This window comes from Polypterus senegalus, chromosome 7, assembly GCF_016835505.1.
Source record: "Polypterus senegalus isolate Bchr_013 chromosome 7, ASM1683550v1, whole genome shotgun sequence".
Lineage (NCBI taxonomy): Eukaryota > Metazoa > Chordata > Cladistia > Polypteriformes > Polypteridae > Polypterus > Polypterus senegalus.
In genome coordinates, this window is record NC_053160.1 from 53,802,165 (window position 1) to 53,946,343 (window position 144,179).

The window sequence follows — 144,179 nt, forward strand, 5'->3', positions numbered from 1 at the left end:
GTCGAATGCTTTATGAAAATCGACAAAGGCTGCAAAGAAACTCTGCCGATATTCGCGTTTGCGCTCCATGAGAACCCTCAGTGCCAGGATGCAGTCGATGGTAGACTTCTTAGGCGCAAAACCAGAATATTCCGGTCGCTGGTAGGTGAGCGAGTGATCATGGATCCTATTGAGGACTGAAACTCTCCGAAGAACAGATTCAAATGTGTGTAATGCTTTGATTCTTCTGTAAGCTTTACGTGGATCGCTAGACCGCAGATGGTGTGTCACTTGCTCACAGATTCCTCTAACAGACCCCTCTATATCTGCCCTCAGAGCCTTTTCAGTTCCCAGTACAGACCAGAGTTGCCATTGAGCCATGTACTGCAATTCCTCTTAATGATATCCAGGGTGCTCTGCGAGATGAAACACCTCCTTCTGGGAACACAGGTAACACCAACACAACCCTCAGCAATCTTCAGGGTCTTGTCACAGAAGGTCTCCCATATCACATTAGGATCGTCAGTCACACCCAAATCCACAAGTTCCTCACACAAACTGTGTGAGAACCAAGTCCAGGCTCATTTTCCTAGTTGGTGGTAACCTACTGGACCTAAGCTGGATCCTATGAGTAGCAAGAACAAGTCTGTGGTCAGAATTCACAAACTCGGCACTTCTGTAGACCCTGCAGTTTTGCAAGAGCCTCCAGCTTCTGCCCACGAGGATGTGATCGATGCTTTCACTGCACCACCAGTATTGGAGTACCAAGTCCAACGATGTGTTTCAGGGTGCTGGAACAAGGATCCAGTAATTCGCAGCCCCTAACCTTTTGCAAAGTCAAGGAACATGGAGCCACTTTCACCATGGTCACCAGACCCATGGGGACAGAGACAATCCTCATAGTCAACCCTGTCAGTGCTAGTAGCTGCACTGAAGTCACCCATGACTAGAGGAGTGTCACCTCGTGGGCACCCATCAACCACCAAGCGATGTTGCAAATAAAATGTCTCCCTCGCCGAGACATCACTCACCACAGTCGGTCATACACTGAGACAACAGACAAGGCACCCAGGAAGTGCTGCAATCTGAGTCTCATAATACACTCGTTGAAAGGAGTGGCATCGGACACCATCGGAAGAAGCCAATCCGCTACAGCAACAGCTACTCCCTGAGTATGACAGCCATCAGAGCGACCAGACCAATAAAAGGTGTATCCACCTACAGAGATCTGGCCAGTTCCTGGTCTGTGCACCTCAGAGAATGCTGCCACTGAAATGTGGAGTTTACACAACTCCTCTAACAGCAGAGGAAGATGATCATCTTGCTGGAGAGACAAGACGTTCCATGCACCTACCTGGATGGGCCACCTCAAATTGGGACCCGAGTGCTGCCGTGCAGCAGGCGATGCCTCAGTACCACAACAGTTCCAATATCCAACAGACCTGACCCCATTGGCTCTCCAACGGTTTCAACTCTTCCGGGTATGGGGCTCCCGAGGGCTTTCCCCCATCCCCTTCATGATGCGAGCAGCCTTCCTATTTGCGGCTGCAGCAGAACTACTACCGCGGAGAGCAAAAAGGATTCCTTTCTGTCATCTCGGAGCTGTGTGAAGTTTTTTTAAGGTGGTTGGAGTGTCAATCCTGCCACCAAACCCCCATGATTTCCCTGCAAGTTGGAGCACCACATGCAGGGTCAGATGCAGTTTAACGTCATACCCAGGACAAGGGTATGATAAACATAAAATAAAAATTATATCAGTTGTGTTAAAGTATAGAAAACACTCTATTGTCTTACAAATATAACTTTACATTTAATTGATAAAGCCAGTTCTTTTAAAACTTGCCTATCCTTATCAGAGAGATTGGGACCATCTCTATGAAAACATCCAGTTCAATCTAGTTGACAGCACATCTTTAGACTGATGTTTGAAAGAGTTAAAATGAATATGTAACGTGCAGACAAAACTCATATTCTGTAGATTGGAATCGAGAGCTATTAGGTGGTCATGCTTTCTCTTAAGTAACAACAATGACAACATTTATTTATATAGCACGTTTTCATAAAAATGATGTAGCTCAAAGTACTTTACAAGATGAAGAAAGAAAAAAGAAAGATATAAAAATAAGATTAGGCAATGCTAAGTAAAAAAGAATAAAGTAAGGTTCGATGGCCAGGAGAACAGAAAAAACAAAAAAGCTCAAGAGGGCTGGAGAAAAAAAAAAACAAAATCTGCAGGGGTTCCAAGGCCATGAGACTGCCCAGCCCCTGCCCTGGACATTCTACCTAACATAAATGATCTAAATCAGTCCTCATGGTTTTCAGGCTTCACTTCCTCTGGCCTTCCATCCATCAATGTAGGGACAGCATGGTGCTTTGATCAGGTGGTGGTGGCACAGAAAAAGGGAAAAAGAACAGCAGAGAAAGTAGGGATTAGTACGGTTTGTGGAGCCATGATAGAAATGATAATTAAATGCATATACAGAATATCAGGGTTACACTAAAACAAAGCTATGAGAAAGCCATGTTAAAATAATGGGTAACATTAAAAAAGTCACTTAATCCCGTTTAGTTTCCCAGGTGCTTATTCTGGCTGCATTAGGTACGAGGCAGCAAACAGCCCTGGACAAAGTGCTAGTCTATCACAAGGCCCACTAACATGCATATCCACACCATTTAGAATCGCCAATAAACATTATCTACACATCTTAGGGAGGAATGCAGGATAAAACAAAACACAAATACAGAAAAAATGTGCAAAATTCATAAAAAGAATTACTGAATGTGAAATTCAAAGCCAGGATGCAGGATCCATGAGGTAACAGTGACACTCACAGTGCCAACCTTCCCTAATTCATTAATCATCATTATATAGACTTCAAAGTGAGTAACATCATGAAGTGCCTTATAAGGTTTGATGAAATCAAACAATTTCAGCAAATAACAGGCGATGTAGTAAAGCCATTATATCAATAAGTTACGAAATGTACTCCTGCTGATAGATTCACATGCATTCACTGTTTTTCCACTATATACATAATAGCTAACAGCTCTTTTCTGTTACCTCTCATTTATAGATATGATCAATCACTTTTTGTTTCCTCCCTTACATTTTTTAACTTTTGCGGTTACAAAGATCATTTAATTCACCTAGTGTGACTGCACACAGCAGGAGAATTAAACTGGAGTTTTAGTGGTTCACTGCTGCTGCTTGCACAGGCACCATCAAACACAAGCTGCTGACGCACACATGCACAGAACTCTACTGGCGTTTCACAAAATTATATTGGAGATCTGCTTCACATATGTGTTAAAGACAGAAATGTACAAGCTGAAATAACCACCCTCATGCTACATTTTGGACAATAAACTAAAGCATAATGGGAGTTTTTGAAATTTCCACAATCAGTACAGCTTATTCTACAAGCATACCAGCAAAACCTCAATGAAAATGTAACTTCCATTAAATTTTCGGGAAGAATAAGTGTAGTAAATTTCATCAAAATTTGTCTATAGATAGATGAGTTGTTTCATGCAAGGACACAACCATGACAACGACAGTAGGTGCTTTTTAAATCATGTGCTTAAAAATGGCGAGGAACTACTACATATTACATGACTCCTTGTTGTTGGTGATGTCAGAACTGTTGACTGCACTTGGTTATCTTGTTGCCAGACCATGTAGGTTTGCACAACTAGAAACCCCTGGGGATGTCAAATTTAGTAAATTTGTCTCATCTTACCCACACAGACATACTAGCACCTTTATCTGATAGCAAAGAGCATGCTGCCTGATGGAGAATATGCTCTACAAAGGGTTAACAAGTATGGTGACTTCAGTTGCAGTTTTTTTTTCCTTTTTTCCATTCTTTCACTGTACATAAAATACGAGACATCAGACAGACGAGCTTCTATTAGTGTCACCTGCATTACATGCATTAAATGGTTGTCAGTTCTCACAAACATGAAGCTGTACCTACGATTAAACACAAAATCAAACTATCAGGGCCAGTTATGGATTAGTTGGAGTGATTTGCTGGGTATGTCAGACTAGGAGATGTTCCATATCAACACTCCATGGGGCATATTTAAGGTACCTGCTTTTACAATAGGAATAAAAGTCAGCTGGAGCAGATTTAGAGAAGAATTTCAAAGGGAGATCAAAAGACTGAAGTACGAGAAAGAAAGACTCATGAGTGTTACCCTGAAATGGCAATCTAGGGGAGGATTGTCCCCTGTTAAGCACTATGGAGGAGGGGGAAGTGATTAGGTGGCCTCCTAGCTGTCTTGTACATGGCAAAGAGGGAGTGTGGAAGACAGAGGTCCAGCTCTGAATGTCCCGGTGGATGTCGAAGGACGGTGGCCAACCTGAGAGCCAGAAAGAGGGAGCCCAGCTCTTGCTGTCTTGGAGGGGTGTGCTGGGGAGATGTGGAAGAAAGATGTGATTTTTAAAAGAGAAACCGATTCTGGATGATATACTATTATTGGATTTTAATGTATTAATTGCTAATTTTAATCTTGACAAGAGACATTGTTATTATAGACAGATTTTTAATTAATATAAGAATTCTGCACTGCACTTTGTTATAAAAGCACTGAGCTCTTTTACACCAACATCTTGTTGTTGTGTGTTCTCACTGCCCAGCCTGTTTTCAATTGTGACTATCGATGTCCTGAATTCAAGGACCATTGTGCCAAATGATGCCAACCCAGTCATCACACTGATAGCTGGGGTTTTGAAATCGGTGACGGAAAAAAAGGCATGCTTTAGGATCAACACTTTTCCAACATTATACTCAAGATGAGATGGCTAAAGTAGTCAATACAGTGTGAATAAAATACAAATGAATGATGCCTTGCATTTCACCCATTAATTAATTGATAAGTCTTCTTACATAGTTGCTGGGAACTGGAAGCAATCATAGTAACCTAAGGCAGAACCCTAGATGTGATGTTACTCCTTTACAGATACACTCATACACAGCTCACAGTCACTCATGTCTGGCTTGTTTGGACATATTTATTAATCTAACCTAACTCAGCGGGTATATGCACACCCCGCACAGTCAGTGGCCACACAAAGAATTGGACCTGGCTTTTAGCCACAGTAACACCATGTCAGTTAAGTCCTGTATTGTGTTATGTTCAGTTAAATAAAGTAGGTTGACCAAAGCTCAAGTTTGAGTTCATTCTTGGTCTTTGCTTTTGAACAGTGCTTTGCAAAAGTTTTCTGAACCTTTAGAAGTTTTCAAATGTTGTTTCTTTTTTTAATTTATTTTCAGAAACTTGGCCCCATGTCAATGAATAGTGCAATGAAGGCCAGCAAAGATGAAAAATGCCATCCAAACTTATCTGCTATCACTGACAGTGCAAAAACACCAACCTCCAAAAGTAATAAACTAATCTTATATATAAATGTCTACATGTGGAAGTGTGTGTGTCTGTCCAGCCCAGATGTGAGAGGTGGAGTCAGATGTAAGGGCTCCACCTCCGAGAAAACAGAAAACTCACTTAGCCGCTAATAACACAAGTGGGGCCAGCACGTCAGCAAAACAAAACCTCAGAAGAAAGACAAAGTCACTTGACTGCTAACATCGGCAAAACGATATCCCTTTTACTTTTCCTCCCGCCACTAATACACAAGCGAGGCCAGCACATTGGCAAAACGAAACCTCCAAAGAAAAACAAAGTCGCTTAGACACATAGATCGTAAGTCAATGACTATGTGTATAATGAGAGCAATACTTTTGCTTTGAGGTTCGGAAATGAATGTAAATGCTATATAATTATTCTTTAGTAGATGATTAGTGACTAGACAATTGTTATGTTAGAACAGTGGCTGGTGTGTGGTTTTTTAATGATATTTCCATGTCTGCACTTTCTTTGAGTTTTCTAAGACTTGTTTTTTTATATTAATTCTGAATTGGCCCATGTAGGGCCATTCAATGGACTGGTTAGGCCCTGGCCCTTCTGCAACCCCAAACTGAATTAAGCAGCTTTAAAAAATGAATGTAATGCATACAAATGTTAAAGAAATGTTACAATAGCTTCTGGAATATCTGCTACATTAATCTATGGGTAATTACGACTTAAAATAAAAAGGAGCCTTATTGAGGTAAAGAAATTCACTTTCTCAAATTTGGATAAATAATAATTTATACTTTTGCAATATATTTATGATATATATTAAGACTACAGGTCTTTACTTCATTGTGAGATAATCTAATAATAAATTGACCTGTAAAATAATTCATGCTACCCAAAAAATCTTTCTGAAACATTGTTTAATAATATTTTATATTAATTTATTTATACTTTATATTTTACAAAATACATCACATTAATTAACACTATAGCAAAATTATGTTGAAATCCATATTGTCACTGGCAATCTAGGTTTATAGGTTTTCCTAAATGTGTTTACCAAAGTGACCAAGAAGGGTGGCAGAGATTAGGAATTCAGGACCTTCACATCTCATCTAAATGTTACTCTGAAGAATCAAGGTGAATAGGACCAGCTTGTTGGGCTGAATGGCCTGGCCTTATCAGAACTGTTCTAATGTTCTGATGACCCAAAACAGGCACAATGCATCTTGGATGTCACTTAGAAGGATGTCTGTGAAAAAGACGGATGTCTCTATCTATGCTCATCATAATCTGAAGTCCATGCTCAGTGGTTCTATTACCTCCTACTGTAGTAAGGAGATCATTACAGGTGTTGGAGAAGAAGACACAGAATGTTTTATTCTCTCCTCTGGCAAATGGTGCAAGAACTATTAGATTCAGGGACAGTTTTCATCCCCAGGTTACTTCATAACCAGTCATAATGACAATGGCAGGAGTGTTTAAGGATATATTGTCTGATGTTCTAGTAAGTGTTTGCTGTTGTATGCATCTGTATTGTACAGTATACATTATCTGTTGTATTACTGTTACTAATCTGTGGGAGACATGAAAATGACATTTTTGTACTGTTTATACATGACAATAAACATGACCTCATAAACGAAGACTCATGTCTTCCTTGTTACAGTCTACATCTTAATTTTTTAAAGCTGTACCACTTGATTTTCTTTATTTTTCCAATATCCTCCAATGGCTTTACATATTCTACTTCTGCATCTAGTCCTCTTGTAAGGCCTTATTATGAGAATTAAGTACATATCATGGGAATGACTAAAAACAATAATGATCAGCTCATTAATTTCAGCTGAGGAAATGGATCACTGAACTTAGCCTTTTGATGTAGTTGTCATCCCAGTTACATGCATCTTTTGAATTGCAGAGAGAAAACAAGATGAGAAGAATATGACAGTTGGAGTGCGTCAAGAAAGACAAGAATAGTGACCCCTACTAGGAAAACCTTAGCGCAAACAGCCTAATGCCAGAAAATGACAACACTAGGGCAATAGCAAAGCACACATAGACTGATATCATGCTTTCCTTCATAGTTTACACAGCGTAAATGACAAGCAACATCTGCTACAGTTTCCAAACTGCAATGCACATAAGAAAGCAGCATACAATTCTAGAGGCAACTTAGCAGGAATATTATGAGGCATATAAGCCAAACTGAAGGGTGCAAAGCAGCATAGCTAAGGGATTGGAGCTGGGAGCCAAAATGTGACAGGTTCAGAGTCAAACTCCATCTTATATACCTTCTGCACATATCCTACTCTTATGTGTTGGACTTATAGGTGCTGAAAATCAATTTGTTTTGATAAATAGGTTTATAGTGATATAACGATAATATGTACAGAACACAGTGAAATTCTTAGTCACATGTGTCACACACATGCACATGGAAAGCAGCTAAAGGGTCCAAATGAGAGTAATTCCACGCCATACCAGGGGGTGGCGGAGTGTGCCAAGGTTTTTTCTCGCTTTCCTGCAGACAAAGAGCATTCTAGTTCAAGACCTTTTGATGATGTCACATCCAGGTCTGAGCCTAAGGAAGAGGACCCTTCCACTTCTGCTGTGGATGACCTCACTTCCCTTGCTGGCCTTTAAAACCGCCATGTTTGCCCTAACTCATCAGTTCTGTTTTGGACTTCGTTCCGAGTACATCTGTGTGAACAATTTATCCTATTGAAGCCAGGAAATATTATACGGGTGGCTGCCCCAAACCTTTTATGACTTTTGTGTCCATTTTTTTGTGACACATGTAACACATCAGCAATCTCTGGTGCCATGATTAGAAGGGATAATTGCTTTAACATCAAAATTTGTCCTCCTTATCTGAAATAATAATCTTACCTTGAAACCTCTGTTTACCTCACCTGAAAAATATCAGATGTAATGGATTAAGACATTTTGCTAAGACCTTTGAGATGCTGGCCCTGGACTATATGAAAGACCAGCTGGACCCACTGCAGTTTTCCTAGCAGCACTGTGAGGAATACGTTTTTGATTTATCCAGTGCTTTTGGTACCATCCAGCCATCCCTGTTTAGGGATAAAATCATGGGTATGCAGATGGATGAGGCTATGGTGACCTGAATAATGGATTATCTGTCAGGCAGACTGCAGTTTGTGAGACTCAAGGACAGTGCCTCTGATGCACATGTGAGCAACACTGGAGCACCACATGGAATAGTCCGGTCTCCTCTCCTCTTCACTCTGTAAAACCACGGACTATAAATATAACCAGGTCATGTCACTTACAGTTATGTGAAGATTCTGCACTAATGGGTTTATTGATAAAGAGATGAGACAGAGTATAGGAGTCTGGTGAAGAACTTCCTGGTGCAAAGAGAATTGTCTGAATCTTAACAACAAAGTGTACCAAAGAGCCTCTACACCCAGTTACTATTTCGGGAATATATATATGGATATGGTGCAATGTTACAAATACCTGGGATCCAAATTAATGACAGACTGGACTGGTCAAGTATTCATTAGAACTTACATAAGAAAGGGCAGAATAGACTTTTTTCTTTGGAGACAGCATTCCTTTAATGTGAGTATGACATCCTTTACATGTTCTACAACTCTGTGATGGCCAGTGTTATTATCTGTGTTTTAGTTTGGTGGGCTAATAACATCACTTCAAGAGAGGCCCATCAAATCAAACTATTAAATAAAAGGTCCGGCACAGTTATGTGACACACTCTCAACCCCTGGAGGTAGTATCGAAGCAGAGAATTAAAGTGAAAACTGTGTGCCATTATGAACAATGCTACACATCTTCACTCTGACACACTTAGCCAACAAATCTATAGTGCCCTTCACTATCTATCTATCTATCTATCTATCTATCTATCTATCTATCTATCTATCTATCTATCTATCTATCTATCTATCTATCTATCTATCTATCTATCTATCTATCTATAGTGCCCTTCACTATCTATCTATCTATCTATCTATCTATCTATCTATCTATCTATCTATCTATCTATCTATCTATAGTGCCCTTCACTATCTATCTATCTATCTATCTATCTATCTATCTATCTATCTATCGTGCCCTTCACTATCTATCTATCTATCTATCTATCTATCTATCTATCTATCTATCTATCTATCTATCTATCTATCTATAGTGCCCTTCACTATCTATCTATCTATCTATCTATCTATCTATCTATCTATCTATCTATCTATCTATCTATCTATAGTGCCCTTCACTATCTATCTATCTATCTATCTATCTATCTATCTATCTATCTATCTATCTATCTATCTATCTATCTATCTATCTATCTATCTGGTTAATTTTAATTTCAATCAGATAAAAAAGAAATAATAAATAAAAATTGTTAATGATTGTTCCCTCAAAATTAAGAAATCCACTAAAAGCAATATTTATTTTTAAATTTTACATTGGAATCATAAATTTAAGAGAACGGAGCACACAATTATAGTGGAACAATTATAAAGCCCACTCACTGCTGTTTTTGGGGCTCTACAGATCTTTTTTTAACATCACTAACTCTGCTCTTTTATCTCTTTATTAATCCACGACTATTCTGCAGCCTGAAATAAAACTGGCAAAAATACTTTTATACTTTTATTATTGTATAATAAATTGAGAGAATCTCAATTCAAGGTTAATGCTGGTTACCTAAATATATTTTCTGCTTTTATTTTTAAATATAAGATATAAGTAAATATAAATATTCACCATCCATTGTGGCAAAGGAAGTAAGTAATTTTGTAGGATACATTTTGGCCATCTGTTTGTCTTGTTTTGAGTATGGAAGAAAATGAAAAAAGGAGATATTTTAGAAAAAATAGCTGTTTGTTTTTCTTAAATATGTTAAGATGCAATAATTGGTAAATTGTTTAAGTGATAGTAAATTTATTACATATTTAGTCAAATTTATTTAATTTATAAGTGAATATTTTCAAGGAAGTTCATCGTACAGGTAAGATGGTAAATCCTGCGTTGGCTCTTCAGCCTGTCGCACCTCCACTGGTGCCCTTAGGTCAGCTGCAGGGCCATCAGCTGGAAACTGCTGCTCACAGATGTTTCGTCCCCTAAACCAGTACATCTCCCTTTGGGGGAGCCAGTGGTATCCTGGGGACGTCTTCGCGCCACCCCCTACTGAAGCCTTCTCTGGGGTATATATTAACAAAAATCACAGCTAGATATAAAATTGGTTTGGGATAATGACATGGGTTCCATTGGATGACAATGAGTCTATATGTTAATTAAATGTTACTGGAATTTTTAAGTCCTTAAATGCACCATTCATATATTGTAAGTAACAAAGCTCACAGTCAATGAGATTTGTGAAAAGTAAAGGGATTAATCGATAACAAATTTAACAGCAGGTCACAGTCAGTGACATAACTGGAATTTGATGGGCTCTAGTTCAAAAAATAAATTAGTTCTCCCAATGTGAAAATTATATTTCCTAGCTACCACGTATTATTATACACAAAGACAAGGGAAGTTTCAGTGACAGGAGCCAGCCATAGCATCCAAATGACCGAAAAGTATTATGAGTCTACTCTGCCATAATAATCTTAGCCATATATTTTTTAATGCTCTCTGGTCAAATTTTATAACAAAAGCAACATCAATGCTCACATAATGGTAGAGTGTTAAAAAATCTGTCCTGAGATTTTCAAGTAAGGATGACTAAAGTTTCGTGTTAAAGTAGTTATACTCACTAATCATGGTGCTGGACATGCTGCATGTTGATTAGAAGATTATAAGAATTTCAAGATAGACAGATAGCCGGGTGGTCATCCCTCATATTCCTTGCTAACAAAATGTTAAAAATTTACTGTGGGAAAAAATGTATGGACCAACAGTCTTCTTCTCAAAACTCTCATCACTACATGATCCCATTCTGCCAGCAGAACATTCAGCATGATCCATTCCATAATAAGTTTAAGGTCACTACTAGAAAAAATGTGGAAGGGGCAATTGACCACACTGAAAACTGCAAGCAATGTTCTTTATGTTTGTAAAGATACAGGACATTGACACAAGTCTTACACATCAGTGTTCAAAACAGATAGATAGATAGATAGATAGATAGATAGATAGATAGATAGATAGATAGATAGATAGATAGATAGATAGATAGATAGATAGATAGATGGTATACGAATGCTAGAGGTCGCTGTCGCCCCTTAAACCCAAAAGACAGATGCTTAGGACACAGAATAAAAGCACCAATATGTATTTTAATGCTTCTTCCTTTAAGCAGTTCCTCCAAATCACCCTACCTACAATAAACAGACAATACCACAATAATAATCACAATTAAAAAACACAAATCTCTCCTCCACACCTCCCAGCAAGCACTGCCACACTCTTCCCAACTCCGGCTTGCTTGCTGGGTTTCCAGCAGTCCTTTAAATAGTCTTTGACTCGGAAGTGCTTCTGTTCTTCCTACCACGTGACTTGCCAGCACTTCCGGGTCAAATGGAGGACTTGTTTTTCTTCAGCCCGGAAGTACTTCTGGATTTCCATCCTCATGACTCAACAGTACTTCTGGGCTATAAGGAAAGAACAATTCCCCCCTGCTCCTTCCATAGCACCTGCGGCACCCAACAAGGCTGGGATAATGAACTCCAGGTCCTAGGATGCCCTGTGGGAATCTAGGGTACTGCTATACTCCAAGGGAGCTGCCATCTAGTGTTTTGGGGGAAGCAATTTTCAAAAGTAGCTGCCTTCCCCCATCTTTTCATTCTCGGGGCATCCTGGCTGGGTTGAGCTGCTGGCCGTCAATCACAGTAGATAGATAGATAGATAGATAGATAGATAGATAGATAGATAGATAGATAGATAGATAGATAGATAGATAGATAGATAGATAGATACTTCCATATACATTTCAATAATGACCCTGTAAATATATGCACTCAAATGAAGTTTAGTGGAAATAGTAGGCAAAATCATCCACACTAGCATTCAATGCCAAACTCCTTTCTCTTTTATTTTCAAATGACAAAATGTCTAATTCATTGAACATGTTCTTTCCTATGTTGCTTCCAGGGTAAGTCTTGACACAGCTGCAGAAACACGTTTAGATGGTGCGGGTACTGTAGGAACAGTGGTGTTAATAATTTGCCAATTACCCTACCACTTACTGGTATTGTCTCTTACCCAGGTGGTTTTTGAACAGCATCTCTGGAAACTGGTAATTTCCTAACAATTTTGAAGTTATTTTGAGCGAGTTGGAATAACCTCTCACCTTTGTGTCCACCAGTCCTGATGAAAAGCTGCTACTTTTTCTACATAGCAAAAAACAAAATTCATCTCAACAGCATATAGCCACTTTCATTTATCATTCCACTGGTTAAAAGAATAAAATGGGAACATGTTTTCATCACCAAAATGTTTACCAGGGAAAACATGTTTGCAAGACTTAGCTAATGTGAGTTAATGCTCCTCCAGCACTTCATTTTTATTCCATTTCTACAACTTGTAAAGGATCCAGAGGCAGCTGTAGGCCCATTGCTACTGGTGCTAGCTAACTGACTAATAGCCGCTTCCTCATTTCTTACCAGCAAGACTGAGTGCCCTGCTGAGGTGGTAGGACTGCCATAAACAGGAGCAAAGCTGATGTTAGATGCACAGTCAGCTGCTAGGTTTCTTTGGCATTTGATGGATTGGTTTGGGGTGACAGAGTGTGGGTTAACTTCATTACATAAAGTGAATATGTTTGCATTATGTATTGTCTGATAAATGTTTGCTAGGGATTGCGGCAGGAGGAGGAGGTTGGGAGCATGCACTGATACAGCGCATTGCTGCTCCCACTGCATGCCAAACCACCTCAGGATTCCAAATTAGGACCTGAGCGCAGCCGTGCAATGGGTGAAACCTCAGCACCACACAAGTTCGAATGGAATGGAACAGTGTGAGGTTTTAACAGTGTCACTCAGCACCCTTAGAAACCCAACTTCCTGTAACTTGAGGAGCTTTAGCTTGCAGAATGAGTTTATTGTAGAAACAGTTAACAGCAACTGAGTGATTTGCTTTTATTGGTGGTGGTGTGTCTACCACATTGCCACACTATCATGTTGTTCCAAAACTGAAGGCCGGGTAATCATAATATTAGCAGTAGCAGCCGTGTACCCCTTGCCCATCAAGTTTGCTTCTTTCCTCTCTATTTTATATTTTTATTTCATACTCTGGACTCCACTTATGTGTTTTGCTTACCTGAGCACCTCTGTAGTGTAAATATCAATAACTAGCATGCTAATCTTGCAAATTACCTAGCAGGGTAGCTGACTATATTGAATTTATCATTGCAGTACATACTCTAAGTAACATTTCCTCTCTGAGATTAAATAATAAGATGTTAAGTTGTCACATTGGCCAAGCAAATACCTAACATTATATAAAAATACAGATTTTGTTGCATTGCTTGAATTGAATTGAATTGAGTCTTTATGATCTTGTAAAGGGTTTATGTGGAAAGTTTCAATAATGAAAGTGTTTTTTTACTTTTAAAGAATGACCACCAACATCGATTAATTAGATGAGGCATATGAACTACATAAATAATCAGCAGTCAGAGGCAAAATCTATAATTCTGAGGTAATAATGACGTCAGTAAATTTCTTATCTCAATGTCAATTATGCAAACATGGAAATACTGTAGAAAGACCCTGGGAATTAACCATATGGTTGCAATAAGCCTGTCTGCATTGCCAAAAGGTCATAATAAAGCAAACAAAAAAATGAAACTCTAACATGAAACAATGAAGTCAAGTGTCAAGTGGCCTTATTGTCATACCATCCATACACAGTAATACAGCATACAGTGTCACGAAATAACACTCACCAGTACCACAATGTAGCATATACATAAACGCAGGACAAGTACAAGACAGGCAAAGAAAAATTCTATGCTATAAATGGATAACTTAATAACAAGTAAGTGAAGAGATAACATCAACTAATAATAATAAACAACAGTAGTAACAAATGGAACAAATGTACAGCATATAAACAAGCTACTAGGAGCAGATCTGAAGGCGGTGGGCAGGACAGAGTTCAGAGTCCAGACAGCCAAAGGATAAAAGCTGTTGCCGTACCTAGCAGAACCAGTTCAGATGCTATAATACCTTCTGCTAGATGGAAGTGGTCCAAACAGACCATGTGAGGGGTTGGCAGTGGTATTATAACAATGCCATAACACTGCAGATTCAATGCTTTATAAAGATGTCGTTAATAGAGTGCAGAGAGGTCCTGATGATCCATTCTGCAGTGTGCGCTGTCTGTTGCTTACGGTCAGAGACACTGAAGTTTACAAATCAGATGGTAATGCAAATGGTCAGAAAAATCATCACTTCTTCTTCTTCTTCTTTTTCTTCTTCTTCCTCTTCATCTTTCCAGTTTCTATGTGGGTTTGATGTGCTTGATCAACCTTTCTCCAAACAATTTGGTCCTATACCTCCTCGTCAGTCAAACTCTTTTCCTTCAGATTTCCTTTTACTTTATCCATCCTCCTTTGGCCTCCCTCACTTTCTCTTCCCCTGTACTTCCATTCCCAGCTGATGAACTTTCCAGCATGTGTCTAAGAAGTGTGTATAGGAAAAAAGTCAAAGCTGCTGCTGTTAGACACAGAATGAGTCCATCTGTCCATTTTCTGCCACTTTCTTTTGACACAAAGTAGAAACTAACATGAGATGGGATGACATTCCGTTTCTGGGTTCTTCACAGGGCAGGAACATACAAAAACACTTGCACACACAGATACACAGATATACTAAGAAAATTGTGTAGTCAACAGTTGCACATCATTAAAAACCCACAGGAACATAAAGAAATTCCAAACTATCAGTTGTACTCTCATTCAACTTGATTAATGAACAATATGCTCACCTATTCAAAATGGAAGTAAAAACCTATTGATAAATTCTTTGTTTTCGTCTCTTTTATGTAAATTCAATTATCTGCATTTCCTGCATTTCTATAATTCACTTTTGGCATGTGAAATTTCACGGCTTATTCTTACAGTATTTCAAATTTTGTGTATTTCAAGCATGGCATTCAGTAAAAATTATTATGATAAGCTATACATTATTTATTCTGGACCAGCATTTTCCCACCCAGTTATTGAGGATCAATATGGAAATAAACATGAAATATTAGACAAAAGATGCTCTAGGCATTTGCATAAAAAGGACACAGAATACCACAAAAAGTTCATATGACCTTTTATCAAACCAGTCTCACTTCTAGATTATTTAAATTTAGCTCTTAAGAAACAAAAAAAAAAAAACCAAAACAATGGAAGATAAAAGTTCTATAATCTCCCCTACGTTATATATTATTTTCCTTTGCATTCTGCTCACAGGATCATGTTAAAGTTAAGAAAAGAATATGTAGTATGAGCTAAAGCTCCTTTGGGTCCATCTGTAGCAAAACTAACTGATGTTCCTTTTGATCTTCAATTACGTACAAATGATAGGGGGATCAGCAAAAGACTTTTACACTGAGCTTCCGCTGCAAGTTTTTATGTACTCTTGACCAGTGAATGAGGGGGGGAGGTGATTCTTCAATTAAAAAACTCAATCCCATGTGAATTACCTTTCCTGTTTATGATGTACACCGATTTCTCAGGAAGTGTCTATCTTACAATGTTTTAGCAAGAAAGTGTTTTGCATGTTGTGAGCAAATTACTGGACAAATGATATGTTGACTATGCAACAGAAGTGATCGCATTGTAACTCATGTGGGCGAGATTTGTTGATCAGTTTCTAAATTGTCTTCTATCGCTATGGAGCATAAGCAGTGTGAACAAGATGCGCAGAAATATAATTATGCCAAGAAAACCAAACATTGTAAATTCAAAAAGGGCAATCAGCTACTGGTTTTGGTCCAGTCTGACCAACATAAATTTCAGGCGAAGTGGATAGGTCTGGCAGTTTTTGAAAAACATGTCTCATGTTAATGATAAATTTAGGATTCCCAGACAACAAAAACCTGTACAAATCTTACATGTTAATCTTTTGAAGGAGTGACACAAACCCTAGGAGGTGTTGGCCACCTCTACCACAGTATCTCAGACAAAGAATGTTTTTAGTGAGGATGTGACAGACAAACAGAAGGCTGAGTTGCTGTCACTGGTCAGAAGCAACACGGATGTCATTTTGGCTGTGCCTGGCTGGACTGAAATTTCTGAACACTAGATCATAAGTGTAACATGGCATTAAAATACAGATGTACCATTATTGTCTTATAGAAGCAACGAGGAAGGTGATACACGAGTAGGTGACTCAGATGCTTGAGCTGAGTGTAATTCATGAGAGTAAAAGTGAGTGGTGAAGTCCAATTGTTCTGGTCCCAAAACTAGATGGTTTGGTGTGGTTCTGTATAGATTTTAGATGCTTAAAAAGACCACATTCACCACTCTGGATAGGTTGTTTGAGTTCAGCTGATGATGGATTAAATTCCGCGAATGCTGGAGCATATCTCGATGATGTGGTAATTTTCAGTAATAATTAGAGGTTGTTTCTCAACCTGACTGCAATTGGTGCGTTACAGTTTGAGGTTGGCTGGTTTGACAGCTAACCCTAAGAAGTGAAAATTCTGTATGTCGGAAGCACATTATTTGGGGTACTCTATGGGGAATGGTTTGATTAAACCTCAGTTGAACTAGATGGGTAAGGTGCTTTCATATCCCCGCAGAACGCAGAAGCAGGTTCAGGATTTCCATGGACTTGCTGGTTATTACAGATGATTCATTCCAATATTTGCACATAGAGCTGCCCCTCTCACTGACCTGACGAAGGGCAGAAAAATAATGCAGCAATTTCTGGAGCAATAAGTTTGAGAAGTTTGACTTAAAGGCCGATTTGTCTTCATTCTTGGTTTTCTAAGGAGTTCATTCTACAGATGGAGGAGAGTATTTTCGGTTTGGGGGCAGTGCTTTCTCAGTGTTCCGATAGGGAAGAACATCCCATCACGTTTCTGAGCAGTAAATTACTCCCCAGGGAGCATAATTACTCAACCATCAAGAAGGAATGTTTGGCAATTAAGTGGGCAGTGGAGGCCCTGCTCTATTACTTGTGGGGCAGACAGTTTATTATAGCAATGGATCATGCTCCACTCCAGTGGCTCTACCAATAGGAAGATATAAACTCCTGACTCACTAGGTGGTTCAATAGTTTGCAGCCATTTGCTTTTGATGTTCACCATCGTCCCAGGTCTGCACATGTCAATGCTGATGTCCTCTCGCATCTGGCCGAACCTGTTGCTTTGCTCATCCCAGTGTGAACAAAGCTGGGGGGGTGGGGGATAGGTGAGATTTTTCAGACCCTGAAAACTCCACAGGTATGCTGTGCATCGACACTCTGTTAACATAGGAAGGAATTGCTTGTCTGTCGTCGAGGCAACCGCTGGTAACAGCCTCGCTGTGTAACGTGCTTGTCACCCAATGGTTGATGCGGGGAACAGTCTAACCTGGCCACTGACTTGGCCCCGTCACTGCTTGTTTGCTGTGTTTGTGTGTATTAAAGTGGTAGCTCCCATTTGAATAAGGACCCTGATTGTTCCTGTTTAAATTGGAATTAAGTTGGTTTTCTTGAAGCCTTTGGACTCAGCATCTTCTGTGCGGTGTAAGACAGTGACTTAAGCGTTACAATATATATTATTGAATTTTCCTCTCTATATTAGAGCATCACATGGAAACCAACACACTTGTTTTAATAAATCTTTGCAGTTATTTCTGCTGTAGTGTTATTTAAAAAGTACACTAATCAGTTTTGATTTTTTTATGCATAAATATCTACAAAAAAAACTTGGACAATTTCACTAAATGTTGCCATTTTCACTGAACCTTTGCACCTTTTAACCTCAATAACTCCTGAACTCAACATGATATCATTGTGATTTTTACTTCTAAAGAATTAGAAACAGTTGCATAACAACATCACTATTGCTTATGTTGATGACAATGATTATTGTGAATGTATAAAAATTTCAGCATGTTAAAAAATTTGCATATGCCACCTTAATTCAGGATGTTCAAAAGAAATGTTATTATTTACTTCATGAGGTGGAAATCATAATAAACAAGAATACCATACCATATCATTTTCTAAGCCCTCTTAATCCTGAGCAAGGTTGCCCATCTCACCAAGCATAAGGCAGGAACAATCTCCATGGACAGGCTGCCAGTCCTTAGCAGGGGACAAACAAGACGTGTTGTGTCAAATATTTCAAGAATTAAAATGTCTGCTTCAATGTAAACTTTAAAGTCTAAATTTTCTCAACTGTAATAGAAATTGAACATTTTTCACCTTTTGATAGAGGTCCATAGAGGGCCAGATACCTAGAAAAATAACAGCACATTTGTAATCACTGACCTTGAAATAGTCTAGAATGATATCTTGTGTTTGAAATGTATCACTTTTAACCTTTTATGAATACCTCTTAGCAGGCTAGGACCATTGGTAAAGAATCAAATATGAAAAATATTATCATATTTGTGAATAGCAACCTCAAAATAGCCGAATCCCTGGAATCGATTGATGTGGCATGCTGAACGTCTGATCTTTTGGTTTTCCTTTTTAGCATAAGGGTACAATTTTCTGCATAAAATATGGTCCGAAAATGGCCTAAAACTAAGAGTTTTATTGGTCTAGAGGGCAAAAATAGGAGGAACCCTAAAGAAACTCAATGTCTTGCTTAAGAAGATATTTAACACACGTCGAAAGGTGAGCCAGGAGGCACCGGATAAATCTGTGGACAGATGTGAAATGTCCAGATGTGCAGATTCCACATTTTTATGGACATTCTATGCCTCAAGCAAAAAAGGAATTTTGTAAAGAGGAATAATGGTTTCCCACTTGTTACCTACTAGATCTAATGCAGTTACAATCTGCCTGTAAGAAGGTTGTCTTCTACAAGTAAGAGGGATTATTTGGATTAAATTAATTTACAGTCTTTAGAGGATAATTCTACATTCATACATTATTAAGGAAATTGGTACCTGACCAAAGCTTTATTGTGAATGGTAGGTAGACATTTAAAAATCTCAGAGGGTTGAGAACTTTAAAAACAAGTCTCAACAAGAAAATGAGATTAAAAAAAGAAGCATAATTATGTAGTTAACCTAATATTAAGAGCAAAAACTAGCAATTGTGATGTACTTCTGACCTAAGGCTCAGAAGCAGGTACTGCCAGACTTTATTAATAATTTTATAGAAAACTCTGCTAATCACTATACTCCTAATTTAGGTAGTACAAATGTCAAAGTCATATTATTGATTCTTTTACTAGAACACCTTCGTCACAATGATAGCCAAACACCTCACTTCTTATCTTCTTTAGTTCAGGTAGATTTAAACAAGGGGCTCCAGAACTGACTGGAGGGGTACATTTGTGCATCATGCTTCAGCTCTGCTGGTGCTCAAAGGCCTTTCAAAGGCTGCATTTTCAGATGAGTCTGCCTTACGCATGCATAGCTCGGTTTGCAGTTTTGTGAAGGCCAAAAGTGGACCTACTGTACATATGACAGCCAAATCAGCAACAATATATAAGTGTAGGGTCTGCTTTACAAACAAATGAAACAGTGAACCATCGACCCATTTCTTGACAGCTTACCAAGGTTATGGGTTATGTGGACAAACAAAACTTAGACCAGAAATGTATTTAAAAATGAAATGTTTCCTCTCATCTCTAAAAGCGAACTTTGGAACAACGTAAATTACTATAATCTATATAAGTAAAACCGTAAGGTGTTTGTATGCATGTTTGTCAGTCACACAAAAATGGTTGAACTGCCTTGACATGATCCAACTTGAACTATAGGCTTTATGGCATATCAGGTAAAGTGGTTGTAAAGGGAAGATGCGACACAAAAACTAATACTGACATGGGGACTGCAATTCCCATCAGGTAGCAGGAGTACACTGGGGCTGATGGGAGGACATCGCCATCCCCAGTGCAGGCAAATGTTTCCATTGGCCAAAGTGGTACCTCATCTAAGACCTCAGGTAGATGGTTTTCATCTCATCTAACGTGAATAACAATTTTATTGTCTTGCTGGATTACATCTTTTGTTTAAGCAGTGGCGTAGCTAGGGGCGGGCGGAGGGGGCAGTTTGCCCTGAGCGGCACATTTTTGGGGACGGCATTATTGGCCAAAAGGCTCAGTACAATTCGCGTGTAAGCAGCAGGGTTTGGAAAAATATCACTCATGAATGAAAAAAGGAAACTTCTCTGATTTTTATCCAAAAATGCTTCAAAAATCATTTTCAGACTGTCCTTCTGTGACGGCATCAGACACAGCAGTTGAAATTTATGAGGCAACAACAAAAATAAACATAAACATTACACCGATAATAATTCCTAGGAAGATAAACAACTAATTTACATTTTATAATTTTCTTTCGTTATCAGTCTGAATCCATTCTTGTTCTGCACAGAAAACATCCAAACACTTATCACTTGTACACTACACTGGTTCTGGTTTTCGCAGCGTAATTATATTAAACTAATAATTACAACACGGTTTATCAGTGTGTCTATATTATACTCTTGTCTAGTTGATGGTTATAAATAATTATATGTGAAAAAGTATTGCTGTTTCTCTATATACAAATAAATTTATGCAAAATTTATCTTAATTTTTCTCTATACGCCATTTTCATTTTCTATTTAAATAGGTTAACATATTCAGATATGTTGGAGGGCGGCAAATTGAAGCACCGGCCCACCCTACCCCGAGCGGCACAAACTCGAACTACGCCACTGGGTTTAAGAGAACATCTTTTTGTCTCTCTGGTGTTGTGTTAAGTCAGGATTCCCAAGCTACAGGTTTTCATTCTAACCCTTTTCTTAATTAGTAACCTGTTTTTGCTGCTAAATAACTTCTTTTAAATTAATTTTAATTGACTTGTTTCTTTTAAGATTTGTTCCCTGGAGTTTCTTCATTGTTCCTCTGAATTGCTTCATTTCTTTCCTTAAACAGAAATGAAATGTGAAGTGAGTGAGCCAACAGAAGACCAACTAAGTCAGGTCCTCAAACTCCAACCAATTTCACTCCAACCAGTTTCTTAATTAGGTGCTGATTCTTCTTGTTAATTAAACTCATTTTTTAATTCCATGGCCTGTTGCTGCTTTCATTATGCATTAGTAAACATTTCTTTAATTGTTGATTTCTCTTTTCTAAGAGCACAGTTAAAATGTTTTGTGAACCTGACAAGATCAGCATTCCTGAGACCTTTACCTTTCTTTATTTTCAGATATTGTATGATGGACACCAGTTGTTTTGGTTCATTTTGTATCTCATTATTGTTTGGCTGCTAATTAAGGAAAAAGAAACAATTAAGGGGTCCGAGTCTTCAAGAGCAAGTCAATTAAAATTAATTCAAAAGGTGCACTAATTAAGAAAAGGGTTAGAATGAAAACCTGCAGCCACTGTGACCCTCTAGGACTGAAGTTTGAGAACCCTGTGTTAAGCCATTTCCAAAAATCATTTTTTTTCCTACTTATTTATAGGTACTTTTGGCAAGTCATTTTTATTACATGTCATTTTCTCAGTCAGACAGAACAGAGGACTGCCTAAAAAATATCTAGTTAACTTATAAAATCAACCATTATTGATCGTTTTCTTTAATTAAGAAATTGGACTATATATTGTGAAAGTGAAACTTTATTTTAACAGCATAATACAGGATGAAAGCAATGCAAAACAGACATAATTATCAAATAAAAGTGAGCTTAAGCATAACAAAAAGAAGATGGTACAGTAGTTGTGGAAACAAGAAAAACAAAAGAATGTGCCTCTCATACTAGGCGAAAAATCCAATTGTAAGACAATTCAACAGAGCAATTTTATTAAAATCCCTTGGGGAAATTTGGAAATGATTACCAAGAAGAACAAGCAAGCAACAATAATTTGAGGTCGCTATGATAATGTCAAAATATATATTTTTCGAGCCTTTTCATGTTTTATTTATGCCAGACCTCTAAAAAAAAACAATTTCAGTATAAAAGTCCGATTTGAAATAAACGAAGCACATAATGGATTTATTTTTTATGTTAAAACTTTCTGTTAAAATGTATAGTATGGCTTCATTTGTCATCTTTGAAATAGTCTGAAATGCTGAAAGAAAAAAGGGGAAAAAAATGAAAAACCTAAAAGCATATACAGAATATCAGACACTGTTCTAACCACCCAAAGCTACAGTCGAGGGATGAAACTTGACACCATTCAGCTTGTCAAAATGTGCACTGAATGATTTGTGCTCATTTAATACTTTTCACCTTGTTTAAAATATGTAGAGTGTAGTATTTCATTCTCTTCAGGCCAAAAAATGACTGTAACTGATGGACAGATGGCTCTTGCTGTAGTTGACATAATAAATGAAAAAAAACAATGCATGTAAACGCAACATGTGAAAAATGTGTACTAAAAAGTAAAACTCTGCTTTGCAACTATATGTTCTCCTTTTGAGAGCAAATATGTAATACATTACAATACACTAATAACCCGGTAATGCTATAATAATCTTCATTACTTTTATTAATACTTCCATTACAATGGATGAATAGTTTCAAGTTTAGATTAGCCACTACACAATAATGCGCCGCTATTGAGTAAATTATTGTTAAAAGATGTATTATACAGTATGTTTATTATTGGCTTTTTATTAGTTATTATAAAGTGTTATCAACAAATGAGCTCTCATTTAATGATGTACACAAACAAGCACTTGAATGTATAGAAACTAATAATCTGTATAACTTCATTAATGTTATTAATGACCTATTAAGGAAATTTATTATAGAGTGTTACAAATAACCTCTCCAGTACATTGGGTTAACTGAAAAAGGCAAAACCAGAATACACAATCCCTCCAAAAAATACTCCCTTGTGGATTTCCTTATATTGCCAATCACTATCTCTTGTTGCCAGGAAGGTTGGTGCAGTTGTCTCGCTGAGCCAGAGAGGAGAACGGTTGGGAACCTTCGCTGTTATGGTGCGTTTCTGCACCCACCATACAATGAACCACTTCAGGATCTCAAATTAGGCCCTAAGCGCACCCATGTGGAACGGGTGACACCCCAGCACCACACTACTTCGAATGGAATGGAACGGTGCGAGGCTTTTTACAGTGGCTGGAGTGCCAATCCTATCCCATGAGTTCTCCCGGCAAGTTGGAGGACCTTCATAATTCTATGTATATACGTCTGGAGACAATTATGAGTGAATTTTGCTTAAAGCTGTGTGGGAACAGTTAGATGGCTCACCACCGACTGTCACATTTCTAAACCATTCCAATGCATGATGAAGGGGGTACTCAAAGAAGAAAGGTGGATTTGGAGCTGCAAAGAAGAATAAAGGTGCTCATGTTAACCTGGTCTGACAGAATAGCAAGCTTCCGATTACGATAAACTGTCTACGGTCGAAAAGTCTCCTAAAAAGACCCATCTTAAACATTTCAATGAGTGTTGCACATGATTACCTGTTGCAGGGGATAAACCTTCTAAAAATTCTGTAACATTATTTTATACATTGGCATTCGAAGACATCAATGAGCCAATGGTAAAAGTGAACAATACGTTATTACAGGTGCTGTGTGTGCTCTCTGTTGTTCAGTTACAAGAGTAATGAAATCGAGGTAATGCTAACAGATATGGCAGCTCTATGCATGAAAATATAAATTGCAAGATATGCATTTGAAATAAACAATGTGTCACATCTCATCAAAAAGGAAGAGAAAATCAGTGCCGCTAAGAGAGTTGATAGCGAAGAGCCGCAAGAGATGCAGATTTTGGTGCACTAAACACACAAATCAGTAAATGTTTGTAATGACACCAGCAGAAGCACGGACAAAGCTGCACAATCTCCATCTTCTTACTGCACATCTAAAGTAAGTAAACATTACTGTCTAATTGGAAATGCAAACGTGCCATGCCAGAATATAGCTGCTGCATTTTAAAACGTAGTATTATCTACACAGAACTGTGTATTTACTGTTTTTATACCATAAAATGCTGCAATATTCAAAATGAGAGATTTTTTAGCAGGCAGAAACACTTTGAAATGCATGTGACCAAGAACCCGCAGTGTCCTACATGTATGCGTGTCTGTCTGTTGGTCGGTCAGTTCTGTTGCTGCACTCATTAAAATGTACAAATTAACCCCAAAAGCTTTCGTTACTGAGCTCCTGAACGGATAATAACAATTTTAGTTTCATTTTCTGGCAGTTTCAAGTCTTAAGCTCAGTATCTTTTCCTATCATCCTGAATCCATGGCATGGACTGGAGGAATTGCAGGCGGGTGTTTTAGGATTGCACTGGCAGGTTCTGCTGCTATTCGCTATAAACGTTTTAACATGTTGTCCCCAGACGTGAGACTAGTAATGCAATAGTTCAGGCTTCCACTTCATTGCTTCTGGAATCCAGGCCTGGACATAAGACATTTCACAAATGAGAGAAGACCATTCAGTGCCATGAAAGCTCCTTTGGTTAGCTAATAGCTAAGCTGACTCAAAGCTTCATCCATATACTTCTCAAAGGTTGTCAAGACCTTGGTAGTTTCTTCCAGATTCCTACAACTCTTCCCATTCTTGTTAACTGTGGGGGTATACTCCAGGTTCATTATTTAATTTTCCACCGATACCTTAAAGACAAGCGTGTTAACTTAAAAGACTGTTTAGGATGGACCCTAAACTTAACCAATATGACTAAACAAGTGTACACATGTGTTAAGTGTATGATAGCCTGGCAACCCATCCATAGTAAATTGCTGTGCAAAGCCTGTCGCTACTTGCACAAGCTAAGGCAATAGTTTAATATATACTGCCACTTTACATTTAAAGAGTGGGACAAATATAGAATGAAGTAATCATTATGGGTTTCAGGGGTACAGTCTATTCTGTGCATTTTACCTGTAAATTTTGTATCTAATAGAAAACAAATACTTCCTAAAAGTGACCAAAGAGGAAACACATGCAAACATTGGGCAAAGGCAATTTTACACAGTTACAGATCACCGGGCAACAAAATATTGTATTAATACACTCACTTCAATAGTTTAATCTTTTATTTATGCAACTAAATAAAATGTGTAAATATACACCTTTGCGAAATGAGTGACAGGCAGAATAAATAACAATTCTGAATACCTGTGTATGAGAGGACACATACTTGACAGTGCAAAGTAGTAAAGGCAGAAAAGAGTTTAATGGTGCTCAGCACAGAAAATGCTCCAAAACCTTAGTGATGTAAAAAGAAAGAAATAAACCCTATCTGATCTAAAATGCATACAACTTTAAAAGTGTTTTTATTGTTTATTGTTAGCTTTTTAGATACTATATTTTATATAGTGCATGTAACAGTTTTTTTAAAGTGTACTGGTATGTAATTTAACAAGTATGTCACAAGTTACCAGTTTTATCAATTTTAAACAGTAAAGGGGTTTTCTGATACAGAAAATACACTACAATATTTAAAAAAAAAAAAAAAGACATCCTCACCGACCTTTCTAAAGTTAATTTGCCACCATAGACTATCATTCATACCACCCAGATGTTTCATTTCAGGTCAATGCATGTGGGGATTTTTTCAAGATTAACAGATGCATTGTATTAGGCTGTTTTCTTTCATTTTCTTTCTTTCTTTTACATTAAAACCTCAAATTAGAATATTCCACTGTCTCTGGGATTCCCAACCCCCCAGTTACATAAAAATATCCTCCAGGTTCAGAAAGAAATAATCATTAATGCATGATAGGGGTGAAAATTGAAAAAAATAAAATAAAATAAAGTTCTGTTAACTTAAGCAAGCTTTGTCCAACAAAGCATTTTATATAAATTCTTTGTAATACATAAAACCAAAAAAAAAAAAGTTTTGTCATTGCAAAAAATGAAAGTATATTTTAATAATTAATAATAAAGCCAATTGTTTCTGGGTATGCAGCGAGGCATCTTGTTAAATATATAATGGAACAATGACACAAATAAAAAATGAAAATAAAAACAAGCTTATATTAATGGTACAATTTAAAATAAAAATTCAGCACTGAATGGAAAAAGCAGAAGTTTTGCATAGCACAATTAGCGTAAAATGAAGGATGAGCAGAAAATGTTTGGTATTTTAGGTTCTATTACATAGTTTTGCTTCAAGTCCTTCCTTTACTATGTACAATATGATATACCATGTCGGTCTTTCCTGCTTTTAGTCCAAAGATCAGGGGAAACAGTCATTCACAAGTTTCCACTAGTGCTTGAGAGGAGGAAAAAAAAAAAAAAAAAAATCAGTATCTTGAGGTTAGATTTTACAAAGCTGTACCACATTCGTAGTCAAGTCCTCTCAAGAGAAGTTTCAGTTACTTGAAAGTGCCATTTTGCTACATAAATCACCTGGTCCAAGCACTAAAAATGAAGGCTGGACTGATGGGGGAGGAAAACTGGGTGCTTCCCATCCCAAACAGGGTAACTGGTTTTATATACACACACACACACACACACGCACACAAGAACAAACAACAAAATTTGAAAAATAATAATTAAAAAAAAAAAAAAAACAACACCATCTGTACAAAAAAAAGTTCTTGCACCCCATGTCTCAGCGTTTGACATTCCAGCTGGTAAAGCTTTGAAAAGAATGTAAACAAGCACCATTAAGAAAAGGCCTCTGTGTCCTCCGACCAGGAGATAGTATAGCAGTCCCATTTTGTGCTTTTATTTCTTAATAGTTTATTTCTTTCTCTTTTTAAAAGCACTAGAAAATCAAAAAAGTACATTCACAGCTCAACACCGTTTACTGTCGCTTTCTTTCCTTCTCCAGCTGAAATGTGCAGTAGGCTCATGTCAGGCCTGATAAAACATACACAGGCATTCTCAGCTCCAAAGGCATCCTTTGTATTCCTTTCAAGAGGCCATCAGTCCATTTTGTCCAGCATAAAGCATGTTGCCTTCATCGTCTTTGCTGTGCATAAACTGGGTATGCTAGAGTCACATTCAAAGAGTCATTGTGCTGTACAAGTGATGTGTGCTGGTAATGAAGCACCAGTTCTTTAAGGGAATTATACAAGTTGTATGGCTCTGCAAACCCATATCCTGTAGGAGTCTTGTTGATGACACAGTGCTTCACTTCATTGTCCACACTATAAAATAAAAAAAAAACAGAAATACATGTCAGACGCATAAGGTTTTTATGTTTAATAATTTTAACTGTTCTTCAAAGAGCAAACATAGAGACACATAAGTAGAAACCTTAAGTACTGATAATTGTGATGTAATTCAGCAAAATATAAAAATAGATGAAAACAATAAAACACCCCAGCCTTTCGTTTAGACCAAATTAATTAAAAACTAAATTGAACCTAGTTCACATGGTTATAATTTAAAACCTTTCCTTAAAAATTCTGACCTTAAGAGTTACAGATTAAGCACAAATTATACATACACAACACTACAGGCATAACAGCCTTGCTTGCTGCTCTCCCGGACAAGGAATGTCCCATCTCTCTTTCCTCGGAGCAAAGCTTCTGCTTGAGTTCTGTTGATGTTCCCCAGCTTCCATAAATGCTCGTTGTGGTGAGGCAAGTCTTCTTCATCTTCCACCATAGAGTATTGGCTAAAATAAGTAGAACAAAACTAAGCTTTCACATATTCTCTTTAAATGCAATGCTGTAATTAAGAAAAAACAATATACACTTACTCTTCTGTATTATCATTCTTCATGCACAACCATTCATTGAGTTTCTTTTGCCTTACACCCTTTTGTGTTAACCACCTGAGAAAGACACAAAAAACAGAAAAAAGGTCAAAAACTGAAATGCATAATCTGTAACAAAGATGATGTATGGCCATAAAACAAAACATTAAAAAATACCACAATAACCACATGCATACTTACAATAAGTACTGGTCTCTTGTTTTTCGGAGCTGAATAAGGTCAGGCTTGATACTGTTCATGCGTTTGTCAATCTCACGGTAATCTGATGCTTGTTTCTTTAAATCCTCTTCCAAACGCCGTTTGCTATCTACAATTTCACTGATTCGAGACTTCAGCTTCTCATAATTCACCATGATTCTGAAAGAGACAAAGAAGGCATTGCAAGTTAAACACCTCACAACTGAAACATTTAACAATTTTTTTTAATATCTGAATTTTTGATACTCCTTTCACGACAGTTAAAACTGTATTTGTCTTGTACAGTAACATACTTATAAGTAATGTTTTTCACCTATAACTAGATAAAATGTAATGTGTACCTTTGAATTTCTTTTTCATTTCCTTCTCTCCTGAATTTCTCTATGTACTCTTTGCTGTATCGTTCCTGTGTTTGGCACTGCTCTTCAAAAATTTTGATGGTCTCATTAAAGGCTTCAATAGCTGTTCTTTTCATTTGAATCTCCTAATTAAAAGAAATTGATAAAAAGAAAGTCACCATCTGTATATTGAATGCTTAAGGCACAAATCAGTATCCCGATATTAAAGACAGAAAATTATACATACACACACACACACACACACACAGTATATAGTATTATAAAAATATATACACAAAATATATAAACAGTACACAGTTCTCATCTGAATAACATAGAATTATAATTAAAACAGTATAATGATAAGAGGCTCAGTTCAAGTTAAACAATAATAAATAATATAAAACATTACAAGATACATTCTTAATATTGTGCATCTTAAGGAGACTAGCAAAATACTTACTTGTGATGTTCTTGTATAGTCTTCATATAGTCTATCATACTCTTTGTTTTTTTCCTGATACAGGAGATGATATTCATGTAGTTTCTTGCCCACTGCATCTATGCTATCTTCTTTTACAACCTGATCCTGCAAATCAGAGATAAATACAACTTTAACACACACACGTTTTTACGGTTACTATTGTAAAAAAGTATGTATATTTTACAAATAAATCCAAACACATTAATCAACAGGAACTGAAAAGAGCCATACTACATTTTAAATGTATGTATAAAGCATTGAGAATAATAATAAAATAAAGTCACAGAAATGCAGCAGAGATAGACACCTGTTACACAATTTTACTAAAGCAGATGCCATATCTTACCTGCTGGAACTTGGACACAGGGTATAGCAGCTTCACATCTAACTTAGGGTTGTACTGAGCAAGTGAATCATGGCGATAATGGTTTATGAGCTCAACCACAGAGTTAAAAGTAAGTGGGTCTGAAAAACCATATTTTCCATCTCGATGAAATATCTTAATAAGTTTGTTGTTTCCTCCTTTCCTGTTCAGAGCAAATTAAAACAGATGCACATTATTAATATACAGTGCCATTATTTCCATGAGCTCACTCTTAATTCTTCTTCCATGAAAGTGATTAAAAAAGTAAATATATATTTTCAGGTTACCTTAATGTTAACGTATAATCTCCATGCATTTTCGTTGAGGCATCACGAACTAAGAAAGTACCATCTGCTGTGTCCCTCAACTTTTCATTGACTTCTTCCCTAAAATAAAGATGATGAAATGTTATGGATTGTTGTGCAAACACAGCTTTAATGCTGGATAAAAAGGAACAGCACTACACCCACTAGAAACAGATAATATGAAGTTATCACTTCAGTTTCTTCTTCAGAACTTATTTAGGCACACGTTTTTACACTAAAGGCTAGAGCAAAACTCATTAGATGTCTAAATGAAATCTGCATTTTTAATTTTTAATTTAATTTAATTGAATTTAAACTAGATTACTATTTTATCCTGATATAAACTGGACTCAGACATGCACACAACCCCTTTCAAGGCCTGTATCTAAATAACTACTTTCTTGAGCACTGAACAACTGTTTTTACTTTGTGTTCAGTTTTCATCATGCTCCTTTAAATCTTGAAGGTGTTAAGGTATACACAAAAGAACACACAGAATTTATATACCTGGATATATCACCCCAGTACCATTCTGCCTCTTGCAGGGACATGTTGTTATTCATACCGTTGTTTGCAACTGCAGTGGGCTTAGGAGGTTTCGGAGGCAATGCTGTTGAAGAAAAATTAAAGTATGTTACATTATACATCCTTTAATAAACATCTTGTTTCCAGACTATCTAAAATGATTTGCTAAAATATTTGTGGAATCTGCTTTTAATACACAACAATTAAATAAAATATATGAATTGTGCAGTTTCAATAGCCTCAGGAGATGTTAAGCTGTGTCTGTCTCACTGCATTACTTATTAGTCTCCCTTATTTTCACAAACAATTTTCTCTCAGCGGTTAGCATGGTATTTGGTAGAATTTCCTAACTTAATGAAAATTCTAGTCAATAATTACCAAATTACTCAAGAAGTTTCCTAAACAAACATGCCATTTCTCTGCAGTTCTATGAAATAAACCATATGCAGCAAAGTTCACTTTCTTTCAGAATTTCACTCCACTCTAATAATTTATAATCACACTGAGGCACTTGTTAAGAAGGCAATATGACAAGAAAGGACATGGTGAACGATCTTTTTCAAAGACAAAAGAAACAACAGTGCCATGAAAGCAACTTAGCATTCATATAGAACGTTTTCAAGACTCCCTTCAGAAAGGTCTGTCTTAAGTATGACATCTGATTTTAAAGTACAGAGCTTATCTGCATTGACAAGTCAAAGCTACAATGATATACTTTGCACCAAACAGTATATAATTCACCTTTGAACATTAATACAAACATTCATTTTATCTTTTAATAACCTAAATGTTAAAGAAAAAAGATGCAGAAATGGCAATATACTTGGGTTAGCTTCGATGTGCTTTCTAATACTTCAATCATTTCATTACAGAAACTATCATTTTATCTGATATAAATGATCTACAGCACTGAAAATTTAAAAGACTGCTATAAACTCATACACTTCTACATAATTTTCTATTATCTCATATAATAATACATAAAAGCCCATTTAATTTAAGTTGTTTGCTCTTCAAATAAAATTGCTCTCTTTGTATTCATGAATGGAAAAACCTAATCTTATTTTTATATTCATATTGAAAAGCACAATACACACACAATAAAAATCCAAACACACAGAAACACATGCACAATAAGGCATAAAGATTATGCAGGCAAACATCCTCAGACAGCTAACAAAGACTTGACAAAAGAACCCCTGTAATACAGCATTACTGCAGTGGGTTACCTGGAGGATCCATTTCTATATAAAAAAGGAGATCAGCAGTGCAATTCATGTCAGTTCTTGGATAATCTGTCTCTAAATCTTCCATGTTACACACCGTGTTGTGCATTGGTATCCAAGAAATCAATGATCAAGTCCACAAATAAGAAAAGCAGCAGTGTTTCTTTGTAATGGTGTCTTGGAATTCATTTTAAAAGCTATAAAAGGCTGCACAGTAATCTGTTACATCAAACAGCCCAGCCAATAGCACAAGAATATTGTCCCCAGGCTCCTCCTGCTTCAGTGCCTGCTGCACCTTTCATTTCCCTTCAGCAATGATGTCATTTTAAAAGCTCTCTGTCTGCTTAACAGAATGAAACCTGAAAGCCTCATATGCTGCTTTAGACCAGTACATATAATTACACTAAAAAGGGACTTGTATATAATAACAAAAGAAATCAAAGCAATGATTTATCAAATAAGATCTTCAATGTATTTTTTCAGATCATTTGATTTCACTGCTGTTCTGCCTCAATAAACTATGTGCAGGTTTATGCCTGACCCCAGAGCTGACAGGCTTGAATGCAGCTGTGTGTATTCTCCTCTGTTGAATGGACAAGCACGTCTCTAACTAACAAATAGCCTCGTAGCACTGCTGTACCAAAGCTAACATATTTCAGAACAATAAGAGTACTTAAAATAAAATCCTCTAAAATATTCTATAAAACTGAAGATATTTTAAATTTTTAAAATATACTTGCTCTTATACTTCAGCATTGGCTATGACACATTGTATTACACACACAAAAAAAGAAACACACACTTCTGACTGGCAGTATTAAGTTATAATTATAATAATTCCTTGGTCAGTAAATATCTATTTTAAATGAAAAATAGAGGATATATAAACAGTTACAATTTGCAATATTTTACCCAAATCACATTTACAAATATAATAGAATGACGCTAAGGAAATCCAGTCACAGTACATTATAATAAACCTTCTAAGCTCTTAGATTTGTTATGCAGTAGTAAAATTCAGCATGCTCACTGCACAAGAAATATACATAAATGCACAAGTGACATGTTCAAAAAAATCCCAACTGACATATCTTTATAATTCATTCTATTAGGATTAAAAAGTCAGCAACCTGGAAAATACAAACTTGCATCCTACAATATAGCTTTTGCATGTCTCTAATCATGTCTTGGCACAATTAGATTAGGCAAAGGAAATAAAACCTGTGACAAGGCACAACGATTTTGAGAGAGTGATTGATCTAAATTCATTTGATTCTTTTTCCACTCTTCTCACAACCAACCTAACAGACCCAACAAATTATACATTCTGAATGTAGAGCCTAATAGGTCTCTGTTAGTTAACAACACAGGACAAGAAAAAATCTAAAGCCAACAAAAATGAAGCACCAATATCTAATAAGATGATTAATATGAAAGGTTTAAAAAAAAAAATGATGTGGTCCTATAGGTAACAAGGTGTGAGTAATAAATCTTAATCTTCTTGAAAAAAGCGCTGATATAGGTCAGGAATTTCAAATACCCTCAGGGTGATTGAAGAGTGTGGAGAAAACACCCTTACTTGCAATAAACTGGTCTAGCAAGCACTTTCAGGACATACTACTACTTTAAGAAAAAGGAAAAAAAAAAGGTCAACCAAAATCTATGCAATATATAGAAACTTTAATACCAATTAATTTACTACAAAGTAAAACCAAAAGGAAAAAGTACTTTAATACTAAGTACATACAAATATATAAAACACTTCTGTTCTCTTAGACCATGTCATTTTTTTACTTACTTTGCAAATTGTGCATTTTCCAAAATACTGTATTTTGTAAAAAATACAAAAAGTGCCTTAAATTTCCTTCAAAACTTCCATTAAGTATTGCAAAAAAAAAAAACAAAAAACAAAAATAAATTCCAAATAAAAGAATACTTCAGGCTTCAATTTCCACCACTGTTAAATGCAAAAAAGAGCTTCTGCAGTATTTAAATAGTAACTGTACTGCTCCTAATTAAAACTCCAGTAATCCAGTAATACCACAGGTGCTACGTGCAGCAACGTACGGAAAGTGCAGGCTGAGTTAATGATATAAAACTTGGAAGCAGCCAGGAAGATTCTATAACTCGTTGTAGAGTTAATGATTACAGGAATGAACCTGGTGTCATTATGGGCTGTACTCAGAGCAGCTCCCACTTCTCTTAACTCTTGATAGAGATCTGTGTCTTATGATTAACTCACACTGTCGGAAATATTTGCTGAGCTGGTGGTTTTAGCTGCTAGAGGTAGGTGGCAGTAAAGAAAGAGTGTGTGTGCGTGCATGTCTGCGCGTGTGTCCAGCACTTGGAGATTCAGTTCATTTAAGTTTAAGCTGTCATCAGCAATAACTCTTCACTTAAAATTTCAGTTTTCTGATCCCAACAAATACACTACACACAAGCTACTTCTGAACACACCAAAGACCATTTAACTTCTTAGGAATACCATTTCATCATTAGAGTTTCTTTTATTACACTTGATAAACAAGAATAACTTAAAGTAACTTATAAAAGACTAGAAGCACAGAAAATAGGATTACATAAACACAATTTTTTCTTTCATTGAAGGGTTCTCTACTTATTTTTTAAGAAGCTGAAACTGTAAACTCTTAAATGCTTAAGCTATCAATTAAATTAAAAATTACTTCCAATACCACCAATAACAAAAAATTAAACTCCTCCAGTTCAAACAATGTGGTAAAAATCCAGATAACAAAAAATCTAACAAAGGCATATATGCATGAAAGTCAGTCATATATTGCCAAAAAACTCTTTTGGACAATACAAATAATATCCTTAGAAGCAAATGTTAAACTGCACACCAGTAAGCTGTTTCAGATTAAAAAAAAGTTTTATTTTACACAATACCTAAAACAATCCGAAAAATCACACTACATCAAACCAAAGCCAGTATATGTATGAAACTGAACCAAACGAGAGGCACAAAAGTCATTATAAAGCAACATATAAAGCCAAATGAAAACCATTGAGTAAGCCAGAGGCCTCATTTCAATTTCAAAATATAAGAATAGATGGATAAAGCCTAAATTGACTGCACAGAAACAATTAACCAAAAAAAAAAAAACTAAAATAATAAATTAACATTACCTTAATATCAAAAGACATGTTGCCCCTTTATAAACATTATGCCTGCAATTATTTTCATTATATCAAGAACCAGAACACAATCAAGTTATTCGGTAATGATTAATAATTATATTGTGTTAAGGTAATCTCTCATTTCAAACAAAGCGACCCATCAAATCTTTGCGACAGAAACATGAAACAAGTCTATCATGATGACACAATGGGACTGAACTTAATCCTTCTCAAAGAAAGAGCACCCTCTGCTGTTACAAAGTTACAACACCAGTCTTTCTGTTACATAAGGATCTGTATAATAAATGAAAACCCAGGAGATGATAATGTATGATTTGATAATATTTTATACGTTTTACAGACAAAATTATACATTTTACTGCATATCTATGAATTAAGAATAAAACAGTGTAATGAAAATAGATATGACTTATAACTGACAATTAGACTAAAGACCAATACAGTGAGAAAAATAGGGGGACTAAAACTTTGAAAAAGCTCAGTAAGATCACCCTGGCTCTAATTTATGCCATGGTGTTCCACGGTTACATTTAATATCGTGATTACTATCAGAATAGATTCATATCTTAGTAACACCAAATTTCCTCATTATTATTGTCATGTAATTCAATAGCCTAATTACTATGACCATTTCAAAGTAAAACAAAATGAAGTTGTAGGTAATGTATAAATGGAGACTTATTTTCACTAAATATTATATGCTACAAATAGTCCTTTAATAAAAAGTAATTGATAAAAAATTCAAACAAATGCACAACTGTAGATTAGTGTTTTCACATCATTGGCAAGACTAAATTCAGTAAAAGAAAGCAGAATATCAGCAAAACAGAAACGGTAATCAGGCAACAAATTCAATTATAGAGATCTGTCATCTTGCAACCAAAAATGTGTGAATATGTTACTGAATATGCCAAGACCAATATGGTCTGATGCTAAAATAATTTATTTTTTAATTTTAATTTTATTGTCTAGATATCGGTAAACAATTACTAAGCAGACAGGCTCAGACTTTCAACCACGTCTTCTAAAAGTTACACCATAACAACAGTTATTCAGAAACATCTGATAAACAAATTTTGACATTAAAAGCATTCTGAATGCTTATAATAATAAACAAATTCCTACTATGTTGCAGATTCTTGACAGTGCAAAACTTCCAGTGTAACATGCTATATTACTAAGTTTAAAGTAATGCTTTTTAAACCAGTATCACCATCTTCCCACAAGTCTGCCATCTTGAAGATAGTTCATTTTAAACTAACAATGTATCAAATTCTTTAGCACATTACTTAATTTAAAAAGCATAGCAATCTAGCAACATGCAGAAGGCTCCAAAACTTTAAAATGTACCAGAGTTGCACAGAGTTTAAATATAATAAACAAATTCTTACCTGGGGCAACCTGACTTTCATTCCATTCGCTGGTTATTAAAACTTCTATTATCTTTATGTGATGCTCAGGATTTGAATCACAGCTGTTTTAAGAAAACACAATTATTTTACAAACTAAGCAATTACAAGTGAAGATGAGAGGGTAAAACTAAAAACATTAAAAATAAAAGTGTACCTTGCTGCCTGATGCCTGAACAGCAAAGGGCTGAAAACTTCAGCCAGAAGTCTTGCAGTTAGCAAATTTTTGCTTGAATGCTGGCACACTCTACAACAATGCTTGACTAGATAATCAAGCGTAAGCCAATACTGCTGAGGCACATTGGGTGACCGGACAATCCTCTTCAGCAGCTGGGCACACTCCTCTGCATTTTGTACCTCTGCCAGAAAGAAAGATGCTGCTTTGTTAAACTGCCTAGAAATAACCAACACTTCAGTCCAGCAATGAAAAAAACAATCAGCATTAATCCTATAATTACAAGTATCCTGGAGCAAAGTCCACCATTAAACAAACTGTACAAGCAGCATTTCTGACCAGTAATTAGTAAAGACTAGAGGAACTTAATGCATGTGTATACTTAATATATGGTTGAGATGGTAAAGAAAGATAAAGCTGTTTGTTGCACCTTTTTTTTTTAATGCTAATATAACAAAAACAGCATCCTGTTTCCGGTTCATGTGGCAGGCAGACTTCACAGATACAAGTCTTGTGAGAATGAATATTCTTTTAAACAAGATAACTGCAATGTTTGGTTTCCTGAACTCACTGCTTGATCATACAAAGAGTATTGAGTATACTCTATTTACGGCCAGTGGAAAAAGGACATAGCTCTAACTTAAACTTGAATCTACTAAGTCTGCTAAATTAAAGCATTTATAATAAAGATGATTAAAAGTATGCATTCGAATTACATTTAATGTACCAGAACAATACAAATGGGAGAAACATACTGATCTAATGTATGAACAAAGAGGCTTCCACTTTTTTTTGTAAACCCATTTATTCTTTCAAGACTAGTGCCATTTCTCTAATGTTTAAATCTAAAAAGGAGTGTTAGTCAGTCTGGTTTGATGAACAGTGTAATGGCACAATGGTTAACAGTGTTGAAATCCCAGCCTGGACTATGGCTATGTGGGGTAAATATATCCACTTTGCCTTTGCATGTTTTGCTTCAAGTTCTTGGGATGTCCTGCAAAGACATGCATGTACTGTATGGTTAACTGTCAACTTTTATTTGACCTTGCATGGGTCAGTGTTCTTACACTTCTCAAAGAGATGCTGAAATAGTTATCACCTTCCAATAATCCTGAACTGGATAATCAACTTAGAAAATGGCTAGGTGGATGCACTTTACTTTAACAATGTACTGTTTCTTGAAGGAATTATTCATAATTGGACAGTCATTTAGATAGTTTTTCAGGCAGAAATACAGGTTATGTTTACCCTCTCCAGAGTATCAAAAATAATAGTCTTGCATGTTCATTTTGTCTGTTGTAATTATTTATTAAAAAAGCAAATCTTACCTTGTGCCACATGTACCATTTCACTGTAAACAGATGCTGGAATGACAGGATTTGGCAGATCCTGCAGATACCTTCTTAGACCTTCCAACAAAATCTGTAGGTCTAACTGATCAAAATCAACTGAAGCAGCATCTGTTTGAACAAAAAAGGGACATCTATACCATATTTCAACAGCATACATACATGTAATTAATTTTAACATGCACCAAATACTTTTCTGTTAAATATTACACATTATGGAATTGGATAAAACATACAACCACAAAATATTATCTTTCAATTCTCTCACAATGACATGTTGTTCCTAAGGTCATTACAGTGCTAAAACATACACCCTACGTACAGTTTAACACTCTCCATCCCAACAGTATATGCAGCTTTGTGGCTAAGGCGCTCCTCCCCAAACATTAGCTCTAGAACGCCTTCCAATTCACCATGTTACCCTAAGTTTATAAAGGACAGCTATAATATACAAATACTTTAGCTCTGTAGTTGTAAAACACCTTTAGAATGCTTCCCATTATTGAAATAATGCTTTAGTGATTCAAGCTAAAGTTTAAAGCACATGAACCAGCTGTTTCTACAGAACTATGAAGAACTAGGGTTTAATCTACTGTAGTTAATATAACATTTACTGCATAATCAGCGACACTCAGTGACAAGTGACTTGTTTTAATAACATAGCAACATGACAGCTGATGTTGCAGTACAATACAGAAGATAAAAAAACCCTAAAAACATCTGTCTGCTAAAGCTTTTTTCTTATGCATTTAGGTTGAAACTTACCACCACTTTCTAAACACTGTCTTAACTCTGGACCTATGTGTGACCCAAAGTTTCGGTAGAGAGTCTGGTTATCCAAACCTAATGAGAGAAAAAAAACAATTATTATTATTTAAAGAAAACAAAGTTATTTCAAATTATGTAAACACAACTCTCATTGCACAAGATGGGTAATGAATAGCTACAGTTCCTTTCATGCCATGCATAAGTCAGTGTATTTTCGTCTGTTATAGGAATGTTGTGTGCTTGCCATTGATTTGCAATTACTAAAAGAGTGGAATCAGTAAGGTAACTGACAGTTTTTGATCAAAGAATGAAGAGTCACAGTTCACAAATAATAAGTAGCTAGCTACTTTATTCATTATCTGCATCATTTGAGTAGTTATACTAGCTAGGCAGCGATTAGTGGACAAACATAATACCACCATATTCCTTATGTTTGTAGTTAAAAGAGACAATGAAACAATGTTGAGTGTCTTAACTTATTGCAATTCCAATTGTAACTGCAAAATTTTAACAATAGTAATTTCACAAAAACGTACAGTAGGTAATATGAGTACTAAAGCAATTGTTTAAACTCTGCTTTGATTCTTGCCTGCTGGAACATTATCACTTAGTTTTCATTCTCTCTGAGATTTTGGTCAATATAAAATTTATTTTAAAAATCACAATTTTAGTACAAGTCTTAAATTGTTTTGAATGGTAAGCCCAAGTACCACTTTTAGACCTTTCATTTGTACTGAACACATGACTGGCACCTTGCTCAAACTCATCTTTTTGTTTTGCAGGTGATTAACCCAGAGAGTAATTCCATATAGCAATTTTAGCCCGGTTAAATGGAAAGCCTCATGCAACAACAGAAGGAAGTTGAAGTGATCTTGTGAAAATGGCCTTTGGGATAAATATCAATTATGGTGTGTAAGATTTATCCAGAAAAAAAAAATGCACACCTTATATCACAACACTAACCTGGGAGCCTTAGGAACAGCTGGAATTTGTTACTAGAGATAATGCTTAGAGCTTGTTACCAAAGTAATTTTAACAACCAATCATCAGAAGATGGATGAATGAATAAAGAAGCAAATGACACAGTAACAGGGATGAAGAAGTCAATATTCATAATCTCACACACTGATTACTCAGTCCCATTACAGGTTTACCTTATATCTTTTGAGTGTCATAAAAGAAAAATCCAGCATTACATAAATGTTTGTTTAACTTCAGTTAATAATAGTAATGTTTAATATGTATTTTTGAAATTGCAAAGATATTCTAGTAGTACTCTCTTTTCTGGAGAATTCCTCTTAATTACATGTATTGTCATGAGACATTAAGCTATTAGTATACTTCAAAATGGTCTCATGGACTAACAGAATTCAATTCAGTAATACTTTGGAAAATATTAGTCACAGTAGTGAGCAATAAACCTGTTGATCCAGTATGCCAGAAGGAATTCTTCTAAAATAAAACGCAAAACTTGCACGTGAAACAAAATTTGAAATGTGATTTTGTGTCAGTGTCTTCAAGGCGATGTCTTGTATATGAAATGTGTATGATACATGAGGCTGTCGCTTTACGAGATTACCCAGAGTGCTGTGCAGTTCATCCAGATTGGTAAATCAATGCAAACAGAATTGTCTCAGTGGTGGTTTAAGTGAGCATTTGAATGAGAGACAACAAAGCTCTACTTTTATCTGTTAAAGTAGGGTGAACATATACAGTTGAATCTATTTGAGTAGCAGAGCATTAAGAAGCATTTTGATGGATAAGAGGTACATCTGTGTTAATGACACTAATCACTACATTAATTAGTAATGCATTTGTTAGTTGTTACAGAAATAAGTTTCAGTGTAAAAAGTTCATACAGTAAAACCTCGACTGTCACTCAATTAACAGTCAGGGGCCAAACAAAAAATTACTGTACTGGTACTGCCGTGTGGTAGGCTGCGAGCGTTGCATATTGGAGCAACTCTCCCTTGTGCTAGTGTGTAGAGTTCTTCCCCAGCACCATGTATCATACAGCTTTTTTGAAATCACAGAGACAGATACGTACATTAAGTTTTAAAAGCATTTCACAGCTTTTCTGCTTTATTATAATTAATCTAACGTACATTGTTATGGCTGATAAATGTAAGCGTGTGGTGTTGGAATTGTCACAAAAAAATTTATTTATTAAATGTTTACAAAACAGCGAAAGTGCTTCAAGCATTGCTTCAATTTACGGAACAGGAAGAGCAACAGTGAATGTTACAAAGCATGATGCCAACAAAAATGAAAAATGTGTTGAAAATGGAAACCACTGACTATAATGTATGTGTTAATGTTAATGTTCTTCTCTATTGTAATTTTCTTCTTAAATTCTGTTATATTAGGTTATGTTAATATATTGTGATGTGCAGGCAGCTTGTAAAGTGCTGCTGGGGGGTAGAAAGTGTGGAATGAATGCTGTAAGTGATGTGACTGGGTGAACGGCTTCTGTTCTGCAAGGAGCGGACACGTCTGTTAGGAGATGAGTGACAGGAGAAGTTAGGAGAGGGTGTGGTGGAAGGAGGTTTTGAGTAGAGAGTCAAGAAACAATAACCAGGAGTGTTTGCAGTATAGAGAAAAAAGGAACATGAGTGGCAGGAGATAAACTGATTGGTAGGGAAAGATTTCTTTTATTGTTTTGGAGGTGTGCTCCATAACCAAGAAAATGGAGTGTAAAGCAGAGCACCATTTGTTATGGAAGGAAGACTAAGTAAAATGTAGAAAACTCCAGTGCCTCCAAGTTGTTTTCTATTATTACGCTAGTTGTTACAATATTGTATGAATTAATTAATTTTGTTAATACTATATTATATGTTGTTTTGTAAATAATTATGACTATTCCCTAATCTACAGTATATGATTTAAAAAGTAGCTGTTCTGTTATCCATCACAGCCTTGGTCCCAACCCCTGACAGATATTCAAGATTTCACTGTTCAAATACATTGTATTAGTACCTAGTGAAACCATTAGGAATTTCTATTAAACCGTGATGTGTGTTTTAGGCAGTACCATTCATAATCAGACAGATTAGATTGGATTACCTATATTGGGATGACTGACTCTATTAAAAAGATGGATGGGGGACTTTCTTGCATGTGATTTTGCGGCCGAAACCAAGCAAATACACAAGGATCAAAAATGTAAACAGTATGCTACGCACTACAGTAAATGGAATTAAAGTAATCATGTATAATCCAATATACTCCAAAATACTTTTTCCTGCCATAGACAAATCTCCAAACCCCAGCACCCATAACTTTGACACAAAATAGTAAACCATGTACAGAATAATCTTTAGTTTTGCAAAAAACTCCACCAATGCAAATAATTTATTTTTATTTACACTAACTGCCACAGTGAGTGACCAAATGTAAACTGGGACCAGCAAAGAAATGTTTGTGAAGTAACAGGAGTTCTGAAGCACACAATTTTGAACGTCTACACTTTGTAAAATTCTGAACAATATTCACTATTTTGTTAAAATAAAGAAATCAATTGCTTAGATCTTACCTTTCATTTCTATGGCTTCTATCAACTTTACAAGCACTGGTGGGGCTATGTCAGGAGGAGAGAACTGTTCTGTGAGATCCTGAAGAGTGGATACTAAAGATGAGAGACAGAGAAAAAGAACATTTCAAGTGAGTTTTCACAGCTAGTCATTTATATTCTGCAATTTGACAGATTAATTTTTAAACTCAGGACAGGCTCTTGATTCATGTCTGTGTAAACAGCTACTGTACAGTTTACTTGGTAGTCTGAACTTTGGAAATTTTGCTTTAACTATGTCTTTAACTTTCTTTAGAGGCAAATGTCCTATAACAAATGAATCAAAGTATAATATAACATGACCTGGGGTCAAAACAGAAGTATTAATTTTGGATCATTTTAAAACTTAAGCTAAGAATCTGTGGGGTGAATGCTTTCTTGAAATACATTCCTCAAAAATGATCAGTTTAAAGCACACCGTGAAATGTTGTTTTTTTTTTCCCCTACTATTGATCACTTGGTACAGACAAAGAAAGACTTTTGGAAAACTAATAACAAAGCTGCTGTTAACAATAAGAGCTGCTGCATCCTGATAGCATAATGCTAATGGAAAAAAATGATGTGCACAAAAATATTACAATGTGTACTTATTTCAAAAGTGTGCTGCACTAATATTAAAAAGTAAATACGTGTACACATTTACACATACAGTATATGACCTAAAAATGGATTATTCATATTGACTGCCATTTTCAAAATTATGAAAATGTATTTTATTTAATATGTCTAAAGTACACAGAATGACAGTGGTTATTCTAATATTATTTTGCACAGTAAAATACTAGCCAGTCATATCAGTTACAATAATTTCTATTATGGTTTACTACTGAAAGAACCAAACACACTGTACTTCAGTAATATAATGTTGAGTTTTCAAGTCTGTTTACTTCACAATTATTTTCATGAATAGTTTATGCATATATGCAGTACTTGAATACATGAGCAATCCACTGTCTATGAGCGACAGGTTACACATCAGAAACTAGTGACTTTGATTAAAGCATTCCAGAAAAAGTATTACAAGCAGTTTACTCCATTTCCTGTACATCAAACTCAAAACTGAGGTACTTCCAGTTGGAAAAAAGTCATTGTTATTAAACAGAGTGCAACAAAGGCACCTACTAGCTTCTTCCAGCAGTAATAATTTCTTAACACTGGCAGTGTCCTTGTAGTGGGTCACATTTGTACTATGCTGCTCTGTGCTCTTGCATTATCCCAAATATACAAAAGTTACATCCAAATGCTGCATTCTCACTGATGCATGTTACAATTAGGCGATCACAATCTTCACATGCTCTTACAATGAAGAAAAAAAAAAAAGTAGGCAGCAGGTGAAAATTTTACCCGTAATTCACTGCTAAAGTGAATGAACAAGACAACCTGAATATGGGGAATATGTTTGTGCGTCTTCTGTGTGCTTATGTAAGAGTGTATTATTTCAGGAGATCAGACAGTGTTGTCTTTGCAATGCACCAAAATTCATCGGTTGGTTATAAAAATGTATCCACTGGTCTTTACCAAAGAAATGAATATTAATCATATGAATCTTAGCCAATTTTGTTTTTATGTGTTTCCTCAGTTTGTCATAAAAAAGACAAATGTTTGAGAAATGAAGCAAAATGAGCTATGCATAAAAACACCCCCCAAAAGGGCTCTTCTTTGATTCTTCATATTAAATTATGATATATTCCTAGAAACAGGCAAAAGAAAACCAGTACAGTGCTACATAAATAAAGAATGGCATGCTCATAAATCCTCCATCAGGTTTAGCCTTTCACATAGCAAGAGTAATTCTAAACCAAAGAACTCCTATTCCCAGTTACTGGGTTCTAGGAAAGAGTCCAACGCATGGAACTGAAATTAACTCCACCTTGCATTTTGATATCTTAATGCTACTTAAATTGTTTCTAGGCTGTCAGAAATGGCAGGAAAAATAAAGTAGTCTGCTTCACTTCACTTTATACACTATGACTAGAGTTAGCCCTTAATGCTTTGGACTGCCTTATGGTGATAGACCTAAATTAGAAGAAGTATTCTGTGTATGCACAATTGGGTGTAGGCATGGGGGTTTGGGGAGAGAAAGGAGGCAGCCACTACTAATACATACACACAACCACAGACACCAACTGCAGGATATCACATTCGCAGCAGCATGATGAAACCAGACAAGAAACTGTCATCACCGGCATATGCTTGCCAATAAGGCTAGAAAAAGACAGAATTCATCAACCCTATCAGATGAATAAGATTATAAAAATTATGATGAATGTCCAATAAAGTGTTGGTAATTCAGGCTGAAGGCTAATGGTGATTGAGGATCCTAAATTAGTCTAACAATTATTTCACAACTAGAGGAAAAACTGTACAAAGAAAGTAAATGATGTGAAAATAAAACAAACATGAAAGTTTTCACATTAAGAAATAGTTTTCTAAAACAGCATAATCCCTAAACCTCCACCTTATTTAACTTCACAGCAACTCTGCTCAACATTCTTTCTAAGGCAGAAATTGAATGTTTGAACTTGGTTAATAATACTTTAATTCCAATATCCTTTAAAGTTAAAGCAACAAAAATATTTTACACAACTTCTTCAGAAATGTTATTGCATGAATTAAGGAGTGCTAAACTTAAAAAGGAACACCATTAACTCCAGTGTATATATCACCTATCCATTCGATAATTTTGAAGTACACTCTCGCAGTTTAAATTAAGGTTTTATGATTGAACACAGAGAAGCCTAGGAAAATCTACCCGTGTTTGTATAAGTAGAATAAGGTTAAGGAATTGGCCAAACTGTTTCTGTACGTCCCTCTAAAAAGAGACTGAGACATAAGTTAACACCGCAGGCTCACAATGTTTGTCAATGAGACCAACGAGCTTTCCTATGCATTTTGGATTCAAAATTAGAGGTTGCAAGTTTTGGGTTTCTCTGCTCACCAGTCAAAAGATAATGATGTTTTCTACAATAAGGTACCCACTGACTCTTGCAAAGCACATATAGAATTCCTTTGTTAATTTAGAATTTGCTTAGATTTTTTTAACTCCTTTTTTATCAGATGCTCAAACTATAATATGCATTTTGCACAAAATCATTTATAATAGTAATTAACCTGGGTCCCTGGAGCTTTGAAACACAAAGGGTAACCACTGCACTACTATGACGTCATATACATTCCCCAATATTCATTACAGGTTTTGCATCACCATATCTGACATTTTTCTATTTTACTTATGCATATATTTCATTCAAATCTCTCACCTTATTATTATCAATGTCATTTTTTAATATTTTTCCATTAAAGTATCTTATACTTAAAACTATAATATCCCTGTACTACTACTGTTAAATGTTGTGGTAACTGCATTCTTACTGTAGAACTAAACATACAATCATCTTTATCCATTACGGAGTTAATTTGAACATCCTTATCTCAATTTTTCAAAGAAGCAGCTAAATAAATGTAAATGTAACACTGTCATCTGTGGTCAAGGTACAGCTGTTTCACAGAAAACACCATGATTTACTTTAGTGCACAAGTGAATGTTAAGTTTATTAGCAAATAGTATCTATGTAAAGTCTGACTAATCCAAAATTATTAAAATTGCACAACTGAGGTCAACATTTTATGTTAAAATAAAATTCACAACTTGAAAAGCATAGCTGCAGGAAAGATACAGAAACAGTGTTGTTTAAAACTACTTGTCTCTGTTGAAACCATTAATTTTTGGACACATGAAATAATTTAAATTAATTTACAAACAATTGTAAGTGGGTGGAGTCTAGGAACCCCATGGAGTATATGTCCACCTGCCAGTTAGTTGCTCTGCACGTGCCAAACATGGGCTGTTATAAAAATGAAAAATGACTTACTATGACCCCCCCCTTCAAAAATATGCTTTTCTTCTCTACTAATCTGTGTGTATTCTTTTTCATCAAACAACATTAACGTTTTAATAAATTTACTTAAATAAATAAAAAAGTATCAAAGGCTAATACAGTAAATTCATCCAGCAATAAAGTGACTCTAAGCAGAATCAAGGGAGTTGCTTCCTGCATGTTCCCCAAATTATCAACAGCAGATAGCATGAACAACTACTGGAATGAATGAGAAGGCAGTGATATTAAGCTGGTTGGTACTGGTTTTCCAAACTAATACAGCAAGCAACTAGTTTGAAAGTTTGATGAGAGGCTGGTGGTTGAACTTTCTGAGCAGAAAAGTAGCACAATTCAAAAGTCAAAGTAATACTAGCTGTAATATGCCAAATTTAAACTTAAGAATTATTTCAGACTCAGAAACAGTTAAATTAAAGGCAGGAACTGCGCAGGTCTCTCATATCCTGTAAACTGCTCTGAAGTAAATAAATAAAAATTATGAATTTCTATCCAGAAACAAATTACTACCTTTAGATAAGAATGTCTAAATAGGAGTACAAACACAGCTACAATAATATCTTAGGTAAAGTGTCACTTGGTTACATGTATTTAACCCATTCATATTACTTTTAGCAAAACAGTTCGTCCATACTGTATTTCATGATTGTTTTCTCATGCTTAAATCATTTCAATGAGCATGAAGAAAAATGATAATTTATTAAGGCTAAAAAGTCTTGTTAAGTATAGTGTATATTGATTGTGTCCTCATAGTTTAAAAATGTTCTCTTCCTATGTTAAGTACAAAGAAGCAATATGTCCTCAATGAATTTTCACAAATAGTGAAAGAAATAGGGCATTTTTTCTTTCATTAATTGACACTGAAATTTAGAGAAATACAGTATATAATACAATACTGCGGTGGGCTGGCACCCTGCCCGGGGATTTGTTACTGTCTTGCGCCCTGTGTTGGCTGGGATTGGCTCCAGCAGACCCCCGGTGACCCTGTGTTAGGATATAGCGGGTTAGAGGATGACTGACTGATTGATATAATACAATACACAATTATAAATAATCAAAATACACTAAGAAACTAAAATGTTCCAATCATATCTTACTAACTTAGCAACTCAATTAATTGATTTATACATTGTCATTGTTTCCATATAGCTAAATAAAAAGTTCTATACTGTATATATCCCATTATCCCTGTGTAGTTTTAATCCACAATTCTAACTGCTCTCTCTAAACTATTGTTTGCTTTGACTAAAACTCATTGCACCTTTTTCAAAATTCACATCCTTTGGTCTTGTTTAATGTTTCAGCGTACCTTTTTAAATGTGTTATCCTTAACAAAGAAAGAGTAAAATTACTGAGAAAAAAAAGCTGCAGACATTAATGTAATCCATGCTATGTTTTGAAATGTAATGTTTAATAGCATTATTTACACTAGAGGTCAACAAATTTTATTGACAAATTCCACTTTCTGGTTAATGGCTTCTCATGCTTTAACACTTTTTATACTGCAGCATTGTATGTGTATTTCAATACTAGAGGTATACAGCTCAACTTTAAAGCTAATTACAGCAGATGTGTCTCAGAGACATAATATTTGCAAACATTGATCATTCAATTGTAAAATAGATAATAAAAGCAGAACTAAACATAAAATTAAACTTGCAAGAAATCCTCAACCATAGTGAGCTATCCCGATGATAATATAATTTTACATGCATCAAGTATAAATGCCACCATCATCAAATATATATCAAATATATTCAAACAGTTCAAAAAGATACAGTTCTTCAATCCACAAACACTTCTTATTCATAACATTTAAATACCTGGTTTCACATTATGGCTTTGGAATATTGATTGTTGCACTATCCCACACCAACCCACGTCCATGCATCTTTTGTCAAAGGTTTGGTAAAGCTTGTAAATGCTTTCCCTGCAGTCCAGTAGAATATTTTCATCAACTGTTATCATAATTGCCAAGGTGCTCACTTGTTGCTATCCTCTGAATCTGATCCTTTGGCTTAAGATGACTAAAAAAGCAACTGATTTAACAACACTGCATAAACTGTAAGGATTGCTCCACATGCATGCATTACACATTACTGTTCCAAATACATGCCTTTCATATCTATTTTTATCAGAGGCTATAACATTAACCAATCAGGTGCATCTTCTCATGTATTTCCATCCAATCCGTGGGAACAGTCACCCTGGCAACACACGGTCAGACTGGAATCATGTCCAAATTAAAAAAAAAAAAAAAAAAAAAACACACGTCTATAGCAGCAGGGGTGAGAAATGTCTCTCCCAATTGCTATGGAAAAATCTGAGGTATAGACAGGGCACTAAGCCTCTTAAAAATGTCAGGGCAAGGAATCTTGCACCCACATTTAACATTTAATAATAACCCCCCCACACTCCATCCATTGTTTTGTAACAAAAAAAGCTACTGTAAAAGAGTATTTCAGACATTAAGCCACCCAACAGGATGATGCCTTCGCTAATAGTTTTTATTAAACTGCACAAGACAGGTGAAGGTTGCAAGTCTAAGCATTCATTTACTTTCATACTTTCCATTACAGTATCCCATTACTGACAAATGGACTTGCTGTTTAACACTTACAGCAGTTAATGAAAATAAGCCACATCTTTATGGCAAAAAAGTCAAAAAGGAATTTCAAATTAAAAAATCTTTAAAGAACTAACAATTATTCGAAACAAAAGTAATGGTTCCAAAAAAAACTAAAATTTGCTGTTTTGATAGTAGACAGTGAAGTGTAGAGTTTAAGGCTTTGGGGTTCAAAACCTGAAGTTATATGTATGTATTATAGTTTATTACACCATACCAGGAGTATAATAAACTCAGACTGAGGTATTCAAGGTCTTAGTTCAGACTAAAAATAGCATGATACAGCTTCCACCCCCATTACCCCTCCTTGGACTGTGATTTTGGCATGGGGTGGGGAGGTGTCATGTGTTTGTATGCATCAAGGACTCTTTGAACTATGTAATATGCAGATATGTGCTCCTGAAAGGTCTGGCCCTTACTTTAGACCAGTTTGCTTTGGATAACCCTAACAACTATCCATTAAAGGCCCTCATGATAGTCTCAAACAAATTAAACATTGTTCAGAAATTGGATACTACTTTCCCACTTCTGGAGCGAGGCTTGTTAGTGGAGTTTTCCATCAAGCAATCTAGCCTACTACAACCCAATTCAAAAAATCTCACTAACCATGAAGTGATTGACGAGGATATGGTGCAGTGCAAAAGAAAACAGTAGGATTGATTCAGGCACACTAGATCTCTGCAATTAAAAATGTTTTTTCTAATATGCAACATAACTTCTAATGTGGGGAAGGAGTCAGACTCATGAAGAAGGCTGTAAAATACCAGCTAGATACCGTATAGTCAAGCTCACCTATCTGCACAGAATTGGCTCTGGACCTAAACTTTTTGATGAAGGGTGGTTCCTTTCCTATTCACGAGTTGCTGTAAAGGAGAAGCACTAATTGTTGAGGTAATACAATCCTCAGCTGGACCCCATACAGTTGGAGACTGTTTGGTTGAACAACAGAGTTGTGCAACTTTGAACAGCAGTAGTTAAAATATTAATTGTAGTTTGAATGTATGCTCTATGCAATTATTCGTTAGTATTTGGCCATTTTCGGAACACTACATTTGATGCTGAAAAGGGTGTCATCTATTGACCCTATAGTCCTACTAGGAGACTTCATTTCTCACAAGGTGATAAAATACCTGGACAGGTGTGAGTGGGATAAACAGCTTGTCTGATCTAAACCCAAGAAATGACTTATTACTGAATTCATGTGCTAGGCATGGATGAACACTGTGTACCTGGTACCACATTACCTTTGGCCAAATGTTAATGTTCAACTTTACTGGTGTACCATCTGATCTTAGGCCATATGCTCAGATAATTATTAGTACTAATAGTAACAGCCTCTCCAATACAGCTGAACTCCAGATTCAGGATGAACAATGAGAAGTCTGGACAGAAAACAGAAAACCAACTCTCTGACCTTCCATATATTTAAGTGGCAATGAGTGTCAGGCAATCTAGTTTATATGTGCTTTATGAATATGTAAAAAGCTTTGTGCCTTGTTTTATTTTGTGGGTGGTGTTTCAATAATATGCAGCTCCTGGACTGTTGTTCTGTGACATTTATTGTTACAGAATCATTCAAGGGTTTGTCTTATCTATCAACATGCATCTGAGGAGTAAGGAGTACTCAGGTGAGAACCCAAAAATGCCATCTGTTCTATTTGCAGATAATAGTGGCTTCATTAGATTGTTCTCTGGTATTCATTAGAAAAGTTCTATAGGTGAATTGTGATCTTTTTGGGATGAGAATGAGCACCTCCATAACAGTGGTTGTGACCCTTTCCTTGAGCGAGTGTGCATAAGTTTACCTGAGGTTGACCTTCTCTTATGCTTACTTCTGCCAGAATAAGCCCCTCAGTCCACACAATCTAATCTTGAAAGCAAATGACTTAGAAAATTAAAAAAAAAAAAAATGTAGGGGTGTCAAAGTCAGTACTTGGAGGGTTGCAGTGGCCACAGGTTTTCATTCTAACCACTTTTTTCTTTGCTTTAATTTTAACCAACTTGCATTTTAATTGTTTAATTTCTTCTTTAACCAGCAGATAAGCAATAATGACATGTAAAGCAAGCAAGTAGAAAAGCTGGCTGTCTTTGATCCCACTTTCACCTGTGTCTTTCAAACAATACTTGTCTTAGTAAAAAATCTAATGAGAAAAAGTGGAGGTCTGAGAAATATTAATCTGCTGTGGTATACACATCATCTGGATTCGACAGTGATCTCAGAATAAAGAAAACCAGTTCTGTAAATGACTGGTGAGGCATAATGTGAACATAAACAATCCACATAATTCAACAATGGGTTTAATTAACAGCTGAATAACAGATTAGGTTAAATGACAATGGTGGCCCTTCTGGACTGCTACAGGTCCTGAGTTAGCTATTCATCTTTTGGCATGGTTTGCATCGTTTATTGTTTGAGTGCCAGTTAAGGGAAAAAACAATTAAAGAAGTCTATTATAATTAAATGCAAAAGAGGTAACTGGTTACTATCAAGAAGGAGGAATGAAAACGCAGTCAATGTTGCCCTCCAGGATCAGAGTGCGACACCCCTGCTCTGGGTTATGTACAGTAGTCAAATTGTTGTATGATTTACCCTGCCACAGAATCAAAAGTTTTCCATAGTTAGTTGCACAAAAAGTGTTGTTGAGATCTGGGATTAGTAAACCTAACCTCCTCTTTTTGTCAACAACAGGAATGAAAATGCAGGAAAGTAGGCACCTAAAATTGGAAGTAAATGTATCACATTTTACAATTATTGGGTACATTGGCAAACATCTTTTTTACTGCTTTCATTTAACCAAATAAACAACTCCCTCTACAGATAATACAAGGCATTGCACCACAATGAGTGGCTTCATTAATCTCTTTATCACATTATAAAAAAAAGTTTTTTCTTCAGCTTCTTAATCATTATTCCTATATCAAACTTTACAAAAGTACTCTATGTCAGAATCTTTTTAAAACCAATTGACAAGTATACTCAAAAACTAAAGAGTAAGTCTAAAAAAGATGTATACACACATTACAATTAACATCATACACAGAAAGCAATTATTCTAATAACGTGAATTATCAACATGCCAACTGGAGAAATATTTAGGACCATTCAAAAATGATTAGATGAAAATTCACATACTCCCTGCAGTATTAATGAAATAAACAGACAGCTATTGGCAAAACAAGCAGATGCTCTAGTGAAAGTGGTTAAGACTCTAGTGGTATTTAACCAGAGTTACAAATGCCTTATTTGTAGCCGTTTTGGAAAGATCTGTGCCAGCTTTATACAGCTTCAGAAGTCTCAGATTTCCTATGAACAAAAACAGTAGTAGATATAATCTAAAATATTATTGGATACAAACAAAGTATCTGCTAATCATTATTATGAAGCAATACTACTTCATTATTAAAGAGTAACCTTGGCACACTAACATTTCAATGCTAGTACTTTTAATTAAAAAGGATTATTATTACCCTGCTATGCTTGTCTCTTCACTTAGATATACTAGTCAAAACATTTTCTGAGCCAGGTTTGAAGTTACAAAATAGCAAGGTTATGCTTTTATTTGTTCCATCTTTGCGTGCACAAAAGGAAACTGCTACGGACAGAATGACAGTTCACTGAAGAACTACCGTAGATACTCGCGTATTAGTCGATCTCGCAGATAAGTCGAGTGTTATTTTTAAGCCGAAAATGACAAAATTTGTTATGACCCGCATATAAGTCGAGGGTAAAACTTGGGTTTTTTCATGGCCCGTTGTCTTAATAAGTACGGTCTTCTCACCAAAACCTGCTACAGTTCGATTCCCTGGCATATCAAATATCATTGGCGTTTCATCCACGTTACCAATGTTACGGAGATCAAAGTCATGCCTTTGTCTTTGCTTGATAATAAATTTATGAAAGGAACTGACCTTTTCTTCTAGATCTTTTGACAGCTTCTGCGCGATTTTTGTTCGCTGACGAAGGCACAGCCCATATCTGTTCATAAACCGCGTACACCAGCCTGCCGATGCTTGAAATTCCAACAAAGGCTTATGTGGTGTTATGGGTCCACAGCTCTCTTAGCAAAGGCTGTTTTAGTTTTTAAATAAATAATCTCCGCGCTTGCGACTTAGCGAGCCACAGGGCGATCTGCGATGTGGGCATTTCTCACCTAGTGCACAGGTGAGGGACTGCCCACATCCGTGACTGTTCCTGTGGCTAATGTGCTGCAGCTGCTATGTCCTCTCTGCATATAAAAAGAAGTGCGAGTCAGTTAGAGAGGAAGGAAAAAAGGAGTTGAAAAAAAAAAAAAAAAAAAAAAACAAGGAAGCGAAAGTAAGACGGAGATGGCTGAGAGAGAGAGAGAGAAAAAATGTGCCAGCTGTGTGGAAGCCAAAATGGAGTAAAAAAAAAAAGGAAGAGAAAGAAAGACGGGGGGCTGGAGAAAGCAGGAGAGAGAGGTGTTGCGAGTGGGCGAGCGAGCGAACGAGCGTTCCCAGGCAACTGTGTGGAAGCCTGGGTGCTAGGCCGGGTTTTTAAAGGATTGTTTTTCTATTTTATTGATATTATAACCTCCAAGTTTGCTTTATGGATTATTTATTTAATGAAGAGTTCTTTTGAATCACTGCACTGTTTACTTTGAAAACTGATTTTGATTGACTGTTTTAAATAAAAGCACTGTGCACTGTGCCATTAACCAAATTCTATGGAAAATTGTGTTGCCCCGCGGATAAGTCGACCTGTTTTTTTGAATGAATTTTAAGGCATAAATTTTTCGACTTATACGCAAGTATCTACAGTAATTCATGCATATGCTTCCTCTCTCATAAAACACAAATCTGAACACATTTCCATGGAAACTATACTTGTATAATTCAAAGTATATGACTGGGCCAAATCAAACTGCAAAAAAAAAAAAAATATATATGATTTTGAAGTATTGGTTTTGTAAAGTTAGTCCAAGTAAATCAGAAAATTCACAATAAAAAACAGTATTTGCCATTTTCAGGAAATTTCAGAAAATAGATTCACGCACATTTTAAAGTCTTACTAAATTTCAATATTCAATTGTAACATTCTGTAGAAAAAGCTAATTTTTATTTAAAAAAGACAGAACGGTAGTCACACAAACAACTGATAGTGATGTGATTATACAGTGTTAATAAATATATAAACTGCAGTATTTTGACCAAATGTACCATTGTTTCTTTGTTCCACTTTTGCAGTCTGCAGCGTACAATGGCATTTTTTTGACAATTTATATTCTTGTCCATTCCAGTTCTCGGGCAGAGAGGAAGACATCATATTTTGAAAATAAGTGGGGTTGAAGGAAATTTCTCTACAACCAGACTGAGATTAGGGCAAAACAATTTTTCATTATGATAAACTACAATTGTACAGGATTTTATGATACTTTAAGCTTGTACCTTATGAAGGCACTTCCTTTTACAAAGCACTTTTAGGTATTGAACGGTATTAATAAAGGGTTGCATGTGGTATTTGTTATTTTTATTACATTTTCCACATTAAAAAGATTAAAGTTATATCTGGAGGCTGACTGGTTACTGATTCCACAAATTTGTTTTGCCAAAAAAGCTCTCCCTAAACCAAACAACAATTGAACTGAAATGTTAGGAGGTTACAAACTGAAAACAATCTTCATGTAGATATGCAGGTACCTCTCTCCCTTGCTTTACACAGTATAGAGTTCCAGGGCAACATGAAAATACTAAAAGACAGAAGTAAGGAACCAAGTCTCAAAGGATACCATACTAGTCCATCACAGAGCACAATCTGAACTACGCAATTAGAGCAGATCAGTATTGTGCCTGAGAACAACTGCATATCATGATCTTGAACAGTCAGAAATAATCTACCATATATAAATTAGGAATTCTACAAACTGTCTTCTCACAGACTGCCACCACAGTGATACTGCAAGTTCTCATCTTAAAACAGCAACAGAAGAATCTGTCTAAAAAAATGTTCCTATTGAGTATTCCATCACTACATGGAATTCCATCTATGTCCTTTTTGATGACTTGTGTGAATAAAAGTGAACAAATCAGACATTCATAAGGCATACAGATGCTGGCACGTGATTCAACTAATGAGTGCTGGTTCATTCAGGAAAAGTGGTATGCCTGTCTCAGTGGCATACTCTAGAATAACTATACTGTTGTCAATATATGTATTAACAGTACAGGTCAAAAGCTTGGTGGCTACTAAATCACTGAATAACTAACATGTAAATAAACAAAACATGTTAAATTAACAATGTAAGCAAAGCAGGTTGAGTCCACAATGTACCTGTAAGAAGATCAGAACATCTCACTGACAAAAATTCTGTTTTGGTAGGTTAAAAAAAAAAAAAGGCACTCAACTCACATGCCTAACCAAGACTTGTCTATACATTGAAGGGACTTCAATTTCACGTCAGAGAATACTTTCCACTACATATCAAATAAGCTCTATTTGCATCCAGTGTGGACATGCTGATCTTCCTTATTGTTAATCATAACCTGACTATTTTTAGAAGATGGAATGCGGCACGATTTTGGACTTGTTATTTCTATGGATAAAATAAAAAAGCACACAGATGCAGATATGTGTTTAAGTTTAAATATTGAAGGAGACAGCCCAAAAGTTAAAGGCCTAAAAGAGAGGAACAATTATAAAAAAAAAAACCTGCTCCCTGTTTTGTAGTAGTTTTTATTTTACACCCTCTGGGAAATTTCATGCAACTGCCATTATGAAATGTGCAGAGTTTTCACTCCATTTAACTTTGTTGCAAGCAAATGCTAAAAACGTAATTTTTTCAATAAACAGCATTTTCGTTGAAACACTTTGAATTAAAATGCTTTCTTCTTTTGTGTTGTAGATTACATATTATAAATGGTAAATAGGGAAAAACCTCATTAACATTTGGCAAATTAATTTAGCAGTGGCATTCCTAAATTCCTGCAGTTTTCAAAGAAAATATTTAACAGGTATGAAATGTTCATTAATAAACCATAGACAACAGATCAAAAAAATAATTTGCCAAAATAAATGTGCATCTAAAGAAACGTACTTCTTGGGTTTTGACAACAATATTACCGACATAAGTAAAACTGGGTCAATAAGTGAGAAATAACATCAGTTTATGATATTTTTCCCAGGTCAAGTTCTACAAATGCCAAGTAGGCAACTTACCTATTATTGCCAAAGATGAATTTACAGAACTATAAAGGATTTTGCTCTCATACACACAATCATTATCGTCTACACAAGTTGATATCCAGGAAAATTAATTCAACAATGGTTTGAATGTGGACCTGCACCATCCTAATAACTGGTCAAAAAGAAAATACTTAAGAATATGCCTATTAGCAATGTAAAAATACTTAAAATTCACTTAGAATACCCAAATAATATTTAAACATCAATGAGTAAAAGAAAAAAAGTAATGTGATTTTTATCAACACTAATTTTATTATTTATTCGGTTACAGTTTACAAGAATGTTTTAAAGTAAAGATAAAAAATACTGTAACTTTACACAGTTAAAGCATTCCATGGAATTCAAACCTTTTTGATTATGTATTGCCTTAATACCACAAAAATCAGACCCTAAAATATTAAAAGCCTTATTGAAATCAATGATCCTTTAGTCACTTCAATTGATTACTAACATAATCAATGTGTTGGAAGAATCACTAAAATTAATCTCCAAATTACACTTGAAACTGAATCCTTCAATGCGACACAAGTAATTCATTCTCCTTGTCATGTATTTGTAAAGTCTGTTTGTTGGCAAGTTTATGAAAGCTGTGCTTCCAGATGTCATTCTTTTAAAGTGTGATACAGGAAGAGTAGTGTTACTGTGTTCTGACAATATCTTTATTGCCCTGAGGTAGGAGTTCCACTGAGAAACAAATTAGCAATGAAAAAGTTTAAAAACAAACCATTCTTTTTGGCATCCTTCGCAGTAAATAGGTCTGTAAAGAGCTTTACATGAACCCAGAATTTGCATATTTCTACAGCTGGAGTACACATAAGTAAAAGCAAATTGTTTTTGGTAATACAGTATGTTAATGCCAAGACTGACTTTGCAGTCTTTCTTGTTTACCCACCCAGGCTGTAGTTTCAAAAGAAAAATCAAGTTGATATAAAGATTAATGCTGTCCTTTATGCTGTACTTAAACAAGTACAGAACTGTGAATTTCAGCAACAGAGTTAATTACTCAACAGCTCAATAACAACATTACATTGATGTGGTTCTACAAGGTTAAGACTTCAAGAATACTGTACACAAATTAACATAATCCTTCAGATTGAATTTGCATACTGCATAACAATATTCAATGCAAAAAGCATTGTATTACTAAGTTAAAAGAGGCTCATAAATTACTATTTTAAGTAGCTCTGGATACAAAGATGAAGTCATCATCATTTAAAAAAAAACAAACTATTTTTAGTTATGAAAAAAAAATTAATTGTTAAAATGCAATTCTGTTAAATAAAAAACAGCAACTCTATGAAAGTACTATTTGGTACCATTTTACCTTTTTTCCTTCATCTAGAGCTCAGGAGATTAAATTAAGACCACATTTTTATTCTTTCTTGTAAAGTTCAGAGTTTCCACATGCATCTTATAACACATAATTTTCTGCTCTTTCATGGGTCCTAAACTGTTTCACTTTTTGGACATGTCGCTAATCCAGCCAACAGACATGCTTTGCTTCCAGTAAGAAGATTTGGCAATTTAAATAGCAGTCTCTTGAGGTGATCAAGTAATAAAGCACACATGGAAATCTCTCACGCACATACACTGTAATAAAACAGCTAAATATTCTAAAATGGCTGCAACTGAGACAAGTGCCCAAAGGCTTTCATTGTGCTTTATAAGTATGATTTTTTTCATTTCTTATTTTTCTATAAGCATTGACATATGTGAAAAAAAAATAATAAACCAAAAATTCAGGCAATACCTGCAAAACATCTAAACCCCTCAAAACATGCCACATGATTTAAGTGAGTACATATATAAACCCTTGATGTATATTTTTAGAAAGTCACTGTGTACTAGGGAAATTCCTAAGGACTGGAAAATAGTTATTATTATCATGTTATAAAAAAGGGTGACTGGGCAGTTCCAAGTAGCTATAGGACAGTAATCTTAATGTGCATCTCAGGCAAATTTATGGAAGGAATTAAGGAAAAAAAAAAGTGACACATGAAAAGTGCAAGAGTTTCACTGAATAGTCCACATGTGTCGTCCTGACAGAGGAGGTCCTGTTTTACTAACATGCTGGAGGGTACAATCAAAGCAGTGTATAGGTTATAGTTTTCAGAAAGCATTTGACAAGGTACTACATTAGAGGTTGACTTTCAAACTAAAAAGAAGTGGGAGTTCAGAGTGTAGTGTGTAGATGCTGTATGTTGCAAGGAAGATTTACTTTAACATGAGTTCAACAGGAACAGAGTTGGAAATATGTTAAAAGTAAATTTCACATAAACATTTTTTCAACACAGAGGATCAGACACGTGAAAAAGAAAAAAAATGACCAAGCAGGATTTTAGGGCCCTTCATATCTAGACTTGATGTTTTGGAAGGAGAACTGGACAGAATTGGTGAGCTTTGTTTGGCTGTATGGTCCGATATGATCAAAATGTTTCTAATGTTTTAATGATGTTCAAGAAGAAACATATGTTAAACATTAAAGAATCCAGGAAATACACTGGCTAGCTTCAGGAGATTTTTCAAAACATAATACTTTTTTATTGTAACATACACAATTTAGTGAGTGGACACAACTAAATGCTATTTATGAAGTCAAGTGTTTGCAGTTAAACAGAGAGTTTAATGTCTGCAATATAAAAGTTTCAAACTAAAAGAAAAAGATGTAACCAAAATTTGCAGTAGGTATACCTGAACAGATCCATACTTAAGCTTATATATTTATCAATCTGCTTGAAACAAAGCTGTAATTCTTTTTTGCAACATTAGTAAAATTTTTCAGTTCAGTTAAATAGTACTATCTATATGATTTGCTGGCACATAGTACACAGTGTAAAAGGGTTTGGACTGAATGAGCCTTAATTTGCTGAGAATTTCAGCAGTCTTCCTACCATTAACAATACATTAATCATACTATGAGCAAGTTGCAGACTGTCAGCAAATGCAGTTTAGAAACAATTTTTAAATTTCAGAATAATTTTAAAAATAAGCCACACACAGCAATACGACAAATTAAACTAAAAAGAAAATAAAATAATAAATCAAAGGCTATCAGTGTCCATTACTCAAGCCATACTTAATAAAGACGTTTATAGCACATACTGTAAATGTATCATGCATATGGACTGTATGCCATGTAAATCTTATCCAATTTACAGTGCAAATTTCTGGAAAAACCACATCTGCTCTCACATCCTTCTCATATAAAAACTGAACTTATTGTTCTATAGCTAATTAAATCAGTGGCTGATTGTTTGTAGATGATTTGTAACATTAAAAAAAATAGTAAAAAGGATAAAATCTATGTACAGCACAGATTAAAAATGACAATATTTTACAAACTTTGATGAAACAGGTTTTAAGAATTGAACATTTCAAGAAATTTCAAGAATTTTAAGAATCAAATTTCATAAGTATATGCATAAAGCATCTACCACCACTAGATGGTGGAAATGAGAGTAGTACAGTAAATGAAAAAAACGCATACATGCAATGACATACTAAAACCTTTAATAAGATATACATTTTAAAATACTGTTGTGGATTGATTCCATTTAAAAATATATGAAATAGCATAAATGTTGGACTAAAAGTGATACATCACAATTCAGCTAAATCAGAAATTAAACCTATCACTTTTAAGATTTCACCTGGTAGGGCATTCACATGAAAATTTCCCACAGAAGTGGGTAGTTGATAAAAAAGAGAAATAAAAAATGCTGCAAAAGGTAAACAGTACTTTTTCCACACCCAATTAGATGCCAAAATGTAAATATATATATATGTAGATTTAAGTTTTTTTTCTTCATACTTTTTTTTATTAATTCATGAAATTCATGTTACAGAGTGAGGATTGCTCAGCTTTTCTCCATTTTGCATCATAAACCTTTTTTGTTTTTTTAAATATTCGCTGAATACTTGTCCAATAATTTTTCTGACTTCTTAGCTTCCTCTGCAAAGACTTGATGGTATGAGCAACAGCAGAGGGGTAAACAAATATTCACCATAAAAACAGAATCTGGCTCTTACATTTTTTGTTACACTTCTAATTGAATGGTTCACTGATAATTTCTTCCCTTTCTTTAGGATTGCTGCACCAACCAGAGGCCACCCCATTTCAAGTTTACATGCTATCATAAACAATAAGTAATGAATAAATAAAAAAAAAAACACACACAAGCATATAAAAAAGTGCATTCTTTCCAGTGCTGGTTTCTGTCTTCCACCCAGTATTGCTAGGATAGTTCAGTGTACACACGTAGAAAAATACATGCTTGAATATAAATGCATTAATTGATGAATGGATTTTCCACAGGAAATAATGTTTATGTACAAAGGTGACAAAGTTGTCAGAAGTAACATAGAAAAACATATATAAAAAAGCCTTAAATAATCAACATTAAACAATCAAAGTTGTAACAAATCATTGGTTTATTAATTTGCAAACCCTACAGTACAACAGCTGTCTAGTCTACCATGTAAAACATTTGGGCAGGATCATAAGCAAAGCCCAGCAAACCAAACTTCCATGAAATATTCTCATCTTAGCAGATGTAGACCATAGCAGTAGCGGGGCCCATTCAAGGGGTAAGGACATTATCTCAAACTCCAAGAATGCAATGTGTCACATCAACACAAGCAGAGTGTTGTTCATTTCAGCTCGAGTCCACATATGTTAAGAAAAAACATCTAGGGTGCAATGACTGTTACTGAAATGCACACAGAACCACATGCATGTAAACCTATCATTTAAAACCAAGCAGTTTAATTACATGCAGGTTCCTCAATGGCTTCATTTGATCTCTCCCAAATATATTCTTCAAAGCAGTTCGCAGAAGTCCTGCAGCAGATTTAGATTTAATCAATAGAACCAAAGAGAACTATTAACCATTTTACATACAGAATACAAAGGAATACTAATTACAGCTCTACTTAAAAAAAAATTAATTAAATTAAATTTTAAGAACTACTTAAAACCCACAAAATAGTAAAGCACATGAGTTTCTGCTGTGTTTTTGTGTACACGTGTGTTTAGCTCACAAATATTAACACAGAATTTTCTTTGACACAACCAAATTCTAAATCAACAAATGATGTTCAAAGTATTAATTTTACTTTTATGTATAGCATCAATAAAAACCACTGTATAATGTATTTCCAAGCAACAGTAATAACAACCATTTACTGTGACCAGGGTTGCGTGGTATACTGGTATTGAAAAGGTACAGAAAAACCCAATTTCTGAAATGGGAAGTTTGGTGCCAGAAATAAACAGTACCTTTCAAAGACCTTGTGCTCAGTTCTTCACTCTTCCTTGTCTGACACACTGTAGACTCTGCGAACAACACTTTCCTGTGCCTTTTAATGCAATAGAGAGCGGTGTTTCTTAACTATAGGCCTCAAATGTTTGAGGAGTCAGAAGTTCATCCAAGTGTGAATTTTGTGCAGTGATATTCCTGATGCTATTTAATCATACTTTTTTTTTGCGGTAGTATGCGAACCAACGCCATTAACACATCACACGTAAAGCCTTTGTTTCAGTAGCACAAAAATATGCTTTCCTCATCTGCCATCTCACAACCTATTAAACACTCAGTCTGAGAAGACTCACAGCAAAGACACATCTAAGATTGAGATAAAAAGCAGAAGCTGACAGGCAAGCTTGTGAAGTGAAGTAACAGTGGCACTAAATTGAAATGTCAAAATGAAAACAGCCAGTGTAGGGCAAGGATGTGACAATTTACATGTGATGATGTTGTGAGGGGTGAGTGAATTGGGTGGGGGGGCATGTATATAGTGCCGTGCCAGTGTGAAGGACGCTGGTATGATCACAGAGAATCAGAAGAAACCTAGAAAAACATGAAAAGGTTGATATAAGCTATAGAAATTCAGCATGTTATCAGGTGGTACAGTTGAACATTTCCAACTTGTGTCAAATGTTTTCAGCTAGATTTATTTCATAACTCCTATTAAGTGCAAATAGTGGTTACATTTTTTTAGGGGTTATTTAGATTTTTTATTGTTTGTTTTCTACTCTGTTAATTAAACTGTTTAATGGAACCCAGGGTATATTAAACTATTTGCATGTTTTTAAAAAAATGTATTGATAATGGTGGAGATCATTTTAAAAATATAATTTAAATAAGCTGCATCATTCAATTTTTTTTTTTTAACTACTTCATTCCTTATCCAGTACTATGCATCCAGTAACCAAGTTAAGTGATCTTCTATACTAATCTTTCAAAAATCCCAATATCCTTGTGCTGCCCCTCTGAAATTTCTTTCAGGCTTAACAAAATTTTACATTATGTTTTTGACATGTAGTGATATATCTCATGAATCTATCCCAGTTTTGAATGTAACGGTTTTAAATTCAAACCTCAGGTGCTCCCTGTATAGAGCATTAATGTTCTTCCTGTGTGTACGCATGTTTAATCCAGGTGCTCTGGTGTCCTCTCACATTTTAAAGACATGCAGGTTAGTTGGATTGGCAATGCTAAATTATCCCTATTTTGTGTTTCATATTTTAACCCTCAGATGGACCGGCACTCTGTTTGGAGGTTGTTCCTGCCTTGTGTCCTTTGATTGCTAGCTCCAGCTGCTCTGCAGTCCTGATCATAATAAGTAAGTCTGGATGGAGTATTGTTTTTACAATATGTTGTTTCCCACTTTTCACTTTCAGTAATACTCGCATGATAAATATGCTAGAAAAGAAACAAAAACTTTTACATTTTTATTAAATGGCCATTTTTGATTTGACTCTTTAAGACTCCACTGTCATTATGATGAAAATCCTCTTCTTGTGTCCAAGTGCAGTATTCATTTTCTTATTGGGGGTCCTCAGATTTATAAAATTAAGAACCTCTACACTATGGAATTCAAAGGGGAACTGTTTCTTGTAGCAAGCCAGTGAGATGTGCTGTAGAATCCTCTTAAACCACCCCATTCTCTTTGACAGGTTTTTGCAAACACTAAGAAGGCTCACATTTTTAAGGCTCAATTATGGGGTTTTTGGGAGTTGTCTGATATTTGCTTCAGTATCGTTTCAGTACCAGTACTAAGTTCCGAAAGCTGGTATCAATACTGAAGTCAAAATACTTGGTCCAGTCCATGGCCATAGTTACAAATTACAATTATGTTAGATGATTGTTTGATGAGGATTAAGATCTTAAAATGAGAGATCTAACAATGGTGTTTCTATCTTCACACTGCTAGCTATAATCAATAAGCTTATCACAAATAAGGGTTACATAAAACATTTTCTATAAATTAAAACATTATACACATTTCAGTTAGCAGAGAATCAATTTTGTTGTTAACCCACGTCAGATTTGCAAAATGCAAGTCTCCTAGTTATATTTGCTGTGGCAGTTGTCAGAGTAGCATGCAGGGATGGGGTACTCACTGTGGTAACAAAAACACTCCCTGTCTACAAAATGACTGTTTTACTCATTTGGATTGACGAGTCTGTGGGTGGTGTGACAGACAGAAAAAAACAAAAGAAAAAAATAAATAAATAAAAAAGCAAACATTTTTACCATATGTACCAGATCACAGGCCACTACCCCCACCCCATCTTTCTGCAGATGTTAAAGCAACTTGACATCTATATGGCTTGAACTAAATACTTTGCATTTCACCAAGCATCAGCGAGTGCAAAATGTTATACTTTAACACATTATGCAGTTATCAATAGCTAACTATGCGCAAAATAGCTTTATCCAGTAGTTTATACACATTCTTACATATATGCATAAAGGAGGAAAAACAAAAGTCACATTTTTTCACATTGATACCTTGGCCTAAAAATTCATGATGGAATGGTCAATGGTATAATATAGTAAACTAGCCAACCCGCAGTGTAGCATACGCCGCATATAATTATTTATTGATGAGTGAATCCTTCCTTAAAGACACAGTTGTCCAAATGGGGAGGGTTTGAGGATACAACTGTCAGTGAATAAAAAGATGGAACTCTGGAGAGAACAACATACATTTTTCGTGAGTGAAAACAGGTTTTGGCAGATACAGGAATATTTTTTTTGAAAGTCTGTCCGTGTGCCTTATTAATAGTCATTGTAAACGCCAATCTAACAGGAAATTGTCTGCGTGTAAAAGTAAAAGGCAAATTAGAATCTGATGGGGTCAGGGAAATCTGGGGAATAAGGACAGTTTGTGATGTAGCAGATGTGATAATCTTACACTCCAGTACTCCAGGAAAAAAAAATTCATGGAGAACACGGGTTAGAGTGGGCGTTCGTGGCTCTTTCATGTGTAACCCATGGGCGGGACTCTCTGTCTTGCGTGCGGTGAAAAGTCAACGTGGCTCAGAGGTCCATGTGGACTTTTGCACAGACGAAAGCGACTGAGGCTGTGTTTGGTGAGTTGTTGCATGCGGGCACATGATCAGGCAGTGCACATGCCTCAAGAGCGACGCTGGATGTGGGAGGATGGTTACAGTTGGCGTGCGTGGCTCTGTCGTGTGTATCCCATGACGCGGTAGGAGGGTTAGAGTTGGCGGGTGGGGCTCCGTCGAGCGTATCCCATGGTCTTAGAGTTGGCGGGCGGGGCTCTGTGAATTGGCAGCCGTGGCTGTCTGTCTTGCGTGCCCTTACTGAATTTTATATATATATATATATATATATATATATATATATATATATATATATATGAAATATTCATTAAGACTAGGATACTTAAAATGCTGTTAAAAGAATCTTTCTGTAGCATGCTGCTGTTTTAGTAGAGTTCTTTGATAATGCAGGAGATGGTACAGTGGTGCAGTAGTTCAAACCATTGCCTCATATATCCAAGAGATTGTATTTAAACCTAAGTTTCATCAGTCTGTGTGGAATGTGCATGAGTTTTTCTCCACGTACACTAGTTTTCATATTACATTAACTATATACTCTAAATTGGTTTGCTTTAAGTGAGTGAGTGTGGGCCTGTATCAATATATCCTGTGACTGGCACCATGTTAAATGTTAATTCTTGCCTTGCACTCAATGTAGCTGTTAATGGCATTATATGCACTCTCCTCTGCCCTAGGGAATAGACCTGATCCCATCTCATGCTACCCCTTATACACAGTGCCAGCCATCACAATACTTTATTTATTTATTTTTAAACACCAATGAGTCTATGCCCCACAACAAACCAAAGGACATATTTTCAATGACAGATTTCAAAGAATCCATATATAAAATTAATTAATTTGTAAAATGTGCATTCCCGACAAGGAAACACAGGCTACATAAGCAGTTTCAGTGTCTTATATTGCTAGATCAGGATATAAAAATTGAAGCTTCTATTAATACAATGAAGAAACAATATTTAATAGTTTTTCTGAGCTTGTGCCACTTTCATTTTTGGACATCATTCTCTCTCTCATTATTACACACAAACATGTGAATGCATTTTATAAATTGTACTTTAAAATAAGTTTACACATTACGTATATCATTTACTTAATCATTTTGTGTTTTAAAGATACATATGACAAAATACAGTAATCTGTTAAATGTTCCAGTGAAACACCCAGCTCTACATATTTAAACAATCCTGCCTAACTGCAGATTTCAAGCCAATTTCAAATTTCAATTTTATAATTAAATGTTATGTAACACAGAGGAATCACTAGGGAGAAACTGTATAAATGGCATTTGTCTTTTCAGAGTACCACAGAAAGTAAATCTGCAAACCGTTATTAATGGCTCTCATTTGATATGGCAAGGAGAGGATTCAGCCAGTTGCTGTTGCCACAGAAATTGCACCACTCTACAAGACTAGTGTTCAACAGCTGTATGCTGGAACACTGGATTTCTTTTCCATAGTAATGAAAAAAATTACAAAATTCCTCTGCCAAAAAGGAAACACACTTCACAAGAATAATGTAATTAATGAATTGGGGAAACAGGAATTTCAAAATCAAATCCTGCCAAAGTAAAAGGAAAAAAGCCTAATTATGTCTTTAGACATTTCCTCTTCCCAGGAATATATATGGAATGGCACCACTGAATACATGTGTATTGCAACAATAAAAAAAAAAAAAAACTTTAGTCCTAGGTTTTTTTGTTAGGTCAGCAGGGCGGTACCATCTTGGCTGTGGCACCTGACAGAGTGGCCAGTTTGACATCCATGATGATTAAAAGCTACAGCTCCTGTACACATTAAGCATTGCTTGAGACCATATCCTATGCAATAATTCAATCTCAAGTTTTATTTTTTTAACAAAATGTGGTGAAATCGTAGAGAACATACTACACTGCAACAGAAACTTTGGAATGTACCATTTCACAAATGCAAATCATTTTTAAATTTGAATTTCTCTACACACAACAAAATGTTAGTACATTTAGTCGTTAGCATTTCAAGTGTTCTAAATGATTCATGTTTCCTTAATTAAAAATTTACAATGAGACAAAAATAAAAATAGTCAACAAATAACCCAAAAATTTGAGTCAATGGCTTTTACTGCTTTCATGTCAGACTTAAATAAAAATAGAAAAGAATGTTCCCTTTTTCGATCAAAATGAAGTTGCAGCACAAAAATATACACACCAACTTAAAAAGATGTAATGTGCTCTGTTTACTTTTTTTAACCAGTGTTTTAATCCTAATTCCTCATAGACTCTTAAAGCAGTCCTTTTGAAAGTTGTCCTATTGAAAAGCTGAAGTGCTATTAATGAGCATCAATGTTCCACAAGAGTGATTGATACTTTTCTCTCAAAAGCAGTAGCTGCAGAATGCTTTTAGTTCACAGTCCACATTTTCAAAATATTCTATTGGATGAACCTCTTCTCTGGGAATCAGGGAAATATATGCCTGTATGCTGTCAAGATGATTGACATTTCAGGATTAAAAGCTTCTCTTAAATAGCAAGGGTGATTAGAGCTGCTGCATTATTAGCATTAAGTTGCCATTTTAAAGACTTTTAGTCTTTACAATGCAGTTAAGAAAAGCATTCTTCTCTGACAAAACACTTTTTCTGCTGTCACACTTTACTTTTTTACACCAAAATAATTGGAAATGTCTTATTTTAGTTATTTCTACCTAGAGTAAGGCTTTAGAATTTTCTGAACACATCCTATTTATTTACTTTCTCCATTTTTCTTAAGTCTGAATGTACCAGTTCAATGTAACAATCTGTAATTATTAGCCACATACTACAAAACTCATGAAGTTTTGGACAAACAACATTTTGGTGGATTGGTAATGGGCAGCTGAAAAGTACACCTTAATGTTTTTAAACTGTTCATGCACAGTATACTCCATGTGTTGCTACGTTTGCGCTAAATGTCTGCTGTATACAGAATTTAAATTACTGAAGTAAAGCCCCCAACACAAAGGACTTTTTTTGGGTATTAACTATGTCTTTTTCTATTCAAAAATAATAATGAATAATTTTTGATCTCTTATCCAGTTTAGAAAGCCTGATATTGAAAAAAAAAATGTTGTTTATATTATAGTAAACTGGTTAATCTTTTGTTGCATATAGTGGTTAAATCCTTTAGTGCCTAGATGGTGCTGTAGATTTATTCTCAGTGCTGTGGATTTTGGCTCTCACATGATGAAATAGTAATATGGGAGTTGTTGGAGGAGGCCATGAGAACTTCACTCTTGAATAGACAATGCTTACATATGAGCTGGTGTCACTGCATGTTGCAAATTCAATAGCTATTACTTAAGAGTTTTTTTTTTCCTTCTTTTTGCATTATTAGCAAGCTCTTTCATATAGAAGTGTTCCAGAGAAAGCAAAATTAAGCCATAATTGATAATGAGAAAATTAAGTCTTTCTATATTAGAAAATAGGCTGCTAAAGAATTTTTTATAGTTAAAACATCAAACAAAAAATGTATTTAAAAACATGGGTTACCATATCCGCCCAGCAGTATTTTAACATATCCATGAGAATACAATCTTAATCATTATAAGAAGAGCTATAAATAAAAACTCCATCTTCCGCTACTTGAACATTGAGCTTTACTAATAGCAGATTCACCCTCTACCTGCACTTTCCATTTGCAATATACTGTATGTGATCTAATTCATCCACATACAGTATTTGCATTAAAAGAGCAGCTTGTAAATTATGCATGTATTTGTTTAGTATTTACTTCCATTACACAACATCAAATAAAAAAAAAATTCTGGTTAAACACTCAAACAAAATGAGATGCCTTAAAATAAAGATACACTTCGCTTATCTGTATAATTTTACAGTTTACTACTAGGAATTCAAATTAAATGTTGCAGTGTTAAAAAAAATTACATTTACCAAAAAAACTAACAATTACTAATCTGTGATTTAAACTAATCAATTTAAACTATGCATTTTAAATTAAAATAATTTAGAGAGTGGTTATTAATAAAACAACATAGACCGCATCAAATGGCACGCATGCCTATGTAACAGAGAGCCTTAAATACAAGCAGCTGGAGCTCATGAAAAGCTTTTATTGAAAATATAACAAAAACATGTTATATTTTAACCCAAAACATCATTTAGATGAAGAAAAAAAATTAAGCAAAAAAAAAAAAGATTTCAACTTCAACATCATTGTGCCAATAATTCGATAGTTCTGAGGAAAACAAGCTCACAAAGCTAAAAATTCAAAACAAAAAAAAGTAACTTGGCAAACTACCATTTTAAGTCATTGGTTCCTTTTGAAAAATGTTCAAAGTAAATATAATCTTATTTAATAAAGAATAAATGTTTGTGGGAATATTGTGAAATTTCATTCATTTTCAAAGCTATATTTCTTCCTGGCACAAAGCAGTGAAGCAACAGGAGATGAAAAAGTTTAGTTTTGGCTCACTCAGACACAACAGAGGAATAGATCACATTGCTTTTCAATTGTTTACATTTTCTGCAGTGGTCAATTCATTTGTTGAATTTCCATCCATATATGTTAAGAAACAGCAACCATTACAATCAAACATAAATCTGATGAGCTACTCTAAAATTATACCGAAATTTACATTAAAACCAAGACTTCTAGAACCATAGTTTAAGATGGAGGAGTACCTACCAGAAGATGGCACTAAAGTAATCCAAATTAATCCTTGCACATCAGTAAATGTGTATAGCCTATAATTTAATAGTCAGCCACAATTAAAGCCAACCCTGCTAAACTTAATTTTATGGTATTGTTAGGCTTGAATCGACTGCAAGTACAGATGAGAGAATGCACACTGATTAGTAAATGATCTATATTTAAAAAAAGTCAAAAAGTATAACTAACAAAAATTTTAGAACCTCATAGTCAGTAATAATCCAGATTATTAAGACTAAAACTTTAAATGCAGTGTTCCATATTACCCATGAGAACTGCAACAAGGAGAAATGCACGTGCAAAGAAAATTCCAATACCAAATATGAAACCATGCAATCAGACCCAAACATACCATACTGCTGTTTTTACATTTCATAATTTTATTCTACAGCATGAAAATGAAAATAAAACCTAAAAATGTGTAAGTTTATAAACTTATAAATCACTTATAAATTCTAAATTTATTATGCATCTTTAAATAAAAATTAGTTATTTTACAGAGGGAGAGATAAAAAATTTGTAACAGGGTTACATTTATTTTAAAAAGTGCACAGTAATCATTTCCTGGAAATGTAGGGGAAAAAAAAGCACAATCAAGCCGCTTGCCTTTTCACTCATTCCACCAAATAAAAAAAAATTGACTCAAACTACAATGCCGCTAAAATGACAAGAGAAGTTCAAATCCACTAAAGAAGGTATGCACATTGCGCCTGACATTTTAATCATACTTCCAACCCATTCCATTTTCTCAGCTTTGTTGACAGAGTATTATTTAAAGTTTTATCGTACTCTTGTTCCGATATGCCCTGTTGCTCAACCCAGAACATTATTGCTTCGGTAACAATTTACTCTGGAGCACTATAACCATGTAAATGACAAAGCTTCCAAAGCCAAAATGATTTGTTTCCAAAATGCTCTAGTCTTTCTTCCCAGAACTAACATTTGTTAGATTCTGTCATTTATAATTTACACCGATACTCCTTTTTATACTTCATGAAAATGTTATGCTTGCATGTTGTACTATTATAGCTAGTGCTAGGCAGGTATGTTAAATCAGCTGGTCATGATTATAGAATGAAACAGATATCACATATTATAAACATCTTATAGAGTTAAAACATAATAAAGTGAAGTAGTACTACCAAGCAATTCACATAACTAACTAAATGAGGACATAAAAAAACTATATATATATAAATATAAGATGGTGCCATAATATTATAGGGTGAAGGATAAACTGTACAGGCATAACATGGTGCAGGATTTGAAATGGTCCGCAAAATAATATATACACAAAACAGAACTTCTGTATTTTCAAAAGTTGTAAAATTTTTAACCAATATATTACATACATCACTGAATGGTGAAACTTGGCCTCTCTTTCCAGCTATGGAACAAGCAAGAATTCTGCAGAAACCAACTAGCTGAGGTGGCAATGGACATTCAAGCCAATTTCTACATTGCAATGACATATTTATTAAGTACATGTTTAAGTTTGTACCATTTTCAGCTTTTCAACCTGAAATAACCATATACTCTAGAAAATATTTTAAAACATTGTTTTTCATTCTTAAACTACTAAATCCTAAACATTAAAGAGCTTACATTTAAAAGTTGTTTTGAATGGAATTGGTACAATTTATATATAAAACCTAAAAAACAATTGGTATTAAAAAAAGGCATTTACTGAAATCACTATTTTCATTGCTAATATTAATAATGAAGAATGAAGATAAGCAAAACAGACTAATAGATTGTTACCTTGCTCAGAGTCTGAGTCAGCTTTTCCTGCTCCAGGTGCAACAGGCAAGGGCCGTGGAGGTCGTGGTTTTGGAGTTGGAGGAGATATCCTCTTCTTACCCAAGAATTCAACGTATGTTCCAGGGAACTCTCCTTTTTCTTGAGTCATTTCATTTAAACCACACAGCCAGCCCATTTCATCTGGCTTTTCTTCAAATCCATCACAATATCCAAGAGCCAGCAAAGTGCCCTTACTAACAAGTAAAATGTCTCCAACATGCAAATCAATATCATCCTTTGCCTCCTTTTTGTAGTCATAGAGCGCCCTGTACTGGTATCCCTCTGCACTCATTTTGAAAGCTTTTTCAAAGAAGCTGGAACAAACTTTTAAAACAGAAAAAAGAATAACTCCGTCTTCAAACCTTCCAGTATTGCTTCATAGAAAAACACAAGTGTTTCAGTGAAAAAGGGCAGTTTTTTTAAAGGATGCTGAAACCAGAATAAAAATAAAGAGAGAGTAAACGATTCACAATGATCTTTTTGAAAAGGCTGCTGGTCACCTTTTTGGTTTGAACTAGTAAATTCTAGATTCCATTAAACCATCACAATGCAGATTGATTTTGAAGATCTACAATCTCCTGAATCTTCATTGTGCCCATCTATCAAATACTTTCTGCTGTGGATGTCTTTTTGTACACCTGACCTAGAAAACACAGAAGAATTCTTTGTTATATAAATAGCAAATATATAATATTCCACAAAAAAACACAGCTTCCAATTATTGAGAAAGATATGCTAACCTTTAAATACATATACATTTTAAATTGTTTTGCCTTGTTTTACGAGGTTAAAAAATGCAAGACATACATTTAACTTTAGATTTGTTCAGTGTGGATTGGCTGAATACAAACTGCAATGACAAATGATTATGCAGCTTTTATATAAAAAGAGCTGATCTCTCCTTCCTCATTGCATTTTGCTCTTCTTTTATGCATCTCTTTCAGTGCTTTATTATATACATTCTGTGTGCAGACACACATTTTACAGTCTGTATTTTACAGATAAAATATACACATCCATATATAAAAAATCATAAAGTTTCCATGACAGTATGATTTTCTTTTAAATAAAAATAAGCCTGGGTAGCATGGTGGTCAACACAGCTACCTCACTGATACAGATTCCTAAAACTGAATCCCACAATCTACTCACTTGAATCGCATGGGCTGCTCATGTCTACATGGGGTTTCGTCCCACATCTCAAAAGTGGTGATTGTTAAATTAACACCAGAGTGAGTGAGTATAGGGGTGTGTGTACACCCTGGACTGGCAACCTGCCCAAGGTTGGCTCCAGAAATGCAAGTTATCTTTAACTGGATTGTTGGTCTGAATTAAAATAAAAATGAATGACAAACTTCCACAACCTGCCTTGTGCTTGCATGACCTTCTTTACATCCTTGTGGGCTCCATCCAGTTGATCCGCTTAACTCACCCAGTTTAATGTACATAAAGGGTAGATGACCTGGCATTGCTAAATTGTGTGTGTTTGCCCTATAATGTAGTGGCATTCTGTCCAGGTGTTGTTCCTGAGACAGGTCTCAGCTGCCACGTGGCACTCCTCTGGATTAATGGGTTAAGAAGATGGATGGATGGATAAATTTCATAGTTCACCGTATGTGTTCAGGATGAAGCAACTGATTTGATTTACAGGCCTAAAATTGGACATGTGTGAAATGCTTATGGATATTAGATACATTTTTTCCCAGGAATCTAGGTTTGCCAAACAGCTCAAAGTCACACCTTTAAGTTACCTGGCTTCTATTTTTTGCTCCTAGTCAACCATTTTTGTGTACGACTCACTGCTGAAGGGCAGCTCTCAGAGTAGCATGCATAAATGGCATGTAGCAGATAGAGTCAACTTATCTCCCCATTATGTACAACCTTCCGTCCTCTTGACTCGTGCTCTGCTCCTCTTTTTAGACTAACTGCTTTTACTCTGCAGTACCCCACAAAAACAGGGAACAGTGAACAATGCTATCAATAAGTTTATGCATCTAAGTGTACTAACTTCATTTGCATGGTGGTAGTGCTGTTATCTTGCAATAAGGAAATCAAGGTTTGCCCGCCAGGTGTTCCCTTTGTGGAGTTTGCATGGTCTTCCCATGTCCACAAAGGTTTTCTCTGGGTACTGTGCTTTGTTCACACAGATCAAAGCACATGCAGTTTAGGTGATGGTGATCTGGTGTTGCTAAATTGTCCTGTGTGTCTATCTGTCTCTGTGCGTGATTGCACACACTCACACTCCCCCGCGATGGGCTGGCGCCCTGACCAAGGATTGTTCAGCCTTGTGCCCAAAGGTAGCTGGAAAATGCTCCAGCTTCCCCATAACCCTGCCCTGAATAATTAGGTTCAAGAACTGGACAGATGTTTTAATCATATATCAAAAAATAACACCTTAAATCCCCAGAATAATCGAAGACAAAAGTTTTGAGATTTTAACCTTACCATTTTATGATGCATGGGTCTTGTTTAACAATAAAATAAAATTGAAAACATTTAAAGGGTACATTCCCCTAACAAGGGCTGCAGGAAATATACTAAATTTAAATTTTAAAATAAAATGTTTCAAAACCATGCACTTAAAATAAAAAGTAGATGTCTGCCAATGATTACAAAAATCATTTTTAATTGAAGTGTAGCCTGTGGCCTTTTATTATTAACATAATCCTTCTTAGAAAAAAAGAATTACAACTGCTCTAGCCATGAAATTCTAATTCTAAACGACTCCATGTGTAAGAAATGATGAAACCCTTAATCTAATCCTGCCCCCAATACCCAACAGCATCACACTAACCTCTGCCCTCTTTGCTGTCCTAATTTCACAGTCTCAGTGGTTCAAACCCAGAACATGATGATGAGAGAAACTAATAAGACACTTCAAAAAGCGGAGAAACTCAAAAATAAAACATGCCAGCACTCAAACTCTAGAAAATGTCTACAGTAGAACATTAGACAACATTAACCATTAAATCACTTCTGCAGAACAACTTACAGATTTGCTACCTACTGTAATATTGGTTCTTGGCTTGCGCCCTGTTCTGCAAGGCCAGGCTCTGGCCACCCACAATCCTAAACTGGTTGAGAAATGCATTGGTGAATCAAGTACAATCTAAAGTTATAAAATAATAATTACAACTTCTGATTAAAGGATGCAGTATAAAACCAAGATGAACCAACAAGGTTGACAAAAATTGTGGACTCTTCTCAAAATTGTACCAGCAAGAACTGCACACACACATGATTGGTTTAAACCATACACCAATATGCTCACTTGGTCCCCTTTTGGTGCAGCCAGAATGCTACTAATCTTAACATAAACACACCTCTGTGCAACATAATACATAACTTAAGTTGAATTATGGGGGAAAACGTTTTTGCCTTGTGCTCCAAAAATGAATTTTGCATAAATGTCAAATAAAAATTACACAGTTTAAAACTGCAATTAAGCACAAATTATTTTTCTTGCTTTTTATATATTTGTCTGGTTTTATCCCTGCAATTTTAAATGTCTAGACAAAAACTGTATTAAATCAAAATTGAAGCACACTGCCTGCCAACGCCGAGGGGCATTTTTGATGTTTTCCTAACAACAGACCCAACCTGGGAAATGTTAGGAACTTGTGTTAGGAAAAAGTAAATGCTTCTTTAAACGGCGTTGGAGATAACAGGTAGACAAGCAGTACATATGGCGAATGCTGAAAAGGGGGAACTACAATCAATGCTGAATAAACATCTAAAAACCAACACACGACTGGATGTATAACACTAGTAATAACTATATACTCTTGTTTCAGGAGATTAAAAAAATACAGCAAAAATATGCAAGTTGAGATTAAACGTATAACTGAAGATCTTTACTACTTCATGGCGATTGATTATGTTCTAAAATCAGCCCAATTTTCTGTTCCTTAAAACCTTATCTTAACTTCCTCTTCTGCATGAAACGGACTTCCTCTTAGCTATCAGGCAAGGTTAGAAAATTTAATAAAATAGGGACTGGTGCACTAACAACAACAAAAAAAAAACTTTCTCGATTATTATGAGAATGCACTCTATACTTGGGCAAAGCCGCCCTAAGGCATTTTAGGGATGAATAAAATGATACACCTACACAATTCGATAATCAAGTTACAAACATTACTGGTTGCTAATGTACGGACACCAGGACTGGTCTGGACTGCCCCGCACAGTACATGCATGCACTACTCCGCATTTTCGGCTGGCAGACTTGCAGCAACTTGAGCTCTCACGCAGTCCTTAATTTGCTCCTCCTGCCTGCTGGCTAAACTAACTACTATGGTTGCATCCATAACGACCTAATCGGTTCGATCAACTTAAAACCAAAGTGGGAGAAAAAGAACCGTTTTGAATTTTACCTTCCAGTACCTTCTATAAGCGTCCAAATTCTAGATCAGCACATCGAACTTAAAATCCGTGTCAACAGAACCACTCTACCTCAGTTCGGATTCCTTGTGTCACAATGTTTCTACCCGCAACCCTGTCTACGTGAACAATATTTAGAAAAATAAATTATGGTTTCAAAACAGTCAACTAAAGACCACGAGGTGCAAATAAATTACTGCTGACCGTAAGCCCTGTCGAGACAATGGGCTGGAGGCACCGTATGGGTAGGAGACATGCAGAAAGCGTAACACAAAACAACTGTTGCAGACAAATGGCACAAGCACAAAGGTTCATCCATCGTATTTATATAAAAAAACTAATTAAAAAATAAACAAGAATAAAGGATTACGACGCTTGTGCACGCAAGTAAAGCCACCACTACGGGCCCCGTGCTGGTACGGCTTCACGGGCAAAAAGAAACGCACCAGGGTGCCACTCACTTACAGCAGTTGGTGGCTGACACCACCGGAATGCCAAAGTCCTCGACTTCTCTCCTTTCCTTCCCGTTGTTATGGAACACTGCAGCTATTCCAACTTTGAGCTCCACCTCTTACACCCTCCAATTTTTTTTTAATCAGATTTCGGTCACCTCCAATTCAAGGAGAAATCCAGATACACCGGCGTGAATCGGTCTTCTTTCCCTTTTGGCTTTTTGTACCACCGTGAAGCAAAAGCTGTTGGACAGGCACACGTCTACACGAGGCTTTCTTTGTGCTCGCTGGTACGCCTCACGACTAAATCCGCCCAGCTAGACAGTCAGCGACTTCGCCAAGGCGAAGCCGTCAGTCATCGCAGCGTCACACACACAGCGCCCCTCTCCTTCCGCGTGGGAATCTGGGACGCACTCACCAGACGCGTAGTAAGCCCGGCCTCTCGCCAGTTATGCAACTAGACAGGAGGAGCGCGTTCTTGGCTGTGCTGTCTTTGCGGTAATGCAGGTATCGTCCCTCCATGAAGAAGAAGAAGAAAAAAATAGGAGTTCTATCACAAACAAGCAAAACTTACAATTCCATAAGAACGATCGGCCTATATTACAAAAATCCATGCACAACACACAGCGTTTTAATGACGCTGCGGAAAAAAATTGCACATCTGGCATTCGATCCAATTATACTGAAGAATTGCGCCAGCTCAGCAACTTTTAGGTAGTGACGAGTCAAGAGAAAAGTACTCGTATCTACTTGATTATATTACAATCAACTTTAACGTGTTAGTGTATGTCATGTGACTTCACTAAAACAGCTGTGTCATCTGTGTAACTGTAGCGACATTAATGCGCCCCACCCACATATAACCCCCAATTATTTCCTATTAAACATTCAATGCTTATTTTACTACGCCGCAGCTCCACATAATGATAATGTAACGGTTAATACTAACCGCTCGAAACAGTGGGATTCTTATGAGATATGTTGCTCTCACTTGTTTGATTTGGCGAAATCGCTAACATTTTAAGTTCAATGCAAGTTAAATAAATTACGTGGAATACCAGAATCATTTTACTCGAGCTGAATTTACATAAAAGTTTTAGTAAGTGTGCCAAACTTGCCTCAAATCACAGTATAAGGACTACCTATAGACTATATTTCAGTTACGGAGACGCAGACCACTAAAATTTCAGACTGTATGTATGCAAAATAGACTGGGCCTTTGGATCTATGTATAATCATATCCTACAAGCAAAAGCAAATCTTTTGTAAAGATTAATATTACATTAAAAAGCACAATACAGTCTCTGAACAGAAGACTCCTTTAGAAAACATTATTATTATTATTACTATTTTCTTTTAGCAGATGCTTTTATCCAAGGTAACTTACAAAGCAAGTTCTAATACAAGAGCAAAAAGAAGGTGCAAGCAACAAAAGCAGCAGAGTACAAGATTAAAAAAAAGTTAGAGGGAGTAGAACTAATACTAGACTGTATAACTATGTCCGCAGCAAGAAAAAAATCTTCTAAAATCTTTTCAAGTACAACAGCAGCTATCCTGCAGAAGAGACACTATGCACTTCCAAAATACTTAATGAAAAGCGGCTAAACGTAAGTTGAGTGCAGTTGGAATAACAAAAAGGAAATCATTCCACAGCTATGGAGTGAGAACAGAGAAGCATTGTCCAGTCCTGGAATGTCTGGCAAGACCAGGGACAGCCAGAAGACAGTCAGAGGCAAAACAGAGAGATCTTAAAGGGATATATGGAGAGACCAAAGAAGGGAGACATTGAGGAGTAGAAATATTCAGAAAACTGTTGGTCAAGATGTTTTAAACTGGATCCTTTCAGCAACAGGAAGCCAGCGAAAAGACCAAAGAAGAGAAGTACCAGGAGTGAAACAAAGAACATGCAACACCAGTTGAGCAGCTGCATTCTGGAGGAGCTGGAGAAGTCAGATAGTGGTTGAAGGAAGCACTGCAGAGTTAGCAAAGGCAAAGAGCTGTAAAATGCAAGAAACAAACTGTTTTTGGATACTGTTGGAATGTTATAGGTAATAGAGTCTTACAGATAGATACATGGAGAAGGTTCTGTAGAGTTGAAATCAAAACATTTAATGTGAGTTACTACAGAGATTAAAGTTCTTACATACTGAAAAAGCCATTATTAGAAAATCTGAAATATCAGGCAGGCAGATTGAACATGGGATGAGCAACAAAAAATCATCTGGGGTGATAGAACCTACAGCTTTGTAACTCAGTAGTAGAATACTGTAGTTAATAGGATAATACTGTAACCAAGCCAATTGACGGGATCACATGTTCATTGCATTTGGTTTCAGAATTATGACCCTGTCCATAACATTTTGAGTAAGGTGGAAGCTGTTAACATTTTTTGCAAGAAGATTACTAGATTAATGCATCAAGAATTGCAGTAAACCAATCGAGAGTCAATGAAACAGAAAATTAAAGGGTAGGGTTGGATTCATCAGAAGTTTTAAGAAATGAAATATATACATTTGTGTAACAAAATCTACAGCAGCATGTTATCCAGAAATATAAAACTGCACACAACAGTTTAATTTGTATAAACATGAAAGACACTAAGCAGATATCCTTGTGTATGATATAGATAATTTTCCTAATGAAAAAAAAAACAGAATATAATAAGTTTTCTAATATCATAAACATGAACCTTATAAAATTAAATATTGTGGCACAGCAGGTAGCATTGCGGCTTGATAGCACTTAGATCCTGGTTCACTTCACAGCTTGAAGACTCTGCATGAAGTCAGCATGTTGTTTTTGTTCATGCAGATTTCCTGTCATAGCTCAAAAAGATTATAGTGATTGGTCATTTGGTGGTTCTAAACTGCTCTTTTCATTTTGAAAATTTGTATGAGCTTATGTTGCTGGTGGTAGTAGCTCCAGGTTTGCATTAGTTGTTACAGAGTTAGATGGATGGATAGAAGATGGATAAATGGATGACGAAGACCAAGTAGAAATATACTGAACTTCCAGGATAGAAATGGTATTAGAGTTTTCAAATGAATTTGTGCATGTTGATTAAATAGTTTTGTTAATTCCTTCTGTTCAAAATGAAGATATTACTTTCATTTTAGCATATGTTTTAAAATGTTCTGTATTTTCTTGTTAATATTTTGTTATGTTCAGAACTACTGGCATATACTATGCTGTTGAAAACTAAGCAGTTAGGTACAGCAATGCTCTGTACGCTTTTTATTTATTTAACAGATGCTTTTACCTAAGGCAGTTTATGAAAATCAACCTATACAAAATGCATTTGAATGTTGACTTAAAGGTACTTAGTTAATAGGCAAGATATAACCAAACATTTAAAGCTAAGCTCAAGTAACTTTTTACTAAAGCAATAGTGGTTATTGTAACAACTTAACAAAAAGTGCAATAAGATGACAGTTGTTAGGGTGAATACAAGCTGCAGAGGAGACCACAGCAGTTGAGCACTCAAGCAGTCCTGGGGTGCTGTCATCTTTATTACACAATATGCAAGTTAATGTCACTTTTTATTAGTGCATACATCTGCTTGACCTACTTCTGTAAGTGAATGTAATGACCATTTTGTTAATTGCAAAGCAATAAGTGGTGTATTTTAGATCTCCTATAAGCTTCAATACATTGCATTTTTTACAAGGATTGTGCTTAGGCAATTGCATTCAGTTTATTGTAGAGCAACAAACATGCATATCATGTTAAAATATGCACATCAAATGTTTTTTTGTGTTGTAAAGGCTTTATTCCAATAATAGCATTTTTATTGCATAACAAAATTCTTGAAAATCACAAACTTGATGGGCCTTGCCTTCAGAAAATGAACATTCATTTTCAGATTTAATGTTGATCTGTCCCCATGCATTGGATAACTAATAAAACATTAGGGAGGTACTTCATTTATTTTAATGTTTAATATTATATGAAAGTTCCCAATTAAAAAGAAAAGCATTTACTCTTTCTGACCTTTACTGAAGAAAATATTACATTGTTTAAACCCACTTTGCACATTCTCCCTGTACTGGTGTTGTTTTTTTTCAAGCTACTCCAGATTGCCTTCCATATCCCCAAAGACATAGTGTTATGGTTAACTAGTGACACTAAACTGATCCTTTCTGGGTTTTGGGGTGTGTATGACTGGGACCCTGTCTAAGACTGATTTTTGCCTTGCACCCGGTGTTATCAGGAGAGTGGCTGCATGTTTCATCCCTGCCAGTTCACTCTTTTAATTGAATTTGTACTTCTATTAAATGTGTTATTGTTTCACTGTATATACCCTTCATTGTGAAAGTCCAAAACCTCCAATAGGTTGAATAAAATCATTTAAATGATGACTGTTAGTCCTACATAAATAAGATCTGTTACATATTTGTTTATATTATAAGTGTGGCAATCATTATGACCAACTGTTACTAACAGTTTCCAATTCTGCCTGGATTCTCAGTATTCTGCTGTGCTGAGTAGAGCCACAACACATTGATCAAGTGATGTTTTTGGGTTGATCCCCACAATGATGTAACTGGCTAAATTAGTCATAACTAATTTGCTACTCCTTTTTCTATATCATTGGCAGCTTTTAAAATTTGAAGTAACAGTAGTGATTTTTTTCAATTTACTCATAGCTTTTAGTTAACATTTTGTCTGCCAGCCCTTTACCTGAATATGGAGAGATACACAAAAATAAACTGATATTCAAATAAGTTGAAGAGTATATCAGGTTAGCTTCTTTCAGTTTTCTGCTAAACAAAATGAACTGATACATTTTGGTTTCATTCTTTATTATGGAACTGGTAATTGGAAAAGAGCTGCATGTTTGTCAGACATTCAAGCAATAGTTTTACTATACTCATGACAATACTATGCACATGACAATACTACTACTACTGTTACTAATTCTAAAGGTAACATAAATGGGATGTGGAATCAAACCTTATGGTAACTGGGAGCCAATGACATCAATGGAGACAGTTGACGTTTTAGGCCATCATATGAATCATTTTTTTTTTTCTTTCCACTGTTGCCAAATTGTCATATTTTATGTTAACAAATGAGATTTACTAAACAATATACTGACATACATTATATGTTTGATCAGTTGCCATGATTCTTTTGAATTTCTTCTTATTTATATTTTCTATTAATAAAATGTTATGTGTTTTAATACATTTTTATTCATTATAGCACTGGAGAGTGGTTGGACAAGCAAGTAAAAATTTCACTGTACTCTGTACATGACAATAGTACAATGCAGGATAATTTATGCAGAAGTACTATAGAACTTGGTTTATTAATGTAATTTTGTAGAGATCTGAAAATATACTCTGTATGCATATGTATTATAAATTTACTATTTTATATTTGTGAACAAGTGCATGTTCTCTGAGAATAGTATTGCTTAAATACTAGGGGGCTTTGCCCCCTGCTCGCTTCGCGTCTCTGCCTCTTGTGTTGTGAAGAGGGAGGCTGAATGCACACTAAGGAGATGAGGTCGCTCCTTCGAAACCCACTCTTAAACAGTGATATAATGGAAAACAAATATATTTTTTTTACCTCCTCTATGCTTGATAAGCTGACTTGCTGCTGCTGCTGCATGTGCCGTGCTGCATGATCTGCATGTCGCGCTGTGCTTCAAACATTTAAAAGCCTGTACAGCAGCTGTCCTCCTTGCCTCGCGGGACATTAAAGTGTCTCAGAGAAAATCACATCTTGACTCAAGATTTTTTTATATAATAGAGAGATAAACTAAATTGTCTTAATTGTGCCAATTGCACACACGGGGGTACCATAGAAAGGGAATGGACCAAATACAGTACATTTGCAGCCACAACCACTGTGCCACCAGATTGTAATTGCCCCTGAAAATGAAGAAAACAAAGTCAGCTGTTGGGTTTATGATGATTTGGAAACCAACCCAAGAAAACAGACTGCCTCATTTACCATCTCAAGATGTCCTTGGGTACATGGTATGACAATATAGAGGTCTAGGATAACTTAAGTGGAGACCACAGATGTATAAAGTGTGTATTCCTATAGTTAGTACCGACAATCTAGTTAGCTAAGAGGTTGTATTGTAATTTGAACTGGAGTAACAGTACTGCCGTGGGCAACAGCCAACAGATGGCAGAACACCCATCCTTGATACCCAGTCAGCTGCCAGAAATTCTTGACAACAAACATATATGAAAAATAGACCTATTTAAAGACAGTTTATACCCATTGCTTAAATGAATACCTAATGTATATTGTATTATACTTACAAGTTGCAATAGTAAGTACAGTAGTTTCTAATTACTTTTCTCAAAACATCCATTCATCCATCTTCTAACATCACTTACCTAGAGCAGGGTCATAGAGATTTCAAAACACATGTATGATCACAGTAAATTATATAAAATTTAAATACAAAAATCTAACAAAGAAAATGTGAATGTGAATTTTAGTACCTTACTTTTAGCGTATCCTTCCCTTCAATGTTTCCACTTCCTGATATGATTTATTAGATATAATATGTTTTATCTAACAGACACAGAGACACCACTTCACTTTTAACTTGCATTACCTTTAAAGGTTTGTCTGTTCCTGAAGTAAGGGTTTCATTATCAAATTATCAAGTGTTTTAGCACATTAGTTTTTATACTCGTAATTTGTGGTAATAGATAACTACAGATTTAGAGTTGTTTGTAGCTTGTAAACTGACATATTTCAACAGTTTTCAAAATGACTGCCACATTTCATAGCATCTTTAATATATTTACGAAAAAATGTATGAACTATTTTATTTTAATATTTTTAACTACAATGCATTTTCTGTCAGTTGAATAATTCTGCATTTGTTGTATTATAAAGGTGTGAGTCAAATTTTGCACTCCACAATGTTTTTTTATATATGGCTAATATACTGACATTATATAAAAGCTGTCTCAAAAGTTCATTTTGTTGATAAATATCACATTTTGAGGGAAATGGGATATGAGAGGTAAACAAATGTACTTAAATCTTCAATGTATAAAAAATTTCTTCCACATAGTCTTCCAAATTATTATTAACTAAAAAACAGTTTGAACTTTGATGGACTGCTTCCCAAACCATTGTTTATTTGTACCTGATATTCTCTGGACATATTCAGGCTTTCTGTTACACTGCAACTGGATTAAGCAGCTTCAATAAACAGATTGATGAATGCATTAATGTTAATGTTCAACATGCCTGATGTGTCATCAAAACCATCTGAACAATTGTCTCTGATTCTACTATTTTAATGACCTGTTTAATTTTAGAGCTGAAGTTCAGAAATGGGTATTCATTTTTCAATAATTAACCTATTCCCATGGTAATCATTAGAACTTCATTCTATTGATAGCTTCTTCTCCAAAGAAGGATTCAGAGCTTCATCAACAATTCAAAAAGATGATGGTATTTGTTAATTAAAAATGTCAGCCCACCATAAATACATATATTGCCTTTCCATGCTGAAGATGAAAACATTTTACTTATTGCCAAAAAATATCATAGTGTCATTTGTTGATCTTTCTAAACAAATATTTATCAAATAAAGAGATGTCTAGCTGTCATAGAATTTCAGTTTAGGCTTGTGAAATATGTACAGCACTTTCAAGTTTGTTAAAATTAAGTGTGCCATATAACATTAATTGTACTGAAAGATACTTCAGCATATGACTATATTCTGTTGTAATATTATTCTTAAATACTATGTGAGATTCTGAGTAACTCCAGCTGTTAAAGTAGTTAAAAGAAAGGAAACAAAGAACATTCCCGGCATAAGAAGAATCTTTTTGAGTTTTCACATTTCTGTAGGCTAATGACAGTTTACACTTTATAGTACGCTAAGCTTAGGAGCAAATAATGAAGCATGAGATACATATGAAAAGTATTAAAATATTATTATATTATTAAATTATAAATTTTATTATTATTATTATTACTACTACCATTGATAACAAGATTCAAGAACCTTGAAACAAAGACACTGCTTTAAAACTATAAAAGTATTGAGTCAGCCATTGGTATGTCTTGTTGATTTTTTCTGCCGTGTTCGGTTTGTTTGTGGCCAAACCACTCACATACTGTACAGCTTCTCAGTAGTACTGCCTTTCATGTACATCTTGTACCAAGCTACAACAACCCAGTGTTTTCACATTAACTTTCATGATGTATAAAGTTATTTGGGCGCTGCCCATAGCCACTCAAACATGTCATTAAAGCAAAGGTCAAATCAAAATATATATACAAAATTAATTTCTTAATAAGTAACCCAAGGAATACAGAACCTATGACGTAAAAACATTAAAAGCATGACCCCTCTCCCACTCAATATTTCTTTCAGACTTGTTGCAGTAATCTAAATTAGATGAATGCATAAATCCCTTATAAAGACTGAAGAATGATCCTCAGAATTAAGGTCTGTCCTTTGCACCAACTATTGAATGGAAGCACCTACCTATCAAGAGACAAGGATTTTCTTGGATCTTGTATTCTAAAGAGACAAGTACTGGGCTTTGAGTTGGAATGGAAGGTTGAAAGGATAAGTCTTAATACTTTAATTGAATAAGTGAAACTCTAAAGAAGCCATAACAGACATTATATTAAGTAAAGCCATCTGGTTAACCTTAGGAATCTTTGACCAACTATTCCGTCATTGACGTTTGATCCCAATCAATCAGACCTTATAAAACTGTTAAGCAACTTGATCCTTTTCTAATGGGGTGGAATTACTGACACATTTCCGATTTCATGAGTAAAAAAATAAAGCCAGTTTTCAAAGAGTGCATTGTCTCCTAATAAACCCCATTATTAATGGACAGTTCCATTCCTCTGCAACTCACTTGGTAGATGCTGTAATTAAATGGACCCCATACCTTCTTCACTCTTTGTTCAGTCACTGAGCTTTTCATGTCTTTATTTTTAGTACCTTTTATGTTATGGGATTTGCTTGGGACAGTCCACCAATCCATTTTAGTAATAATACTGAGATTTTAATGATCGACTAATAAGCATTTGTTTATACTTTTATTTATTGGCCAGTCCCATTATTATGATTTCCTTCTTTAACAATTAACAATCATATTTCTTCCACTCAAGTGTGACGGTCTCCTTAATGCTCACAGGCAGTCCTTACAGTTAAAAGAGTTAATATTTATTGCAAAAGCTGTTTTTTGAGCATGTAGTCCACAGCAGTTACCAAGTCATACTGTTGAAGCTGACATGCTCACCTTCATCAAAAGGCTGAATGTGGGCCTTGGATCTTTTGTTTTTGTGTTCCTTTCATCTTATTTATACAGCATATGTAACTAAAAATCGAACAAAGATGTCTCAGGCTTCCCTTCCTTTGATCTTCTGTCTTCAAAAAATAGGCCAGATCAGGCTTGTAAAATAAGGATTATTTGTTGGTTTGTTTGTCCATGGCATGGGAGCCTATACCTGGGCTTGTGTCCTATCAGACTATGGTTTTATGTTTTCCTTTTGTAATATATGAGCACTCACCAAAGACCTATTAAGATAATACCTGCTTATATTATTACATATGTACCATGTACATGATGGTATTTCTTATTCAAATAATTTTTATCCACTTATTAGAATGTTTTCTTTGAAAGGATTATAATTCTGTAATACATTAAACAATCTACATTTAATTTTAACTTTTTTCAAATATTCTTTATGTAAGGAATATTGACAACTTTAGATAAAAATACCAAATGAGCTTTTCAGCTTCAGCATTTCAGTTTTATTCTGCTGAAAATTAATGTAATTGTGTGCAGTTTTTTCTGTTTGATTGCTATGCTAGGCTAAGGTCAGACATGAGTAATTGTTAAAATGAATTATGTGGTAATTCTATTATATGTTTTGCCTAAGTTTAATTATATAGCAATAGTCATACAGTATATGTCATTACAACTAAGCTATTTGGCAAGTTGCATGAGTTCTTCACTCTCAGCAGTTGCTCCAGTTTTTCCAGATTTATGCATCTCTCTTTAAATTTAAAACCTGGTATAGATGTTCATGTACTGTACAGTAAGTGTGTTTTTTCTGTTTGTGATTCTGAACTTTGTGAAAGATGCTATCTATCAGTTCCAGATCACACCCGTTAATTCCAGTAGAATTGTATTTGGGAATTTTTAAAGGCTGGTGGTCCCTTGGTCACACTGCACATTTATATCATTGAACCCTTAGTAAATCATTCAAAGAGGCAGTCATCTAGAAATCAAGGAAACATCTTTGGATATGCCAGTCCATCTTAAAGCATGCTTAAACATGCACTCAAACCAGGACAGCTTACAGTTATTAACCACCCCAGTCCTTGAATTAGGAGATAAAACTGGAAAAATTGAAATAAAAAACATGCAATTCCCCACAGATAAACTACATAAGTTATAAATAAATCCAGACTACAAACAGTGTGAGACTGCATTACTAAACCTGCAGTGTATTCCTTATTGAACACCTATGGCATTATTGTCCTCAGGGTTTCTTTACTTCTCCTGAAATGAAAATGAAAATGAAAATATATATATAAACAAGGGCAAGTCAGTAATTATCTAGACCTTTGTGATAATTTTGTTTGTGTTGGCTGTACTGCTTTCAACGTGCACATGTGGAAACATGGTGTATATATGGTCACTGTGGGAAAAGTAACATGGTGGCTATGCTGTCCTTTTGAATCAAAGAAGTGCAGCGGACAGTGATCCCCTTTATATGTCCTGATGATGTTCCAGAGGGCAAAATCCTTTTTGGTTCCTCAGAATTATTGTACAGACTCAATGTATGGACTCATTGGTTGTGGACTTATATAGATGTCCTGCTACTTCTTCATCCTTAACCATTTTTAAAATTCTCAGTCCTTTTGTAAACACGCCGCCATGGTAAAATACTGTCTCCATATTGTGTAGAAAGCCTTCTTTGGATTTTGGCCCCTGGTACACCTTCTGCTGATTAAAAGCAGATCACAGCTCACTGCTCTTCTCTGGTGCAAACAGAAAATGGAACAGGCAAGTTTACCCCTAGAAAACAGCAACAGAAACTGACTGGTCAAACTTGAAACTTTCTCACTGCAGCTACAGAAAAAACATTTTTCTTTGTGTGCACAGGAAAAGCTGTATAGCCAATCAAAACAGAATTATATCAAAAGTGATGATAATTATTGACTTGCCCTCGTAGACACATAAATAAACACACTTATCATGAGATGCTAGATGATACTAGAACAGAAGAATCGTCTCAGAATGTGTAATCTAAGACAATATGCACTTTGATTCGATTTTTTAAAAACTGAAATCAAATAAACAAGTTAACACTGGTCATTCTTTAGTTCTTCAAAAGGAAGGCTGTTAATTTTACACAGACAAGATTAAAAGTATTTTTTTTTCTTTTTTTTAATGCATGGCACACAATTACAAAATAAAATCTTTGTGACAATAAGGTTACAGTTGTTGAAAACCTTTTTTAAAATAAGTGTCAGAATAAGAAAATAATTTGGACTGATTGGGTTTAGCTTAATATTTCTGTTGAAGATTTTTGTGTTATTTAGGAAACTGAGCAGACAATCATTTAAGAACAGAGGCTCTAATTCCTTTGCTTTCCTGTAATAAATGATGTACCTTTAATCAGTAACCGTATCATCTTCAATCATCAGCACAATTTGCTTGTGCTACAAGGCCACTCATGCTGTACTTCTGGAAAGACATTTTAGTTCCACAAGTAAATCTCATCTATTATATTAGAGAAATTACTTAAAAAATTTACAGTTAGAACTCCATTAGTTTATTTTATTTTTTCATCATCATTAACCTTTTGTATTTTTTAAATGCTGATTCTTATTGCCAAGTATTTTATTGAAATCTATCCTTTCATCTGTTTCTTAAGCCACCTATTCTATTATAAACTGTGCCTGAAGTCAAAGAGTTGAGGCGCAGTTTCAGGTTCCACGATGCATTAAGTCAAAGGAACAGTTTAATTAGGGTTTGAACTTGCCTGTGCTGTGATGCACTAATATTAACAGTTGATCAAAAAACATTTGCTTGAAGATCAGGAATTTTCAGCTTGGGTATGCATGATGCAAGCCGTTATGTTTAGAAATGCCAGTAGTCAGTACTTGTGTGTACTGGCCCACTTCAAGCCCTGCAGTTATAGGAGATAGGACTTTAGCACTCCTTAGTTTGTTATTTTAGTCATCGTTAATCTTTTGTATTTCTTTAATACTTATTTTTATTAATGTGCATATTTATTTAAATCACTCATTCCATTATAGAATGGAAGTAGAAGTATTTCCCTTCAGAATCAGTTATAACCGTGCGCAGAACGCCAGTCAACCACAGGCAAACTGATATGCACACCTAACTTTATTTATTAAACCTTTTCTGAAGCCTTTTCTTGTTTGTGATGACAGAATTATGGATAAAGCTGTATGAAATACAGACACACGCAGTGATTGGATCAAAATGAAACAAAAGATTTAAATGTGTAATACAAGACATAAAAAGTGAAAACCTACATATAGATTATAATTATTATTATTCTCACATTTTTATTACAGTGTTAGTTTAAACTACTTTATATATACATTTTGAATGTAACTTCAGAATTTGTATTTTTAATTTCAAAATTTGTTTTTTTAATTTCAAATTTTAATGTCATTTTGCATTATCACTGCACTAGACTGTGATTATTTATACCAATCAATTCATATCTCCATGCGCATCTATAGGCACAAACTTAAACTGGAGATGAGAAGGTATTAACAGCACAAATACACTTCCCACATGAGGCTGCTGAATGTGTTCTTTATCATCAAGTAGCAGAGTGTTTTACTGTGTTAGCCATAGATTGATACAGGAGAAAGCAGGGTGAAATTACACCTTTTATTGGCTAACTAAATAGATTACAAATGCAAGCTTTTGGGGCAGCTAAGGCCCCTTCATCAGGCAAGGTGTAACAAAGAAACTGAAAAATACTCTTGCTGATATTGGGACAGTAAAGTGATTTATTTCTTTCATCTTAACAACCTTTTTGTTCAAATATTAGCAAAATGAATACACCTGAGATGAATTAACCCTGAAAGAAGAGAACAATGAACTAATAAAATGTAGAGATAAGATAACCATCACTAGAGAAAGTCCTGTAAGGTTTTTTTTGAAGTGCATTGTCTGTAAGATAGGTCACTGATGTAGTCAGCTGGTCAATCAGTCTGTTAGTCCACATATCTGGCCATACAACTGTATCATCAAGTGTAGAGTTCAGAAATCTGGGAAGATCTCAGAGTTGAGCCAAACAAGGTTTGTTGAAGCACTTACTGTATCTAATATCTGGTGAGAGTGCCTACTAAGATGAAAGTGAACAAGACTTATGCAAGAAGACCTCAGAACAGACCAAGGACTTATTCAAGACATTCAGCCTCACACCTGGCCCATAGGATCTATTGGGAAATGCGAGAATTTGTTGATGGGGGTAAGAAGATCTGGTTTATCCTGCTCAACCTGTTGTCACAACAAACTTCACTCGACCCTGACAAGTGAAAATGATCACAGGGAGTAAAATTTTGAATTAACATTACATGTATTTAGAACTTTAACATAACTTTTTAATATGTAGTAAAACAATAGTGCTTCAACAAAAGCTTTGTTATTTTATTGTGAAACATAAATTTCCTGTGTGAGTTGAACCTGAGAAACCAATGGATGAAAATTTTAATGAAAAAAAGATCATGAAATTTTCAAAGCTGCACATAGCAAATGTTACTCTTTCATGTTTCACCTGACAATATGTAGTTTCATGCACTGGGAATCAAACAATAATTCCTGGAAACACATTGGGATGTAAATAAAATCATAGTAATTGGCCAGGGGTCTTATTAAAATTCAAAGCCCATGTATTAATAAAAATGTGAACACATTCTTCCAGCTTAGGCATGTTTGGTAGCCTATTTGTGTTGTTATCATTTAATTAAGATAATCAACTCACTTCAAAGGTTTGTACCAGACCTAAAAAGGTAGAAATACAGTTCAAATGGATGTTCAAGTGAGAAAATGCCTTCAGAAACTATATTATTTAAATTTAGGCAATATTCAGAATTTCATAGTAAATAATTTCACTACTGAACCATTTCTTTTTGATAAATGTTTGACATAATTTTTCATCCCTTATCTTTACCGCAAAGTTAGCAATAGAATTCATTTTTTATGCAGTAGTGTAAGTAGACACATGATACCTTTAACTACGAAATTAGATATTATTATTTTATTCATTAAAATTGTGTAACGATTTAAATGTCACTGCTACTTTACACTTTGACATAAATGTAGTAGCAATTACCTGGATTCTTCTGCATGTGGGAACCAGTCAAATATCCCAGTAAGTGTACCCAATAATCTAATTTTCAAAATAGAACTTGCTGAAATGAATGTGTATATATGTACACATTTTTCTGCTGAGTATGCTAAATTCATTATATTTGTTGATCAAAAGTGGACACAGGCCACAATATAATTTTCCAAACTTATTAATAACGTTTCACTAAATTAACCTCTCAGACTGGATCTGTCCTAGATTATTTCAATGATACCAATGAAGCCCGTATAACAAAGCAAAACACGTTGCTATTATGAAGGACATGTATGGCCTGCCCAGCTATTTCTCACAACAGTAATGTGTTTCTTTTTACTTCAGGGCAAGCCCTATCATAGCTTCTCATCTCCATATAGATCTTATCTTTTTACTTAGCTGTAAAGTGAATGGCAGGTTAATTTATATTGCTCTAAAAGCTATTCATGCCTCTAAAATGCAGCCGTTTCTCCAGTGGCCTAAAAGGCAAAAAGCCATAATGGCACAGGGAGAGTCAAACATTTAATGATGGCTTTGTATGCAGGAACAAGGTAACCAAACAGGTTAAGTGATATTGCCTAAATAACTTGAACTAAATGTCATTACAACAAAAGAATTGGTGGATTTTCACAGAGGTGAAAGGACACTTTTACCTTTACATGTATACTCTATATCAATTACCAGCTTGTAACGGTTGTGGAGATTTTAAGTTCCTGGGCACTACCATGTTTGACTCTCTACACACAAGGATTTTAACACATCCATTATGGTCAAGAAAACTCCATGAAAGCTGATGTTCCTGTGACAGTTAAAAAAGGCCTGCTTTTGAATGTATTTTGACTTTCTCCATGTCTGTGTGGTATGGTAATATTTCTACTATGGACAAGTAGTACTAGGTTGTTGTACCGTGTTAGCCATTATGAATGTAGAGAAAAGCCAAGCAAAATGACACCTTTTATTGGCTAACTAAAAAGATTACAGTATGCAAGCTTTCAAGGCAACTCAGGCCCCTTCTTCAGGCAAGATGTATTTGCTTGGCTTTTCTCTACTATGGACAAGAAAAATCAGTGTGCACTGCTTCCAAAATTAGAGGATACTATCTTCCTTTTTCCATGCACTCTGTTAATAAAACATAAAGCCTTAAAGATCTTATCTAACCTGTCACACTCCAGCCCATCCTCTTTTCATTCCCTTTCTCTCTAGTAAATTGAGTCGATCTATCAAGACCAGGACCACAAGCTGTGCAGCACATTAACTTCACACCTTGACTTCAGAGTGTTCTGCATTAATATGATGAAAATGTCTAAGAATAGTTTTGTTGAACTGGTTGTTTGTGTCTGTTGGGGACTGATTATTACTGTTACTGTTGTCGTTATGTTATATGTTTGTATTGTATTTTATTTGCATGATCTTCTGCAAACCAAATTTCACACAACTGGCATTGTTATGGCAATAAAGTGAAGTAAATGAATGTTATTAAAGGGTGTAGTCTCAGGACATAAACATACAAAACAAGAACACACAATGTGCCGCTTTTATGTGTACTTGGAAGTCCTGTATACGTCTTCACTTTAAATATGCCACCCTTTCTTATAAAAACAACAAGAAGAACTGTAGAGAGCTTCCACTTATCAAAAGGCACTTTCTTTATCCTATTGCTTGGATTCTGCTGTCACTGCTTCTTTGAAAGTGACTAATTTTAGCTGTGTATCTCGGTCATGTGAACCATCTGTCTTGATAGAGGTTACTAACTTTTGTTAAATGCTGAAATATTAAAAACATAATAAATCAAGAAATTAAACAGAATTGTTACTGAAGAAAACACTGATATTTGAACAGTCTTAATGAGAGAACAGGAAAATGTTCACAAAGATGCAGAGACAACCAAGAAGGTAACTGTGTAAAAAGTATATTGCTATAATTTGACCAACAGTGGCATAATATGAGGAACCACTAGTTATTATGGATGCTGAGACTCATTTTTTCACTGTCTATTCAGACCAATCTCTAATTATGCACATTGACTAAATCCAGCAGGTGTAAGGCAAGAATGAGCCTCAGAAGGGAATTTAAAAGGCTGGCTGAGTTACCGGCTTCAGGAGAAAAATGACTACAACACTTTAAGTATTTATGTATTTAAATAAAATCTTATCAAATATGTATCTAGTTACTTTCTTTTACATTTGCTGAAATGGTCAGATTTTTATTTTCATTATTTAGTTACTATATTTTAAAGGAGTCCTATAAGTTTCTTTCATTATCCTTTGCAACCTGTTCAGTATAACTAAATCAAAATTACAGTCATACCAAACCTAATACATAAAGTAATATTTTATTCAGCTGAAGGCTATATACACTATTCGGTTATCAAAAAAAGGAAAGGTACCCACTTTCATAATGGCAATCAGATTGTTCTGAAATCAGAAATTGCAAGTAGTCCAAGAGTATCTGATACACTGCATGGTGCCGCTTGCTTTATTTAATTGTTCATGTGGGTGAAGATTACACTGAAAAGCCATATTTATCCTTTGATTTTCATAACATTTTTTGTTTCCAAAACAAGAAGATATTTTGTTTACGCAGAAAATGACTTAAGTGCATTTACAAGACATTTTTTTTTGCTGAGATAGTAAAAAGATATGCTAGATTGCACACAAAGGAGCTTGTTTGTCAAGTTTGTGATTACTGAAACTCATACAGGGTCTTCTCAATGGTATAACACAAAGCCACCCTATATATTGTAATATCCATATTTCCCCTGAGACAAGATCCCTTTTCACACACACAGGCTATCCAAGGAATTTATGTTTAATGTGCTGGGCAGCTGAGTGAATGCTTAAACAAAGCCAGAATCCAATATTCCATGAAAGTCAATTCAACAGACAATTTAACAGACCAGGGCCATGTATAACTTACCTGATATGTTTATTTGCAAGCAAAGCATTAAAATCACTCGGCAAAATCAAGCAGTATGTTCAGATTGCCCCATTTAAGCTGCACTGATGGAGAATGAAGATGAACTAATTAATTACTATAAGTGCCTTAATTGTTTTTAGACACACTCGAGTATGTTTGTTTTTTAAGGTTTGCTGTTTGAAAAGTGTCTGGGAATTTGAGGGATTCAGAAACAGAAATCTGTTTTGGAATCAAGGAGGAAACTGTTAAGAGTAGTTTTAAATGTTGCATAATAATAAACTTAAACTTCAGCTTAAAAGTTTGCTGTTTTCACATTCACCATATTTCATATAGTGGGTAAATACTCTCCTCATGAGGAAAATGGATTTTGGGTTTTCAATGGAAAAAGCTTTGAGCATTATTTATAAGGATGAATCCCCATGTGTCTGTGGCGAAAAAGATTTTGGGCACTATGACTTGAGAACAAATTGGCCCAATATTATGAAATTGTATGGAAAACATGCACGAGTTAGTCTTAAAAAATGAATAGTTTTGGATCAATACCAATTATTCAACTACAAGCTTTTTAAAGCCAATACCAATAATAGCCAAACCACTTCTTAGAAATGAATACAATTTGTCGTAAGCATTCAGGACATTGATTCATTTTTCTGAATTCTGAATTCAATCCAAAGCTTACATTAAACATTTTTGTGAATGCAGGAGTCACAATAGCAAAGAAACATTAATTATGTTTTATTTTTGTATTAAATGATATAATATATTTGCTTTTTAAGCAGACTCAGAGAGGAAAAAATATGTTACATTGCTTCTTCTCTATTAAGCTTTTTCATGTACTGTATTACCAAACATGTTCTTAGCAAAATAGCAACTGATCTCTTTTAGAACTATAGCTAGAAATTGCATTACTACTCTTGCATCACAGCTCTTTTTCCTTAAAATATCACTTCCACATGTATTTTTTTCACCTTGCCACCAGCCAAGAACACACTTGTAGACTCCTGGGTCACCATAACTGAATTTCATTTCTCTTTTTATAACACTACTTATTCTCCTTTATTCTTGTTATTTTGTTTCTGCACATACAGTATATACTAAATGACTTCTTTTATGGCATAAAAACAATTTTTTGCTTTTGAGATTTCATGCCCAAGCATTATGTTTTCCCTTACAACGTTAACATGTGTGATCCTTCTTTAAGTCATTTCTTCTCTTTTTTTAAGAATATAGAGAAGTTTTCAATTTATAATGAAGAGCAAGATGTTTGCTACAAAGTCTGCTTTACAGATTGATATATTATCTGTACTAACTGAATTTCTATATGTATTGGCGACCTAGCTCTTTTGAGATTTTACTAGCAAACTCCTTAGACATTACACCACTTTTTAGCAAATGTTCTTTACTCATTTCTTCAAAGTGTATGTCACTACAACTTATTCTGCAGCTCTTCTCTTTAAGAATAGTTCCAAGATTACAATTTGTTGTCAGTTGTCTTAAAGTCACAACATAATAAGTAATACTTTCTTCTCACTCGGTCTGTTTATAAAAGTAAAACCTCTCTGCTGTAATCACAGACTGCAGCTTGTATAACAGTAACACCATTTATTTTAGCTCTTCGTAATTCTTTTTCCTAGGTGCAATTGACCCAACTAAATTCTTCTAAAGTCTTTATGACAACGATGGACAGAGAAGCAGAGTCATTCTTTTTCTCTGGCATGTCATTTGCTGCCATCCAGAGCGTCAGATGTTCCAGGTAAGTCCTCTTTTGATTTATCATAATCTGCCATTTTTCCTGTTTGAGTCGTTGCTATTGTTGTGATGAGTGATAACATCTCCTGTCACCAAATTTTGGTCTTTTATGTTTTTTGGATATACTTAAATCACAAAACATGAAAAAATCCACAGTAAAGTAATAGAACTACCAATGTTACTATGTATCTCTCATTGCTTCTGTCAGCCTTCTTTTTACACATGCGTCCATAACATTCATGGTTTAACCAATAGCATGAATCCTTTGCTGTGTTACTTTACTCAGCTTACTATACAAGTTCCACATCAGATTTTTCATTTTCCTAGTAATACTAATTTTCATATTTCAATTGAATCTTTATGATGTGTATGGAAGCCTGTTTCCTAGGAAACTCATTTCTGTCAGAAAGGAAACAAAAAAATCAAAAATGTACCTAGGAATATTGAATTAGCATTCAATAATTATGCCTGCCCTTTCTCGTCATTTCTACTTCATATCTCAAAATTATTAATTACCATCTTATAATTATGATTAGTATCTCTTAATAATATCTTATTGCCTCATAACTCTCATTTAATATGTAAAGATGAATGTATGTTTGTCTGATATGCAAATCCATGTTATTGAACTTTTCTCCACCAAATTTTGCACAGATTCTCCATTTATCCCCTTTGTAGGCTACGTTTTGCTCTGAAATTGTATTGCATTTGAGCTTTAGAAGGGAAGTGAACATAGAAGAAATTTTTGGGACCTGACATGGGTATAAAAAGTTGTTCCCCACAGTGGGTTTAATCAGTGAAATTTTGATTTAGGGTCAAAAAATATCCCCATGGGGAATTCATCTAGTGACCGCACCTGTACTTAATTCCACTGGCTGCCCCTGATAGTACGACACAACAACAGTAACATTTATTTATATAGCACATTTTATTACAGAGTCTGAGCTAGCGAACTTTACAAGAGGTAAAGACAGAATTACAATTATAGAACAAATTTCTAATAGCTGAAAAATAAAAATGGAAAGTTTTGCTTGCAGAACTAATCATAATTTACTATTCCAGTATACATACATATGTGTGTGTGTGTGTGTATCTTTAAGTCACTAATAGATAATAATGATAAATTCGAAGTCCGATACAATGGTCAGGTGCCCAGGAAGGAAAGGAAAAAACTTCAGCTGATAGGATTCAAGAAAAGATAAGCATTTAGATATGCCAAGATCAAAAAGGACCACCCCAGGTATTCTCCAATACATAATTGTAATAAAGTTATTCATTATTGTTATGATGCATCATCCTAAGAGATTTGATGCAGGAGTTCTCATCAATAGTTGGAGCACCCACATCCCCAAAATCAATGGAGGCTGCAGGGTGGCAGTGGCACAGGACATCACCACAGAAAAACGCAAAAAAAAAAAAAAAACATAGAAAAGTACTGGTTAGTAATGTGTGCAAATCTTTTATGGACATAATACTTCAGTATTAATTATAGTCTGTTACAAATAATGCAAAAAAAGAATTATCAAAATATATACTATACTGTATAGTTAGATACATATTAGCTTATGGTGATGAGATTTTTAAGTCTAAAATTATGAGATACATATTTATTTATTTTCAGGAAAAAATCAGTTTCCATAGATTTGAACACACTACATATAAAAAACAGAAATCAGTAGTGTAGCTGCTGGTAGGTAAGGCAGGATCAAGCATGGGTCAGATGCGTGCCAAAAGAAATCTCTCAGTCCAAAAAGGTTCATTTTAAAAATGTTTAGTGAAAATTCAAGCAAACAATCCACACAAGAATAAAGATGAGTTGTTACACATGTAGAATAAAAGGCAAAAAAAGGAAAAATGTTTCTTTTCGTTAAATTTCCATTGTTTCTATACTTAAGGATGAATTATTTCACTGTGCTTTACTTCACATTCAGTACGTCCCAAACATACGGCACTGCATATACAACTGAGCACGTTAAGGCATGCAAGGCAGACACAGACTGAGACTAATAATTATCTATGGTCAGAGGGACAAGAAATAGCTAGAATGTACCAATTCACTTCAACTTGAGGGGGTTATAAGAACCTCCCATAGACTATGCGCTAATATATAGGCAAACATATAACTTAAATAACTTACAAGTAGTAATAGAATAGAATAAATATATTATCTGATTATTTCCAGTCACTGGTCAATTTTCTTTTAAACTAAAAATAACTGCAACATCATGGGTCAGAGACTTCTTGTTGACTTTTCAAAATCTCCAATCTTTTTTTGGGCCTGTCATGCTTAAAAGCTTTCAACCCAGGCATTTTCAAGGTCATCTTATTGTGTGAAAAAGAAAATCCTACTTCATTCCTAATATGGTTGAATCCTGGACTTTCCCAGATTGTGTACATGAGAATTGTTAAGCGAGTGCTGGAATAAAGAGTGCTGGTGGCAGACTGGTGGAAGAAAATTGTACACAAGAAGTTTACAAAAATATACAGCTGACACATGGTTATGACTGTAAAGTAATGAAGAAGTGTTAAATAAACTCAAAAGATGCACATGTTCTGCCTTTGTAATTCAGAAGGCAAGGTAAATAAATTCCTTTTGCATGTTCAAACTGGAGACGAAACAACTTATTCATTTGTCAAATTAGGAAGAAATGTGAGAGTTGAGTTGAAACAGCAAATCAGTTCCCTCAGATATTAAGTTAATCAATGTCTCTGTATCGCTTCCTTTATATTGGCGCAAGAAATACTATAAACATAGAATAGGCATGTACTTTAAGAATGCAGATATTTTGATGAAACAATAACATGTATTTGAAAAATATTTTTGCACCAATTACTTTTTTAAACATGGCAAAGTGTTAAATCATCATGCTGTACTCTGCAGTTTATAAGAAAAGTGATTAATTCTGACCAAGGTATTATTGTAAGGTGCATTTTAAGCTCCATTTAATTATTAATAATGATAATAACAACATCAAGCATAATAAAATTTGAAGCAGTTTTCAAGTTTACATTTACATGTATTGAGATGTGAGTAGTAAAGCTTAAAATTGATGGAAGCCCTGGCAGAATGAATGCTTTGCATAACGTTAGTCCATTACAGAGCATATTAACACATGCATGCCCAGTCTTATTTACAACAGAGTAATTTACAGTGACCATAATGTACCCAGTAGCAAGTATTTGGACTGTGAGAAGAAAGATGAGTAAAAGGAACAAATCCATATTGGAACAAGGTAGCATCTCTGAAGACTAATAATAATGTTTCACATATTGCTGAATGAGGGCAAATCCAGAAATATGGTATCTGTCAAGAGAATGTGAATAAGACCATCAGCAAATTTCTTATCCCTAATGAGGCACCCTTATTCTTGGTAAGAGAGTAGCTGCAGGAAAAGTATGCACTTTAGTAAATTATGCTGTTTTAACAATCATTTTCTACAAAACATGATAATTTTTAGACTCTGGAATGATAATTGAACATTTTTTATCTGACCATGCTAATCAGATGTTAAAAGCTTTCCACTTTTAACATGTCTCAGCATGTAAATATTGGAGCCAGTTGTTGCTCATTACAACAATTGATTTACAGTCAGCTTCAGAGAAAGAATCACAATGTTTCAGGATCTTCACTCTGTGAAGAAAATATTGACACGTTTTCTAAAGTTGAAAGAAAATTCTGTAAGTACATGCAGTGTTTATTTGCACCTTGTATTTAACACTAGAAATGGTGTAAAATGACTGTATCTGTAAAGCAGGAAATCTTCCACAAATTAAGGTGCACATCTATACAGCTTTCAGGGCATCTGTGTCAGTCAAATGGTTCTGGGCAATGGCTTTATCAGATATTATTTGTATTTTGTTGTATGGGGAATGCTTTAACTTTTCCAACTGATAGAGTTCAGATAACAGGGTAAAGCAAAGGATGAAAGTCTTATCATGCTAAACAGAAGTGCAGTGTGTTCTGGGAAAGTTGAAAAGCAAAGTGAGATCCAGAGTATTTTGCTTAGAAAGTGCAGCTTTTGATTCTAATGGGAACTGACCTTGAGTTTGTGCAATAATGACTTAGAACCATTTTCAGTGCTTTGGGAAACTGTCTCCTCCGCTATTGGAAATAAAGCCAGGTGTATGGGGTTCATTTTTTTTTTCTGCGGAGAAAGGAGAGCTACCTTTTCTTAGACTTCTTCCAAAAAGACTTCTCAAAGTTCAGTTCAGTTGCCACTTTTGTTGCAAAAATGTAGTTGTTAGTTGCCTTTCTGACACATTTGTAAAACACTCTGCTAACTCCAAATATAGACACTTAAATGAAGATTGCTATCTGCTGCGGTTTAGTTGCTGGGCACTTGTAAAAAAAGCTTCCTCTCTGGTAAGAATTTTTATTTTCATTTTTCAATTAAGGCTATATAATCCATAACTAAGGAACTAAACTATCTGGGAAATATCAATTGGGACTGAATGAAGACTGCATGAACCCATCCAGGCTATATAATTCTTTGTATTGCTTATTTTTTTCTGCTTTTTTACGTATTAATAAATATAATTTTTATTTAAAAGCTTAAATCAGCATCTCGGTCAGATTAATAAAAAGCGAGTACTGGGTTGTTATTCTTTGTTCAGATGTGGTCCCTTACTTCATTCACTCTTGTAAAGTCCTCAATTAGTGCTAAAGTGGGCTGAAGTAATGGAGTGAAAATAAGAGACAACCACAGTCAGCTAAGCAGCCTACTGATATAGGTCCCAAGGGTTAAATATGCGGGGTACAATACAGAGAGTGAGACAAAAGGATACAGGTAACAGTTGTATAGCTAGTTTTGGTATTTGTTCTTATTCTCCGATTAAAACTAAGAGGTCAGTTGTCACAGGCCATTTGATAACACGATAAAACAGGTGTATATACAATATAATCTGATGTTGCTTTTAATATGTGATGTTTCAGTGCTTTTTCTTGGTTTTGCAGTACTATAAATAGCATGTAAACATTGCAATAAATTTGAAATCCAAGTATGGTGGAATATGATTTAGAAAGTTAAGTACATATTGTAAACACCATACAGAGTATGCTCCCCTGCCCCACTATAAACCTTATCCCAAAGCTAAATTTACCTAACCTAACCAGAAAAATGCACATTTTCATCTTTGCTTCCTATCTACCTTTTGTTTTGGATTTATACTTATACCTCTCAGTCTAAAGTCTAGATTCTTCACAATCCTCTTGGATTTTATTATACAGTTTCTAAAGTTCTTGAGCCTTTTTTTCAAAGTGACTCCATACTTAGCCTGATACATGTAGCACATTATTTATAAATGCAATTTATTCTCTGATTTTTAACCCATAAAGTAATATCATTTAGTAGCTGGCACTTTTGTCTTAAGCCACTCTGTATTCCTCTGTGTCAGGTCAACATGCACTCACATCAGTCACCAGTTCAGATTTTTCACCTCTGTGGTTGAAAATGCACACCTCCTTGTAGTCTGATGCAAGGCAATATTGTTAGGTGGATTCACTAGTGTGTGGCAGATCGCTGGAGGCTGTGGAGACATAGTTATAATGAATGAAATGTTAGGGAAAAAATAGGGTGTAGTTTGAGGCATAGTCAAAAAACTAGGAAGAGGTCATAAGAACATAATGAGCAAACAAATCAAAATGACAAGGCATAAGACAAAGTCGTAAAAAAGCCCACAGTAATGAGCATGGGAAACTTGAAATGGCAAGAAGAAAAGGCTTTAAAGGACTCAGTAATCTCTCTGAACTAAGCGTCATGAGGCTGTTACCTAAAAACCAAATAAATAGAAAAACGATCCAACCTACAATATATAGACCACACTTGAAACTCAAATGTAATATTAGATTTTTACCATTTATTTATAATGTAACTTTACTTACATTACATTTGAGTACAATAGTATAATATAGTCAACTGTATAATTGGTTGCTACAAATTATACCTATTCTAGTTAATAATTTTATAATAAATAGAAAATTTGATATCTGCTTGGTTACTCAAACTTGGCTTTGTAATACAGACAATATTCATTAATCAGGGTGGCTTGATGGTTTTACCATTCTGTAACACTGATCTAGGAGGTAGTCTTAAGCTGATATACAGTACTATGATGAAATACAAATTGTTTAAAACAAATTCATTTTAAATCTTCAGTGGTTCTGATATTAGTTATTTAAAATGAATTAAGCTCAATTATATTACTTTTTAACAAAGCAATAATACTTTACCATAGATGAATCTGAAGTATATTATCCAGTATAACTATACACCATGATCAGCTATATTTTTTTCTTTGTCCCACCATATGTAATCATCTGTGGGGAAGGAGCGAAAGCTTTAGATTCATCAAATATTTTTAAAGGATGTCAACGTTTTAGGGTCCCCTGATAGCGAAAACATAAATATCCTGATGATGGGTGTGTATCTGTCTGTGTGTGTGTCTCTGTGTCACAGTTTCTTGAGGACAGTCTAGAGCTAAAACAGCTGGATGGAAAAATACTAAACTCGAAACTTAAGCCTATTATGAAATGTCGATGTGCTGATTAGTTTTTGAGTCAAATCATGCAACAGATAGAGGCACTCTAAAGGAACTCTGAAATACAGTAATTCTGCAATTAATTATGAATTCTTCTCATCAATTACTATTGTAATGATCTATTTTATGATCAGAAATATCAGCATCAGAGCGGTAAATAATTACTGAAATGTTATAGAATAGTTCAGGCAACTTGGTTCATAGGGCGCTGAGCCTACTTGACTCTACTGTCCAAATTTTTTTCTTTTTCTTTAACACTAAAATGAGGAGTCTTGGTCTCGTCCGATGCGAGAGATGGACGTCTGAAGTGGAGCTCCGCTAGCAGTGGTGCTATTTTTCATATTATTTGCTTATTATTCTGAGATATCCTGTATTTATTCATCCCGAGAGGGACCGCTACAGTATATGTAAACACATATAAACATGGCCAACAAGAAGGGGGGTCCGAAAGAATCGAAGACTAAAGCTACATCCAAGCTACGATCAGCAAGCCCTAGCTCGAGATAGGGCCTCTCAGAGACGGACATGGATCAGATGGGCGAAAGTACAGACTCCTCGGGACCACGGTCCGCTACATCGTCGCCGGCTGAGAGCGAAAAGGGGAGCGAAGGTGCGATCGTGAGTGCAGATGTGGATAGCTCGCCGATTGGAGAGGATTACCTGAAACTGGAAAAGGCGGAGGTCCGCGGCTTCAGTTACGCAATTACGCGGGACTGGAGCAGCGGGGACATCGGCTTCAGCAGAGTCTGCTGCTTCATCAACGGTACAAGAAGGCACAATTGAGCTATCTGAACTGAAAGTGTTGCTCGCTGAGCTCACGCAAGATATAAAGAAAAGCGAGAACACTAAAATGAGAACAAATACTCCTGCATCAATCGACATGTTTTTTTCCAACTTGTAAATTATGTGATACACTCTGATAATCATGCATTAGCTCTATTAATTTTTCATGGTGTTGATTTTAAAATGTAATTGTATCTCCTGTAAATCAAGTAATGAAAAATCACTGTTTAATTACATTTAACCTGCTGTATCCCTTGCAGATACAATAAATGTGCAGGTTAAATCAGATATTTTCCTATGTACATAACAACGTCACATAAAAATTTCTTAGTGTTAGGAACTCATACCTTATCTGTGAGACCAATATAGATTAGCTTATATACAGTATGAGAATATTTTATCAAATTAAGAGGTAAAAACTGAAATAAGCCTTTGGTATCCTTTATACCAGCAGCCAATTTTGTTTCAGATTACTTTATTCTTAAAAAGGTTATTTCCATGCCGAAAAGCAAAAAGGTTTAAAGACACAGTGTTTTGGCTGTGTAGAAGGCTATACTGCTGACACATTGTGTCTATAACCATTTTTTCTTTTCATTGTGAAAATAACCTTTTATCCTTTGCAGTTGCACATTGTCACAGCCCTATGCTATCTCCATGCTATATATGGTATATATAGAATTTTTTTTTTTTAAATTACTCATTTATTGGGGGGCACAGAAAAAGGAGAAACCTGCGTCCCCCATGTAGAAGATAAAACAGGCCCCCACACATTTTTTCTGAATCTAACAGCACAGAACAAATACAGATAGAGAAAGAGAGAAAAAAAGGAAAAGATCACAGAAGAGTAGCTGGTAGGCCTGCATTATTTTTATTTGGCTACTTACTCTATTAAAAGTACCTCCCTACAAGAGTGATTTGGCCAATAGAGATCTGTGCAGTGCATTACTCCTTACAATACTGTATAAAGATACATATTATATTCAGTAAACAGGAGTTTTCAAAAACATTTGATAGTCTCCATTTTTCTACCACAACTTGCATAATCGACAAGATAATCAACATGTCTGTAGAAGCTGTTGCATACACAAGCAAAATTCAAAAATTAAAGGCAATGTACTTTATTGTTTAAATGTAAGAAACAGTTAGGAAGGGAAATTAAAGGTCAATAACCTTAATAAGGAAGGCTGTCATATCTGCAGTGCACGTTGTCAAGTCCTTAGTCTCTTCCTTGCATTCAATGTGTAAACATATGGAAGCTCCACTTTCTGAATACACCACGGTTGAACATGGTGCTGCGATTAAGATTTCTTTGAGCAAAAGGAGTCAGGCTGAAATTCACCAATGAATGTTAGTGCCCTATGGTGATTGTGAAGTGTATTGAATCGAGAAAAGAGTATGAATGGTTGGAAAGCTTGAAAGACCTACCAGGCTTTCCGACAACTTCAGCTGTATGAACAATGTTGGTCAAGAAAACCAGCAGAATACTGTTTCTACTGTTGCTGATTATTTGGACATAAGCAGGAAGACTGTGTTGACAGGTAATGTGTTTAGTATCACATATATTTTTGCCCTTACGTTCTATACATATTGCATGAGTAAATTGGGCTGTACAAATGACTGAGGAAGAGAAATACCAAAAATATTCTGCTGCTGATTTAACAATTTGAGGTGTAAACTGATATGAAAAAATCACTTTCTAGTTTGAAGCAAAAATTGTATGTCCCTTAAATTAATGATATGGATATCATACAACAGCATATTGAAATATATTTCAAAATCTAGTATGATGGAGCACAATTACATAAATCCTTGCAAAGAATGCAATTTAGAATGAAAAAAATAAACTAAAAGAGCTGTAACCATGAATTCCTAAAATAGTATTTACCAATTTTTATTGTGTTCCTGTTTTACACTGTACATCCATTCTCTATGTATAAAAAAGCAGAAGAAGCCTAAATACAGGTAAAAATTGTCATATGCAGTTGGACCAATCTTGCATAGTGCATTCTGATATATATAGGGGCAACATTTTTTTCTGAGTTTATTTACTTATCAGTTCTGGAAATTTAAGGAAAAATACAAAGATAAAAAAATAAGAACAACGCTTGAAGAAAAACTGTCCACTATTCATAAAATCCAAAACAGCAGTAAGCTGTGATAGAGCACCTTTAATGTTTTTATGTCTTTAATTGTTAATAGATCAGGTTGAACTGAATTGAACAAAAACTTGTTGCAATTTTAATAAAAGTAGCTGAACATCAATGACTATCCGTCATAGATAATCTGTCAGCTGTGAGTTAAACATACATTAGATACATGTGGTCTGTTTTTGTTCATTTTTGTTATAGTGAATGTGATGTGAAATTTTTAGGCACTCTTCAGACATGGAGTGAGAGGCAGACCGAATCTATTCATAAGAGTCTGTGGGGTCTGTACTAGCACTACACCTATAGATAGATAGATAGATAGATAGATAGATAGATAGATAGATAGATAGATAGATAGATAGATAGATAGATAGATAGATAGATAGATTAGATAGATAGATAGATAGATAGATAGATAGATAGATAGATAGATAGATAGATAGATAGATAGATAGATAGATAGAAGCATGGTTAATGTCAAAGTGTTATCGTATCTTTGCGTGATGTGGTTTTCAAATGTCTAGCTGGTCAGTGGCTAGTGATTGTGATAAGTGATTAACCATTAGGAGGAGGCAATTTGAGGGGAAACACAAAAGGCATGAAAGTAAAGTAGCCTGAAATGGGGGGATTAGTTTACCATCTACTCTACGAAAATGAATGCTGTGTACACGTGCTATGGGAATTTTTGGAGTTACAATTTGTGATGTCATGTAATTTCACTTTGCTCTGTTCACATGAATTTCTGTTTAGAGTTTTGGGAAATGCCCTGTGTAACTGTTGATTTGGTGTTTACTTGCACGCAACTAAGTATTATGTTTCATTTAATTTATCATCAAATTAAAGAAGAGAAGAAAATGTGAGAGGTAAATAAAATTTCTTGCTGATCTGATTATTGTTTAATTTTTTTATATAATGAAATGAGATGAGAGGTCAGGGTCACATTACAACTCAGCAAATAAGAGTTTGAAAATTAGCTCTAAATTGTCCCAGAGGGAATCCCCACTTAGAAATGGTATCATATTACATTTTCCACTGGAAAGTTTGCCTTTCCCACATTTTCCATATACTGGCTCTTCCAGTTCATCAATAAAAAGCCTCCACATCATAATCAAGATAATCTGAAAACCCAGGAGGAAGTTTTGAAAAGATGCCATTACAGAAAAAGCGAAAAAGAGAGAGAAAATCCTTAATAACAAGAATGAGGGGGGGGCGTCAGCTGTGATTGTGGGCCTTGACAATGCACCAGCATGGCTAACCCGTACTCCGTTTTGTTCTGTGTAATAAACTGTTTTTTTTTCTATGCAATAAATAGATATGGCCACACACTATGTAAAACTACACCTGGAGGGTCCCCTGTCTTGTAAACATATTCCATATTTGTATGCACTGCTTTGTCTCAACCATAATCTTTTATATTTCCATACACTGTTTTGTATCAGGCACAGCATATCACCAGTATTAACAGTTAGTATGCAAACATGAATCCAGTTTAGTAATACTTTTTAACAATCTAGAGAACCTCAAGAACAATAAGAATTTTTTCTGTTGTGTTAGTAGATGATTAGGTTTTCCTATGTGCACCAACACACAAATTGGAGAGTGAAAAAAGAACAACAAATCATCCACTAAAAGCACCCTGGAATGAATCAAATTACTTTGAACATCAAACTAAATCTGATGTCAAAAGAAAGCTAACAAAAATGCCATTTAAGTATCCTTAGTTGTTTTGCTCTAGATAAACAGTGACTCCAATACATGGATGACGTCTGCAGCCTACTGCCATCTTAAACGAGATGATGCAATATGTCACATGAACAGCAATGAAACTGGAACTACAAACTACAAACAATATGTATATGGCTGTCAATGACAAGCACAAAATAGTGACACCAGTTTAAAACAGGTATTGTAAGATGACATCTAGAAGAGGTCACTGTCATAGCAAAAATATATCCATCCATTATCCAACCCGCTATATCCTAACTACAGGGTCACGGGGGTCTCCTGGAGCCAATCCCAGCCAATACAGGGTGCAAGTTAGGAAACAAATCCCAGGCAGGGTGCCATCGCACTGCAAAGCAAAAATATATTTCAAGATAAAGATTTGAGTTTCTGTAAGGGGAAATCTCTATTTAATATGCTGTTGAGGACTTGTTCAGTGTGCGGAAGCCGGCAGCTATTATGAATGGGAGCCTGGGCGTAAGGTAAATTACATTGTGATAAACCCTCTAAACTCCAATGAATAGATAATTAAGCTAAATTTATTCAACAAGCTGCAATAGCTACAGTAATTAGGTACCAGCAATGCAATCAAGGAAAATTTAAACTTACCAGTACTTAACAAAATAAAGAAAGCATGCTTACAAAAATAAAGAGACATCTGAGCTTTGCTAAAAACAGAATTAGAAGAACCTGAAGATTTATCTGGCATGATGAAAAAATACCAATATCCAAAAGAAAAACATAACTAAAATAAAAGGAGAAACCTTCCACTTCTAACTGACACCATCTTAAGCTCAAATACTATTCCTACACTATTAGAAAAATGGAAGGTGGGTCCTAACAACAATATCCTTTGCAGGTAATATCTCAAAACAAAAAACTAAACTTTATTTAAGGTGGTGAGTGGAACCCCCATATAATCTAAAGTAAATTCAAAACTCAATATTAAGTAGAATAAACCTGAGAGAGCTAGAGAGAGACAGAGATGTCCCACCAGAAAAAAACTTCATTTAGAGCAGCCTTAGATGACAGCCCTAACAGCACACTTGAATAATCTGGGGATCCCATTGAAGAGAGGGAGCCATTAAGCAGTAAAGAATAAATAATCAAATAAAAGAAAGCTAATGAAAAACAATGAACACACCAAATATATGAGCAACAGAGACAAATTAATTTACAAAGAAATGTAAAATAAAAAATATTGGACCAAATTAATGCCAGCTGTACCCTGACAGTAGCCACTATGGCACATTCACAGACTTCTGCCTTTGCACAACAGTTTGACCCTTATGCCTTTCAGGTCATCAGACTTCCAACGCTGGGGTTCCTTTTTCATAAACATAAAAGTATTCAGTGTCAGATTAAGGTTGTAATTCATTTTCCAGATCACCAGTTTCCAGTTGTTGGAGGATAAACAGAGAGCCATTACACATTTCCACATTTTGACACCAGTCCTTGCAGAATTACTTTTAGTTTCATACCAGTAAGGGCAGTAGAATCACGATGCAAGCTTTATAATGTTGAAAAAGAACAACTTATTAAAATTTATATTGACTATACTCAGAAATCCAGGTTTAATTGATTAAAAATCTAAAGACACTTTCACCTGAGCACTGCATCTCTATTCAACACAAGTAATAATGAATAGCTTAGCAGTGCAAAAATAACAGGATTACAAGAGTGTCCCATTGATTTGAATCTAACTGTCCAGGCTTTGGGGATCAACCCAAGCTATGTATCAAAAGTAACTTTAACATGCAAGCAAACTTTGATTCACAGCTTCGCTAGTCATTTGACAGTGCAGTGGTAGTAAGTGGTATTTGTTTATAATTCAGATATATTGCTTATTTATGAAACCTGCTTTTCATTCATTATTCTTGTATACTGGCTGTATGTATTGGTGCCCAAGTAGTAGACTCTTATCATTTCAACACAGTGAGTCAACACGGTTTTATACATCTGATGAAAACTCAGGTTTAATTGTGAGTGAAACTTACTGAAAATGTATGTAATCTTGACTATCAAGATGCAAATTTGTTCTTGCTTCCCCACCAGTGAGAGTTAGCCTCAGGCAAAGAATGGCACAGAGAGTTCTTCTATCCCAATGAATGCAAGCTTTCACTTGTAGATGCTGATAAATGGATGATTATGGCATTTTTGTTTTGGATTAGATTCTTGCATCTGTCAAAGACATTTTACATCCCACTTGTTTGTCTTTAGTGCAGATAAAAGGCCGATTTTTTTTCAAGTTTTTGTACCGTTAAAGGCCGGAAGCAGTGATAGAATTTCCTGATAAGGCTCATGTTCCTGAAACTGAAAAAAAAAAGATCAACAGTACATATTTTTAGTCTGTGCAGATATTATCAACACTGTTAAAGGAATATGTATACAAAACTAGTCAATAATTTCAGAATTAAATGAATGAGTTTTAACTTTAAAAGCCAATAAATACAGCACTGTCATAATGTTGTAAGTCTAATGAAATACATAGTGAAGTACTACTTAAAAGTCTTGGGCTACACATGAAATCTATTTTTAAGCTAGTTATCTGGGCATTAAGAATATACGTGTTCATGAAAACTCAATATAACATTACAATAAACTTTGAGAAAATAAAAAGTAAAAGAATGATATATGTTTTCAAAACAAATTCACATGGCAATTTACGTTGGTAATTTTGCTTATTTTCAAATAGTTCTGTGATAAGTTTTTCCAATCTTGACTTTGGCTGCACTTTGTTCTTTATTCTGTCCAAACGATACCAGGCACATCATTGAGTTTCCAATGGCTTTTGCACAGTACTGTAATATATACACATTTTACAAGATTAACAATGTACTTTGCTGCATCAAACTAATATACAATTTAAAAATAATTGTTTTTGAATGGCATGGCATTTAAGTAACTGATCTACATAAATTCGTATCTAAAATATGTCTCTTCGTAGTGAATGACACTTGGAAATTATAACTATAGAGCACAGCTACAGAGTCTCGTTCTATGCACAGATATGCTCCCCGTTCTTCAAGGTTCCCAGGTTTTCCTCCCATATACCAAAGATGTGTTGATTAGGTTGTTTGGTATCTTTAAGGGGGCCTGTTGTAAAGAACAACATTTATTTTTATAGCACATTTTTATCCACAGGATATAGCTTAAAGTGTTTTACAAGATATCTAAAAAATAAATTTAAACAATCATAATAAATAAATAATACATCAATATGGACTTACATAAAATAGATGTTCTTATATGTAATATCATATTCTAATTCTCTAAAGAAGAGTACAGTGATAAGGTCAAATGGTCGGGAGGACAGAAAAAAAAACTCCAGATAAACTGAAGAAAAAAACAAAATCTGCAGAGTTTCCAAAGGCAAAAGACCACCTTACCTCCACTGAGCATTCTGGCTAACATTAGTGTTCTTAATTCATTCTTCATTGTTTCCAGGCTTTGTCCCAGAAGATTGGACGCAGTGGGTCTCGTGAAGAGAACCTTGATCTGGTGGCGGTGGTGATACAGAACGCCGCCACAAAAAATCCAGAAAAGAAAGCAGAGATTAGTAAAGACTGCAAATTCATCATGAGTATGAGAGTTCTAAGAATGTACAGTATATTTTATTAGAAGTACAATTAAAATGTAGCTACGAAAAAGCCAAATTAAAAAAGGATGTTTTTTAGGAGTTTTTTTTAAATGTTCCATGGTGTTAGCCTTGTGTATCTCTGTTTGAAATGAACCAAAAATTCCTCCTTGCCATTTCTTTTCTGCTTAGCTCTTGAATTAAGCAGGTCACTATTAGAACATCTAAGGTCATTACTTGGAATGTAGGGGAACAGACATCCAAATTAGCTAGATTATTTAAAACTTTATATACCATTAGTAGCATTTTAAAGTAAATCCTGAAACACCCAGGTAACATATGTAATGATGCTAAGATTTTTGCTGTTGCATTCTGAACTAGCTGCAGCCAGTTGATGTCTTTCTTAGTCTGTTAGGAATGCATTACAGTAATGTAGTCAGCCAAAAACAAAAGCATGCATTAACATCTCAGCATCTTGCAATGTTAGAAGAGGTCTAACTTTTGCAAAATGTTTAGTTGTATGTTTGAGTGGGTCCTGAAATGGACTGGCAGCCCATCTGGGGTTGTTTACCCATTTTGCTGCTGGAGAAAACTGGATTTGAAAAGAGGTGGATGAAGGGTAGCAACACCACAACCATATAAAGTAAGCAGTATTTTCTAACATCAGAGGACTTCTGATTTTGGTAAGAAAAGACATACTGCATGTGTTAGGTTAAAGTGTCAGTTCCTGACTGGTCTTGGTAAATGTTAGTGTGGAGGTGTGTGTCAGTGGGCCCTGTGATGGAGTGCTACCAGGAAAGGTTTTTGAATTAAATTAAGTGGGCTAGAGAAAGTTACAGTATTTAATGTTATGGATGCTGTCATTATTAAGGAGCAGGACTTGCATGTATTCTAAGCTGAGAGATGAGAAGGAAAACTAAAATACTCCTAACACTCAGAGAATCAGCTTAACAGAAATCATTGTCACATGCAGTGGGAAAAAATGACAACTTCCTGGTTTCAACTGTTTCGATATAAAGGAGAAAGACTTTAAGATGGCACAGTAGACTAGCAGCCTCCTGCTCCTATCTGTAGCAGAGACAACCTCAGCCAACCCAAAGAGCCTACAAGCCACACTTTCTTGATTGCTTTGGTGTTATTTAAATGAAGTAAATTTGTCATTCAAGGCCATTAATTACAGAGGACACATAAGATGTCAGTGATCTACTGTGGCCTGCAGAGGGTGCACAGCTCCCCAAACCCGACACAAGCAGACAAAGGACACAAGTTCAGCACATTTTTTTCTCATGGGAAACTCCTTGCCACCGTCTCCCACCTGCACAGCAAAGTTCAAAGCACAAGAACACAGCACACTTTTTCTTCTCTTTCTTTCCTTCCACCTCCACTCCTGGCAAGCTTTGTCTCCCTTCCTCCCATCTCTGGCTTCCCAAATGGAGTGAGGTGCCTCCTTTTATAGAGCACCTGGAAGTGGTCCAGGTGTCCCAAGATGTTCTTCTGACAATATTTCCGGGTGTGGCAGAAGTACTGGAACAAAGGGCCCAGCAGTTCCTACAGCACCACCTGGCAGCACCCAAATGGAATCCAACAGGGCTATGTCAAACTCCAACTCCCATGGAGCCCTGTAAGAGTCTGATGCACCATTGCTACCCAGCGGAGCTGAGATCTAGTGCTCCAGAGAGGTAATGCCTTGAATATGCTCTCTCCCTGGGTACTTCCACTATAGAGGCACCCCAGCCGGGTAAGGGCCCTGGCTGTCCACCAAACTACTTAAACCGGGCCTAATTGATCTACCTGAAGCCAAAGAATTTTTTTGTTTGATTCCCCATTACAATGACTCAATAGTGTTGCCAGTGCCACCCCAACCCTTTTTTGCAACTTTTCTGCATTTTATTTTCCAGATCACAACATTCTCCTATACTGGTTACACTATAAGGTGTTTGTTTCCAGGAAATCTGTGCCTAATGAGCTTAGTACCAGTCATACTCTACACAAGTGATCAGGGCTTTTGTAGTGGCCATTTTGTCCCAATCACATTAGGCTGGAAAAGGGAATAAACACTTTACGTCAAGTGATGGTGCAGAACCAATGTCAAATACTAAAAAAAAAAAGATGAAGAGTAAGAGAATTCATGGTGGGAAATTGTTTACTGGTTTATTAGCTATAATTAAGGGAACACTGGGCTATACAGAATCTTATTTTACTTCATCTTTATATTTTGAACTTTTGTTAGTTCCGTTGGGGCGGCACGGTAGCACAGTGGGAAGCTGCTGCCTTGAAGTTAGGACACCCAGGTTTGCTTCCCGGGTCCTCCCTGTGTGGAGTTTGCATGTTCTCCCCGTGTCTGCATGGGTTTCCTCCGGGTACTCCGGTTTCCTCCCGCAGCCCAAAGACATGCAGGTTAGGTGCATTGGCGATTGTAAATTGTCCCTAATGTGTGTCTGTGCACACCCTGAGGTGGGCTGGTGCCCTGCCCGGGGTTTGTTTCCTGCCTTGCGCCTGGGATAGGCTCCAGCAGACCCCCGTGACCCTGTAGTTAGGATATAGCGGGTTGGATAATGGTTGGTTAGTTCCGTTTGTTCTCCTTCATAAAACTAAACAAAAATATTCTCATTCAAATTGTACCAGTGTGGTTTCAATATATTGGAGCCCCAGCTCTGTTCTGGTTTGGTAAGCCACTATACTTTAGAGTTCAACATTTAGCCCACAATTTGAAGACATGCCAACCAATTATTTAACATTTTTACATTGTTCAGGTGTGGGCGGCTTTTTTGCATGCACACTTTAATAACTAAGTGCCTTTTCTTCTTAATCTGTACCCATTACAACCAGGACAGAGTAAAACTTATAATTTGAGTATTTTACCAAATAATACAGGTGACGCTTGTTTGACTTTAGGAGCTTATCAACTCGCTTTTATGCATAAAATATTTATTCATGTTTTACCTCCCATTTTCATGTTGAAAAGTTAGTGGAGAAAAAGTTATATGTACTGGAGTACATTTCACTCCAGTAGCTTATAACAACATACAGATATTCACTGATGCCATTTATTGACTGTATTTTATCTACGTTTTCAAATAAGAGGCTCATTTTAACATAGCATAACAAGACATAAGATTCTCAACCCAACTAAAACCAATTCAGAGTTGTCGAGGGCCAAATCCTCTTCTGGAAACATTTTGCACAAGGTAGGTGCCATCTCTGGACAGGTCACAAATCCATTATAGGGCCAATTCATGCACACACCCACATTCACTCAAACAGGGCCAGTTTAGTATAATCTACCCTGTAATCTGTGAGAATGTGTGAGGAAGACTAGAGTACTTGGAGAAGAATCCACGAGGACATGGGGAGAACAAGCAGACTCTCCGCAGATAATGACCCGGTGCAGCATTCAAACCCAGGACACTGGTACTGAGAGGCAGCAGTGCTAACCATTTTGACACTGTTCAGCCCAGGCTCTTTTAATTTTTCATTGTATTTTTTATTTTTATTTTAATCACATCCTACCAGGTGAAAATTGTATGGAATATATGTTATCACTGGGCTCATCTCAGCAGCATGAGGCAGAAGCCAAATCTGGGTGCAGTCCGTTACAGGGTCCACTCACACTCACATATGGCCAATTTAATTTAAAACTGTGTGAAAGTATCCACTGATAATGCATATTGATTGCTTTTTATTTAAACTTCCATTTTAACTTAATCTTTATAACAGACTCAATGTATTTTTCCTGAACATGAATTTAGTTCCATTACAGCTTGCACGTAGAATGCAAACTCATTAAGTTATATTACTGGAAAATTAATTAAAAATTATACAATGATCATTAATAGAAATGATAATCATGTATTATCGTCATGGAATTTATTTTTAAACAGTGTGTGTAAATGCAGATGATATTGGTTGAATATGAGGTTGTTAAAAAATAACCGACCTTTAAAACATAAAGAAAAACTAAAGTTATAAGTGTTACAGCGGGCAATAAAGGGAATAAATGCCACTGTTGAGCTAATTAATGTTAATTTGTAACCCATGACATTGATATGAAGCAGTTTATCAGTCTTAAAATATATTTTAAAGTATTCAACACAGCCTTCTGGCTAACTAAACAAATCAGACTGAGCAAAGGTTGATGCATTCAGTTTCAGTAATGGCAAAGACAGCTTTTGAAGGTGTGAGCAAAATAGTTGAGTTACAGCTTTTTTCTTTACCATTCAAGAGCATCAATTATTTTAAATTATCTTTCTTTTTCTTTTTTTTTTACCATATTTACCAGAGATTGCAATATTGTGATTCTTTCCTTTTATTTGTTCTAGCCTGGATTTCATCAGCTACCCTGTGCATCTGTGTGTGTTGCATTGTTCAGCTAAAAATGTTCAACTCCATAACGATAACCAGTTAGACCAGGGTTACTCAACAACAGATAAGTGTATTAGAATGATCAGTAAGGGATCAGCAGATGCACTATGGCGCCCCTGGTCATCGATAATAATAGGTTTCTGACAAGTTAAGTAATTTTTGCCTGAAGTCATATTAAAGTTCTCATTGGTCGGTTTTAGTTGTTAGTACAACTTGTAATCGCAGTAATATTTCTAGTTCTGTTGTAAATTGTAATTTTGTACTTTGTCTGTAAAAAGAAAATGTTGATGTGGTGACACTGCATCCCAAGCATCACGCGGTCACTGTTTCTGAGTTGTTTGCACAGTTTTTTCATATCTCTAAGGGCTTTTTCTCTTTCCTTCCAGATCCCAAGGACACGCCAGTTTGGCTGTGTCTTATATTAACTGGAATTGTTTTTGGGTGAATGGCACCAAATACAGAGAGACTATGATGCTACTATGTGATATGTATGCTATGTGATCCATAACCTCACAGCAGTTTTGATATATACTGTAAGATGGCCGCTCATATGACATCAAAAAATGCAAGAATATGGTAATATTTTGTAGAAGGAGAATATTTGTGCAGGCGTGATGACCCAGTCTTAACTCCAGTGTTTTCTAATTCAGGGTGATGGGTTTGATCAGAACTTATCATCATTTTCATATTAATGATTGAGGAAATGTATATAAAAATAGGTGCATGCTCTCATTACAAATAAAAGTAATATATGATATGTAAAATACCATTCATAAACCTGCCCATTGATGTGCACACCCACATGTGTCCAATTTGAAGCTGTTAACTAACCTATAATGTCCCACACCAAAAAAAGAAAACAGGGTGAAAACCCAAGCAAAAATTGACACCAGAACAGCTTCTAAACCTAGGATGCTGGATTGTTGAGGCAGCAGCAGCACTAGCCATTGCACCAACCTATAGTAAGCATGCAACAGAAAATGACAGTTACATACAGTACAGCGGTTTCCATAAATATACTGTAGCTAATGCTGTGTTGAGTGGGTGTGAACAGTTTTGTAGGTGTGAAACAAGCAACATATTCAAGAAATATCCTCACACACTTGGTGGCAAAAATCTTAAACAAATTGACAAGACTGAGTGAATGTGGCTATAGTGCAAGCCTGCCTGAACAACTGGATCAGATACTCTCTGATGTTAATGTAGGCATAAGGTAACCAAACCAGCTAAATGGAGTCAATGCCCACCCCCTCCACCAATTTAAAATTCCTTGTACTCTGAGGTGATTTTAATCATTATCTTCAACACAAAATGCAAATAAAGGAAAGGTTAAGCAGCTAGGAACCAGGCAGACTTTGTGCTATTACTCATTATTGTCCTTTGCCATAAACATATAATTTGCAAAATGCAAACCTATCATTTATCCCATTGTTTTAGCTGAATAACTGGTTTACATGTTCAGTGCAGTGCCTCAGGTTGGAAAGCCACTGCTGTTGGAAAGCTGTGGCCAATTACTTGAAGCTAGTTGAGAGACAAGCTATGGTTCATTTACATTACAGAGTTCAGTACTTACAATATCACAGAATTATTTTTCCTTACTTATTGAATATTATTAATATTTAACTTTTTATGTATTACGTGTCTGATTATAGTTATTGTCAATCAAGCTGGTCTTAGCTTTCTGAATCTGGTAAAAGTGTATGTCATGAAAGAGTGCAATGATAATATAATGTGTGTCAGAAATGGTGGTGTGTAATACTAGAGCACCTCAGGGAATTGTTTTGTCTCCCTTCCTTTTCACCTTCTACAAAACAGACTTCCAGTAAAATGCCAGCCACCTATAAAAACTTTCAGATGGCTCCTCCATCATAGGTTGCATTAAAAATGGAGACAAGTCACAATACAGGAAGGTTGTGGAGGACTTTGTCTTGTGGTGCAGAGAAAAACACCTGCAACTCAACATCAGCAAGACAAAAGATCTGGTGGTGGACTTTGTGCATGCCAAAGAGCTTTTGAGACCAGCCACCATTCAGGTGGAAGAAATGCAAATCTACAAGTACCTGGGGGTTCCCATAAAATGGATTGGTCAGACAAAACAGTGGTAATGTACAAGAAGGTCCAGAGCAGACAATACACCAATACACCAAGACACCAATGCACCAAGTTCCTGGAAATGCTCTATCAGTCCATAATAGCCAAAGTGATGTTCTACACTGCAGTCTTCTGGGGAAGCACATTGAAGTCAAAGATGCACAATGCTTCAAGAAATTTAACTGAAAACCCACTCCATCACAGAATGAACCTGGACACTTTGGAAGCTGTTGTGGAAAAGATGTTGTTGACCAAATTAGATGCCATCATGAAAAATCCCCTCCACACCTCCCAGTAGGCACTCTCTTGGAACACTTTTACCCATAGGCTCATTCCAACATGGTGTGCTAAGAAGCACCTCTGGGGATATTTTCTGCCCAATTGAATGCTTCTTCCTGACATACTCTTTAAATTAATTTTGAAATTTCTGCACAATATACACTTATTTATTTATGTATTGATTGATTGATTAGCTGTATTATTTGTGCTATGAGTCTCTATCCTTGTATCCCTATGGTCAGAATGTGGATCCCAATGCCCCAGTTCAGTGACGGGGACACTGTATTGTAAAAATGGTGCCATCATTCAGATGAGATGTACTGTAAAACTGAGATGTAAAACTCTGTGGTCATTAAAAAATCTCCAGGCATCATTTGTAAAGAGTAAGGTTTATCCCAATGTCTTGGCTAAATTGCCCATCACGGCCTGGTCAATCTGGCCTCCTAATCATGCCCTACATCTAAATGGCTAACATTTTCTCACCCCTTTACCACCTAACAGCCAATGTGTGCTGAACATACAGGCGTAAACTGGCTGCCGTCACCTCATCCAGGTGGATGCTGCACATTAGTGGTGAATGAAGTGGTTCCCCACTCATTGTGTAAAGGTCTTTGAGTACCTTAAAAAGCGCTATATAAATGCAATGTATTATTATTATTATTTTTCTGCTGTATGTATCTGAATTTCCCCTTGGAATTAATAGCATTTATCTAATCTAATCTAATTTAATCTAATAATCTTAGATTTGCTATAAATTGGAATTATTTTAATTTCAAAAACAGTATATTTGTTTTAACAATCTAGAGCATCCTTTCGACTCTGGATGTTTGCCAGAACTGACTGTGTCTATCACCATGACAGTTGCTTGCACTGCTGTTCTAAATGCATTGATCTTCCTTGTTACAAGCATCTAAATAAAGACAGGCAGATTTATTCAGAACAAATATCACAGGTTAGGACTTCCTTTCCTTGGTTTAGCATTACACTTGTGCCTTGGGCTTTAGTGCTGCTGCCACATGTTATTCCTTTCTTTAAATAATTGAGAGAATGTTATATTTTCTCTGAATCTGACACAAATGCCAACACTGCCAGTTGTTATGAATGATTGGCCATATGATATTAGGTTGCCAGAGGCAACAAGACCACCAGGTTGACACAGAACAGGAGGAAGTCCTTCAGCAAAAGGGTGAACTCCAAACTGATAACAATAGATGCCTTGCTCATACTTGTGTGGCAACACTAGGGCTGGTATTAAGTGCTCTGTTCTGCATGTATGCCCGGATCCCCTAGAGGGCCAGGTGCACCACAATAAATGAGAGAGGAATACACTCTGGTTGGGAGTAGGGCAAGTTTCCCCACACAAGATATTACAGAGCACCTGATCATCTACGACGTGAGAGAGTGAAGCCGCATTGACAAAATGAAGAACTAAATGGAGGACCCAGAAAGACATCAGCCCAGTCCAGCCACTATTTATAAACAATATTTTATTGTCCAAAATGAAATAAATCAGGAAGGTAAAATAAAAGAATCCAAAATAACACAAAGTGTAAACAAACTAATCACAATGCTGATCTGGGTTTGTCCAAACACAACAGGACTAACTTCTCAATTCTCAAATGAAGTATGCTCCCTCAGACCTCCCAGTTGTCTCTTTGCTTGATGTAATGGCCTACTCATCTTTCTTCTTCTACAGGTGAACCATTGCCTCTACTGCTCTTCTAACCGCAACCTTGTCTGTTTGAGGAGGTGAAGGTCCTTATACAGGTAAGCCCAAATCTGACAGTACTGCATTTTGAGAGAAAGTATATCCTAGGTCACATCTGAAACAATTATTCCCAAGAGCCTTTTCAGTACTTTGGATCCTTGTACGTGAATAGCATCTCAATGGAGGTTTATAGCACTTTTATATTACTGGCCAGGCAATGGCATCTAATCTACAATGTGTACCAACCTGTACCTTTCCTGCTAAGTGTTACACCACACAGGATTTGCAGGATATCAGAATAACTCCTATTAAACAGGCAGCAGCATATGGTCTCAAGCACAGAAGGTTGAAATGATTTTGTCTTTTTAAAATTGAAGACTGGAAGGTGGCAACTTGGAAATCTCTATTGTGATTGGTTGCTGTAAATGATCTAGGATGGGAAGGATATGATTCGTCTATTAAGGCTAAATGCATGAAAACCCTCTGAGAAACTGTCAATTGAAGACTCACAGTGCTGGGAAACCAGGAGCTACTAGAAGGAATTCCAGCCTGGTTTTATCTAGACCAGAAAAAAGCAGCCCTCTCTGAAATTGAAGAGCATTTAGAGCCACGTGATGGTTTCCTGATTCTGGAGTTAGTAGGGTAGATTAGGTGAAAGACTTAATTAATGGAATACAGGAGCTAGGGTTTGGAGAATGACAGACAGAGACAGCAACAGAGAAGGAAAGTGAGAAAAGGAGTACTTATTGGTATCATGCAAGGCAAGCCACTCCACCTGCTAGATAAAGTTAAAGTCAGACTGAGAACCTCTGTTTTAACATCTGTTTATTTGGTATTATTTATTCCCCAAAGTTTTCATCCTTTCCTTGTGTTATTTTGTTACTAAATGTACATATTTTATTTACTTCTCTGCACACTACTTTTTATTTAGTTTGCAGAGTGTCCACCACATGGACCCTACCAACCACAATCTGCTTTTAATTATACAGCTTGTAACATTTGTGAGCACTACCACAAAGAGGCTAACATAAGGGCTGTAATATTATCTTGTTCAACTAAAGCAATCACCAATATGATCCACTGAACATTTTCAGTGCAACTGGTCAGATACACAGCGCAGCTGGAGTTCCACTTGACAAACACAAACACTGATTAACAACTGAAATACAGAACTCCAGAACATTAAAGGAGAACAATAAACAATAAATGTCACAAATCAATAAAGGAAATTAGATACTCACAGTGTAGTAACTAAACTACAGGTGGAAGCAAAAATAAAATAAAATCAGAAAATCCAGTGCCGTCTTTTAAAGATGAAGACTAGTGTTTATTTTGTAAATCATGAGGTGCCTGAACTCATAGCAGAATGAGAATGCACCAACAATGGCAATTTGGTCACTGGCCTAATAAATATATTAAACCAGTCCTGTTTCTATTTGCAATTTTAGATTGTTCTGCTGTCCACATTCTGTGAAGCATACAATATCCAAGTGTTACTCATTGCAAAAGAACCTGTAACTTCTGTCTAGACTGAATTATTAGTATTAACAATCTTTGACCACTTAAAACATTCGTCTTATTACAAAGGCTTTTTTTGGATCCATTTTCAACGAAGTAAGTCTCTTTAACTGTTGATGCAAAACAGTGCTGTCAAATGTTTTCAGCATTCAGTATGGAACTGATTTCTTTTGAAAAATGTAAAAGTGTAGAAATCGCTTGACACCTGTGAGTCCTTTTAAAAATCTGTGGTAAGGCCATGTACTGTATAAAAAGCTATTGTATTTATTTATTAAGCTGACACTTTCATCCACAGCAACATTTGAATTGCAGTTGTCTTTGTATTTAACACAGGAAATAACGTGCATAGGGTCACGCAGTGAGTAAGTGTTGTGGTTTACAGTTCAGCTGCTTCGCCACTAGGTCACATTTTTTTTTTATAATCAAGTGACTATGATTTAATAATCTAGCTGTTAAATAACTCACATTTAACTGATTTGCTGACCTTGTTGTTTCCATTTCAGAGAAAAAAAATATCAATGAACTACAACACTCATTCACTAACAAAACACTATTTCCAATTTAGTTAAAAAGCTGTAATTTAGCAGGATGGTACATCTAGGTCATTTTGTATCTGCTAAGAAAGGACAATTTAATATATCAATATTTAGTGGTAACCCCCCTGAACCCCCACCTACCCCAATAGAAAAAAAATCGCAAAAATACCTTGACAGTTTTGAATGAAATCTGGTGACGTTATAGAAAAAAGAAATGTAGCCAGCAAATGTTTTTAAATATTTCTAGATTTGTCAATAATAATGTTGTAGTGAGGGGTCTTTTCTAACGTACTGTATCCTTTTCTCATCACAGTGCTGAGAGATTGCACAGAGTGATGGGGCTTAATGCACATGTAAATGAAGGCTGCCAATAGAACCGCAGCACAAGCAACATGGTGAAAGGAGTGAAGAATTGTTCTGCAAAGGCAAAAGAAAGGGCTTGAAGGGGTCCTCAGTTTCATATTCAAAAGTCAACAAGCTCTAATCTCAAGACCCCCACTCCTCAATATCATATACCACAATAAATGCTCTCCAGTCTCTAAATGTGACAGACACACCCTGTACACGGTCCCCACTACTCAATATCATAATATAAAATAAATTTGTTCTGAGATGGACCACTAAAGTAAAATGAGAAGCAAAATTTATAAGACATTATGAGTGAGATCAAGACATTGACAACAAAGTACATCCTGTATGGTTTCACTTCATCCACTGGAAAGGGTGATATGTGGCATGAGCTGTAAAGTGGAAAGAGGAAGGTTTGGCAAGGCTCAAGTAAGAGATGCTCAACAATAAAGCTTGAGACAGGGAGAAATACAAGATGAGTGTTTTTTTGGAATCCAACACAAGCAGGTAACAACGGTGTCTATTTAAATATCAGTGCAGCTCAGTTAATGCGACCCACATGACCAAAAAAGAAGAGGGGTGGACAACTGTACATATACTGTACTTCACAAGATTATTTCTTTTTGCCTGTTATCTACAGTCCAGCCCTTACTTCTCTCCTATTTTGAACCTCTTTTCTTTAGAAATTCTTCCATTTGTTATTTACATTTAACACTTGCGTGTCTTCTTTTCTCTTCCAACAAAGTTGTCTCCACAATTCATTTACATAACCACTCAGCAATCGCTTATGAAACCTCTAAACACGAGTACCGGCTGTTGTTTTGTTCCACGTCAACAACCCTAAAATGAAAACATTCAATTCATTGCACTGCCTAAAAGTGCAGCATATAAACTACACTGCAGTTTGTAATAAGTTAAAGGTTAAAGTACAACATGATTCAATGTTACAAATATATTGTCTGGCTGTGGCTAGGGCCAAAAAAATGGAACCTTGAACAGACAACTGATAAAAAGCATTAAAAATTAAGTCTTAAGTGAACAACTTAGGCAAATGAAAATAATAATAACTGTAATAATAAAATTAAAAAATAATATTAAAAATTCCTATCATTCTTACTGATTACTCATTTCAATTCAAAATAATAGTTTCCTTTAAAATTGTGTTTTGCAGTGACCATCAGCCAAAGCCAAGGCTAGTTATTAGTAAAAGCAAGTATTGATGGAAGGAATGTTTTAGTCATGTGCAATTGTACAAGTATGTATCATATTTAACAGTAAGGAGCTTCAGTGAACTGATAATATTAGACCTTGGTAAAAAATACAAATATTGTATACAAAAAGTGCTGGTTTAGTTAAATAGTACGTCTGAAAAATCTGATTTACCAATGGCATTGTAACTAAGGCCCAATGTCTTTGGAAATTTCCTGGGTGAAGCCAAGTAACAGAGCTACTTTTACATAAGGGAATGTAGAACATTATAGTGATGAACTGCAATCACTGACGATAGGAGATCAATGGACAATGGACAAGAAATGTAAAGGAATGCAGAATGGAAGAGTAATAAAATAAGAGCCTAAAATAAGGGTGCACTTGCAGGTAGACAAGGGGTAACATTGTGTACAGGAGCCTGACTGCCTGTGAGAAGAAGCTGTTGTTCAGTCAGGCAGTGCTGGTCTGCAGGTGCCAATACCTTGGGCCAGATGGAAGCAGGGCAAAGAGATTGTTCTTCCACAATGATGGAAGTCTTACGAATGCAGCGCTTTGTGAACATGTCCTTGCTGGAAGAGAGAGAACACCCAAGAATGATTTCATCAGCATAAACCATGGTATGTATTAGACACATTACAGCAAACAGTGATACATGCTTTTATAACCTCTTGTCTAGACTACTGCAATGCACTTCTTTTTGGAATAGCCAGGCCTCCATTGCTCACCCACAGCTGGTGCAAAATGCCGCTGCTTGGTTTTTAACTGGTATAAGCAAGCATGAGCATGTTACCCCAATTTTGGCTTCGCTTCATTGGCTTCCAGTTCATTTTTGAATCCATTTTAAGATCCTTGTATTTGTTTTTAAATCCTTTAATGGTTGTGCCCCATTTTATCTGTCAGAACTGCTGCACCCATGTGTACTGTCTAACTCTCTCAGGTCAGCAGACCAGATGCTTTTACTTGTTCCTAAGACACAATGCAAACTTAGAGGTGATAGGGATTTTTCAGCGGCAGCTCCAAAGCTCTGGAACGATTTGCCATTGCACGTTAGGCATCCTCCTTCACTTGTTGTCTTTAAATCTTATTTAAAAACACACTTTTACTCCCTGTCTTTTAACCCAATGTGAGATGTTGACTATCTGTGTATTTTTTTACTATGAATTTCTTCAGCTCTTATGTGTTTCTGTTTCTTTCACCCTTAGGTTATTGTGTGTTTTATATGTTGAGTTTTATTGTACAACACTTTGGTCAGCCTTGATTTTTTTTAAAGTGCTTTATAAATAAATAAATACAGTTCTTATACCAGACAGTGGTGGAACTGGTTAGGATACTTTCAATGATGCCTCTGTAGAATGTGACATGGAAGGTTTTCCTTCTTCAGCTGGCACAGAAAGTGGAGTTGCTACAGTGCGTTCTTGGTCGAGGAGGAGGTATTGATAGATCATGCCACACCTCTACCAGGTGCCCACTAAGGAATTTGATTTTTCACTCTCTCTGCCACAGAATGTTTGATGTACAGTGGGGGGGTGGGCAGGGTTGGTCCTCCTGAAGTGTATAATTATCCCTTTAGTTTTATCAACAATGAAAGGCATGTTGTTGCATGCCAGCTTCTCTACTTCCATGCTGTACTTTGTCTCATCATAATTGCTGATAAGATCGACTACAACTATGTCATCAGCAAACTTGATGGGGCTGTATGTCACAGTACAGTCATGAGTTAGCAAGGTGAACAGAAGTGGGCTGAGCAAGCATCCCTGCGGGGCTCCAGTGCTCAGTGTTATGGTTCTGGAGATGTTATTGCCAGTTAGATTTAACAAAAATCAGTTTTAGAGAAAAAAGAGCAGTTATTACAACTGTGTGGATTAGATTTTAGTATGGAAAAGGTGGAATAAAAAGAGGCATGTTTTACAAGACTGTTTATGGTTAAAATGATTCCAATATGCTAATGGAGAACACTTGGTGGAGGGATTGATCGTGAATAATGATGACTGACTGTGCTAAGTGGATAAATGTGGGAGATGAGGCCTGCTCAGGATGAGTATGCCCTTTAAAATGGTGTCCAGAGAGATGTTTAAAAATGTGTGCAAAGCAAGTAGGGAAAGGGAGTGTGATTGCTTCCTGCTCGTTATCAGCATGTGGTTGGGATCGCCTAGAGGCATGATGTCATGTAGCTATAGGGCTTGAATCATCACATTTTTTTGCTCCAGTTCTAAAAAGAAGATTGCACTGCAGTTTTATGTACATCATATTCATGACATTATGCTTTAAAACTTTATTTGTAATTACTTTTAAATGCATTGTATTGTTTTCTTTCTATATATCAGATGATTGGCAATAAAGCTCTGTCTTACTTTTCACACTGCATTTGGAGACAGTGGGGCTGGAAAACAAATGGAGTGTGTAACTAAGATAAAGAGGGTAGCCAGAGAACTGCATTTAAACCCCTCAGACTTTTCATTTGCATCTTTGTGACATCTTTGGTTTGAAAACACATGAAGTAAAAGGTGATACATTACAGCTGCAGTTGAAGTAATTTCCAGTCACATCCATTCTTTGAACTAACGGCTAATTTGTGCTTGTAAATGATGTTGATTACTGACAAATCGTACTTCCGCATTTTTAAGTACACAGGTTTATGACTAATGATTTATGTGTACAGTACATTGCCATTTGCACAACAGTGTCTTTTCTTGATAAAATAAGTTCTGTTTGTGTCACTTCTCACAAACTGAAGAGTGTCAGCTAAAATGCTGGAAGCAGCAAAATCTGTGGTAGCTGGTATGGAAGCAAAACTTGAACTGGTGGGAACTTCTGCCTTAAAGATTAAGCAAGCATTCCTATTACGCAGGAGGTTTAATTTCACTAAAAAAAAGTACCACTCACTGAAAATCAAAAAGACTTTGAGTTTGCTCATGAATGATCTTGGTTACATTTTCATACAATAAGTGTGTTCCTTGGGATTCCAGTGTGGCTGTTTCTTAATCAGAAGCAAATTCTTTCAACTGAACCTGTATACCACAATTAAAATGTTTCTGAGGTCAATATTAGAATTGAAATAATTTTTCAATCTGAATGAAAATATACCAATTTAAACCATAAAACATTTGTATTTTACTAGAAAGTATCTTGCAGACAGTGAGGACTAGTGGTTAAGACTGGACTTCAGACCCTTCAGATCTTGCTACTGACACTGTGTGACCATGAGAAAGTCAATTGACTTGCCTGTGCTCCAAACGGACAAAGAAATAAGCCAATTGTATCTCTCAAATGTTGTAATATGCCTTCGATAAAGGTGTTAGACAAATAATAAGTAACGAAAATAAAAACACCAGCTAAGAGTAGAAAATAATATGCATGGAATTCATTGCACTGCTAGTGGTATTATAAAACAAGCAGACATTCCATAATACGCTGAAACACACCCATTTCTTTTCCTAAAGTAATCCCTGCCTTATTCTCTTTGCCATTGTCCATATTTTCCATGATCTTCTCGTCCTTGGCCCTGTCTCTCATTCTAGATTGCCTAGCAACAACTTTAGAGGGGCTTTGGATGTGAGTATCAGGCCAGGCTCTTTGCCTCCACTCAGCATTTATTTGTTGAGATTTTTTGTGCTTTGGACTTGCAGCTTTATTCTTGGTGGTGCTTCTGTGCCTGACCGCATGCCTGCCTAGGATTTTCTGTCTTTATGTTCTATCAGGAGAATCCTGAAGATATCTTTGCCTTCCAGTCTCACAATATTTATTGCAATTTCCAGCTTCTGGCTTTCTTTCACTGTCTGGCCTGCACCTCTACTGTCACTTCACCCTTTCAGAACACTTCTCTTATATAGATGTAAACTGCAGAAAGGAAGAAAACACTAACGTCAAAGAGTGGCATGTCTGCTCCCTTTAATTAAATCAACATCCTGAATGTCAATAGCAAACATACTACTGCTGGCAATTCCAAAGAAATACATTTTTAGGAGACAAGATCACAACACAAAAGGCCCCCCTTAAATAAGTATTTCTTCAAAACGTCAGCAATGTAATGCAAGAACTGCAATCTCCCCACTGGAAAAAACTGCAGTATGCAAGCTAGCAGTTCCTCACACTGACATGGCACATTTTGTAATCACAATCTTTCTTCCATCAAAGGAAATGTGTTGTAAAGTCCAGAGTGCGTGCAGTTGCCCTTACCCGACAAAGACAGACAGGACACCATACAGCTCACCATTTATTTACAGAAAGCAGGCCAGTATATTTCGGCAACACAGTCCCTTCATTTTGCCAGTCCTTCCACCTCCACTCCTCCTCATGAACTTCCTCCAGTTCCTCCTGACTCAGGCTATTAAGTGGTGGTGACTGGCTCCTTTTTTAGGCTCTGAGAGTGTTCCACGTGGCTCATCAAGATTGCCAAGTGTGGTAGAAGTTCGTTATAGGGCTCTGTAGCTCCATCTGGCCACAGAACCCAGCAGGGTTGTACCAAACTCCAGCTCCCAGTGTGCCCTGTGGGGATCCATGATGCCATAGCCACCCAGGATGGCATCCAGCATCCCAGGAGAGGTATTCCCTCATCGATGCTCTCTCCCTCAGTCCTTCCATTATGTTGGTAATGGCCATGGCTGCCCATCACAGTGTATAATTTGAATTCACTAAAACGGCAACAATTCATTGAGCTAATGAGCAGAACAGAGGACAGCAACCTTACACATGCAATGTGTGCAAGATAAAAGCCATTTGCTTATCCAGTGGTTTATTGTGCAAATCTGATTCATTAAATTTAAAACAGATGTGATAAAGTAAATTACAGTAATGATTAGTGTAAAAAGTTTGCATCTTGATTTTTTTTATACCTGGTCAATGGGCAGACAGATAATGCTACATGGAAACTTTAAGAGAACTGTGCACTTAAAAGCTACACGTATTACAAAGCCATGCCAACTGATAATACCAAGGAAATTAACCTGTGTACCATAGGTTGCTGAATGTGGCAGTAGTCCAAAGTCATTTGCAGTTCACATTATGTTAAAGATTTGGTAAATGTGAACACCAAGATCAAAATATACAGGTAGCTGACATAATGAAACAGAATGATGTAAGTAATCAACTATATGGGCCATCTGCAACCAACCTCTTTTGAAACGTCTAGGGCTGTAGATCAAGATAGTTGGAAAAAGTAAATCAAAATAATGCTTGTATAAGTGAAGTGTTTGTGGTGCTGCCATTGTCAACATTTAAGGTTCCCAGTATCTTATATAATCTTGCCTACTGTGTGTCTGTGATGAGAGAGGTTCGTGGTGGTGCGCATTCTAAATAAATGATCGTAGTCCTGAGGGCGCAGCCTCCATGTGGGTGCAGGTGCACATGTGGATGTGCAAGCAGGTTGATTGGGATACTCGGCCGATCGTGCATTCATGTGCAAATGCGGGCGGATCGGTCAGGCTCTTCATTCACACCTCAGAGCAGGTGGATGACTGCACTTTTAACTGACCAGTGCTATAAAGGGAGCCCTCATGATGAAATCAGGAAGGAACAATTGGTTGAGAAGAAGAAAAAAAGAAGAAAAAGAAGAAGAATAACAACAATTCAGAGGACAGAGGAAGAGGTGAGCTGTCTGTTGTAACAACGACACATGAAAGAGGAGACAGAGCGACCGTGGCCCCACAAGCAGAGCAAAGAGTCTGCCCGCTGAATAGTGTAGAAGTGGGAATGGTGAGTGGCCTTCTCAGGCCTCCAGGTAGTGCCGTGCTGGTATATGGGATGATAGAGGTCTGGCTGCGCTCGTCCTCAGAGGATGTCGGTCAAGGCAACTAGGATAAGACTTGGGAGAGATAGTGCCTCCAACACTTGGAAAAGCTGCTGGGATGAGCTGAGGAGGATCTTACTTCCAATATGGTTTTACCTGGAACTGAGCAACAGTTATGTAGATTTCAGAATTGTTGTTTCTATCCTCCAAGTTACACTGGATTTTATTATTTTTTTATTGATGCACAGCACTTTTTGGACACCAGGTTTTGTAAATAAAAGCACTAGAACACTTGCACCTACCTTTCGTTGACTGTGTGTCCTCATCTGCCCAGCTCATCTTGGTTTATGACTATGAAACGTTCAGGGTTCAAACTGCCTAGGACTGTGGAGCCAACCCGGACCATCAGTGTCCATCATTTTAAACAATAAAAGCAATTTGTTAAAGCTAATGCAAGGGGGTAACCAGTGAGCAAGCAGCTTCCTAGGGCCAGGTGGCACCTGGGTGGCATGGAAGGTAAATAGTAAAATAAAAAAAGAACAAGAATATATGCAGTAATTCAATTAATAGAATAAAAGGATTCAAAAGAACTGTAATAATTTCAAAAAGTAGTTCTAGCAAAAACAAGGTGCTTTAAGGAGAACAACTTAAAGAGTTACAAATAATCTTAAAAGGAACAACATAATGAACAAAATGGATATCTAAGCTGAAATCTAACAACTAAAGAATGGTCAAACTTAGAGATCTCACTAATTCAATATCCTAACAAAATCTTAATTACCAAAACCTAAAAGGAAAATTTTAAAAAGCCCAGAAGCAACTCAAGCTTACTTTGTTGCTTTTTATTCTTCTTTGGTTCATCCTTTCCTTGCATCTAAATTAAAGATAAAGTAAATATTTTGTAAATGTATTATTTCACCATTATAGGCAAATAGTTTCAGGGGGTCTAAACTTTTTTACATGCTCTTTTATAGGCATAAGAAAGAAATCTGATTCTTCTTAAAAATGCTAAATACATTCAAATGAAACAAGAAGTGGATGTAATAGCATATGTCGTAGAGTTGTATATCTGAATAAAAAAAAATTAGTTAAGATGTAATAAAAGTATGCAGAAAAGTGTTTGCTTCTAAAAGAAAATCTTAAGTATTAGTGGCTACATAAAACACTTTGCCTTCTAGACGAAACAACCGAGTATCTCAGTCCATTGGTTTTCAGAATTATGTAAGAGCTCTGGTATGTAACTGAGCTTTTAATTACCACTTGTCTTTGTAATGCATTGTGTGCTAGACTACAAATTATGGGATTCAGTGTCATGCTCACCATATAAGTAGGAGAAAGTGAATTGAATTTTTATGAGACGTTTCAGCATATTCATTAGTGTACAAAATTCATCATACTAAAGGCCACTGTCAGTTTCCTCTGTCTTTCCGAGAAATGCGTATGGGCACATAAAAGGGTTTATGTCATCAAAATTCACAACATATAATTCAACCTTGACTTCATACAGTGAAAACTGACTCCATATATTTATCAGATTGTCTCTGCATATTCAAAACTCATTGCGTGTATGTATAAGTTTGACTTTTAAAAAATTTTCGAAATTGATTTTTAAAGAACATATTAAGCATTCTTAATATATATATATAATTGACTTTAAATAGTCAGATTCCCTCTATATATATTTGAATTTTAAGTTTATATAATAAAAACTGGCTTTATACTGCATAGTTAGAATTCACTCATTTTATTTTATACTGTACTAGCTGTCCACCACGGCTTCGCACATGTAGTAGTGAAACAGGACAGTGAGGAGTGCCCAGCCCGGCTCCCCAATGCTGACATCACGCTTCCCCCTCCCCTCGGCCCGCAGCCTCTGTCTCGGCTTAGCATGAATATATCATTCCTGAAAGCAAACTACTGTATGATTCTAAGCACGATGAGAGAAGTCGCAAAATCTAGAAATTTCTCGTTCTCTTGTTCGCTACCTAAGCGGATGTAAGATACACCTCGAGGCTGGCGTGTGAGTGAGGAGGGTCCTGCCCCCCTCCCCTTGGCCCACTGCATCTCTCTCTCAGAATTTGTGCAAATAAATCGGCTTAAAATTTACTCCATATACATACTCTATATTTAATTTGTCTTTGAGAAAACACACACAAATAAAAATATATATTGCTGCCACAGGACTAAGAGCAAACCATTTCAATAACCATTGATTTCAGATGAGAGCCAAAAGGGAGGAAAGATTCATTCTTAATGCTTGATCGCACTGTGCCTCTCTTTACTCTTCCTTAAGTCTTCTGATTTTTTTACTGATCATTGTGCCTATTCTTCTAGTCCATTTGAATTCAGGAAGGTGCTTCTAGTGCTTTAGACTTTGGGATAACCCTCATTCTCCTGCTTTGTTTTGCTTATCTTTGATTACCTCAAACGTTGCTTGATCATGTCCACGTCCTCACTTTCATCTGTTTTTCTTCACAGCCATTCCAATTACTAACCTTCTGCCGCTGATTACATCTACACATCATGAGTAGTGCTGATTAGTGATATTCGGCAAAGTTTTTGTGTAGCGAATATACTGTGTTCACCAGTGACCTTGTCTGCTGAATATATTTATGAATTTAACTGTTTTAAATAAACCTTTTTCTCCATGTGCCCCATGATGCTTTGCATGGCCAGTGTGTTGCATCCAATTTTGCATGGGACAATTCCAAGTATATTATGCTGATTCAATTAATGAGGTAAAAATTTGCAGAAAACTTGTAAATACATTTAAATGCAAAATTGTGCACACAATGGAAAAATGTTGGTGTATTTGTGCCTTGAAGATAATATATTTTTGTATGGACATATATGTCACTTGTATTTAATATCTGAGCCTACTTCTCTGTTACCCAGTGTCCTGTGCAGTTGATGCAAACAGGAACAAGTGAAGAATCCTCGTACTATAGTGTTGTACTTGTTTGGTAGCAGCAGCAGTGTACATGCAAAAATCATCAAGGAAAAAAATAACCAACTGTACTTTTCAGTTCAAGAGACCTGACTACTGTATGGTGCAAGCCTTTGTGAAATCATGCTTCTTGTCTGCCACTGTCTGCAAGAAATGTTACTATTCTGATATTTAATTCTATTAATTGAATCTTAGGGGCCACAGTGGTGCAGGGGTTAGCATTGCTGCCTCAGAGCTCAAGTCACATTTCTGGCCACAGTAACTGGTCCATTATAGTTGACAAATGTGTCCCTGGCCCATAGGGACAGTTAAAAGACCATTGCACCATTATTATCCATTCAAAACTAGATCAGTTTCTTCTTCCCCATTGACTTCATCAAACATTTCACTGAAGTTGAGGCACACTGATTTAACTGGGGTCTGCACATCACTTTTGAATTTGCCTTTATACAATACACCTAGTGACACTCACTCCTCATACTAGTGAAAGTGCTCACAGTTGCCTATTGATGGCTACCCACAGGTATTTATGCAGAGTCCAATATATAATCTCTAGTGCAGGGGTCCCCAGCTCTGGTCCTGGAGGGCCCCTGTGGCTGCACGTTTTCATTCTAACCATTTTCTTAATTAGTAACCTGTTTTTGCTGCTAATTAACTTTTTTTGAATTTATTTCAATTGACTTGCTCTTGAAGACTAAGACCCTTTAATTGTTTCTTTTTCCTTAATTAGCAGCCAAAAAATAATGATATATAAAATGAACAAAAAAACTTTGCTGATCATACAATATCTGAAAATAAAGAAAGTTGAAGGGCTCAGGAATGCTGATCTGCTCTTAGAAAATAGAAAATCAACAATTTCGGAAATGTCTGCTATTGCACAATGAGAGGAGCAACAAGTAATGAAATTAAAGAACGAGTTTAATTAACAACAAGAATCAGGACCTAAATAAGCAAATGGTTGGAGTGAAATTGATTGCAGTTTGAGGTCCTGACTTTGTTGATCTTCTGTTGGCTAACTCACTTCACATTTCATTTCTGTCTGGGTACCATTTAAGGAAAGAAACGAAGCAATTTAGAGGAACGATAAAGAAATTCAGGGGAATAAATCTTTAAAAAAAAGTCAATAAAAATGAATTCAAAAGAAATTAATCAGCAGCAAAAGCAGGTCACTAATTAAGAAAAGGGTTAAAATGAAAACCTGCAGTCACTGGGGCCCTCCAGGACTGGAGTTGGGGACCCCTGGTATAGGGCAGGGGTGTCAAACTCCGGGCCTGGTGGGCTGCAGTGGCTGCAGGTTTTCATTCTCACCTTTTTCCTAATCAGTGACCATTTTCACTGCTAATTAACTCCTTTTCTCTTCATTTTATTAGCTCTGTTTTTAAGGATTCAGTCCTCTGAATTGATTTGTCTTCTTCATTAAATGACAGCCAAACAGAAATGAGACGTGAAATGAGCCAACAGATGACCAGCTAAAGTGGGGATTCAAACTCCAACCAATTTCACTCCAACCAGTTTCTTAATGAGAAGTGAATTCTCCCTGTCAATTAAACCCATCATTTAATTCCATGGCTTGTTGCTGCTTTCATTCTGCCACGGCAGACATTTCCAAAACTCTTGATTTTCTGTTTTACCTTCACCCTTCTTTATTTTCATCTATTGTGTGATGGTCACAGGTTAGCTGGTCATATGGTGGCTTGTTTTGTGTCCCATTATTGTTTGGCTGCTAATTAAGGAAAAAGAAACAACTAAGGGGTCTGAGTCATGTCAATTAAAACTAAGGCAAAAGAAGTTAATTAGCAGCAAAACTGGTCACTAATTAAGAAGATGGTTAGAATGAAAACCTGGAGCCAATGTGGCCCTCCAGGACTGGAGTTCGACACCCGTGCTATAGGGTGTTAAGATTATCTCAAAAGCAAAAACCATCCCTATAACAGAGGATTGAACACAGAAGTTTGAAACTGTGTGGAAAGCAGCACTAACAGTTGTTCCATCATGCTACCTCTGAAACAATAAAGCAATCAATCTTCTTTTATTTTGAGTCTTTCTCAATGATCTTCAGCAGCAGGGCTGAAGTACACCTGTGACATAAATGTGAGAGTATAAGGGCAAATGCTGATACTGGGCCAATTCAAAGACTTTAAAAAGACAGTGTCCTGGCTGAGGTTTGAACCCAGAAATTTGAAACAGTGTAAAAAGTAGCACTAATAGTGGTTCCCTCACGCTACTACTGAATCAATAAATCAATCAATCAATTTTTATTTTACTTTGAGTCTTTCACAGTAATCCTCAGCAACAGTGCTGAAGTAAACCCATCACATAAATATGAGAGTATAAGTGTGTAAGCAAAATTAACCCTCTTGGTCTAAAGTACTGTATAGTCACATAGAGTAGGAAGTAATTCTTCTTTGGCTACACAGGCTCTGAGGTGTGCTTATCAAACCCATGTAGGGAAGGTGAAAACTCTTTCTGGGTTCAGCATATGTTTTCCATGATTCCTATTAAATAGCCTAGTCTTTGAGAGTCTCGGGAGAAAGAGCTGAATTGAGCCTCTTGCATAAAACATGCAAGTGTTCAAGTGAAATTATCACTCACAATCAAGAGCACTAATAGTCACTGACATTTCTCTTTCACTTGAATTGTTTCAAGCATGTCTGTAGAGAAGGTTAAGCAATTATTTGGACCTGAGGTTGTGTCCTTAAAAAGGAGCTCACACACTCTGGAAAGCTGCTGCCTGTGTGTGAGTCTGTCACATTGAGGTTGAGTCCCAGATTCAACAGATCTGTGCTGGAAGGTCACCAAAGAGCTCTTAATCACAGAGGGCAAAGTGTAGTAGTAAAGATGGTTAATGAAGGTGTCTGTCAAATTTACAATCCAGATCCCTGATAATCACTTTGACTTCTCCTTTACCTCAGTAGGTTTATACAAAGCAATTGCACGCTAGAGGAGGAGGTGAATGCTCATGGCTCTGTCTGATTCCACCACACACCATAAAAGAGTTCTTTACAAAACACACAGTTGTAATCTTTCTTACCATTTTAGATCAGGAGTCCGTGTAATATGTGGTTTCCTCTCTAGATCCTAGGTCATTACAAATTGGCTGTACTGTTAAACTGTAGACTGGAGATGATAGCAGCAGAGGTTTTAGTGCCGAAAATGAATGAGAAAGAGGAAAAATGAATAAGAGCACCAGTCTTTTTATTTTTTTTCCACAGACACCAGGTCTCTAATCAGCACTCCAATGCCTGCCACAGGGCGGTCACTTCATTTAGATGACACTAATGCAGATGTGGCTGCTTTGTAGCATGTTTAACTGTGGGAATTGTTTTTTTTTTTTTTGTTTGTTTTTTTAAATTCGTACAAGGAAAGCACCAATATAGACAGCATCATCTGAGATTTCAGAGTCATGGGATAGCAGCAGTTAGGGGCAGTAAGAAATCCAAAAAAAATACATAGAAATGTAGCCATTTGAAATATTTAGTATTATAAAAAGTGACAGGCCTTTAACTTCAAAATGTAAGATATAGATATTGATGTGTTCTGTGCCTTACAGTGTCCACAAACTGGAAGAGGTACAAGATATGCTAAGAAACATATTGTACATGCTAAATCCAATTTCAAGATTGTGGGATACCAGCTTTTAACCCAGCAGCATTGTGGGCAAGAAAGATAGCAACTCCGGACAGTCCACTTTGGGGCCACTAATTTGGACAAATGATTACCCTAACATGTTTGGGATGTGCTTGAAGAGTGTAATCTGTAGAGAAAAGCCTACACAAATACAAAAGAAGATACACACTCCACACAGACAGTGACTCTAACTGCTGCACCACGTATGGCAAATATAATAATAAAATAATATAATATTCTCCAACCTATTCTATTTGCTAATCTGTTCTCCAGATATAACATATATACATATAACCATTCTCCAATCCAGTTTAGGGCTGTGGTAAGCATCTGGTGTAACTTATGAACCAGCCCTGGAGTCTCATTTATGAAACTTTGTGTGCAGTGTGGAAGTATGCATACATCCAAATAAACAAGAAAAAGCAAACACTAAAAAAATCTGATTAATAAAACCTGGCATTTGTATGCAATTTATCTTTATAAATCACAATAATCTTGTAAATGTGTGCACATGAATGTGCCTCAAACCCTGAAAAAACATTTATGAACTTTGCTAATCAACCTCATACATGTGCAATTACAATGCTGCAGCCCTTCATTGGCTGATAGAACAGCCTTCCATCCAGATGACACCACCTGCATTTGAGGAATCCTATGGTGTGCTGCCAGTGACGTGCGGTGAGGTTCATGGCTGGTGAGGCACTGACTCCTTCAGAGTCAGATTTACAAATATATGAACCCAAAAGAGTAGCTTATTCACTATTCAATTGGTAGCACACACATTGACAACTGGTTGTGTTTCATATCTCGTCAGCATTCGTTACACACAGATTGGTAAGGTACATATTTGGCTAAGAAAGAACGTTACATTTATACTGGAGAGAGCGCATTTGCTCTGCACCCTCCATTTGTTCTAAATTTACCGTTGCAATTTCACAATTCATACTCATGCAATACAAATTAAAGTACAGAGTGGTGTACAACAAAAATGGATTTCAGTTTTGACCTTACTTGAAATATTGAGTTGTTTTCAAAAGCTTTTAATTCTGATGCTTTAATCAATTTAATACAGGCTGTTCAACAAAAGTATAACAAGAAAAACAAAAGAATATTTTATTTAAGGTCAAAATTTAGTTTTTAAATATTGGATTGTTTTTTTTTCTTAGTCTGATCACATTTATTATAAAATTGAAAACCGTTTATGGTATTACCTTAATTTTGAAATGCAGTCCATGCTCCTATCCTTCACGAAAATCTCTGTCATTTTATTGTAAAAGTCCTCATTTTTCTTTAGTTTTAAAAGTTTTAATCATCCATTTTGGCAGTCGGTCAGAACAAAAAATAAAAATAAACGGACCACTGCAGTGCACTTGACTTGATGATATCGCTAACTTATTGGCGCCTGAAGCCTCTGCGTAGAATAAAAGCAGCAACAAGCACCTGTTGGGCTCACATCCGCCCCCTTCAGGGTGGTACGGTACTGTGTGCCTCACCTTGTGCCTTTTCACTGCAGGTTTATAAGTCAGATCAACAAGACTAAACATGTCACACACATTCATTAAAGATATTAAAAAGTCAGGGTGTATAATAAATTTGTCTGAAAACAATATATTGGCAACATACAGAGAGACAGCAACAGGCACACGCCAATTACATGCATCAACCCAGTGTGTGAGGGACTGCGCTTCCGAGGTGAGGTGAGGCTCGTCGCTGCCGCACTTTGTGTTTCTCCCCTGTATTTGATTATACATTAATATAATGTAACTGCTTATGATTAACAAAAACAGCCTCATTCTTACTAGCTGTCCTTATTGCAATATGAGCGTCATCAGTTCCCTCAATTATGCCAAAAAACTGGACACTGCTGTAAATCTTATTTTTCTTCTTTCGACTGCTCCCATTAGGGGTTGCCACAACAGATCATCTTCTTCCATATCTTTCTGTCTTCTGCATCTTGTTCTGTTATACCCATCACCTGCATATCCTCTCTCAGCACATCCATAAAACTTCTCTTATGCCTTCTTTTTTCCTCTTCCCTGGCAGCTCTATCCTTAGCATCCTTCTCCCAATAAACTGAGTATCTCTCCTCTGCACATGTCCAAACCAACGCAATCTCGCCTCTCTGACTTTGTCTCCCAACCTGAGCTGACCCTCTAATGTACTCATTTCTAATCCTATCCATCCTCGTTACACCCAGTGCCAATCTTAACATCTTTAATTCTGCCACCTCCAGCTCTGTCTCCTGCTTTCTGGTCAGTGCCACCATCTCCAACCCATATGACAAAGCTGGTCTCACCGCAGTCCTGTAGACCTTCCCTTTCACTCTTGCTGATACCCGTCTGTCACAAATTACTTCTGACACTCTTCTCAGCTGTAAATAACCTTGGTACATACAGTATCAAGAAGGCTAAAAGAATATTAGGTTGTGTAGCACCATGATGTGTACAGTATAAGTCAAAGGAAGTTATGGCTCAAGTTTTATAGTGTACTTGTGGGGTCTCACCTGGACCTGTGTACAATTTTGTTCTCCAGGCCACAAAAAGGACATAGCTATGCTGGAAAAGTGCAGAGAAGAGCAACTAGGCTGAATTCTGCACTGGGTATGAATTATAAGCAAAGATTGAAGGAGCTGAACATTTTCAGTTTAAACAAAGTAAGATTAAGAAAATATATAATTGAAGTGTTTAAAAATTTGGAAATCAATCAGTGGACCCAGGCTGTTACTTTAAAATGAATACAACAAGAACAAAAGTATACATTTAGGAACTTGTTAAGGATGAATTTTACACAAATGTTAGAAAATCACATTGGGAAGCATAAACTCATGGAATAAATTACCAAGTAGTGTGGTACAGACTAGAGTAGTGCTTTAAGGACACTGAACATTAGACTTGATATTAATTTGGAGAAGTTTGATGGAAGGATTGGTGAGCTTTGTTGGGCTGAATGGCCAGTTTTTCTCAAATGTTTTCTAATTTTCTAAAATGCTCTATGTGGAGGTGTCAACAACATTATGTCATGACTTGTTTTTGAAAGAAAAAAATGTGCTTGTAAAACCAGAATTTCTTTATTCAAAAATATACTGGTCTCATGGATTGTAACAAGAAGAATAAAGGCAAATCGGCTGTGAATGAGTAACTCCAAAGGGAGATAAAAACATGATTTATTTCAGCCATTGATCTATAGTAATGTTCCATAAAATTACAGTGTCTGGTCTAAATATGTTTCATACTGTACTACTTTTGTGACCACGGAGATAACGATCACCCTGTTCTAAGACTGTTAGCTTTATTTATATGTTCATTTTTAGCCAACACTCTTTGGGTATTTTTCAGTTTCAGGTACAACATTTAATTATGCAAATTTAAAACTTGTGAGGGTTCCTCATCCTTATTTCAAACATGTAACCATAGCAGACAAACTTACTGGAAATTACATGTTATGTCATCAAAGGCTTGCTAGATTTAGATGTTGGAATTATTATTTTACTCTCAGCTCTCACTACTTATCTTTGGATCCCAACATATTAATATTCAGACAACTGTTGAGTAAAAAGTTAGACCTGAGAAGAGTACAGCTGTACCTTGTGGATTGAGGGAGGCGGTTAAGCTACATCAGCACAACATATTAAAAGATTGCTCTATAAATATAACTTATTTATTAGACTTCATAACAGCATGCATCTGGGTAAGAAACAAAATGCTCACTAGCGTGACCTCTGAGATGTTATTTTTTAAGTAATGTAGAATATGACGTGCTCTGTTTTCATGCTGCCTAGAAACATACTTCTAAAACTGAACTGTTTTTGTGATTGCTTTTTATGCCGTGGGTTTAATGTTGATTTAATGACAAGTTAGTCTTTAATCTGGCCAACATGGTGGCTCATTGGGTAGTTGTACTGCCTCACAGCTGCAGCAGCCTGGTTTTGAATCCCTGCCTGGTTAATGTCTTTGAGGAGTTTGCCAGTGTCTTTTTCTAGTTCTATTTCCACCCATATGCCAGAGAAGTGCAGGTTAGGTTAATCGTCCCTATGAATCATTCAGCTGTAGTCCGTCATCATACTAACATCTCAACATCCCTGGCACCTTCCTTCCATGTCCTTGATATCTTAATGGAGTCTTTCAATCTGCTCTTCACTCACCAGCCCAAGAATTTCAAGGAAAGCTTCCAAATGTGAACCCAAAAAGTGGAGTTTGAGAGTCTTGTTGTAACCCAATTCCTTAAACTTAATTAAAACATTTTTCACAATGTCTTTATAATTTGGATCTTTTTTGTTACCTAGAAGCATAGAAAGTATCTTTTTGAATGATACCCAATCCTCTTGTTCCAGGTAGTTCAAATTCTGCATAAGATATTAGAATTCTAATATCAGGTCTGGCAATAATGCCTTCTTTCAATTTAGCTTCATACAAACCCCAAAATATTCAGGACAAATACATACAATAGGTGTCATCTTGTGCTAGGGTGGTAACAACCAAGCTTAGTATGTAGGGATGGTAGCAACATTTTGTCTGGAATCACCGAGATAGGTCTGAAGATGTTTTTGGGACCAAGTTGTAGCTTTTTTTGTAGCTGGCCATTCCTTCTGAATCCAGTGTCAATTCTTGACTCCGAGGTTCCACTCAGAGAGAAAACATGGCCTTCTTATGGTTTTACATGCTGGCACATTAGAACATGAGAACAATCTAGATGAAAACAGGCCTTTCAACCCAACAATTTCTCCTCACTTCATTCTCCCAAAGTAGCATCAAGACTAGCTTTGAAGGCCTCTAATGTCTTACTGTCTACCACACTACTTGGTAATTTATTCCATGTGTCTATGGTTCTCTATGTGAAGAAAAACATCCTGATGTTTGTGTGAAATTTACTTTTAGCAAATTTCCAATGGTGTTCCCAGTTTTGATCCACTTACTAATTCTTTTCACAACTTCAGTCATGTCACGTCTTAATCTCCTTTTGCTTAAACTGAAAAGGCTCAACTCCTTTAATTTTTCCTCATAACTCATCCCCTACTGTCCTGGAATCATCCTACTCACTCCTCTCTGGACTTTTTCTGTTGTTGCTATGTCCTTTTTGTAGGCTGGAGACCAAAAATGAGCACAGTACTCCAGTTGAGGTCTCATCAAAGCTTCAGTGTATCTCCTTGGACTTGTACTCTACACATCGTGCTACATAACCTAACATCCTGGTAACCTTCTTAATTGCTTTTGGACACTGTTTGGAATGTGACAGTGGTAAGCCCACTACAATTGCTAAATACTTCTCATAATGTGTACTTTCGATTTTCAGACCTCCCATTGTGTATTTAAATCTTAAATTCTTTATATTTTCTTACATTAAATTTCATGTGCCACAAATCTGCCCAAGCCTGTATGCTGTCCGAGTTTCTTGTTAATGATTCAATGGATTCCAGATTATCTGTCAATGCACATAGCTTGGCATCATCATGCAGACTTAACCAGCCTGTTATTTCTATTAATATCCAAATCATTTATATATATTAAAAAGCAGCTACCTGTTGCTATGACTCATCATCTTGTTCAATTCCAGCTATATTCTGAAAAGAATGTTCTAACAAGATTTTGATCTTATTATTGAATAAAATAACTGTTTTGCTTTAAACATAAATTTTATTAAATTAGAACATATTTAATTTTAACAAATCGTTAAAATAAAATATTGATACTGAATTAATTATAGTGCAAAAAAACTATAATTTACAGTTAAAAAAAGTGTTTTGTTAAAAAAAGTTACATGATGGAGAAAAAATGTATACCTGTGTTACATTTAAAGCCTGTGACATTGTGTATTGCACATAAAGAGCCTGCACCATTGCCATTCATCTGTATGAAGCTTTTAATTTGAGGAAAAAGTAACTTTTTTTTCCAAAGGTTTACAGAGCTGAATATCCAGTACAATCAGTTAATGACAGACTTCAGTGCATGCTGAAATGCTAAACTTACCAAAGAAACAAGAAGAAACAAAAATCTTGGGCAGCATTAACAAGTGGGAAAACAATCTTGAGCAAAAGCATAAAAAAACCCTATATATTGCATGGAAAGTGGGTTACATATTAAATGGTTTATGTTAAAATGTAAAAAATATCATAATTTATATTTATATATTTGTATCTGCACACAAACATATAGACTTAATCGTTGTATGTGTCTCTTTTGTTGGTGTTGTATTATTGTTAACTGTTATAAGGAGACATGCTATTAAGGTTTATTGCACCGAGTACACATGAAAAAAAAATACTGTTGTGCTTGAAAGTTTGTGGATCCTTTAGAATTTTCTATATTTCTGCATAAATATGATCTAAAACATCATCAGATTTTCACTCAAGTCCTAAAACATAGATAAAGAGAAACCAGTTAAACAAATGAGACAAAAATATTATACTTGGTCATTTATTTATTAAGAAAAATGATTGAATATTACATATTTGTGAGTGGCAAAAGTATGTGAACCTTTGCTTTCGGTATCTGGTGTGACCCCCCTTTGCAGTAATAACTGAAACAAAACGTTTCCGGTAACTTTTTATCATTCCTGCACACCAGCTTGGAGGGATTTTAGCCCATTACTCCATACAGAACAGCTTCAACTCTGGGATGTTGGTGGGTTTCCTCACATTAACTGCTTGCTTCAGGTCCTTCCACAACATTTCAATTGGATTAAGGTCAGGACTTTGACTTGGCCATTCCAAAACATTAACTTTATTCTTCTTTAACCATTCTTTGGTAGAACGACTTGTATGCTTAGGGTCATTGTCTTGCTGCATGACCCACCTTCTCTTCAGATTCAGTTCATGGACAGATGTCCTGACATTTTCCCTTAGAATTCTCTGATATAATTCAGAATTCATTGTTCCATCAATGAAGGCAAGCCGTCCTGGCCCAGATGCAGTAAAACAGGCCCAAACCATGATATTACCACCACCATATTTCACAGGTGGGATAAGGTTCTTATGCTGGAATGCAGTGTTTTCCTTTCTCCAAACATAACGCTTTTCATTTAAACCAAAAAGTTCTATTTTGGTCTCATCCATCCACAAAACATTCTTCCAATAGCCTTCTGGTTTGTCCATGTGATCTTTAGCAAACTGCAGATGAGCAGCAATGTTTTTTTGGAGAGCAGTGGCTTTCTCCTTGCAACCCTGCCATGCACACCATTGTTGTTCAATGTTCTCCTGATGGTGGACTCATGAACATTAACATTAGCCAATGTGAGAGAGGCCTTAAGTTGCTTAGAAGCTACCCTGGGGTCCTTTGTGACCTCACTGACTATTACACGCCTTGCTCTTGGAGTGATCTTTGTTGTCGACCACTCCTGGGGAGGGTAACAATGGTCTTGAATTTCCTCCATTTGTACACAATCTGTAGGACTGTGGATTGGTGGAGTCCAAACTCTTTAGAGATGGTTTTGTAACCTTTTCTAGCCTGATGAGCATCAACAACTCTTTTTCTGAGGTCCTCAGAAATCTCCTTTGTTCATGCCATGATAGACTTCCACAAACGTGTTGTGAAGAGCAGACTTTGATAGATCCCTGTTCTTTAAATAACACAGGGTGCCCACTCACACCTGATTGTCATCCCATTGATTGAAAACACCTGACTCTAATTTCACCTTCAAACTAACTGCTAATCCAAGAGGTTGAAATACTTTTGCCACTCACAAATATGTAATATTCGATCATTTTCCTCAATAAATAAATGACCAAGTGTAATATTTTTTGTCTCATTTGTTGAACTGGTTTCTGTTTATCTACTTATAAGACAAGAAGAAAATCTGATGATGTTTTAGGTCATATTTATGCAGAAATATAGAAAATTCTAAAGGGTTCACAAACTTTCAAGCACAACCGTAGAACTTGAACTTTGAATGTAACAAATTTAAAAGTAATGTCTGCTTTAGAACATTTGTTTCAAATAGAAAATTCACCCAGTGTGAGGTCACAAACCTTACTTTGGTTCCTGGTGCTAACAGAAAAGCAATGTTCATATCAGACTGAGCCTTTACTGTTAAGTTATTCTCTGGAATGATGAGTTTTAAATAAGTGAACAAAGTCTCAAAACATTCTGGAGATGTGGATTAACTTAGAGAATATAAATAGGCCTGGTAAAACAACATATAACAAAACATGAACAAAAAAGGAAAATTCAATTATTGTTCAATATTCAGGTAAAAATGCATTATCTAAAAAATAAACACTAGATAAAAAAAACACTGAATGAGAATGAGGGAACCAAATTCTAGGTGAAGTGTTCAGCAGTGGTCATATATTTCTTTTATGTCACTGGTGATGTCAGAAAGAAATATGAAATTGGTCCTCACAACAGATACAGAAGTTGCGGCAGGATATCAAAGAATCTAAACATTTTTGATGATTTGAAACAATGGTACAGTAAATGGTACAGCATAACTGATAGGTTGAGTTACATTTTATTCATTTTTTTTCTATGTCATGTTATTTTCTAACCCTCTTAATTCAGCCCAGAGTTGTCCGCTGCTGGAGCTTATACCATACAAGGCAGGGACAAACCCTGGATAAGGTGAGAGGCCACTACAGGGCAAATACACACACAAACCAGGACCAGTTTAGCTTTGCCAGGTCTCCTAACCTGTATGTCTTTGGACAGTGGGAGAAAACAGTAGCAAACACAGGAAGAAAGTAGAAAAGTCCACGCATAGAGAGACCTGGGACAGGATCTCTGGTCTGCTTATTGCGAGGCATAAGCACTACCACCGCACCACCCCATTTTTTCAGGTCAGTATTATTTTTGTCCGCCTTGTTTTTTACGTTTTCTGTTTTTTTTTTTTTGTTTTGTTTAATGTGAAGGAATCCTTTAAAATTGTGTTTGGCTTGATATATCACCTGAATATTTTTCATTTTTATTTGCATTGCCACATTGCCACCTGTTTAAAGTACCATTGCTTTGATGTGACTACCTATTGCCGAGTGCACCTTCTGAAAGTCATACTGTGTCTCATCATCTCTGCAATGGTTTGTAATTGGGTGCTATGTATGTGGATAAAAAAAAATTCTTGTTAAAGAAATTCTCTCATTCAGTTTTCCTGTAGGGTATTTGACATTTGCTTTCATTACGGACTTTGATTTTTGGTTAACAATTTGATTACATGTATCGGTATAATTAATTTTCCAATTTAGGATTCCTGAATTTTTTTTCATCATGTTCTGTTTAACTTTGATAGCTTTCCACATTGCATTGTGTGGTATTACAAAGGAGCCGAATTTGAGCAACCATGTGATCTATGACAGTGAACATCATTTATCTCACAGTCTCATCCTGTACCTCAAAGTCAGCTATTTTGATCCTACAATACAATAAAAGGATTGTTTTTCAATTCTTAGCAGTGGAAATTATAGTGTGGTGACCTGGGCAATTTCCGTGGTACCTAGTAGAAACATGATACATACATATCTATCTATACACAGCTATGGGAGAAAAGAGGTAAAGCTTTCCAGTGCTCTAAATCCCAACTAACCTGACTGGGTGTGAAACACTGAAGACGATTTTAGCTAAAGTCTTCCACATGAGCAGTATGAGCACTTTCTCATTCTGGGTGCCTTTGACTCGGCATTTAGCTCTTCTTTGTGTTTTTACAGTATAAATAGAAACTTTGTTTGGGATGATCTGTCTTGGAGTAGTCCTGCATTCTGAAACTCAAATATTTTAATGATATCAGTGTCATCAATTATATATATAATACAAATTGAGCAGCAGTCGAAAATAGCATTTTAATTACTTTAATTAACTAATTGTGGCTAACAACTCATCTATCTGTAATAAGTTAATGAATCACATCTCAGTTTTTATGAATTCACATGTCAGGGAAGTTCCCGGGTATTTGACTCACTATATTGTCTATGTCAAATATGCAAAAGAAAAAAAAGTTCGTTTGCAAAGTGTTTTGCCATCAAGTGGTAAAAGATAACATAAACCCCTAGAAAAAATGTAAAAAATTCACATTTCCAAAAACTAACTGATTTTTTGGATAGGTTTTTTGACCTGGGGGCACTATTTGACATAAAATTGGCAAACTCATAAGACTGTTTTTTTTTCTTTCTATTTAAGGAAATCTTGATTGTATGAATTAGTACAAATACGGCAAGTTTCTTTGTCTAAACGTGTTCTGTTACCATAGGGACTTTGTACACAATATTGTCACTGCATTACGAGTTGCGATGTATCATGCTTATAAATTGTATTGCCTAGCAGAACCTGTCTTTTAACCGAGTGATTCTGACTCATGCTGTGCTGTGGTATCATGTGGATAGGCATGTGGATAGCTGTGAATTAAAAAAAAAAGTAGTAACATCTGACCACAAATGTCTTTATCTTTGCAGTGTCTCACTTTGAATACATTGTGACATTGTAATAGCTAAAAAAAACTTACTAAGCAGTGAACATTGTCATAAACATTTTTATTTGGTGTTTATAAGAACTGCTTATGAACACTCAGAAATCAATTCGTTTTTTCTTTTTTTTAATTTGGTGCCTCCAGAATCACCTGTTCGAGAAAATCCCCTCATGTGATATCCTTTTAATGTGTCTTGATGTCATCTCATTGGGATTGCCCCTGTTTTTGTCCCTGTAGACCTGAAAAACCCTAATTGTTAAGGTCATTATTGAACCATATCTTGCGCAGGAA

At 35.8% G+C, this 144,179-nt stretch overlaps 1 protein-coding gene across 6 annotated transcripts; it reads right to left on the reverse strand.

The window, feature by feature from the left end:
* Positions 1-25,431: 25,431 nt before the first annotated feature.
* On the reverse strand, positions 25,432-75,708 carry pik3r1 (phosphoinositide-3-kinase, regulatory subunit 1 (alpha)). Of its 6 annotated transcripts, none has more exons than XM_039758644.1 (16): positions 75,525-75,708; positions 70,493-71,174; positions 41,921-42,013; positions 38,386-38,463; positions 37,600-37,731; positions 36,254-36,455; positions 36,079-36,161; positions 30,285-30,387; positions 29,760-29,858; positions 29,455-29,635; positions 29,088-29,213; positions 28,628-28,770; positions 28,269-28,445; positions 28,071-28,145; positions 27,816-27,986; positions 25,432-27,513 (listed from the first exon to the last, which is right to left on the reverse strand). In XM_039758644.1, the coding sequence occupies exons 2-16, from the start codon at positions 70,821-70,823 to the stop codon at positions 27,324-27,326; spliced, it is 2,184 nt and encodes a 727-aa protein (XP_039614578.1). In that variant the 5' UTR covers positions 70,824-71,174; positions 75,525-75,708; the 3' UTR covers positions 25,432-27,323. The 6 variants fall into 6 exon arrangements, with proteins under 6 accessions (XP_039614578.1, XP_039614576.1, XP_039614577.1 ...); XM_039758642.1 differs by having other exon boundaries at positions 75,380-75,708; XM_039758643.1 differs by having other exon boundaries at positions 75,376-75,708.
* Between the last annotated feature and the right edge of the window lie 68,471 nt (positions 75,709-144,179).

What these genes read in the sequence shown, in the direction of transcription:
- pik3r1 (XM_039758644.1), bottom strand. Translation starts at nt 70,823, where the DNA reads ATGAGTGCAGAGGGATACCAGTACAGGGCGCTCTATGACTACAAAAAG. An exon ending in TGAAAGTCAGGTTGCCCCAG is followed by an intron (nt 30,388 to 36,078) that starts GTAAGAATTTGT and finishes TTTCTTCAACAG; the next exon opens with CATTGCCTCCGAAACCTCCT. An exon ending in GATTATACGTTAACATTAAG is followed by an intron (nt 29,636 to 29,759) that starts GTAACCTGAAAA and finishes TGCTCTGAACAG; the next exon opens with GAAAGGAGGAAACAACAAAC.